Source organism: Centruroides vittatus, unplaced genomic scaffold, assembly GCF_030686945.1.
Source record: "Centruroides vittatus isolate TY-2023 unplaced genomic scaffold, ASM3068694v2 contig_318, whole genome shotgun sequence".
NCBI lineage: Eukaryota > Metazoa > Arthropoda > Arachnida > Scorpiones > Buthidae > Centruroides > Centruroides vittatus.
This window is the reverse complement of record NW_027122045.1, coordinates 908,180-1,052,358: the sequence shown is the minus strand read 5'-3', so window position 1 is coordinate 1,052,358 and position 144,179 is coordinate 908,180. Positions and strand designations below refer to the sequence as shown.

Sequence of the window (144,179 nt, the reverse complement as noted above, 5' to 3'; positions counted from 1 at the left end):
AAGATAGGGAAAGGACAATTAAAGAGACAAATCGGAATATACATAAATGGGAATAAGATAAAAAATGTCAATGAGATGCGATATCTAGGAATTTACTTTGACAGGGCCCTTACCTGGAAAAGTCACGTAAACCAAATTCATCAAAAAATGCTCCAAAAAATAAATATACTTTTGCAAATATCTCGTAATGTTTGGGGTCTCAACTACAAATCCACAAAGTTAATATATAAAGCGGCAATCGAGCCGACAATTCTATACGGGATACAAGTGTGGGGAGAAGCCATTAACAAAATAGAAATAAAGAGGAAACTACGAACGATCCAACGAAAATTTATGATAAATATCTGTAAAGCGTATAGAACGGCACCAACTGATGGTCTGTTAGTACTGGCAAACATCCTACCGGTTGACCTTAAAGCAAAACAACTTAACTGGGAATGGACATTAATAAAAGAAGACATCAGCAGCCTTAATGCTAAGGATATTGAAAACAAAATTAAGAATGGGCTACTACCCCCGAATAGCAATAATCTCATACAAGAAATAAAAGATAATCAAATTGAAAGGGTAAGGAACAACGGAGACATGGATAAACATCCAGCACAAGATGTCAACTATGAAACAAACATGGACAACAAGAATGTCAACAGAGAAGACTGCTGGAGAGTATTTACGGATGGTTCGAGGAGGGCAGAAGGAGTTGGTTGTGGGATTGTAATCTTTGACCCAAAGAACATTAAGACTTATCAGGCTAGCCTTAAAATGGCGAATTATTGCACAATCACCCAAGCAGAGCTTTGGGGTGTTTTCAAAGCCTTACAACATATTGACAAAAAATCCCAATGGTACAAGGGACCTACAATAATATACACCGACAGCAGGGTAGTTATTCACACCCTTAAAAACCAAACTAAAAGTACTTTACTTGCACACGAAACAATTGAATTGGCTCATAGAATTGGCGGCAACAAAATACTCAAATTCCATTGGATTCCTGGCCATAAAGGGTACGAGGGAAACGAGACTGCCGACATGCTGGCTAAGAAAGCAGCAAAAAGCAACCTACCAATAACATATAGTAGAATACCAATCAAAGTAGTTAAGCAAAAAATTAAAGAAATAATAGATCAAAGATGGCAAGAAGAATGGGAACACTCGAACACAGGTAGAACTTTGTATAGCTTCATACCGACGATCGCCGTCAGAAGAGCATGTAGACATCTTAAACCTACCTACGAAATTACTCAATGTTTACTAGGACACGGTAACTTTAATGAATATCTCTTTCGATTTGGAAAGAGAAATACTGATAAGTGCGATATAGACAGTGACAGCATTGACAACGTGACACATTACTTATTCCAGTGCAGCAAATACGAACATCCTCGTGAAACCTTTATGAGACAATGTGTTTTGGCCGAGCTCAAATTGGCCACCAAAGCGCACAGCACTTGTGCAAAGTAAAATGTTATTCGATAACCTCTGTAAATTTATAAAAGCAACGAAAAAACTGTCTGCAAGAAAACAGTCAGAATATCCACCAGAAGACAATGAAAGAACTACTACAAGTGAAGAAATTGATTAAATTGTCGACAAACAACTGATCATCTTGTACATATTGTATATAATTGTATATATGTTACAACTGTTCACATTGTAAGTCTCAATGTAGGCAAAGTAGCCTAAATTGTATTTTTTTCTTCCTAAAGTTTGTTTTGTTAATGTATGCCGAAGCAAGACGACTCTGCAGACCCCTTTCCCTTCATATCCTAATCTTCCATCTAATCTATCACTATTACTTCTTCTTCCTTTCATTTCTTTCAGGGCTAAGTCAGTCAACAAAATAGACAGCCCTCTTAATCTTTACTCGTAGTAGTAGTTCATTGTACAGGTCTTTGCCGGTTGTAGTCCCTTGCATTGGAATCGGTGAACACAATTCTTCGGTAATATTAAATTTGGTGTCAATACCACATAAAAATATAGCCAGTTGTGCTGTATCGCTAATATCGCAACTCTCATCAAGTGCCAAAGAACAGTATTCAAATTTTGCAATGCGTTCACGAAGCGTTGTTGCTATGTTCTCGAACAAGTCTTCAATTCTCCTTGCAATGGTGAATCTTGATAAACTAATGTTTGATATAATAATATTTATTTTATCAGGAAATGCTATTTCTGCAACAGCAGTCAGACATTCTTTTATCATCTCTCCATCCGCAAAGGGTTTCATTTTTTCGCCAGTATTTGACTGACAAGAAAACTAGCCTTTACTGCCGTATTTGATAAAATAGCTTGATTTTTAAAAATAGCCTGTTGGTTTTCCAAATTTTTCTCTATTTGATTAAACATATCTATCCGGAGTTGTTTTGTTGAGTTTTTATATTGTTGTTAATGTTTTGTATCGTAATGCCTTTTTATGTTATAAGTAGTATATATAAGAGAGACTCTGGGATAATTTGTTAAACTTTTAAGACTTTATAACTTTTATTGTAGTAACGCTCAACATTCCGAGGGAAAGACGTCGACCAGGGGCTAAAAATGGCAAAAACCGTTGAATCGTTCGAGCGTTTCTACGATATTTGCATTCCAAAAGCTCTCGTAGACATTAAAACCATGCCCATTTTTGTTGCCCCTTCGGATATACTTCACTGCGAAAATGTGAGCGAGCGTTTTTACAATAACGAGCAATTGTAGAATAATTCGCTGATATTTTTGTTATATATTTTTTTAAGAGATTGTTTTTGTTTACGATACGTCGAGTCTTAAGAGAAACGATATTTTTTGTTAAGAAATTTTTTTTCTTTATCTCTTTACAATACGACGATCGCCGATGAGTTTTAGATCTTTCTTAAGAGAATCAATATTTTCTTTATTTAAGAGAATTAATATTATTATATATATAACTTTAATATTTAAGATATTTTTTTCTTTTCGTTAAGCCAATGCCATCTGTTGGCAAAATATTAAATTGTTAAGTCGAAGGTGCCATCTGTCGGCAAAATATTAAACTTCATTTTTTTAAATTATTTTCCTTCAAAATTTCGAAATTGATTAAAAAAATAACAAACAGCGCAAACCGTCCGTCGCTATTCGGATCGCGCCATTTGCTATTTGGTTTTTATCGATACTTTTACGATATATATATATTTTTTTCCTCTTTCTTTTATTTATTTTTATATTTTTATATATATTTTTATTTTTTTATATTTATATATTTTTTTATTTTTATATAAGACAATCAATATTTTTATATATTTTTTATTTTTTATATTTATATAATTTTATTTTTATAAGTTTTTGTTTTGTTAAGCCGGGGCCATCTGTTGACAAATATGTGTCGCAACTACGATTAAATAAACGACACACAATTTTCTCTCTTGTTCTTTTTTATTCGAAAATAGCAAACTAAATGATATTATATAATTAAAAAAACAAATAAATATAAAAAAAGTTATAATAAAAAAAATGCTTATATTGCTAACAGAAATAGATGAATAGATGAGGAGATCTCCGTCAAATGTGCTTAAAAAAACAATAAATATTATGTTGTATATTTATTTTAAAAAAAAATTTATTATAAATAGTTTAAATTAGAAATTAAAAGTAGATTGTAAGGAAAATCCGCAAGAAAAAAAAGCAGAGGGCGTTAGTCGTTCTTCTTTTTCGAAACAAAGAAGATTGTCAAACAAAGAAAGATGCTTAGTCATGGTGTCTAAATGTAACTGTTGCTTTTTGACTTTCAATTGTTTTTTAAATATAAGAGACGATTGATAGGATTAATCGATGTATCGATATCAACCGCGAAGATAAGAAGTTTAAGATTAAAATTATAAAAAGTGAATTAAAGCTATAAAAAAAGTTTAAGAACTAGCTTTAGGAAGCATTAGCTTAAATATATTTTCGAATATTAAAAAACTAAAGAATGAGCTTATGCCTAGACACCAGTCTTTCTTTGCTTCGAAAAATCTTGCGGAAATATTCTTACATCTATTATTTAAAATTTTATATAAAGTTTTTTGAAAAACTTACCTTTTATTCTTTAAATAAAATTATTTTTCTATGTCCAATTATTATTATTAGTTTTTTTAAACAGTCTTGGAATATAATTATATTTTTTTTAAATGTTGTATTTAAATTAGTTATTTTAGAATATATTTTTCCTGCATAATAAATTGTTTCTTTTTTAAACACACCTATTGTTACTTCTGATAGGATGTTTTACGAAATAGAAATTCTGGGACGCACGTGGTATATGTTATGAATTGGAATTGATGTTTCTGAAAAATTAGCAAATACTTTTTAAAAAAAATACAAGTAAAAAAATTTTACTAAAATATAAAAAAGATAATTACAATTTCTGTCAAAAATTCTCCACACTCCTTGGTGAAAAAAACAAATTCTTTGCACCTCTTCTTCAAAATTTTGTAAAATTTCGGTCGTATCCCATTTTTCACTGACAAGGTGGTTGCCGGTGTACATGCGGTCTTCGAAATTTACTGAATATTTAGTGTAATATTTCGTTTCTAATATTAACACATTTGACAAAGATCTCATCTTAAAGAGGGTTAAAAAATTGGGTAAAAGCGAAAGTATTTATACTCTAGGTTTATTAATATATGCATTCACTTTCGCTAGTCCCCATCTTAGCCTACGGCATCAAAATCGCGTCTTATCTGTCCCTCTCTATCTTTTTACATTCTAGATCAAAGATAGACCTCCTAATTCAAAGTCAAGAATTCGAGGTGACCCGATTCCCACACAAAGCGACTAATGTTTTATAGTTTCAATTAAAAAACGCATTTTTTTAAGTTTTTAAAAAATTTTATTTGAGTAAACTAACGCTACATTGGTTACATTTAATGAATATATTTGGTGGTAATTTACCAAAACGAAAATTATTGTGTACAAAAGCGATTACATAGTTATCATTAAAATATTTAGTATTAGGGTGAAGAATTTTTAAGTCTTGGTTTCTCGATATTTTGTAGAGAAAAAATAAGCAAAAGTATCCGCACATAGGGCTATACGGACCTTGGAGCATTCTTCGATTCCAGCGCAACTCCTTGAAAATCTGTGTTATGAACTTTATAATTTTCGGGATTTTTGGCGGTAGATCGTATGAGTCAAAATAATAAGTCGAATTTCGGAAAAAAAAAGCTATCCAGTGTCGTCCGGGATTCTTGCTGTTTTCCGTATTAACGATAAAGCTCTTCTTTCCGATTGTTTGAGGTAATAAATCCGAAGGATAAACGCCACCGAATGTCTTGCTAATTTCGGAATCACCTAATGCCAGTTTCCAGAGCGTAATCGTATCCATTACTTGTTTAGTAGTCGATGTAAATGTTTCGCGATCGATCGATTTCTATTGTATTACGATATTCTAAGAAGCATATGACGTTAACTGTTTCTGGCAAAGGTCTTTTGAACTTTAAATCGAAACTAACATTTCCATACGTCAACACAGAGGTATGATTTTCGGATGCCGCGCGGTCAGGAGTTAGGTCGAATACGTGGAACATGTATCCTTGAGCGTAGTCGGAATACGATATATTAGCGAATTTTCCGTAGAAAATTCCCCCTATTTCTTCGAATAATGTTGCGTAACTTCGAGCGTAAGATTTGGCGTCAAAGTCTGGACAGAACGGGTTGGGTGAAATTAAAATCGAATCTTTTATAACAGAAATATAGTTTAAGTCAAAATTTTCAAAATTAAAAGGATTTAAATCGACCTGTCCATTAAAAGCGTTATTTCGCACCAATCTGATTATAATTATTTTCGGAATTTGACCAATTATCGCATTCGATATATTTGAACTTAAAATCCCTTTACTTAATGTAAATACTTTAATGTTAACTCGTCGATAAGGCATTTTAATTACAGAATTTTTTAATGTTTTTTCCATTCCAATTAAGATGTTAGGACTTACTTCTATTCTATTTACTTTTAACGTAATATTCTTTAATCGAATCTGATAAATATCGGCTGTCGCCATTAGAGCGAAAGCGTCTTTCGAACGTTCCAATTTTATTCAAACGTCTACGTTGTTTATCAATAATTTAGGTTGATTAATAAAATTGAAATGAAGTCGACCGTATAAATCTAATACTTGGCTTCTGCTGCTTTTCTTAAACCTGATGACTAATCCTTCATTCTTGGCGTCTTTAATCGGGTTGGTTTCGTTTTAAAAATCCGGCGGTATATTTGTAGAAAAAAGAGCTGGTTAAATAGGTTTTTTGCGCTTCTTCGGAGGAAAATAATAGATTTGCTATTATCGCTCTATATGGGTAATTAGCGTGCGTAGATATAGTTTTATCGTTAAATATCGTAGTACATTGAGAGAACATCGAATGCAAAAAATTATTCACGGGTGTTACTAAATCGGTATCGAGAGTAGAAGTTCCGTTTTGTTTAGTAACAGTAACTTGCGCATTAATCGAAATACTGCTCAAATCTATTAAGTTTTCTCTGGAGCCGGGGATTTGAAATTCTATAGGAGATTTCTGATCGGTTATCGAAGCGATGGGATGTAGAATAGCCTCGGTAGTATTTAAAATCGCCAACTGGGTCAGAATAGTTTTAAAAAAATCTAGTTTCGATTTTAAACACAAACAGAAGAAAGGATCCATTTTTTTTAGGAGAAAATATCTACTACTTTCCTCTTCTTAGTATTTTTTCGTTTTACGCTTTTTCTTAGACGTTTTCGTTTTTTACCCGACCCGCTTTGAATTTTTCTAATGACGTCATCTTTTATTTCTCCACCTGCTTGATTAATTCTCGATAGAGCCGAGTCTTTTAACGATTTTCCCGTGAGTATATCCGATCCGATATATTTCGCTATATTTAACGCTTTTTTTCCAATATATCGACCCGCGTGTTCTAATATTGGTATTGCTTCGCGAAAAAGTGATCCGAAAAATCCATATCCTCGTTGAATCGGCCGACTTTTAAAGTACGGTCCTCTTCCCCATTGAGGAGTAACGTAAGGGGTGTGAAAAAATATAGAATCGGTATATCCTCCTGTCTGCGAACGATAATAACTAATACAGTCCTCCGGTTTAAGCTTCATTTTATCAAATAACCGATTCTTTAATGAATCCGGTTTTATATACTTTTTCGACGAAAACACAATACCAAAAGCGTTTTTCCCGAAGTAAATATGACGTTTTCACCCGTTGATGTGCATATGTCTACGGTTATAGTCTCGATATAATTCGATCGAAGAGGGAAAAATAACGGAGTATTATAAATTTTAACGATTTGTTGATCTTTTTCTCCCATAACTGGAATTACTCGGAATAGTGGAGCCGAAGTATCGCCTACGTGATGCGATTCTATTAAATTAGAATATACAAATATTTCTGTTATTCCGGCGTTTAATTCTAAGGGATAAGTTCCCGTAAATTCTCCTTCGGAATATTCTAATCGATCGAATCCTAATATATCTTTTAATTGACTATTAAATTTTACGGTAGTTTCTCGTGGAACTTTCAATAATAACTTTTTATCGGAAAGCGATTTAAAACTGATTGTCTGAAATGATTTAAGAAATTCTCTTTGTCCGTATAATCCAATCGGTATATGCGTCGTATTTTCGACGTTTTCGATTTTTACTTTATCTATATATCTATTTTTTTCGATTAATGTAATAAATTCTTCTTTAAAATCGGTAAAAGATGAATTATATTGAATCTTTTCATTTTTTCCTCTTACAATATATTGTTTTAAATACTCTAGATTCAGAGCTGAAAGAAATGTAGGAGCATCTTGATTTATGTGTAATTCGCAATCTTGAGCGATCTGAATCGTCACAAAGCTGTCTTCTTTGTTATAAGAAAATTTAATAAGACCATCCTTTCCTAATTCTTTTAAATTATTCGTAATAGTCTCGAATATATTACTTGATTTGTTCTCTCCTATAGGATATAACGGAATTAGTGTAGCCAAATCATCAGTTTTTACTTTAATCAACTTCGTCTCTTTAGAAATTATGTTGTAAGTATTATTTTCGCTAGTTATATTAAACCACGAACGAGGTATTATTATCTGGGACAATGCCGCTTCCCACGACCCGCTTAAATTTATCGGCGGATTAATTTTCGATGTGAAGGACGATTGAGTATTTTTTGGAAAATAGTCCATACTCGCTCGTACTGATAAGCGTAACATAAAACCTATCCATTTTTGACTTTCTGCAGTTCTTCGTTATAAAATCGACCCGTAATCGTCTGGTTGTTGTAATCTTTTAACACATAAGTGACCGGGGTCGTCGGAAAATCGGTTTTTTATATAGAAAACCTCTTTACTCCATCCTGCCAAATATCCTCTAGAAAACGTTTTACGTTTCTTAGAAATTCTAACTTTATCATTAATTTTATATTTATATTTTATTTTCGTTTTCGTTTTACTGTAAAGTCAATTAAAAATTTGTAAATGGTGTTTAGGTTTCACTTCGGCCGGAGGCATTCCTATAGTTCGATGTTTACTATAATTATATGCCTTCACCAAATCGTTTAATTTATCGATATATTTATTAGAATTTCGATAGGTAATAAGACGATAAATTTTATTTTTTAAAGTTTTATTAAACTGTTTTACGACCGACGCTTTCGTTTCGGAATGAGTATAATAATGATTTATTTGATGTTTTTTAAATAAATCCTTAATAACAGAATTCATAAACTCTTTCCCTTTATCGGTATGTATCATTCTGGGTATTACTTTTCTAAATATTTTTTGAAATGCTTTTTTTATCGTTTCGGGTTTTTTGTCTTTTACCGGAATTACATACGCATATTTAGAAAACACGTCGATAGTTGCTAATAAATATTTTATTCCATTATTATCTTTCGAAAATTGTCGAACATCCATAAGATCCGACTGGAGTAGTTCTCCTTGATATAGCGCTTTAGTTTTACGGCGACTATAATTTTTTCGTACGGGCTTATGCAACGTATACGTATCTTGAGTCGATAGCCATTGTTCGACGGTTTTTCTAGGCAACTTTGTCGCTTTTATTAGTCTCGTTACGCCGCCAAACGATGCCGGATGAGATGGATTATAATAAATAGAGCTTAATAATCTTTCCATGAAATATGTTTTCTTTTAGACGAGCCAATCCGTTTAGGAATTTTCGTAGACGAAACTCTTTTTTTTCTTCCGCTAGTAATTGATCGTATGGGAGGCGGCGGAATCGATGGCGTTCGAAAACGAAGTATGGGCGATTCTTCTATTCGTAATCGACTCGATAGCGCCTTATTTCCTATCCATTCTCTAGGAATATTAGATTTAATAATCGCTTGATAAAATTCGTTAAATCCAACAGGCACGATAGAAGATTTTCGATTGCGCATTAAATGCGACATCAGATCCGCTATATGGGAATTAATTATCGGCTCATTATTTACCAGAAATTCTCTTTTTTCGTTCCAATCGTATTGATATTGCTTTAGTAATTGAATGATATGCTGAACATATTTTTGATATCCCAGCGGGAGAGAAACTGATATCTGATCTTCGATAGTCGACGGTTTTGTCGGTTCTAACGATGGTTGCGATTCTTCGATCGGTTCTGATACCATCGAGACTCGAATCGGTTCTTTCGGTGCGTGAATAGTTTGTTTAAATCTCGAAATTAGTTGACTTAATAATTTAACTTTCAAATCATCCGATAAAGTACTTTCTTCTAATAAATCTTGGATATTATCGTGCAATCGTATTTCCGGTTTTTGCAGTTGATATTTAGGTACTAATTCGGGAGGTACTAACGCCATTCGTTGAGCCATTTTTTTTATAATCCAAAAATTCTTTTAGCTAATGATATTATTGGATCTAAAATCGCGCCTAAAAATCCTCCTCGATTGATTTATCAAAATCTTCTTTTTTGCTTGGAGACCTATTTTTTTATTTGCGAGTTTTCGAATACATTTTTTATATTTTTTTAATTTATTAATGTTTACCGGTACTCGGCCTTGCAGCGTATTATCGCAAATTTCGCATATGACTTTTATCTGATCGGGCGATGCTTCTTTTAACAAAGCTTTTCTCTGAGCAGGTGTTGCCTTTGCCAGCACATTTAACAAATGATAATTTTTTCTGATATTCTTCATTTTTGTGGAATATAAACCCAATACACGCCTTGGTTGTCGGGAAAACACGAATCTTGTAAACACAATTCTTTATCGGTCGACGGATTGGAAATCGATAAACAAATAACCGTACGGTTTGGATGTCGTGCTTAAATATGCGTCTTTGAAGTAGGGCATTTTGCCTATAAACGCTTGACGAGCTAGACAGTTGATTTGGCTTTCATCTCTATTATTCTTAAATAAAATCAAATAATGAGTATTTAAACTAATATCTCTCATTACTTTATTACGAGGAAATAAATTCTGCATTATCAATATAACGCTTATATTTTTATGATGCGATTGAACGGTAAATAATTCCGCAATTTTTTCGGTTATAGAATGCATTAAATCGTCTATAATTATTAAATCTACATTTTCGTCGATACTTTCGGGAATACCGCATTTAAAATGAATATTTTTCTCTTCCACGAACCAAGGTTGATACATCGAGTAACACCATAAAATGCGATTTAATCGTTTTTCATAGATATTTTCATGTAGCATTTTCCGAACTAAAGAAGTTTTTCCAGATTGAGACGGGCCCACGACGATACAACTGGACAGATGTTTTAAACGCATTTTCTGCACAGTAAGTTAAATTCGTTCTTTAATAATTGTACACCATTATATTTGTGAGGCAATCCATCGCTCGAAAATCTTCGAATGTCGTATACAGTTCTTCCAGCATTCGTACATTTATGTAAATAAAAGTTTCTACCTAAATGTAAAGAATATTCGCAAGTAGTGTTTTTTATATTAATTTCTTTAAAATCCGATCCTTTTAATAAAACTATAAAAGAAATTGTTAGCGAAAATATTTCTATACAGCTTATAATAATAAAAGCGAGTACTATTTTGCGAGACATGATGATCTAAAATAGCAATTAAAACCGAAATAACTGCTTATTAAATAAAATCAAAAACACTACTGCACATGCGCGAAAACATAAAAACCACAATCGCGAATTTAAAAATTATTTTATTCGAAAAGATGGAAGCACGCGAGTATACAATACCCGCAATTCGCTGGACCGCGTTTTTCCCAGTCAATGAGAGAGTATTTATTCCATACGATGTCTCTAGAACTTGGTATCCTTGCATCGAGATGGCCGAAAGATCTATCAAAACAACTGCTATAGAAGAAAAGTTTCCTCTGACCATTAAATTTCTATACTCAGTAGATTTTCGACCGTGGCTTAAGCCAAAAACGAAACATTTCCGATGGGTGCTCACATCAAAAGAATCTTACCAAACTCCCGCCATACTCATTGAAGAGAAATCTAACAAAACATTTACTAACTTGGACGATTGCGCTTCCGACGCTCTAGAAAATGACTCCCACCGCGGACTCAACGAAAAGAATATTCCAAAAATGTATTTTGAATACGAAATTAAAAATAAATAAAATTGCATTTTTTTTCTCGAAAATTTGTGTTTCATTTAATAATAGCGCAAACCATTAATTGTAAATAATATATATTTTTTAAATTCGTTGATCTAAAAAATAAAATGGGTGTGTGAGAAAAAATTCGGCTGACCTAAAAAATAAATGATCACGTGAAAAAAATTAATTCTGTTAATAACGTTATTAAAAAAACATGTCGCAACACGAAAAAAATATATAAAAGTTCGAATAATATTTATAAAAAACATGTTGCAACATGAAAAAAATATAAAAAGTTCATTTGTCTAAACGATTGCATCATAAAAAAAGCTTATTGGTCTAAAACAAAACTAATCGATTGCATCATACAAATTGATTTCGTCATATAAAGTGCTACAAACTAAAATTAAATTAGTATTATATTAATATCGGAAGAAGACAACTCGATCCTTTCGTATAAAATGGAGACAAGAAAAATAGCCTTGCCTCTCTGACGAATTACATTTGTTGGTTAATTGGAAAGATTTCTCTAAATTAAATTTAACAGAAGATGTAATAAAACGACTTCAAGATAAAGTTGATTGGGATATTATTTCTGAAAAAAATCTTAGTGATGAATTTATTGAGGATTTCCAAGATAAATTAAACTGGAATAAAATATGTAAAAGCAGACATTACTCTCCTACTTTTTTAAACAAGTATACTCATCGAATTAATTGGGATGATGTTTGTCGTTATCAGCAGTTAACAGAAACATTTTTGTGTGAATATTCTGATTATCTAAACTAGGATCTCGTATCTCAATATCAAAAACTGAGTCCTCATTTCATTATAAGTTTTAAAGATTCACTCAATATGCTGCTTGTTTGTAAATATCAGCGATTGAGCGAAGAAACTATTAAAGAACTTGAAAACCATGTGGATTGGGAGATTATTTCAGAATATCAAGATTTATCCGAAAAATTTATGGAAGATTTTAAACATAAATTGGATTGGTGTAGTCTCATTAGTAATCAGAAACAATTAACAACCAAATTTATAACCGATAATTATTAATTTGTTCTAATTCGTGTTTTGGCAAAAATATGCGAAAGACTAATTTTTTTAAATATAATTAATACATTTATACACGTATTTTGTATACTTACTTCTTAATTGATGTAAATGTTTCTTTATTTCAATAAAAAAAAATGAAATTGAATTGAATATTTCTATTGTATTTTTTTTCATATGCTACATCATTTTTTAATTACTTAACACGAATCGCTTATAATGTATACTTCTCCCCGGTGTTGGCCTCACATTTGGTTCGTTCACTCTTTTTACAAAACGAGGTCAAATCAACTCCTCCTAACAATATAAAGACAGGAGGTTTACTTTCTTTAGCTAATTCTTTATCAAGTTTTTTATCTGCACACGAAAAATATTATTATTTGAAGAAGGAGAAGAAAATCAATAGAAGGTAAGTTTTTTCAAAAAACTTTATATAAATTTTAAATAATAGATATAAGAATATTTTCGCAAGATTTTTTTTTCGAGAAAGATGAGTGTCTAGGCATTAACTCAATTTAAATTCTTTAGGTTTTTTTAATATTCGGAATAAATTTAAGCTAATGCTTCCTACAACTAACTCTTAAACTTTTTTTAATAACTTTAATTCGCTTTTATAATTTCAATCTTAAGCTTTTTTCTTGCGAATTTTCTTTAAAAAACTGCTTTCAGTTTTTCAAAATTTCTAATTTAGACTATTTATAATAAATATGCATTATAATATTTATTGTTTTTTAGATGCCCTACTATGTTATAAATCCTACTGAATCCCACTCTACCGAAGTTTAACGACGTTGATCATAAAAGAACTTGTTTGTTATTTAATAATGGTCTCGTTTGTGAACTCAGCTCCATGGGAAGTCTTATCATGCATTTACGGTCCCTCCCACTCCATAGAGTTAAGTAATTTAACTATTAGCGTGCCTAACGCTCAATGTGTCAGGTCTGGTTAGTGTCAGGAAAACGACTTACAGGGGCATTTTACGACCTTCCTGTACAACAATATATATTCATTTAAACCTATCCTACGCCCATGTGACAGATCCACAAGATCTGTGGTAGAAAATATATTTATCTACCTACGGTTCTCACAGAATTTAGAAAACAAAAATGTAATTTTGTATATCTTTCCACAACAATAATTTTTTTAAAATGTATACAATAGGGAATGAAAGTGAAACTTGAGGTTAAAAGTTGTTTAAAATATGCAATTTCAAATCGTATTTTGCTGTGATGTTTTCATTATGTTCTGTTTTGATTTCTATATTACTATTCTGGCTGTTATATATAACGAACAGAAAGTATAGTAACTTCCCGCAATATTTGTTAGACAGTTTTGGGCTCAGAAAAACTTTGAGGAATGCAAAACATCATGTTTTTTTTGTATGTATCAATATTAGTCTGTGTGTGTGTGTTGATGAGCAAAATTACACACTCAACCTTACCTTCGAGCAGAGTACTAATATCGGAGCGACATGGAGAATATTCACGGATGGGTCGAGAAGTGAGAAAGGCACGGGGGCAGGAATTGTGGTAATGAACAGAGAGGGTAAGACGAAATACCAGTGTTACCTTAAAATGGCCCCACGTTGTACAAACATTCAAGCGGAGCAGTAGGCGATAGTTAAAGCAATTAAGCACATCCAGGACAACAACTCATATGTATAAAGGCTCTATAGAATTACAGACAGACTCTAACATAACTCTATACACAGACAGTCAAACATCTTTGAACATCCTTAAGGACAGAAAAAGGCATACAGGCTTCTCACTCGACCTCATCAAAGCGGCAAACAAATTGGGGAGAATCAGAAAAATTTAATTTAACTGGATACCTGCTCACCAAGGACATTCCGGGAATGACCTCGCAGATAAATCAGCAAAAAAGGCCTGCCAGCTAAATGTTGAACCAACCTTCATGAAAATACTTCGGACTTGGCTCAAAATCCAACTCACAAAACTAGGAAACAACATGTGGCAACAGGAATGGGATATGGCACAAACAGGTAGGAAGACATACGCTCTTATTCCATCCATAAACTTACGTTTCACTACCCGACACTATACCCCAGATGCTGAGACGACACAGTGCCTCCGGGGCATGGCAACTTTCCCGCGCATATGAACCGTTTCGGCATACAAACAACAAGCACGTGTGATTGTGATAATACAAGTGAAGGCGATTCGGATCACCTCCTTTACTACTGTCCAAAATACGAAAATAAGAGACTTTCCGTCATAAGAAAGTGTATCAGAAATGGACTAAATTGGCCACCTGACCCCAAAGATATCTTCAATAACAAGGAAGTGTGGCAAGGACTTAAAAACTTTGTGCACAAAACTAAGGCTTTATGTAATACTTACAGCAATGAAACTATACCTTAGTGTTCATGGACTACCAGGGCACAGCCCTTGTTGAACACTGGTTTTGTGATGAATAACCACTAGTCACAGTATTCTATATATAGATAATGTTATTTGTGATTCTTACATACTAATTGTAAGCTTCGTTTAGTACCTGGTATTTTGTAATTGCTGACGCTCTACAAGTTGTATGTTCGTACGAAAGCCTACCTCTCGTTTTAGTAGGCTTTTCACTTTTTGTCAATTGTATATTTTGATATTGTATTGTATTTGTACCATACTATTTTTATTAATAAATGCGATGCAGGCGCCCTTGGGCCTCCCACGCTTTTTTTTCACACTTTTCTATCCCCCTTTACTTCACACTTCACATCTCATGCCTTTTCTTCTTTAAATTTCTCAGAGAGCACAGTCTGTTACAAAATATAGATAGCTCTACTTACTCTTTAATTAAATGTTAAATGTGTGTGTGTGTGTGTGTGTGTGTTTGTGTGTGTGTGTGTATGAAAGAGAGAAAAATACGATTTTCTTTGTCTTGGGGCCTATGGAGTAAACCGGGAGAAACAAGCCTGGCCCAAGACTGTTATGAGAAGCAAACAAAAAGTATTGCGGTACATTTTGTAAATGCAGTAGTTGTCAAATAAACGGGCTTAATCTGAGTTCAAGAGATTGTAAGGTGTTCTTTCTGACAGACCACAAATCCGGAAATCAAAAGGCACGATCCAAAATTTAGTTTCTGTTTAAAGCTTAATAATTCAATAACACCGGAGTGGTAAGTTTAATTAATAGGCGAATTGATGCTACTGAATTTAGGTAATTAAAGGTCGAGTGGGTCATGTGTAGTGTCAGACTTAATGATGATTTTACTCGTTATTAGCGTTTCTAATCTTTTGTAAAACCCCTCTCTACCGTGAAAATTGAGGTTTCTGCCATTTTATAACGGTGAAAAATATAACAAATTTGTTAAATATAAAATATTATCACAGATTTTGCCAGCGAATATCGACAAAAAAGTTAAGAAAGTCGATGCTGGATATTTTTACTTCAAATTAAGTTAATGAAATGAATGGTCATATCAAACATCACAGCTTCATCCTAAGAGAACCGTTGCTGTTTTTTTTCATAATCTTTTAATAGTAAATTCATAAAGATCTTTTTTCACGTATTTTCCTTCGATGATCTCTTAGAATAGTGTTGTGAAAATTTTTCGATTAAGGGGGGCAAAATTGTATTTTAGTTGGCGAACAAATGTCTGTGTATTCCATGCAAACAAAAGGTTGGCCTGTTTTTATCATTTATAACTGGTATTGCAAATTTGATTAGACCCAGCACTGTAGTTAACGCGTTGCTGCTTTACAACTTATTAAAAAAAATATCAGTTTTTTAATATACATTTCAAAACTGTCGCAGTTGTATTTTATTGGGTTGTAAGTACAATGATTCAAAACGATATTTTCTACTATAACATTTAGAATTCAAAATATATGCCCTTACTATAAGAAAATCCAGAATGTACGCACTCACTATACTTTAATAGTTTCGTATATAAAGCTATGCAATTAACAAACAGTACCTCCATATCCAGTTATACAAGCTACACATGTCCAAGAAAGTCCAATTATCCATATAAACGGCGACAAAGCACTGTGAATAAGAACAAGGGATTTGTTTGGAGACACTTCAGTGATCTGTTTGTGCAATTCAAAAGTAGAATACATCAATAAAGACAAAGAAAGTATCCAGAAGATTACACGGTAAATCTGAAAAAACAAACTTTGTAACAATTAAAGTATTTTTTCGATTTTATTATGTTTAGTTTGCATGTGGCCTACTTCATTTTTGAAAATTTGGAAAGCCGTCGAAAACATTACGTATAATAGGTAAATTGTTTATTGCGACATGGTCACATTGCTGGATTGCAATTTTTAATCATATTTTTAATTTATTTAATTTAAATGAAATGCTGTCCATGCCTGAAATCAGCAGTGTCTCGCTCCTGTACAACATACTTCTCCTGCTAGCGATAGAGTCGGGCTGGTGATTTATCCTACCACTTTTAGGAGCATAATATTGTTGAATTAAAATAACCTGACTTTTTGTAGAAATGAGAGGAACTTTTATAGATAATCGGGGAGATCCATCCGCAGGTTTTCCAGTGGTCTTCGTTAATTTAATTTATCAAACAGCCCTTTTCAAAGTATAGAAAGACAGACATATAGATGACAGCAGTAATTTATATTTCTTCAATATTTTCAAATTGTAGGTCAATAACTTGTGTGTAATAAACGAATTGAATAAATAAAATCGATATGTTATCTTTTTGTTCAGTTCAAAAGTACTTATGAACTACGAGTTGTTATACCGTGTGTAGTGAATCACAAAATTTCTTAGTAAAACACCGTTATTGTAACGTATATGTGTGCCATTATATTTCAGAATTTCGGGTCAACGCCCATCCTGTACAGACTTTAAGTTTTTATTTATATTTTAGCATTTAATATCGTCTAAACAGATTTTTAAATCTCCATTTTAAAGCTTTTCCTGTGGATATTTTTCCCAAATTTTTTATTTTTATTTCATATACCTATTAAGACGTACAAGCCGAAAAAGAACTCAGAAGACAAAAAGGATTTGTGGCACTCGAAAATATGTCGAAGAGAAAAAGCTTATTTACTACTATGTCACTATTAAAAAACATATGAAACGTGATCGGGCAAAATAACGAGATAAAAATAAATATTTAATATTAATGATAGCAATAAAATATAATAAATACAAAATAAAGAATAGTTTAGAACATAAATTAGTTTTTTTGAAAAATTTCACCCCAGCGACAATCACTGTGGGGCGATTGATCGAATTCTTGACAAACATACCAACAAAACAAGGTAAACATCGGTAGGTAGGTGTAAGATAGTTCTTATTCCGAAGACTGATACCAGACGATTACCACCAAGTAGCCACTGTTAAACCCAAACGCCAGTAGTCAAAATTGGTAGACCCTAAGAATGCCAAATTGCCACACAGGAACCCGGCTGCAAAACCACAAATATTGGTTGTTTCCAGGAGTGTCACTCTTCTTAGACAGGTTTTACGGCAATAATTTTTAATATTCAAATTCAAATGTATTGTAGATGTAAGATATATATCAGGGGTGGGCAAGCAAGAGTTCAGTGGGAGCCGAAATGTAGGTTTTGCAAAATGCATTGGAGCCGCAGTTATGTACTGTCGTGGCGGATAGTATGGTAAAGCGTGCAATTTTATTATATAATATAACACAAATATTGAATTTTTCTAATAAAATATTTTCACATAATTATAAAAATAAAATTGTAAAAATAATTTTTGTTTTCTTATTTTTAACATTTTAAGCAAGAGCAGCATTTAACTCAAAGAGAGCCGCATTTACGTATGTCTGATATATATATATATATATATATATATATATATATATATTTCATTGATGTGTTTCTACTTCGATGTATATAATGTGTATATATACATAAACATGGAAGTAGAAACACATCAATGAAAAAGAAATTGTGGCTTGTCAAATTTTGTATTTAATTCATAGAAATATTCTGAATTTCAGTATTTTGACTGATGACTTTGTGCAGTTTACGTTAACTTCCATTATAACTATGTAATTATAATATCATTTATATTACAATACGTGTGAGCTGAAATAGAAAATATAAGAGAGTGATTTACTTTTTTAATTTTCAGTTCTATTTTGTTTTACAGAATACTTTCAATTAATAAACCTGTGCAATAGGAGCTTAGGTGCGAGTAATACGGTCCTTGATGGCTATTATATACGAAAGAATAAAATTTTTTGTAAAGAAAATTCATAAAATTATTTTTTACATATGGCATAATAATTATATTATAATGCATAAATTCTTAACTTTGTTTACACATTTAAACAAACTAATAAAAATAATTTATCGCATGACAAAGAGTTATCATTACACTTTCTGTATGAACCTGTTTGAAACAGAAATTTGTCATGTATATTACATCAAACTCTTTTATATAAATGAGTAACACATACATAAGAATATAAACGTGATTTAAACAGATACGTAATAAGTAAGATTTATATACGTAAATAAAAATATAAAATACTTTATTTCATATTTATATTTATAAATATTAAACATACTCCCTGTCAAAAGAGTATCCAATAAAAGAGAAGGTATGTGCCATTACCATGTTACGCACGTGTGACACAATTCCAACAATAACTAACATAAATATTAGAAATAGACAATGTTTTCGCCATCTAAAAGTAAAAAAATATACGAATGTTATCAGTAAAATAACAAGAATTTAATAAAATGTTTCCAATTTATTTATAGTTGGTTTGTATGAGAAAAGCGAAACTGTCAGCAAAAAGTTGCGTATTTTATATAGATACTAGCTGACCCGGCCACGCGTTGTTGTGGCTCAAAATGTATCTATTATAAATGTATAACACTTTTCCCGTGGGGGGGAATTTCAAAAAATCCCTTTTTAGTGTACATTCTCTTGACGTACCTTATTAAAACGCAATCAAAAACGCATCTAAAATAGTATAATAAAAGCCGAGTTCTTCACAGTAAGCCTTAATCTCGTCCATCTCCCCCCACTGGGGGAATTTCGACATATATATTATATAAAAACACGTGTGTATTCGAATGCAACGTTGTGTCAAAATTTCAAAGGAATCGGTAGGAACAAACGAACGTTATATTTTATTTATATAGATAGATAGAAAATGATCTGCTTCAGTCCATTCTCACAGAAAAGCATAATGCCTCACAGAAAAGCAAACTTAGGTCGTCGGAAGTTAGCGCCATCTGTTGGACATAAAAGTCTTAATCCATATATAAATATATTTTTGAAAGGGGGGAAATGGTATAGGGGTATGAAAAATAGATAGTAGTCGATTCTCAGACCTACTGAATATGCATATAAAATTTGGTAAAAATCGGTAAAGCCGTTTCGGAGGAGTAAGGTAACTAACATTGTGACACGAGAATTTTATATATAAGAAGATATCAAGCAGAAACCTACAAGATAATTAATATTATCTTTGAAAAAAGAAATTGTCAACTTCCAAAAAAGACAAAATGTTTTTGATATTGTATTTCTAACACGAGATACAGTGTAACCTCGGTATACGACCTTAATCCGATCCTGATGGTTTGACTTATACCGAGTAGAACGTATACCAAACCGACCTTTCCCATAAAAAGTAATGTAAAAATGATTAATCAGTTCCAATGTTAAAAAAACTTTTCTTCATGTGGTATATTAATGGGGTTGTAAAATAATTGAAATACTGTTTGAGCACATTAATAAAAAAATAAATTTTATTACAGATTTTTAAAGTTATTACAGTAATAATCGCAAAATAATTGCTTTCAATACGCTGTCGCCAGCACATTGTTTTTCAGTTATCCAAAGCAAAAGCAATTTCTCAATATAATCTGATGTCTCCAATCTCTGTTTAAAAATTGATTTAACTCCTTTCGCAACGTTAGCAGATTTAATAATGCCTTTATTTTCACGATTGTCGATATCGTCGTTCTCGGAATACGGTATGCAACAGTTAAAATCTCGAGCACGCATGCCACCTTCATATTTCTCAACAATCCCTTTTTTCTGTTTCATTGTGATTCTAGTCATTTTTTTTAGTTTTCTGTTGCTTTTCATTTGCCTTTTCGCAATTCATGATTATTAAAAATAATAAAGGTTTAGTTACAAATTAATATCAGAAGAAATTTAACAAAGTTATAGACCGTGGCACCACGAACGTCTAGTCTAGTCTAATACACCGATAGAGCTACTTGTTCATAGATGCCGCGTATAATTGAATTAAGTCGTATACCAAGCAAAATTTGTTTCGTCCAAACAAGACGTATTTCGAATTGAACGTATTCTAAAGCATACGTATACCGAGGTACCTCCGTATAGTGGAACAGTACTCTTGCCAGCTATACAAAAAACAAATAGTATAGTTGCCTTATATTTTTTCAGCATTTATGAATAAAACTAAATAACCCTAAATTGTTTTCTTGTAAGTGTTCAAATGACCGTCAACAAGTAAATTAGTTATTCATTAAAACACGTATAAACCGAAGTATAACAGTACTGAATACTTTTTCGTTTTGGCAGTTTTCCATTTCAAATAGGTTTTCGCAACTTACAATTTTTCCGTTTTTTTTACATTTTTTAAATATATACCATATAATTGTCATACAGTTTCGTCATTTTTCAGTAAAACCATTTTTAAACAAGCAAAAAGACTATTACTAGACTTAATCCAAATTATTGATGAATGAAAGTGATGAAATTAGAGTATTTGAAATCAAAAATTGATAACAATTTTATTGCAAAACAGTATGCTTTATCCGAAACATTGAGCTATGTATTCGAGTACATTTCACGTGAAGTACTCCTGTGCACACACGCCAATGAATAAGCCAATTCCAAATTAAAAACTAGTGTTGGGTAATTTTAATCGCATTATAGTAATAAACAGATCAAAGTATTATGTGATGTAGTTTCTCCTGCCATTATAATACTCTAATCACTACTCATAACTTTAATCTTTCAGTACCAATAATCTTACTTAATTTCTTGTTGTATACTCGATGCTAATTAGTTAGTAGCAAGTGCACAAGATAAATTGAAATAAACGAAGTCGTTTCTAATTTTAATTATTTTGCAAATAATTTTTGAAATTACTGTTTGATTAAATATTTAATAATATCACTCAATAACCGTATAAGTAATTTATCTGTTTACCTGTCACACACGAATAACAATGGTGCTGTAATAATCGTCAATTGCATCAAATCATTCATAAACTACAAATGAGTCAAAGTCTACAATTTAAAAAAAAATATATAGATTAAAAATATTTAAAAAAATTTTATTCAAATGAAAATTGGAACGATTACGTTATATGGATAATTGATATAAGTCTGAATATGAATTGCAAATTCCCACTAATGTCGTTCTGCAAATTCAGCTTCACGTTTAACCATTTCCCTATGTGGACCATCGCTCAGAAGAGGTAAAATGATTATCGTGACCAGAATAGAAAGAACTGAGGAAGTTAACCTAAAAAACATTCGTGAATGTTATCACTTAGTCTTGTATTATCCTTAGTCGAAAACCAATTGTATTTCTTTATTTAAATGAAAAAATTACTTTATTACATAAATTCATACGTACTACTTGGGAAAAAAGTGCGTATGAGATCGCTTTCTCATAAGTACTTTTTTCCCACGGTAAGTTATGTCGTTCATTTGTCTTTCATTTGCCTATATTTGCCCATCTTTTAAAGTAATAGCAAATCGAAATTTTACGAGTGGACGATTTTGAGGACAAGATATTCCCACCTTATTCTCATGCCATCTATTGAACGTTTTAGTCAATAGAATTAATTTTAACTTTTTATTCAAAGAGGTAAAAGAAATAAAGGCAATACTGAAATATTTTTTATATGTTATATAACAGTGTTCTATTAAACCTTCTTTTGACCTTTAAAATACATGCGTATCAATGAAAAACCTTTATCTGCTTGTTTACAAGAGAAACAAATTTTCCATTGACACATAAGGCACTAAAACTATCAACATTAATAAGCAAGTAAACCAAGCCAGTACGAAAACAGCAAAACGAAATATAAATTATAGCTTATAACAGAGCACATTAGGAAATGTAAAGTTTTGATACATCTCCGACATGAAGATATTTTAAATGTAATTAAATTTTAGGAATGATTTATGGGTTTGCCCCGGACCAATAGAGACCAGTCCGTTAAAAACGTTTAAAATCTTAGATGCTTAAAATTGTTTATTCAACAGCAAAATTTGGGATATTTTGACTGATTCGTCAGATTATGTGGATATGTTTTAGGGAGAAGTAAAGCCTAGCCAACGGTCAATCAAAATTCAGACATATATCAGGATTGGTTCACTTCTGAAAATGAAGGCAAAATTTTTCCTCGACGATCTTCTTGTATGACGGAGTAAGTCATGCATAAAAAGTCTGAAAATTAATACAAATGGTATCTACATGTTAGAAGTAGAAAACTTTCATTCTAAGCCATAAGTGATTTTTGAAAAATGTTACTGTGTTATTCTCAAATTAGAATAATTTATAGCATCAAAGCAACTAACTATGCTTAGTAAGGGTGGTAAGCAGTAATTTGACCGAAAGTATACTTGTGCCTTCTCATGTTGTAATGTATATGGGTAATATCAACTTCCGCCATTACCGTCAATACTACCAGTAAAAAAGAAAAAATCATCAGTAAGAAAAATAACGAAAATTATTCAATCTTTCTAAAACAGAACTAATTCTTCAAAATTATCGTATATGCAATATAGTCAATTTTACACCAGTTTTGTTGTAAATTCACTCACAGTAATATTCAAATGAATTTTTAAAATTTCAAAATAGTATGAAATATACACTCACTCGTAATTTATATTATTTTAAATATATCTTAAAAGAAATCGAAACTTAAATGCATTTAAGTAATTTATTTTTATTAACTCTGAAATACTTTGAAAGTTTGTATACAAAATATATACTCCTACAATGTTTCATTCTCGTTAGGCAAAACGAAAATTTCTAAATATTCATGATCATTACAATGCTATAACATGTAAATACATTTTAATGTGTGTTAAATTTCTTTACATAAAATAAGTACTTAAAACATCGGTTAAACACATTTCAATAAAACTAATAACCTGTTTTCATAATATGTTTATATCGACCGAATTAAAGCCGCATACTTATGGTTTTCAATTGACAATTTTCGACTGATTCTTTCTTCTTTGAACTTGAGCATAACAACTTGAGGGCCAGAAAGTCGAGAGGAGCTTGGATAAAGATGTAATAGAAAAAAGATACAATTAGCGAAAGGAACAGCACCAATGTGAACAGCATCCACTGAAATAAAGAATAATGTTAACAATACAAATAAAGTTTGAATTTATCGAAAATGGTTAACGACTCGAATTGTTTTTTTCTCTGAACTATTTGCTGTACTTAATATATAATTTGTAGAAAAATATAATTTTAATTTAACCATTGTTTATCCAATAAATCTTAAGTCACTGGACACTTATTTACTTAAAATTAGATTTTAAATTTTATTTAGCAATTTTTATTTTTTATTTTTATTTTTAATCCCAGAATTTATTAATTGCGTGTTTCACTTGACCGATTACATATTCATTGTAAAATTGACACAATTCCGGGTTGAAATTTTTTAATTATATTTTTACTTTATATAATTTAAAATGTATATTCTCCACTTTAAATTAGTAGTGGCTTGCTGCTGTCCTTTTCTTTTAACAATAGAGTCATGCTAATCATCTGTCTAACACCCACCAGAGAAAAAGATTTTTATTGAAATAAAGTGACGGGCAGATGGACGATAGTCAGCAGTTTATAGATGTACTATTTTTATTCAAATTTCAGCCCAATAACATCAATATAAATTATGCGAAGATATTAACTATAATCTATATTTATTTGCATGTAGTGAGATTTACTTTATGGTACCAAGAATAATTTAGTTTATTTAATATTGATTAATATTATCACTTACGCATATGATTTAAAAATAATCATTGCCATTTTTTTCCAAGTTTATAACAATTTAATGAGAAAAGATTTTGATTTTGCTTTATTTATTATCATAATTACTTTTTTATCACTTAGTCCTGTATTATCCTTAGTCGAAAACCAATTGTATTTTTTTATTTAAATGAAAAAATCACTTCATTACGTAAATTCAATAAATCATATTCATCTTTTATTTGGTTGAAAGCTTAAGCTTAATTGTAAATTCCTTATCTATAAAATCATTATGAACATTAGTATAGACAAACATTTATAGTTTAATCAATGCCATTTTATATTATTTTCCAAAGTACAGTTGACCCCCTATAACACGGTAAATACATTCCTTGTTATATAAATTCCGTGTTGTACGAGTCACTTAAATTCATGAGCCTGTCTACTGTATTAGCAATTTTGTAACAATTCTTAACTGTCGCTTGCTTGTTTAAATGCCGTTATTTCTTGTTTGTTGCAAAAAGTAATTAATAATCTTGATGTATATATTGAAGTATATCACTTCTAAATTCAAATTATATATAAGATATTTTCGCTAATCATGACTTTAATTATTCGGCATACACAACATTCTCTCACAAAGACCAAGTTGGATATTTATGAAAGCTTTTCTATTGTTATATTTAAGCCTATTAAATTAACAGTTTAAAAAACAGCATTAGAATTACGTTATTAACTAGTATAATTATAGTTAATTTTTTATCAGTATTTTTTGTTCTTAATTCTTGGCTGTGGAGTTTTGTAAAAATCTACCGACTTCGACTCCGGCAAATTTGTAAGCAAAATAGGCCCGGAAATTCTAATATCGTTACGTGACCTCAGAATAAAAGTTTCAATAAGTATAGTTTTAATAAAGATAGAACGTAGAAACTTTTTATTTCAAAGCTATGATTCCTCTAGGTAATAACATAGTCAATATCTAAATATGTATTCGATAATTTTTAGTTTTAAAATTGTTATATATAACAAAGGGAATGTGCAGCAATTGGTAAAAAATGACCTTCTAAATTTACATTTTTGAACTCATAACGTCACGAAATGTCTTGTAACGCTTCTCCAATAAACGCTGTACTGAAACTTGGATTGGTGGCAATGCTGTGACAGTCAGTGCTGTATCATGGAAAATGTCTAGATATTGCCGTATCGCCGTTTTATCATCTCAATTTGAAGAAGCGTCAATGTGATTCACTTTTTCGAGTGCATAGTAAAAATCATATTAAAACTTTGTAAGATTTTCTCTTCTGTCTGTGCTCGTAATTGAACTCAAGCTTAATCTTCAGAGTAGATATAAGTTTCATAAAAAAAATGAACGCTAGTAACAAGTAAAATATTTATTAAGTCCGAACACACTGGAGATATGACTCATTACCTCTTCTATGTCTCAACCCTGTCGAAATTTAATTAGAAACGAAAATTTAATAGCATTAATGTCTCTTTATACACAAGGTACCATGCCAAATTTTGTTTCTTAAACTTTACCCATTCTGAGATATAAAAAATCTCTCTTTATTTTCTGTTATGAGATATCAAACAAACATCTGAGAACAGAGAATACACACGAATTTTTCTCCTTTATTGACATTTCTTTGGGTTCGGTAGGTCTCCAAACGTGTAGATTTGCAAAAAATTCAGAGGGTAAAATTTGACAACATTCAAATGCTTTATCGCTTTATAAACATAACAAGTTGGGAAAGTAAAAAGGAGTCGGAGTTAGCGGATTTTTGACGATTTCGACTCTGACCCCGACTAAAACTCTGTGGCACAGACTCTGACTCCACAGCCCTGTTTCTTATACTACTTAGAATCTTTGCATAACAGGATAAATAATCTTAAGTCTAAAAATTTTACTGATGTAATTCAAAAATATATAAATGAACACGATAGAATACAACATGTATCTATGTATGTATTATTTTATAGGAAAATTCATGAATTATTACTTCTATTTAAAAATAATATAAAATTACCAGATTTAGTTCAGTGAACATTGTAGCTTTCCTGAGCTGAGCGTAAATATAAAGTATAATTAGAGGATGAAGCACGTAAATCCATACATTCAAACGATCTAAAATGGTAAAGACTTTCATGGACAGGAATCTGTTAACAATACCTAAAAATGAAAAATAAATTCGAAAACTTAAAATATGTATCAGACAATAGTAACGTTCTACACGTTTATATACTGTAAAAATAACAATGTGTTACGCATTAAATGTGAACATAATTATAGTGTTGTCAAATATAAATTATCCAATTATTAAATTTCTTTATCTAATTTCTTTCGAAGACACAATGTAGTGACGTAAACTTAAACACTGGGCGAATTTTTCATCCTTTTTATTCGGTTGGAACGCTTTTTTATTACATAACGCGTTTCGGGCCGATGCCCCTCTTCAGCCAACTTCTAAATCCTGGTAAGAGCTTGTATACCGTTAAAAGCTGGTCCGTACCTCATTCGGTAGTTTAGACGGATGTAATAGTCCAAGGGTACGAATCTTTTATCCTTTTGTTGGTATTTGTTGTCTTGGTATTGGGCCATGTTCTTCTCTTAAGTGATGATATTCGCCGTTTCAATAATACAAAACACGGTTTCCTCAAGATAGAACTAAAATATTATTATTGAAACGGCGAATATCATCACCTAAGAGAAGAACATGGCCCAATACCAAGACAACAAATACCAACAAAGGATAAAAGATTCGTACCCTTGGACTATTACATCCGTCTAAACTACCGAATGAGGTACGGACCAGCTTTTAACGGTATACAAGCTCTTACCAGGATTTAGAAGTTGGCTGAAGAGGGGCATCGGCCCGAAACGCGTTATGTAATAAAAAAGCGTTCCAACCGAATAAAAAGGATGAAAAATTCGCCCAGTGTTTAAGTTTACGTCACTACATTGTGTCTTCGAAAGAAAAGAAAAGTGAACATAATTATAGTTTTGTCAAATATAAATTATTAAATTTTTTTAGATAAATTGACCGATAATAGTACTAAATTTTTGGATGGAGGGAGCTTAATAAGAATTTCACGTGTGTTATTTTATAACATATTTTTCTGTTACTTCCTTACGGATAAAAAATATGGAAACAGCAATTATTAAATTTCTCTAGTAATATAAGCGCTATTAAAATACATTAGTTTTTATTAATAATCACTGCACTTTGTTCAATACTAGTTTTCTGTTGCAATAAAAATGTAATCATGAAGGTAAATTAATATTGACAGAAAAAAACATTAAATCACTATTTTATAACAGATGAAAAAATATTTCTAGCAATAAACTGAATTTAATTAAATGAATGTAGCGAAACAATGTACATGAATTTCGTTCAACATCGGCATGCATAAAAGAAATATTATGCTTCGAAAATAAGTTAATACTATTCACTTACTATTATAATATTGTAGTGTTTTTTGTTGAATAAAGTGCAATAATTACAAATGTACGAAATTATTACATAAATAACTTATGCATATAGAAATATTAAGTCAATTTCTTTCTCTTAACAATTTTAATAATTGAATTTAGAAAACAAAAATGTAGTTTTGTGTATTTTTGTATATAAAAAAAACTTTTTTTAAAATGTATACAATAAACAATGAAAGTGAAACTCAAGGTGAACAGTTAAGATTAAAATGTGGAATTTCGAATTATATTTTGTCGTTATGTTTGATGCTTTGGTTTCTATATTACTTTCCCGGCTGTTATATATAACAAAAAGGAGAACGGTCAAAAAACTATCACAATAGATTTTTACATTTTTGTACTCGAGAACATGAGACGTCAAGAAATGCAAAAACAATTCGGGTTTTTATATATATGAAAATTACTGTGTGTTTGGGACACGATTTTTTCCCCTGTATTTGGAGCTTAATAATTCATGTGCTTTTTGTCAGAGATTTCTAAATTTTTTCAGGGAGGTTTCTTACGGAAATTCATCCTATTAAATTTTGGTTATTAAAAATCAAGTGGGTCATTTGTATCTCCAGTTGGGTAGACTTAATGACGATTTTACTCGATATTAGATTTTTCAATTCTTTGTAAAACGTATTTCTTTTCTGAAAATTAAGCTTTTTGCCATAAGCTTTATGCTATTTTATAACGGAAAAACATATAACAAGTTAACAATTTTTTATATTTTATATTTTATATTATATTTATATTTTATTTAACAAATTATATAAAATATCATAGCACTATTAAAGATTGGCGGGACAGTTAAGAAACACGTTGATGGATTTTTTATATTTCAAATTAACTTGATGGCCTTATCCTATATCACAGCATTATTTTAACAATTTATCTGTAAGAGAACAGTTGTTGTTTCTTTTCATAAATTTTAATAGTAAATTTAATTAACACATTGCTGCCTTACAACTTATTATAAAACTGATATATATATTTTTTTAATATCCATTTCAAAACTGTCGCAGTTGTATTTGATTGTCTTGTAACTACAATAATTCAAAACTATATTTTCTACTTTATCATTTAAAATCCAAAATGTACACTCTCACTATATTTTAATAGTTTCATATATAGAGCTATGCAATTAACGTACCTCCATATCCAGTTATACAAGCTACACATGTCCAAGAAAGTCCAATTATCCATATAAACGACGACAAAGCTTTGTGAATAAAAACATAAGATTTGTTTGGAGACACTTCAGTGATCTGTTTGTGCAATCCAAAAGTAGAATACATCAATAAAGACAACGAAATTATCCAGAAGATTACACGGTAAATCTGAAAAAAACAGACTTTGTATAAATTAATGTATTTCTTCGAATTTATTGTCTTTAGTTTGCATGTGGTTTACTTCATTTTTGAAAATTGACAAAGCCGTCGAAAACATATTATGTTTAATACGGTAAATTATTTATTGTGACATGTTCACAATTCCGGAATGAATTTTAAATCATAATTTTAATTTATTTAATTTAAATTATACGCTTTCTGTTCCACATCAGCAGTGTCTTCCCCCTGTACATTATACTTTTCCTGCTAGCAATAGAGTGGTTCTGATGATCTATCCTACCCCTTTTAAGACTATAATATTGTTGAATTAAAATAATCTGACGTTTTGTAGAAATGAGAAAAACTTATATAGTTATTCGGGGAGATTTGCCCGCTGGTTTACCAGTGGTAGTCACGTGTTTTATTTATCAAACAGCCTTTTCGAAAGTATAGAAAGGCAGACGGACACCGACAGCAGTAATTTATATTTTTACAATATTTTCTAATTGTAGCCCAATAACTTGTGTGTAATAAAAGTATCGAATATATAAAATTGATATATTATTTATTTGTCTACTTGGAACGTACTTATCAACTACGACTTGTTATACCGTGTGTAGTGAATTTCAAAATTTTTTTGTAAAGCACTTTTATTGTCACATAAATTTGTATGCCACTATATTTCAGCATTTCGGGCCAACGACCACCCTGTACAGACTTTACGTTTTTATTTATATTTTAGCCTGTTTTATCTTCTAAACAGATTTTTAAATTGCCATTTTAAACCCTTTGCTTTGGTCATTTCTTGCCAAATTCTTTATTCTGTATCAGTTATACTTGTCAGGACATACGAGCCTTAGAAGAACTGAGAAGAATAAAAGGATTTGTGATACCGAAAACATGTCGACAAGAAAAAAATTATTTACTATTACGTCACTATCAAAAAACACATGAAACGTGATTGGGCGGAATAACGTGATGAAAATAAATAATATAATACAGTATTAATGTTAGCAACGGAATATAATAAATACAGTAGAGAGTCGTTAATCGGAACCCCGGTAATCGGCACGATCTTCAGTCGGACTGTGTCGTGCTGAATCGAACGTTTTTGATACTAGATTTACTTCTAAAGTATAATTTTCATGTTTTTATATTCTTCAATATATTTATTTTGTTTGTACAAAATGCAGAAATAATTTTTAACGATACGATAGCCTCGATTATTATTATAAAAATTTTCGTTAGGTTTAAAATCGACGAAAATTCAACACGAAGCGACACGCAACAGAAAAAAATTTGAACATCGGACAGGTTAATATATTTTTTCGTACATAATTGGTAATCGAAACAAATGACTAATCTGAACCACCCCAGTCCCCAATTGATACCGATTTTCGACTCTCTACCGTACAAAATAAAGAATAGTTTAGCACATAAATTACTTTTTTCAATATTGACTCCACCGACAATCACGTAGTGGGCGACTGATAAAATTCTTGACAAACCTACCAACAAAACAGGGAAAACCACAGTATGTAGGTCTAAGAGAGTTCTTATTCCGAAGCCTAAGATCAGACGATTACCACCAAGTAAACCACTGTTAAAGCCAAACACCAGTAGTCAAAATTGGTACAACCTAAGAATGCTAAATTGCCATCCAGGAACTTGGATGCAAAACTGCAAATATTGTTCGTTTCCGAGGTGTCACTCTTCTTAGACTAGGTTTACGGTAATGTTTTTTTAAATATTAAAATTGAAATGTATTGTAGAACTCAAAAAAGATATATATTTCATTGATGCGTTTTTACTTCGATGTATATAATGTATATATATATATATACATTGACATTGAAGTAGAAACACATCAAGGAAAACGAAAGTGCGGCTTCTCAAATTATCTATTTAATTCAAAGAAATATTCTGAATTTCAATATTATGACTGAGAACTTTGTGTAGTTGACGTTAACTCCCATTATAAATATTTAATTATAATATCATTTATATTACAATACGTGTGAGCCTAAATAGAAAATATAAGAAAGTGACTTACTTTTTTAATCTTCAACTTTATTTTGTTAGACAGAATACTTCCAATTAATAAACCTGTGCAATAGGAGCTGAGGTGCGAGTAATACGGTCTATAGTGGTTATTATGTAGGTGAGAAACGAATTTTCTATAAAGAAAATTTATATAATTATTACTTTTTTACATATGGCATAATAACTATATTATAATGTAGAAAGTATTATCTTTGTTTAAACATTTTAACAGACTAATAAAAATAATTTATCGCATGAAAAAGAGTTATAATTACATATTCTGTATAAACCTGTTTCATGCAAAAATTCAACATGTATATTTCATCAAACTTTTATATAGATGAGTGACGCATACATCAAAATATACACGAGATTTAAGTAGATTTATCAAATTGCCGCGTATTTCTACAATAAATAAGATTTATGTACGTAAATGAAAATATAAAATTCGTTTATTTTAAGTGATAAGAACCAATAAAACATACTCCTTGTCAAAAGAGTGTCCAAAAAAAATGAAGATGTCTGCCATCACCATGTTAGTGACGTGAGAGGCAATGCCAACAATAACTAAAATAAATATTAGAAATAAACCATGTTTCGGCCATCTGAAAGTAAAAAATATATGAATGTTATCAGTAAAATAATAAGAATTTAATAAAATATTTCAAATTTATCTATAGTTTGTTAGTATGAAAAAAGCAGCTCAGCTAAAAAGTTCGACATAATTGCGAATTTCTTAGAGATATATTAAGCAGAAATGTACAAAATAATTAATATTATCTTTGAAAGAAGAAATTGTCAACTTCCAAAAAGACGAACTGTATTAGATATAGTATTTCTAAAACGAGATATACTGGAACAGTACTATGGCCAGCTATACAAGAAAGAAATAATATAATTATTATTGCCATACTGTCCTTTATTTCTTTATTATATATTTTGTCAACGCAGATAACTCTTTATTTATTAAGCGATTTGCTTAATAAATAAAGCTTTCTTCATTAAGCTGCAGGTAGCTTAATAATGGAAGAGTCTGTTTTCTTTAAGAACTTTTTCCTCAATTCTTGCGTAAAAGCTTAAAACCAGTATAATTGTCTTATTAATAATTAATGTCCACGTTGACAAAATATATAATAAACAAATACTATAGTTGCCTTATATTTTTCGCAGCATTTATGAATAAAACTGAATACCCTTAAACTGTTTTCTTGTAAATGTTCAAACGATCGTCAACAAATAAAATAGTTATTCATTAAAACACGTGTAAACCGAAGTAGAACAACAATGAATACTTTTTCGTTGTGGCAGTTTCTCATTTTAAATAGGTTTTCGCAACTTACAATTTTTCCTTTAGTTCTACATTTTTAAAATATACCATATAATTGTCATACAATTTTGTCATTTTTTCAGTAAAATTATTTTTACAGAAGCCAAAAGACTATTTCTAGACTTAATATAAATTATTTGTGACTGAAACTGCTGAAATTAAAGTATTTGAATGCAAGAATTAATAACAATTTCATCGCAAAACGTTCTGCTTTATCCGAAAAATTCGGTTAGGTATTCGAGTACATCTCACGTGAAGTACTCATGTGCACAGACCCCAACGAATAAGTGAATTCGAAACTAAAAAATAGTGTCGCGTAATTTTTATTGCATTATAGTACTTCAAATCAAATTATTATGTGATGTGGTCTCTTCCGCCATTGTAATATTCTAATCACTACTCCTAACTTTAACCTTTATACTCGATGCTAATTAGTTAGTAGCAACTGCACACAAGATAAATTGAAATAAACGAAGTCATTTCTAATTTTAATTATTTTGCAAATAATTTTGGTAATTACCGCTTGATTAAATATTTAATAATATCACTAAATAATTGTATAAGTGATATATCTCTTTACCTGTCACACACGAATAACAATGGTGCTGTAATAATAGTCAATTGCATCAAATCACTCATAAACCATAGATGAGTCAAACTCTACAATTTCAAAAATATATAGATTAAAAATATAAAAAAACTTCTTATTCAAATGAAAATTGAAACAATTACGTTATATGGATAATTCATGTAAGTCTGAATATGAATTGCAAATTTCCACCAATGTCGTTCTGCAAATTTAGCTTCTCGTTTAACCGCTTCCCAATGTGGACCATCGCTCAAAAGAGGTAAAATAATCACCGTGGCCAGAACACAAAGAACTGGTAGAGTTAACCTGAAAAATGTTCTGAATGTTACATTACTTAAAGTATTTTTTATGAAAGAGTGATTTAATTTACTTTACCTGATAACTCTGTTTATCATTAATTGCACGTATTGCATTTTTGAATTTGCTTTTTGTTTTCCTGTATAAAATGTTAGTAATCCACTAAAAAAAAATTAAAAGAGATCACTTTATGAGCTATTTTAATATATAAAAATTGATAACATCATACTTTAAATTTACTCCGAAATTTACTACTACACTTAGAAATATTTATATTACGTCATTGTATTTGCACGAACATAAATTGTTACAAAACAGTAAAGATAGGTGTTTATAATTAAAAAATCATTATTGAACGCTTTCTACAGAGATAATTAGCTGTTAAAATGAAACCAATTTCAGTAGGGTGACATTTCAGTACATAGTTGATTCAAGACTTCTCATTTCTAATTTTTCTATGTTTGGTCTCGGCTTTCAATTATCTAACTTCGTTCTCGGAATTAAGGGAGAACATATTTACAGCCAGCCAGACGACAGACGAAATTTATAAGTCTACAATTTTGTCAATCCATAAACTATAAAATGCTGATTTTAATTAATTGTATGTGATGGTTTGGATCTTGGAATAAAAACCGTGTTGAGTGAATCTCTATTGAATGATCGTTTTGCGAAAATAGTCGGTTGTAGTGCTATAGTGTTATTTTTTCGATTTGTGCTTTTCTTCACACGACTTCTAATGTACCAAATTTAATGGAATTAAAGTTGCTAAATATTTAAACACATGAAATTTAAAAACATTCTTAAAATAGAAATACAGAAATGTTTCTTTTAACACTGTCTTTTCGCACACAATTGAAAAAATGAACAATTCCATGGCGAAGTCAAATTTTCATTTGAGGAACTCTTTCCTATCTATTTAAAAAACTTTAAAATTTTTCTTATAGCAACAACACAAGTAAATAATAATAAATGCATTTGATAAATTTATATTACTGAAATTTTCTGAAATTTTGTATGTTTAAACTTATTTGTTCCTGCAACTATTTTATCAAATGCGAAATACTTCATTACCGAGCGTTTAATATGAATACTATGATTACGGTCAGCTTCTATATTATTTCAGACATAAAGCTAAGCACAACTGTTAAAATTTTAATAAAATTGCATATATTTAAATTGGCAAAATTATCTTCTTTTTTTAGAATTAATCACGTCTGCTTGTATCTTACCTAATTAAGAAAAAACTTTCAGTGAATACAAATGAATTGGATGCAATTTCTATTGGTATTTGGTTCCACAGTCCTAATAAATTCAAATGTTTTTCTGCAATAAAATTTAAAATAATATTTAAAAATTATTTATTTATTGACGTTAAGTTTATATTTTAACACTATACAGGACACATGAAACCTCAATATGATTAACAATGTTAACTAAATGAAATTACATATGAACAACCACAAAGTAAAAGTTGAAGATTGATAATACATGAAAGAATATATAAAATTAATAATTCGATACTTTTTTAATTTTGAAGCTAAACAACATTAAGGATAAAGAAAATAAATAAATAATAAATCCATTTCTAATACTGCATGCTGCTATTCGAAAATATCCCTCTCAGCTAAATACTATCGAATTATCAATTATAATTATCTGCAGTAGTAAGATTTATTTATCATTCAAAATGAGTGGCATCTTAATAATCAGCATCTGAAGATAAGAGATTTCAGAAATGCCGATGTTTATAGTTGGAAATTTGTGTCATTAATTCTCAAAACTCAAATGAACTTAGTATAATGAAATTACGGAAATTCTTCACTAATAAAGAAGTTGTATTACAACAATTTTGTCTAGCAATAATTTATTCAATTAATGATCGAAATGTTTTTATAAATAGGCAACTTGAAACTATCGAATTTAGCAAATATATTGTGACATTTGTTGAGACATTACGTAGCAACTCTTTCAATGGGTAAAGATTTGTTTTGTTTTGTTTATGTGTGTGTACAATAATGAGACACGTAGATGATCTGCAAAAGGTTAATTAACGCCCGGACCCGAGTGAACTCGGGCAAGTTACGAAGCGTTACAAAACAAACGGTACTTTGGGCCCCGAAAATTTTTTTTTTTTTTGATTTTTCAAATGTTTTCTGTCTTAAAATTTTTTGAAAAATTTTTACCCGCGCGAAAAAATTTTATTGCGATTTTAATTAACCTTTAATGACGCGCGATTAACGCTTAATTGTTTTTTATGGGATTTTTTTATGGAACTTCATTCATCTTTCTAAAGTTCTAGCGTGCCGATTTTTCTTCGGTAAAGTTATTTAAAGCTTTTTCTGATGTCAAAAACAACATCCAATAGTTTTTTAATTTTTTTAATTAATAGATTTTTTTATAATTACGTTTAATTAGATCGGAGGAGTCGGAAATTTCAATTAAAATCGTAATTTAAAAAAAAGTTTCGAAATATACCGCCATCTAGTATTCACTCTACTTTTTACCCTTCTCCTCCCGAGAGTTTCATGAGAATGTTCCGCGAAACACGACACCAGCTGTTCTCAAGGTCATCCAGCTGTGTAAACAATGACTCATAGGTGTCAAGTTTCGCGCTAAGGCGAGAAAAAGGAAATTGTACTTTGAAGCTTTTTCTTCAAAATTAACACATTTCTTTCGTTTTTTTTTCAGTTTTAAATATTTTTTATTGCTTTTAATATAAGGTTCTAAAAAAAGTCCGCACCAAGAGGTTAAGTGTTATAAAGGTGGAAACCCAGAAAAACCCACGTGGCTGAGTAGATAGAACCACTGAACACTGGACCAGTAATTTCACTAAACCACGCTGCTACTAGTAGACTACTTAGTAAAGTTAATAATACATGTATCATTAAATTGTCAATCCTATTAACTTCTAATAATAAACTGAAGTCTGTTTATAGACAACGTTAAGAGAATAATACCATAAAATATAATTTTGATATTGGCAAGACACTTCTTTAGTGAATTTTCATTTCGGAAGTTAGAAAAATAATAACGTTTTGCCTATAAAAAAACATAATTACCCGAAACAGTCGGTATTATTTCGAAAGATGTTATGACGTGACCAAACATAATACAGTGTAGTACTAAAACTTTGATTCCACTTAGCGCTTTTGTCTTCTCGTAAATGGTGCTGGAAAACAGTTTACTTACAGTGGTGAGTGCGGATATCGAAACGACAATGTCAGATATTTTTCCTATAAATTTGAATTGTTAAATTATTAAATAATAATGAAAAGTATATAAATTATTTGTTTAGTAAGCTTAAAAAATAAACTTCTATATATTTCTTGACAAAATATAGCAACTCACTTACCATTTACCATTTTCTTGTTAACTATTTGTGACTTCAGCAAAGTATCAACGGTCGTAGCTATAATTACGCAAATCGCTAAAGTGCTAAACACTGTTCTAAAATAAAAATAAATTTCTTGTGAAGAGTTTAGTTTAATTTTTGTACATTTATCTAAAAAATAAGATATTATTTTCCAATAACAGTTAAAGTATAGAAAATGTAAAAGGACTAATTACTTCTAAATAATTAATGGGTTGTAGTCATATATAGAATGATAATTAAAGTAATTATATTAGGAAATATTAAGTACCTATAAAGTGAAAATAGTCGTTAATATTCATTTTCATTCTAATTTTCTTAAATCATTTTTACCATTTAAATGATTTAAATTTAATGAGAGATGTAAAAGCAGTATTTATATATTAAATATAAAATAAAACGTATTATCAAGTATTCCTGAACTGAAATAATATTTTAAAAAATTAATTAAACTGTTTGAGTTGGTTTTAAAGGCTTGATACCGAACGCTTAACAACGATTACTGATGTTTTCAAAGTATGGTTTACTGGAAATTTACATATGTCATGTAAATTTAAAGCATACGTAATACAGCGTTTTGACGATTTTCGATTAAATATGTACACGAATTTATGATTTAACCTAAGAAATCTTCCGGTTAAAGTTTATCGATGACACAAAACGCTTTTGATAAAGCTTCAATAAAAATAACGACAGAGTCTAAACAGTACGAAAGGTTTAAAAACGACCGCAGTCAAAACCGACTTTATACCCGTCGTACTTTAGCTTAATTATCTTGACTGAAGATCTTGTCAAAAACGATGAGGCAACACGAAAGTGTTGAAAAAATTAAGAATTTGATATCCAAAACTCATAGGATAATCATCTGAAAAGTTGAAGAAATCAGCCTGTCACACATGCTGTCTGACTCAATCATTCATAAAGAGTTTGGCTTAAAAAGAGCCGGCATTTTTTTTTTTTTTTTTTGAGATATTGGTCCAGTAGCGAAATCTGGAGCCTGTTTTGCAACGCATTCGCGAAACAGGCTCCAGATGACTGAAAAAGAGACGATGTGGACAAGTAACGTAAAACCAGCAATGAGATTTGAATCTTCTACAGGCGATCCCGAAACAAATACCATTCAAATAAGTGCTCGACATAGCAGACAATCCATAAGGGAAATAAGGCAGAAAATCCAAGACTATTATCGTGTTTTGACAATTAAGGTCTTTGATAAATTTCTGCCAGAAATACTGAAAATTAAGAAGAAAACATATCTGTTTATTCTGTAAAGATTGTGAGAACTGTGAGAAAAATTCTGGGAAAGTGATAACCCTTCCATTGGTTTTTCCATCACGATAATGTTCGCTTACGAACAATGTTCCGTTTAGTTTTTTTTCCGGCTAAAGTAACACTTCTATACTTTCTCAATAAACTTGGTCTATAGATTTGGTTTCAAACTCATTTTACTTTTATCAAAATTAATGATAATTTGTTTTACCTTTTCACATTATCAAATGAAAAGTTTTGAAAATCCTGCGTAAAAACGATTTTTCTGCTTGTTTTCCGAAGTAAAATAATATAGAAACTTTGTATAATTGTAAAAGGAACTTTACACTGAAAAACTATTAAAATACTATTCTGTTTTCTGCCATTTGTTGTGTGCAAATTCCTGAAAATTTTTGATCATACCGTGTATATTTTAAAGTTTAAATAATTTTTATTTTTGTAAATCATTAAAAAATTTGTTTTTACAACTTTCTAAAATCGAACATTCCTAATAAATATAAATATAAATGCAAATTTTTAACTTTCAAAATTATAACTGAACCAGATTTAAAACACTGCTAATTTAAAAATTCCATAACTGACTTATGATTCAATTTTTCTAATATTTTTCAGTTTCTTTAATGTGCCATAATAATACTGTAATAATAATAAATGGCAAATGATTCTAAATAATGGTAATACACTATGACCTGCTTTACGATTTTAACGTTCATTGCACGAACTTTGAAATATCAACGATATGGTTTAACTGGTTTTACTTCCTTGTTTGTGGTGCCCTGGCTTAGATAAAATGTTGCTCTCTTAAGTGAAATTACATAACGTTTTACTATTTATTGTGACATCATCACAACGCTTGACTGCAATTGTTAACCACATTTTTAATTTGTTTAATATAAAATATATGCTTTTCGCTTCAAATTAGTAGTGTTTTGCCCCTGTACACCATACTTTTTTTTTAAATAGAAGAGTCGTGCCAGTCATCTATCTAACACTTTTCAGGTAGAAAGATTTCATTACTTCCGGTTTGCATCGGAAGTTCTTATATAATTAATCGGAGCCGTGTTCCCATATGGTTTTAACAGCCTTTATCGGTATTTACCTACGTAACTCCCTTCTGGAAATTAAGGATTGAGAGTCAGACGGCTGGATGGATGCCAGTGGGTATTTATAGTTTTACAATTTCTTTAAATTACAGGCCAATAAATAAAAAGTTAATACAAAATAATAACTTACAAACAAACTTTTTGAGATATTGAAAATTCTTTCTTCTCTTCTTTCGTTTTACAGAATTCAACTTCAATTTTTATGAAATTTCTTATTACTTAAAAAACAGCAGAGATTACAATATTGAAAATAATTGTAAAATATATTACGGTAATTATCGGGTAATAATTTATGGTATGATAATGTTATAATAAAGAAATCTTTGAATTATGAAATTATAGTAAATTTTTTTACAAATGTTTGTAAGCATTTTGTCTAGAAAAAGTATTTAAGTGTTTTGAACATTTTACTGTAAAGAACTTACGCCATTTCCCAATATTTTCCAAGTCATTTTCACTACAGGAATCTGGAATACAAACGTCTAAACGCAGCTTGTTCAATTGGCTTAGCCATTGAGATATAGTACCTGGTTTCTGAAAATGCAAGAATTGTAATTAATTTTCATGTTTTTCTGAACAATACTATTTTACTTTTATAAAAAAAATTGAATTGTTTCTATTTTAATTTCCTGATATCCTTCATTAGGCTATGTATACCAGCAGTTTTCCATTTAGAGTCCAGTAGAGGGCGCCGCATACATGCTTGATTAGGAAGCAGTGTTTATCAATTCCTTCGATTTATGCTTTTTTAAATGATGCAAATAATAGGAATTAAGAATGCCGTTAAAAACTCAAACTGAATATTTTCGTTAGTAAAAATCGTTTTTATACTTATGAAGGATTTTGAAATCTTGTATGTAAATTGTAAAGGACACTAGCTAACAGAATAATGAAATATTACAGCTATATATAACAATATCAAATCGTTTCACTGATCCATCTTAATCTTCAGATACAATGGATGAAACATATTGAACTAATGGTTTTACAATACATATCATTGTTTTTTTTTCTTTTCTTTGGAAAATGTGTACTCTACTCCCTAATCGACTTTGAATTACAAACGTTCGAAGTTACTTCTGTAAACACGATCTAAAATAAATGTCACTGGCAAAACAGTGTAGGCCTATATCCATAGCAATTGATGCCAACTTAGTGATGTTTTCTTCTGAATTTTAAGAGAAATTAGCAGGATGGAAAAAATTGAGGAAAAAATATGTTTATAAAAAATGTAGGAAAATATAATAAACTAGCAGGTAGGCCTGGCGTTGCTCGAGCAAAAGTAACGATAGCGAAGATTAAGATGTTTGCGTAATAGTAAACCTTACCCGTTTTCACAGAATGCAGAAAATGGTCCCCCTGTTTCCAGACTAATTAGAGAATTTTTGATGGGTCTAAAAATATGTTCGATTTCCCGCAAAAACGAAAAACAACTGCATCTGCGTCTTGCACTTCGCTTTCTCTTAACAATTCCATTGTTACCTAACACTTCCATTGTTGATGGAAGTGTTAAGTCTTAATCCTCTCCCTCTCCTCCGTGAAGAGGAATTTTGAAAAATCCCTTCTTAGTTTGCGTTCTCGTGACGTACCCTAACTGTGTACCAAATTTCAACTTTACTCAAAATAACTCCTAACCATTCGGTCACTGTGCTGATTATTATTATTATTATTATTATGTTGTTATTGTTATGTTGGGTGAAGTGAGATATACTCGGTTAACACCGGTGGCTGTCTACTATGCCAGACCGAAGTCAAGGCAAAGTAACCAAAACAAAAATTAAAGAAGTGTATCAGTGTGTGTGACTGTATTCAGGAATTTTCTCACATTATGACATGTATTCAATATAGTGGCCTTCTGTATTGTGATGTATGTGTTTCTATTCAATTGTAATGTGCCCAAGCTTCTGTGTAATGTGTGTAGTATGACACCTGTACAGGAGAAAACAACAGGTACAATAAGCACCCTATTTATCCTCCACAGATGCCTTATTTCCTGGGCGAGTTCTGTGTACTTGCTAATTTTTTCAGTGCATGCGTTTTGTATATTGTGAGTGTTTGGAATGGATATGTCTATAATGTATGTGATTTTATTGTGTTTGTCAATGAGAGTGATGATGGTCTGTTGTGGTAAATTGTTTTATCTGTAATTATGGCTCTGTCGTAGTACATTTTGTGCGTGTTGTTTTCCAATACTGTCTGGAATGTATTTGTAGTATGGTTCATAAATGTCTACTAATTTGTGTTTCTTTGCAAGCTCTTGGTGTATTATATCTGCTACTTGATTATGTCTGTGTAAATAATCTGTCTGTGCCAAGAGCTTGCAACCAGAGGTGATGTGTTGTATAGTTTCTGGCATGATGTGACATTTTTTGCATGTGACATTTGTGATTGTTGCGTCTTTGAGAATGTGTTTTCTGTAGTTTTTAGTATTTATAACCTGATCCTGTATGGCGATCATAAATCCTTCTGTCTCCCCAAAGAGGCATCTCCGAGATAACCAGCTGTTTGACGCAGTTTTGTTAACAAAATACTGGGCCAGATCAGAAGGATGCCTGCCATGGAGTGCCTTTCGAGCCCACGATTCCTTAATGGTCCTTAATGATTTCTTTCGAGCCCACGAGTTCTTAATGGTGTCTAAGCTTTTTATATGTTGCGTTGTGTCCATATGATGTGAGTGTAAGTTGAATGGTGTGTTATTTGAATCTGCTAGAGTTACTGCTTTATGTAAATGTGATGTTTCTTGTGTTTTGTAGAAAAACTCTTGCAGTGACTGTATCTGTTTGTAATGAAGGTTAACTATGTCAATCAGGCCATGTTCGCCATTTTTACGTGGAGGGGTTAATCTTTCTGTGGCGGATTTAGGATGATGTTGTTTATGCTTAGTAAGTGTTGTTCTTGTTTTACTTTGAAGTTGCTCGAGATCTGTGTGAGTCCAATGTATAACTCCAAAAGAATATGTGAGTACTGGGATGAGATGTGTTTATTGCTTTAATTGTGTGGTTTGCATTTAACTCAGTTCTGAGAATAGCATTCAACCTACTTTGGTATTCTTTAATTAATTTTTGCTTTATTTGTGCATGTTCTGTTAGTTTGGCTTCTTGGAATCCTAAATACATGTAGAACTCGCTCTCTTCATGGATTCAATAACATGTCCATTTCCAAGTGCAAAATTTTTATTGTCTAGGATTCCTTTTTCTATGTGAAGTGTTTTGCATTTATCTAGGCCAAATTCCATTTGTATGTCTTTGGTGTATTAATGTGTGATTTGTAGGAGTTGATGAAGTTGTTTTTGTGTACATGCATAAAGTTTTATGTCATCCATATACACGAGATGTGACAGTGTATACTGTGTTGTTTTTTCATGCCTGATATTGTAACCATATTGCGTGTTGTTTAACATGTTGGATAATGGGTTCAGGGCTAAGCAGAACCAGAGAGGACTCAAGGAATCTCCTTGAAAAATTCTTCGTCTAATAAAGATTTAGTTTGTTAGTATGGAAGTGTTATGAATTCTGAGATGTAGTGTTGTTCTCCAGTGCTGCATAGTGTTTTGGAAGAATGTAATGAGTGATGGATGTATTTTGTACATGTGTAGAATATGTAGCAGCCAACTGTGTGGAACACTGTCAAATGGTTATTTGTAGTCTACATATGCCATGTGTATGTTTCTGTGTTGTTTGTGTGCTTGCCGTAGAATGACTGAATCTATGAGTAACTGTTCTTTGCATCCCCTGTGGTTTCTAAGACAACCGTTTTGTTGTTCTGTTAGAATGTCGTGTTCTTCAACATGTTTGTATATTTTGATTGCAATACAGGATGTCAATAATTTGTAGAGTGTTGGAAGACATGTAATTGGTCTGTATTGTGTGGGGTCTGTGGTATTGTTGTTTTTAGGTTTCATGTAGGTGATGCCCTGGGTAAGAAAATTTGGCATGTCTTGTGGATTGATGATGATGTGTGTTAGATGTTTAACTAGTTCCTGGTGCAGTGATGTAAACTTTTTGTACCAGAAATTGTGAATGTTGTCTACACCAGGTGTCTTCCAGTTGTGTGTTCTGTTAACAGTGTATTGGAAATCATGTATGTTTATTTCAACACAGGGCATAGTTGGTATGTTGTGCAAGTTTCTGTTCTCCTCCTCGATCCAGCCTGCATCAGCATTATGCGTGACAGCACTGGACCAAAGAGATGACCAATATGTTGTGAGTTCTTCTTCTGTTGGTGTGCCACTGTGCTGTGTATCAGTGTTTGCTTTGTTATTAATTTGTCTGTAAAAGAGTTTTTCATTGTTTGTAAATAATTTATTTTGTTGTTTTCGTAATGTACATGTTTTGTAACGTTTGAGTCTACGTGCTTTGGCAGCAAGTTTTTGTTTTAGTGTATCAATGTATTCTGTAATGTGTGTGTTGTGATGTTCATGTTTTGTATGCGTTTTTATTTTCTTAAAAATGTTTTTGAGCTGTTTCCTTAATTTGGGTGTTATGGTGCTTTTAGTGTATTGTGTCAGCCTGCCTAATTGCTGTCTAATGTCATTTATTTGTATTTCTATTCTTCTCTGCCAGGCAGGCTTGTGATAGTATTGTGTTTTCTGTGTATTTGTCTGTGACTGTATTTTCAGTCCATGGTGTGTCACTACTGTGACTGCCCCAGCATAAACTAATGTATGAATGTCTGCGAGTGTAGAAATTGAATTAATGTAGTGTAGTATTAAGTGAGTGTTTACATAATTTAGTGTTTTTCCTACTTCCTTTGACGTGTTGATTTTTGGTATTCGTGGTCGTTGTGTGGGATCTGTGCCTGTATATTTAGTGAGTGTTTCCTGAAATATAAGTGAGAGCGTATTAACTAAATCCATGTCTATGTTATCAGTGATGGACGAGGAAGTGTCTGTAATATCATTAGTGGTAATTGTTGTATGTGTGTTATTATCAATGCTTGTTGCTGGATTATCCTGACAGGTTACATGATCTTCATTAATGTTAGATGTTTCTGTCTGTTGATGTATTTGATCAGCCACCTGTTGTTTGATAAGTTCAAGTGTTGTTTGTGGAATAAGAATGTTGTGTGTAATTGTTCTTTTTTGATCAGCAACCCTTTGTTCAGTGACAGTGAAATGAGGATACTGTTGTGTGAATCTATGGTGTAGTTGTTGTCTGTATGCTGTCATGTTTGTTCGAGTTTTCTGATCGTGTATTAAGTACGGATGATAAACTCATTCATTTCTACTGTCTATTTTATCCGTTGGCGTGGTTTTCCAGCCTTTGTGGCCTGTGGATGCATTGCCACAGAAACACCAAGGCTAGATTGGTTTTACACATATGTTGAGGGCATTGCAGTAGCCATGCTTGGGCGGTGCTGCTTTCGCCACCTGTAACCAAGGGAGACTGTGGCCTATTTTTCGAACGTGAGCCTTTGTTTAACCCACGAACGCGGACCTTGTTATCTCGGGCGACGTCCGAGCCGGTATCACACTTTGATCTGGTTATTACCATAATAAATATCTTTGCAGAATGTGGGTGTAGTCACTCTTAGCTTCATTACTCTTTATAGACCTTACTGGCATGGATGTCCCTACCAAGAGCTTGTGCTTCAGCTTGCATTGCCCTGTGGATCAGTAAAATTACCGGGCTCTCCCACCACGACCAGGTGGTGATCACGGGAGAGTTATTATTATTATGTTGGGTTAAGTGAGATATACTTGGTTAACTCCGGTGGCTGTCTACTATTCCGGACCAAAGTCAAGGCGTAGTAACCAAAACAGAAATTAAAGAAGTGTATCAGTGTGTGTGTCTGTATTCAGGAATTGATAACTGCTCTCCCAGTGAGATCTGAAGCAAGTCGCTTCATCACAATTTGCTTTTGCTTAATTGTACCTAAGATGCCTGCCTGCACTATCCGCTGAATATTTGTGTTTCTCTGAATTTTCAAAACTAACATTCGTTAATTATACATTGCACCGGGAGCAAAGCTCTTTAGGGTAAACTCGTTTCAGACTTTGAAAAAACTTTGTTAGTTTAATATGAAATATCAAATATGTTTTGAGGTTTTCACGACAGAAAGTTTACAACACTACGTTATCAATAGATTTTCAACAACAAGCTTAAATATATCAGCTAATAATAACGTGTGTCTATGTTTTGATTTTATTTCAAACAATTATCCAATATATTACAAAGAATGTTTTTCGAAACTAATTTAGCATGGTTGTAATCATCATCACTAATGTTTTCTCCCGATAATTCATTATAAAAACTTATTATGGTAAACAAGTCTTGTATACAATGTTTTTATGTTAAAAATGAGAATATGAAAAAATACCTTTTCTTTTTGATAATTTTTTATTTTTGTTATTACCTAAAAATTTTATAAAAATAGGAAAATTATTTATTATATGAATGTCTACTAGGACATATTATACAAGTAAAACGTACTATATTGGTGTCCGAGTTCTGCTAATTAAAGAAACTTATTCATAAAATACAATCTTTATTGTTCACCTGTTTCAGCTTTACACACTATGTTTTTCGAACCTTTCGGTCCTTCATAAGATTTACAGCCACTACGGTCTAAAACAAGATTTTATAAAAGTACAAAAGTTTTATATTTTTTCCCCGAGAACAGTATGAATAAAATGAGTTACAGATTTTTGGTGGATAGATACTTCGAAATTTAGAAAGATCAATATAAAATATCATCGTATCATATTTTTAAACAATAAGCCTGTATAAAATAAATACAAATTTAAAAATAAATATTTAAAAAGCTGGTTAATCAAGACATTTTCATAAACTTACATATCCTTTGCATTCCTTCGTTTGTAAATTATCATATCGCTAAATTCGTTTTTTTATAAATCTGTCCACCTGTTACTCTCTCTGTACATGATAGAGTTTTACGATTGGTAAATTTCTCTTCTTAAGTTATTATTGATTCTATTGATTTGTCTTGTTATGTAAATATGTTCATATAATGGGCTAAAGATATTGAAAACGGAAGATCTGGCAGTACTCATGGAACATTCATTATAGAAATTTCCCGAAGAAGAGAGAAACAACATAAGATCAGGTATGTAAAACATAATTAAAAATCAGAAACTAAATAATGAAAATGGATAAAGTAAGGACTTGTAAAAGACAACTTAATAATTTAAAAAGAAAAATTTAGTAAATACGAGTAATAATCTGGAATTATTTAAAACGTGACAAAACGAAACAAGTAATAATTATTGAAACAGAAAAGAAAAAAGAAGTAATAAAGGAATTAATACAGAAAGGAAGATATGAAAAATTGTAAAAAGACCCAATTAAAAAACTAATAAAGTTATTAAATACGGAATTGGGAAAATTAAAAACAAAACAATCAATATGTAGGTTGAGGCCGAAGTTTTAAACGCGAAAACGTGTATGTCGGACGTTCAGCGCCGCTTTCCTGTAAGCCTAAAAGTTTGACAATGACGTTTGGAATTGTCGAGCATGATTACACTGACTTTCCAGACACCATTGTCAAACTTCTAAGCTTACAGGAAAGCGGCGCTGAACATCCGACGTACACGTTTTCGCGTTTAAATCTTTGGCCTCAACCTCGCGAATAACTTTTATATTATTAATTATATTAAAATGACAAAATGCTTAATTTTCAGAATAGAAATGAGATTTATATCTAAAAAACATTGCAAATGTTAACAAGTAAAATCGTTATTAACTCTGGCCCCTTGGAGATATGACATCCGAGCCTTTCTATCTTTTCACCTCCTGGATCTATACTTAATAAAATTTAATAGCTTCAATACCTATTATATACAAGTTAACATGCTAAATTTCGTAAATAAATTAATTTGAAAACACATAGGCTGTCTGTATTGAAACTGTGTCAACTTTTACCCTCCGAGTTTTTTCAAATCTATGCGTTTTGAAACCCCCTGCACCTAAAAACATCAGAAACACAAGATGATATCCCGAGGTTATATACATTGCAATCCCCGTGTCCTCTACAGAAGACAGGGAAAAGGGAAGAGCTTCCAGGAACGAAGTAACGACGTCACACAAAAATCACACATCGAAAGAGATAAAGTAAGTTATGATGTCATTACATGGCCATGGTCAACGTTTCGTTTCATTTTGTGTCTTTATGTAGGCATTTATTTCCTATAATTCCACGGGATGTGGTAATGGTTGAGAAACGAAACTGGAATAGTTATTTGTATATCGGAAGCATAGAAGTTATTTAGTTTTACTGGGTAAAGGTCCCGGAAACAAAGAAATCGATGGATCATGTGTCAAATCTAAAATTTTACAAATTATAGCTTTTACAATTTTTTAAAAAACTCATCTCTATCCTCAAAATTAAGCTTTCTGCCTTTTTATAATAATAAATAGGCCTAATATATGTAATTTGTTTTCGTCCGAAGTACACATTTTCGCGTTTAAAACTTCGCCCACAACCTCGCTAATAATGGTAGAAGACACTAAATTAGTAAAAAGAGAAGATAATAGAACACAAAGATTTAATGTCAGTGAAAACACTTAAAGAACCAGTTAAGTATAAACCTTTATTTGACGTTAAAAACTACATATATAATAATTTAGAAAAATTCTTAAAAAATAAACTAAATTCATTAGAAATATCAAAATATAGTTTTAAAAATGTAGATGAATTGTTAAAAAGATTAGAAAATGGTAAGATAGTTATTAATAAGAACATGAATTGCTATCATATATAAAAAATATGTATCCTAGCATAAGTAAAGAAGTTATTAAAAATTTGTTATTAAGAATAAATGTTTCACAATGAATAATCAAATTAGGTTTATCGGTAAAAGAAAATAATTAGTTTTAGCTCGATGAAAAATTTTACACCCAAACTGTAGTATACCGATGAGAACATGCACAGGACCACGTTTGGCAAAAATACTTATGATACAGATTGACGAAGAGATTAAAAATATCCATGGTATAGAATTTTTTAATAGGTATGTTGAAGTTCGTATTATCATATTTAACAATATAAAAACAAATGAGAATGTGTTATTGGAATAAGCTATCCAAATTAAAGCAAATATCCAGTTTAAAATAGAAACAGAAAGGTGGAACAGTATTGATTATTTAGATATAACGATAAAAAGAAAAGACGATAAATTAGTATATAATAAATATGTCAAGCCAACGCAGAAACTTAAGGTTATTAATTATATGTGAATACTATCAATAAGTGTAAGATTTAAATATAATTAAATTGTACATAGATTAAATAAAAAATAGAACAAGCAAAATGTAAACCCAAAAAACAGAAATAGAAGAAAGTTTTTAAATGTTTATACAGGATGGTTATCATTAAAGTTGCCCAACTCAGACCTGTCTATAGACCGTTCTCGTAGACGTATTTTGATGAAACTTGGTGTATATGTTATACGGACAGTCGAGAAAAAAATGCAAAAAAAAAAATATTTAGTTTGAGTTTTTACCACTAGGTGAAAACATGGCGCATGAAGAACAAGATACACAAAATGGAAACACGCAAAAGGTTTTTATACAAAACATTTGTTTAATGTGCACTCCATTTGCATCAAATACATGTTTAAAACGCCTTACAATGCTGTAAGGCGTTTTGAACATGTGAATGATGCAAATGGATTGCATTGTAAGGCGTTTTGAACAGGTAATAGGTCCCCCTGTTTCCTTAACACTTCTATAGTTAACACTTCTATTGTTGACACGTTAACAATCTCTCCCCACGAGGGTAATTTTCTAAAAATCCCTTCTCTGTGTGCATTCTCGTGACGTACCGTATTAAAACGTAATCAAAAACGCAAAAAAACTGCATTTAAAATAGTATAATAGAAGGCGAGTTCTTTATAGTAAGCCTTAATCATGTCTCTCTCTCTCGCAGGGGGAGGGAATTTCGAAAAAACCTTTGTTACTGTACATTCTTGTGACATACCCTGTGTACCAAATTTCAACTTTGAACTCCTAACCATTTCGGCTTTTTGCTTATTATTATTAACCCATCTCGATTATATATATAGATAAATATAAATTAACAATAGAATAACGATTTGGTATCAAGTTTTCATTATTCTTATAGTGTGATTTTTTTAACGTGGCTGATTTTTGCATATTTTCATTACTTTATGTTAATAAAATAACATAATATATAATTTAGTTAATTATATATTATGTATTAATTATATATTACTACTAATTAATTAAAATTAATAACACTATTAAACGTTAATGTACAATACAACAAAATACATTGTATTTTACTCAGTTATGTACATGCTGACTCAAGTTTTTTCAATTAAAAAATAACAGATATAAAGTTACCATTATATACTCACTAAAAGATTTTTCAATAATTGAACAATTGTAATGTCGGATGAAGATACTTTCTGTATTGTATCTTTTCGTAACTTTGGCAATTTCATAAAAACTGAACAGAATTTTCCTCTGATAACTTTATTTTCCATGGTTTCGATGTCAAGGCATTGATCGTAATCACCTTGCATCCACACTGTTCCTCGTAACAATCCCGAGGGAGGTTTACCGATAGAATCTAATACTGAAATAACAAATACAACTTTAAATAAATAAATAAAATTTAGCAACGAGTTGCATAACTTTTTCGAAAATACTCAATACTGAAAACATTTGTTATAATATTTTATTTAAAAACTTTGATATAAATAATTATTGTAAAATGGCGAAAAGCTTAATTTTCAGGGTAAAAACGTATTTTATGAAAAAAAATTGTAAGTGTTAATAACAAGTAAAATCTTCATTTAATTCGACTTTACTCCAGATATAACACACGATCCCATGTATCTTCTTACCCCTTTAGCCTATATCCTAAAATTTACTCGCAACAATCTTGCTAACACATAAGGCTTTATGCAAAGTTTCAGAATTTATCCACGAAAACTACAGGAGTTATTAAGCTTGAAAGAGGATGAACAAATTGTGCCGCACACACACACACACACACACACACACATTAACAACCATACATACAAAAAGCCTTCGAATTTCTTTGCATTTTTAGATGCTGCAATATCCTCTGAATCCTGAAATATGAAAATCTTGAGGGGTCATTTTTTTGAACAATTGCTGTTCTTTCCGTCTATTATGTAAAAAAATGGGTGAAGGATTTTAACTGTTATCAGCTTCATAACGTTTGCAGTTAAATAATTTTTGAATAAACAATTATGATAATCGTGTTTAACGAGAATGAGATGAAGAATTATGGGAGTCACAGCCATCCCCAGTTTAAACATCGCTAGTGTCTTTACACGCACACGCTTAGAACAGTGTACGTACAGTACGTTTTGTTATGTTTATCGAGTTTCGAGATGAGAAGGATAATCGGTAAACCACTACTAAATATAAGTCATTGGACTGAAGTATGTCCTAAAAGTTTTGACCTTTTATTTTTATTAAGAATGATTGAAAATTGCGTTGTTTGTCACATGATACAAAGCGAGTTTAATAAACGTTCATCATTTATAACAATCATTGTTCAATTGTTCAAACAATTACTGTATTACATAATTTATAATATCATACAATTATTCTCTAATATATTTTGCCATATAGAAAATAGAAAGTATGTCAATAGTTGTTAAATGCATGATTCTTTACACTTAATACATGCAATAAAAAAATCTAGGAACAGATTAAATGACTTATATGGCAACAGCATTTAAAACAACATGTAAAGCCATCTGTTATGACAGTTTATTAAAGAATTTGTTTTAATTATTATAAAAAGGTAAAACACTTAATTTTAAAAATGGAGATGAGTTTGACCAAAAACAATTTCAATGCCAATAACGAATGAAATCTTTGTTAAGTCCGACCCTACTCGAGATATTCACTTTCCATATCTTTGATTTTCAACTACGAAACTTCGTTTCCGTCAATTTTCCTATATATAAACTTAATTGCAAAATTTCACAGATTTTCGAATAAAGACGTAAGAGATATTAAGTTTTGAAATGAATAAACAAACCAATACTCTCCCCCCACACACATTCGTACATGTAAAACAAATCCCGAACTTTTTTGCATTTGTCGACGTTCAAGATCCTCCGAATCCGATCATATAAAATAAAAATGGAACCACTGCTTAACCAATCGCCGTGCTTTCCGTCTTTTATATATGAATATAATGACTGGAAAAGTAATTAACACAGTAAACGAGAAAATCATGCTTCTGTCTATCGAAAAGGAAAAATTCACACACTGCTTAATATACTAATTAAGCGAAAAGTACTGTCATCATTAGTAAATGACTTGATTACTGTAACTCTAGCAATATGATGCGTAACGTTTTCGTCGGGTTAATATTACTCTTTTTTCGAAGAAAATCTAATAATTAAAGATTAAAAAGAAAGTTCAATAATTACGTTTAAGTTTAGTTAAATCTAACATAGAGTAAGCTTCAGCAATAACTTTACAGAAGTGTTATTAATAGACTCGCAAAATTAAATAGATAAATTTCGACATTCATAATATAAACAAAAAGAAATGTAGTTTTGCTTTAGACCAGATGTTTTGTTTCATCTTAAAAATCATCATTTACTTTCTGTATCATAAGAAAGAAGTGATATGAGAGCCGAATTTGGTACAAAAACCCTTTTATTTGATTTTTGTTTTTCTAAAAAAATTTAGAAACAAAATGGAAGAATTTAGTCAAAGACAATTAAAACTGTTTCCCACGGACTAGATTCTTTGTGTCACACATTCAATGTGTCACCCGGAACCTACGAGTAAAATTTTAACTATTGGCCTCGATGTAGTAAAATTCTAGCGATGTCATGGGAAAAACCCAAGAGCAGCCACCTAATAAAAAGAAGGAGGTGATGACAAGTACGAGAGTCGTCGACAAAAACTTCAACTAGTTGCCTAAAGTGTGTGTTTTCCACCAGCCTAAAGAGTCGTCGCCAGTTCCTCGATCGAGTCCCTGAATCAATACCTGTGGATTTTTCCTTCGATTTATTATTATCTGTGCATTTACCCTCATCGAGTTTTTCCTTACGGATTATCCTCCAGAAAAGCCTGTAGTGCATCTGAACTGAGAACTGATCTCGAGGACTTTCACCTGTTCGACCCATTGAGCATCGTGCCAAGAACCTCGACAAGGTATTTATCGCCACGCGAACCTCATACGGACTCTCTCTCTCGCGACTGCTAGATTGATAATCTAAATATATTTATATTTATTCAGAGATGTCTATTTTATTCTATCCTGTACTCTTTTCCGTTCAAATTAAATCGTTATTGGTTGTTAACCTGGTATCGAAATGATTCACTTCCGGTGCGCGGTCCCTCATCTCCTCTTCATCCAGAATCCGATCACCTGTGTACGCGGCCGCTCGCGTGACTGAATTAACACGCGGTCTCGGCTTCCGTGTCACCCGGGACACGGTGGTATCAGTCCTGGCAAGGTACCAAGGAGATACCGACCGTCCGGTCACAGATATATTAAGCAAAAAAATTAAACTTAACGTGGATAGTTCTATTTTTTTTAAATCATACTCACAGCTGAACGTCCAGACTTTCATCTTTATGAAATCTTGCACGAATCGCATTAAACTACTCTTACACAAAGAAGATAACTTCACCTCTTCGGACATCTTCAACATGTGAGGTAAATTAGACTTGACTACAGATCTTATTAATGTTTTCATTTTTCCATCCATATCTTTAAGAAAATATAAAACTCGTTCACTTTCGTTTCGTGGTTCAATTTCGTTAAGTGATTCATTTGTAGATAACAAATGTCCTGGAACCACTAACGAAAATAGTAAGATGAAAAGTGGAGAAAGTATGCTTGTCCCCATCTTGAGACTGTAAAACTGATTGAGTAATGTTTCGAGTATACACAAGGAGATTACAGGAAAAATTTTAGTGATATTGACCATTGATAAGGAAAACAATGAATCATGCTTCGAATTTTAAAGAATAAAATAATTAGACAAAATTTTTGAACTAAAAAGTAATATTATATGTAAGAAAAAGTGCATAAATGACTGACAGATTAAGAAATGTTAATAATAATTATTAAAAATATTTTTACAATATAATTACTATATAATAAAATGATAAATTTTTGTTATAGTTTTTAGTTGATTATTTAATTTTATTTATATTTAAAAACTTCCATGAATTTAAGTAACTTAATTGAAATCTTAAAAAATGTAAATAAGTTTTTCATTTAATCTTTAAAATATTATTAAGAAGTATTTATTTTTTCGCTGTTTAAAGTGCATGATGTCAAAGACTCATTTAGAAACACAAGAATTTAATTTTGTTAATTAATTAATAAAATGAAGTTTTTCTGAATATTAATTTTGTGATTTATATTTAAAATAAGTTTATATAGTTTGAATGTATATTAGATTACTCAGATTTTAAGATACTCATCCAAAAGTATTTTCGTAGTACAATACAGTTCAAAGTAGAGTAATTGTTAGAAGTTCGTTAATTTTCAGCGACGTGTCTACAATACAAAATTCTATAGCATTTTCTAATTTTTTTTTAGTTGTTCTTCTGGTGAAATCTTTCTGGGCTTGGCCGAACTTACTATCGACTACATAAAAAAACCACTTTTTGTAACTTTGAAATGGAATGAGTAAGGACAATACCCTGTTTTTCACTATCAGACAAACCCAGTTGTGGGGATGGAAAAAGCATTGTGTATATAAAATATAAATTTTGATATTATCGATGGAGCAAATATAGCCGAATATTAAAACAAAACGAATCCAGCGACAAGTTGAAATGTTATGAGATTTTATTTTAAAAAATAGCTTTTATATTATTAATCATAATAAATAAAATATAGTGTAGTATCATCCGTTACAAAATTTTGTTCTAAAATTTTTATATTATTAATTAGTATTTAATGGCAGAAAGCTTACTTTTGAGGTAAAGATTAAATTTTATTTTTAAAAGATTTAAATGCTAATAGCAAGTAAAATCTTTATGAAAATCCGACCCCTCGTAAGATATGACACATAAAAACCCCTTCTATCTCTTAACCTTCTGGACTTATAACCGCCAAAATTTAATAGTATTGATGTCTTCATATACCCTGCCAAATTTCGTTTCTTAGTGTTTACCCCATCCTGAGATATTATGCAAAATAGCTGACAACAACACAACACACATCCACGAAAAACTTTTTTCTTGTCTTCGACCTGTTTTGGTGCAAGAGGTTTCTAAACGTGAAAATATGTAAAAAACTCGAAAGGTCAAATCTGATACGATTCCCATACATTCCTTTTGTATGTATACATAACGACTGAAAAAGTAAGACTGGGTTAGAAGAAAATTATCGCTAAGGTCTTTTCCTATTTAAGTTAAACGCATTGAAATTATACTCGGAGAAAAAAGGCAAAAAAGTAGAAATGCAAAAACACGGATTAGTGAGAACAAATATCCACAGTAAGTTTGTTTTAATTCGTTGTAAATGCATGTTATTTAAATTTGTTTAATTGGAAATTAATAACATACATTTCAATTTTGTATTTTAACTTGAAAAAATTCGATTATTCAGTTGTAAATCCGTCAAAATCGCATACGTTCCATTTTTGAAACTTGCGAGACATGTCTTGGACACGATTTCAGCATAAAAATACTTAGGTCATAAACTTCTGTGTAATTATAAACCTTCTAAGAAACAGTTAAGGTCCAATTTGTATACGAAAATTTATAGAAGCTCTCCAAGTTTGGTCTCGGAATTTAACTATCTAACACGGATTACTTTTCAAATATTAAAGGTATATCAGTATTAAATAATAGTCGTTAACTTCTATTTCAGGACGAGGCAGGCAAACGACTATTTTGGTCGAATTAACTTCAATTCCCTTTTGAAACAGTCCTGCTTACCTGCTAGTTTGTCTATGTAATGAAAGCTTATTATTACTATTTCGAATTTTATGACTGATTTTTTACGGCAGGGATTTTTACTGAAATATAAATTAATTATACTTAGTTTTATTCATAAAATAAAATAATTAAACACTTTATTATAATTTCATTCATAGATTATTATAAATGAAAAGTCAATCTATTACAGTAATTAATGACACCAAATAATAAATAGCCCTATTGTTTGGTTTATAAAATATAATCACATGGCATTTACGAAAGTTTTCTGAATACTGGAAAAGATGAAAGATTATATCAGATTGATTGGGTAAACAATTCTTGAAATATTAGGTAAATCCATTGTTTTTTTTTTTTTTGGCTATTTCAATAATTTTATATAAAAATAAAGATAACAGATATTAAAGTCACGTACAGCTGATAAAACATAAAATTGCGATACTCATCTCGACTTTCCTGTTTCCATATACTTACCTCTATCAATCAAAAAAATTAATTATAATATTATGGTTCCAAGTAAATGCAGAAAAAGAAAAAGTTATCTTCTCCTATTCTTCCCTTAACTTGGAGCCATAATATGATATTTAAGACATCATTTTCATAGTTCTTAATCAAGTTACTGATATTCAAATCTCAAATCTTGGAATGTCAATTTATTTCCTATTAATTTCTCAAACATTTTTAAATTATTTGTATTTATAAAGTCATGTAGAATTCTACCTTCACTCATGCCGTTATTTGACCTCGCTAGACATAAAAATCATTTATCAATATTTATTAATGCTATACACTACTATATAAAATTAATCTGACTATGCTGAGTACTTACATGAAATCGCAATTTTATCAGACTCAAGTATAGGTCAATGTTCAAACTGTGATTAATGTTTCTTTATATTTTGTAAAATAATTAAAGAAATTTTACTATCATCTTAAAAAGATCAGTGTCACCAATGCCGAATTTTTTAATCTTTGTCCTCTTGTTATGTAAATGCTGCTTCTGCTACAATATAACTGTTTTGACAATTTTTTTTTATATTCTATTCTCTGTGTTTTAAAGAAAGTTTACTTTGTTTTCCACTGTGCAGTTTTTTTCAAATTTTAAATTTAGCGTACAAGATTTCATCAATATGATGTTTTAAGTTTCATATTATCGTTCCGAGGTAAGGCTAAAGTGCTGAAAATAACTCACTCACGTATTATGTAAAACAAGATAAATCAGATGATTATGGTTAGTTGGATGGTGCTGGTCATAATCATTATTGGTGTTTTAAAAATATGATTGTGAAGTATTCACGGTTCAAGTAACAAAATTTAATTAGATGGAACGCATGGAATAAATGATTATTATTTTATATTATATTCTGATAAGTAAGAAGTTATCTTCAAGTTGGATAATTAAAAGTATAAATTTAACCTAAAGAGTAAGAGTTTGTGGTTGCTTGGATATGAGTAATTAATTTCAGCGGAACTTAAGAATATAAATGACTGAATTTAATTTTTTCGATTAAAATGATCCGTAACAGAATTAAATAATTTATTGTTATTTTAATAACTTTTTAATATATTTTACGATATATAATAATAAAATATAACTTTACTGCAATAATTTTATTTTTTGATATTTAATTTTTAGTAATTAAATAAAGTATAGAAAAAAGTATACAGCAGGAATGGGCAAGCAAGACTTCAGTGAGAGCAGAAATGTAAGTTTTGCAAAATCCATGGGAGCCGCAGTTCTGTACTGTCGTGGCGGATAGTACGATAAGGCGCGCGATTTTATTATATAATATAAATATAATGTAAAACAAATATTGAATTTTTTTAATAAACATATTTTTATAAAATTATAAAAGTAAAATTGTAAAAATAATAATAATAAACAGAAATTAACACTTTCAGCAAAAGCCGCATGTAACTCAAAAAGAGCCGCATTTCCCCATGCCTGGTATATAGAAATAGAAAAATCGAGACAACAATAGTCATTCTAACCATTATCAGTCTACGTGACTTTAATATCTCTGAACTTCATTTTTTATATTAAGTTATTGAAAGATTAGCCAGAAAGATTAGACAAAAAAAAAACAATAGATTTACTAATATTCCAAGAATTGCTGCTCAGTCAAACTGATTTCAGGAAAATTTCGTACAAGCCAAGTGATTATATTTTATAAACCAAACAATAGAAATATTTATTATTCGGTGACATTAATTCCTGTAATAGCTTGACTTCTCATTATATTTTATTGAAATTTCATCCATATTTTGTTTAATTATTTTATTTTATGAATAAAAGTAAGTGAAATGAATTAACCAATATTATAATTGATCGATAGTTTGTGAGATTTAACGTAAAACAATTTAGTTAAGATTATTTATAGTCGTGATGATTATAACAAATGTCTGGTTTCAGTGTTCTATAATATGTTTAGTTTTTTCCATACATTGATCTTCTTATTAAACAATAATTAGATGCTGAAAATACTCGTATATATATATTTTTGGTCAAAGTATATCTAGGGAACCCCAATGGTTGTGCTAGGATCGCGCTTCCGACTGTTCGTGCTCCCGACTGACCTCCCGGAGGAGAGCCGCCAGCAGGCCACCATGTACTAATCGTCACTAGTTATTACGTGTACTGTTACTAGTTACTAGTCACTAGTAACGGTAGTTATTGAACAAAAGAAAAAAAAAGGAAACGTCTATTAAAACTATAGTTAATCTAACCTAACCTCTAACCTAACTTAACAGAAGCGTCGCGATTGAAATTCCTTAAATAAACTTTAACCCTAGGTTCCTTAGGTAAACTTTAATTTAAAAAAAAATTTTTTTTTCAAAATTTAATATTTTTGTAATAGTTTCCGTAACAGATACAACGAAATATACTAAAATATTTCTTCGAAATTCATATTATACATTTTTCTTGCAGAATATTTCATTCCAGATCAGCACTATCATCATTTATCAACAGCTTAGATTTTAAACCATATTGGCACTGTTTATAGTTTTTTTGCACTATATTACATAAAGAAATCTTCATTTTCATTTATGAATTTTGTTTTATTTTAAATAAAAAAATTATTTTTTTCGAAATCTTTTCTTCGGATTTTTCAATCAAAAATATTCAGTCAATATATATACATTAAAATAAAAATAACAATAATAAGTTAAATGGATTATTGTTTTTAAAAAAATAAAGTCATATTTTACAAAATAAATTTTTTATAACAAATAATATATTATTATAATGAAACCTATGGATCACCATCATTTAGATTTTCGTAAGCTATATATCATCCAAGTACAATTTTTTTCGTTTGTTTCGGTTAACTTTTAAAATTTTCATATCAGAGTGGAAAAAATTAACGACTCCATAATCCTCGGAATTGAAAACTACAAAATCTATTTGTTTTGTGATGATACCTGAATATGATCGCAAACAATCTACATTTTTAAATCTAAGTGTCTTGTCATCAATTATAAACCTAGTTATGTCTAAAATTATTTTATAGTTATCTAAAGTAAAATACTAATACTAATGTTAAACAGAAAACATTTAAACAGTAGAGGAGAAGGTGGTATTATGGAACTCCTCCATATCAGACTGATAATAGATTCGAACTCTATCAAATTGTGGCTGTGCTGCACTAGGCAGCCATCGATAGCAAGGGGAGGACGTCTCCCATTTCAATTACGCGGCTGAGCTCAGTGAAACAAAACATTTGTGTTTTTCGCAATTCCAAACTTTTCAACTGTAAGTGAATTTCATTATTTCTAAAATATAATTCATGTAGTTGTAGGTAACTGGTGCATGTGTCCCGTTCTATAGGCCTAGGGGTACATGTTAATCTGTCTGATGTTTACGTTTTTAAAGTTTGATGTTGACAGAAATTAAGTTAACCCATAATGGAGATGCATGAAATACAAATTCCATTGGTGCTTTTAATATGACACCCGACTACTCCGGGGTTCGTAATATTCACAATTGAAACCATGGAATATTTTTGTAAAAGTATGTGGTAGACGAATAAAAAAAATTATAAATATATACATTAAACTATAAATAAGTAGAACTAGCTAAATTCTGAAGTAAGTTTTAATTTTAAAACACTTTTCTGCATAGATAAGTGTTTTTTAACTGACTTTTAAAAATTAATTTTATTTTAATTTTTAGGTGCTTAGAGCCCATCTGGACAAGCCAAAGAAAAACTTGAAAAGAAAAACATGGAGCTGGGAAAAAATGGCAGAGACAGTGAGTATAGTATGGGACAAGAAAATGGCACTGAAAAAAGCTGCAAAATTTTATGAAGTGCCAAAAACTACTTTGCGAACTCCCTCTTTGCAAGCTCACATTTGTCCGTAACAATTTTTGAAAAAGACACTAAATAGAAAGCCAATTCTAACTAGTAACGGTACACTAATAACTAGTGTCGGTACACGTAATTACTAGTGACGTTTAGTACACAGTGGCCTGCTGGCGCCTCCCCTCCGGGAGGTCAGTCGGGAGCACGAACAGTCAGAAACGCGGCCATAGCACAACCATTGGGGTTACCTAGGTATACTTTGACAAAATTATATATATATATATGTATTTTCAGCATCTAATTATTGCTTAATAAAAAGATCAATGTATGGAAAGAACTAAACATATTATAGAACACTGAAACCAGACATTTGTTATAATTATTACGACTATAAATAATCTTAACTAAATTGTTTTACGTTAAATCTCACAAACTATGGATCAATTATAATATTGGTTAATTCATTACACTTACTTTTATTCGTTAAATAAAATAATTAAACAAAATATGAATGAAATGTCAATAAAATATAATGAGAATTCAAGTCATTACAGGAATTAATGTCACTGAATAATAAATAGTTTTATTGTTTGGATTATAAAATATAATCACTTGGCTTGTACGAAATTTTCCTGAAATCAGTTTGACTGAGCAGCAATTCTTGGAATATTAGTAAATCCATTTTCTTATCTGGCTCTTTCAATAACTTAATATAAAAAATGAAGTTCAGAGATACTAAAGTCACGTAGAACTGATAAAGGTCAGAATTACTATTGTCATATCGACTTTTCTGTTTCTATATACCAGGCATGGGCAAATACGGCTCTTTTTGAGTTACATGCGGCTCTTGCTCAAAGTGTTAATTTCTGTTTATTATTATTATTTTTACAATTTTACTTTTATAATTTTATGAAAAAGGTTTATTAAAAAAATTCAATATTTGTTTTATATTATATTTATATTATATAATAAAATCGCGCGTCCTTATTATACTATCTGCCACGACAGTACAAAACTGCGGCTCCCATGGATTTTGCAAAATTTACATTTCAGCTTTCACTGAAGTCTTGCTTGCCCATTCCTGCTATATACTTTTTTCTATACTTTATTTAATTACTAAAAATTAAATAACGAAAAATAAAATTATTGCAGTAAAGTTATATTTTATTATTATATATCGTAAAAATATATTAACAAGTTTTTAAAATAACAATAAATGATTTAATTCTGTTACGGATCATTTTAATCGAAAAAATTAAATTCAGTCATTTATATTCTTAAGTTCCGCTGAAATTAGTTACTCAAATCCAAGTAACTACAAGCTCTTACTCTTCAGGTAAAATTTATACTTTTAATTATTCAGCTTGAAGATAGCTTCTTACTTATCAAAAAATAATAGAAAATAATAATTATTTATTTTATGTGTTCCAGCTAATTAAATTTTGTTACTTGAACCGTGAATACTTCACAATCATATTTTTAAAACACCAATAATGATTACGATTAGCAGCTTCCAACTAACCACAATCATCTGATTTATCTTGTTTTACATAATACGTGAATGAGTTATCTTCAGCATTTTTGCTTTATCTCGGTACGATAATATAAAACTTAAAACATCATATTGATGAAATCCTGTACACTAAATTTGAAATTTGAAAAAAGCTGCACAGTGGAAAACAAAGTAAACTTTCTTTAAAACACAGAGAATAGAATATAAAACTAATTGTTAAAACAGTTATAATGTGGAAGAAGCGGCATTTACATGACAAGAAAACAAAGATTAAAAAATTCGCATTTGTGACACTTATTCTTTTAAGATGATAGTAAAATTTCGTTAATTATTTTACAAAATATAAAGAAACATTAATCACAATTTGAACATTTAACTTTACTTGAGTCTGATAAAATTGCGATTTCATGTAACTACTCAGCATAGTCAGATTTATTTTATATAGTAGTGTATAGCATTAATAAATATTGATACATGATTTTTATGTCTAGTGAAGTCAAATAACGGCATGAGTGAAGGTAGAATTCTACATGACTTATAAATACTAATAATTTAAAAATGTTTGAGAAATTAATAGAAAAAAAAATTGACATTCCAAGATTTGAGATTTGAATATCAATAACTTGATTCGGAGCTATGAAAATGATGTCTTAAATATCATATTATGGCTCCAAGTTAAGGGAAGAATAGGAGAAGATAACTTTTTCTTTTTCTGCATTTACTTGGAACCATAATATCATAATTAATTTTTCTGATTGATAGAGGTAAGTATATAAAAACAGGAAAGTCGAGATGAGTATTGCAATTTTATATTTTATCAGCTGTACGTGACTTTAATATCTCTTATCTTTATTTTTATATAAAATTATTGAAATAGCCATAAAAAGAAAACAATGGATTTGCCTAATATTCCAAGAATTGTTTACCCAATCAATCTGATATAATCTTTCATCTTTTCAGTATTCAGGAAACTTTCGTAAATGCCAAATGATTATATTTTATAAACCAGACAATAGGGCTATTTATTATTTGGTGTCATTAATTTTTGTAATAGATTGACTTCTTATTTGTAATAATCTATGAATGAAATTATAATAAAGTGTTTAATTACTTTATTTTATAAATAAAACTAAGTGTAATTAATTAATATTTCAGTAAAAATCTCCGCTGTAAAAAATTAGTCATAAAATTCGAAATAGTAATAATTAGCTTTTATTATATGTAAACAAAATCTAACACCTTATCTTTGTCGAGAAAGTTTAATTTAAAACAAACGTTTTCGACCTATTTCATAAAGCATTATCAGGCTGAATAAATTGACAAAAGGAACAGTTCCGTTCCAGAAAATCGAATACAAATATTTAAATTTAAAAAAATTAACAACGGATTAAAAGCTGATACACAATTAACTAATATTGTATAAAATTAAAAAACAAAATAAAAATTAAAAATACTCTGAAAAAACTTCTAAATACAAGCATCATGTAAAACTAATGTAGAACCATAAGATAAACATGTAAATTAAGAGTTCCTTGCAGAGTTTTTAACCATATACTTCCAGGCCGATGGAAGGCCCTCAGCGTCCCTCGCATTTATACACGCCCCTTCTAGTTTGCTCTTGTAAATCTCTATCTTCTCAGCGGTCCTTGCCAACGTTGGGGAGCTCACGGGTTTTATAATGCCCGCTTCATCCCATTTAACTATCGAGCTTTCGGGCTGAACCATTTGGGATAGTACCGTGGCGTTGGAGCTTTTTCTGATGTTATACTTGTGCTTTTTGAGTCTTACACTCAAACTCCTTGTCGTAACGCCTATATAATCTTTCTTAATTCCCAGCTGTGCGTTCACGTATGGTATCCTATACACACCTGCTTTTTCTTCCTTCTTAACGCTATTCTTGTCATTCCATAAATCTTATAAGGGTTTGGGGCTCTTTTCAAAATTATTGATGTCTCATTGCGGTTCGCAATTTCTTTCATAATGCTTTTGGCATATCTGTTATAAGTGAATTTAGTGATCTTAGCGGGACGTTGTTTAGAGCCTCTTGCTACGTTCTTCCCGTACCTTTTAACCATTTTTGTTATTGCGCTTTTCCTGTAGCCTATCCTAAGGTTTCGGCTATCTGTAGAATTCTGTTAATTTCCTTTGCTCTGTCCATAACTTTGTCACAATATAGAAAGGCTTTTCGGATTAGAGCCCGGAATGTCGCCATCTTATAATGATATGGATCATTTGGTTGCGATGGGATATAAAGCGGACTGTGCGTTGGTTTAACGTAAACTCTGGTAGATAAATGCCCCTTTTTGAACTAGATGATAATATAAATATAATCTTACGGTTATTCTTCCATAATATAAAGATATCGTCTACATATCTTTTAAAATATACTATATCCTTACTGAAGTCAAACAAAACTCTTTTCTCCAGTTTTCTCACAACCAACTCACAAAGAATCCCTTTTTTCTCTATATACTTGTCCATCATAGCTGAAGATAGATTCGTAGCATATCAGGTTAGCTAGTTCCACTACTTCGTTGTTGTAATGTAACAATTCAGGGATTCTACTGAACAATAATTCGAGTAGTGCTTCCTTGCATGATAGAATTCTTATGGACGGATATAAGCTCTCATAATCCAATACCGTTCCTACTTCCTTTTCCATTAACGATATGTGTTGAATTTCCTTAACCACAGTTCCAGGATCGTGTGCCACTAGTGCGTTGCTTTCAAGTTGGGAGGAGATAAACTTTTGTAATCTTTCTTCTAAGTGCAGGGGACCGACTTTTGTCTTAGATGAAAGATTACACGAGTTTATCTTTTCCAACTTGAAAGCAACGCACTAGTGGCACATGATCCTGGAACTGTGGTTAAGGAAATTCAACACATATCGTTAATGGAAAAGGAAGTAGGAACGGTATTGGATTATGAAAGCTTATATCTGTCCATAAGAATTCTATCATGCAAGGAAGCACTACTCGAATTATTGTTCAGTAGAATCCCTGAATTGTTACATTACAACAACGAAGTAGTGGAACTAGCTAACCTGATATGCTACGAATCTATCTTCAGCTATGATGGACAAGTATATAGACAAAAAAGGGATTCTTTGTGAGTTGGTTGTGAGAAAACTGGAGAAAAGAGTTTTGTTTGACTTCAGTAAGGATATAGTATATTTTAAAAGATATGTAGACGATATCTTTATATTATGGAAGAATAGCCGTAAGATTATATTTATATTAACATCCAGTTCAAAAACGGTCATTTATCTACCAGTGTTTAAGTTAAACAAACGCACAGTTTGCTTTATATCCCCTCGCAATCAAATGATCCATATCATTATAAGATGGCGGCATTCCGGGCTCTAATCCGAAGGGCCTTTCTATATTGTGACAACGTTATGGACAGAGCAAAGGAAATTAACAGAATCCTACAGATAGCCAAAACCTTAGGATACAGGAAAAGCGCAATAACAGGAATGATTAAAAGGTACGGGAAGAACGTAGCAAAAGGCTCTAAACAAGGTCCCGCTAAGATCACTAAATGCGAGGGACGCTGAGGGCCTTCCATCGGCCTGGAAGTATATGGTTAAAAACTCTGCAAGGAACTCTTAATTTACATGTTTATCTTATGGTTCTGCATTAGTTTTACATGATGCTTGTATCTTAGAAGTTTTTCAGAGTATTTTTAATTTTTATTTTGTTTTTTAATTTTATACAATATTAGTTAATTATGTATCAGCTTTTAATCCGTTGTTAATTTTTTTAAATTTAAGTATTTGTATTCGATCTTCTGGAACGGAACTGTTCCTTTGTCGATTTATTTAGCCTGATGATGCTTTATGAAATAGGTCGAAAACGTTTGTTTTAAATTAAACTTTCTCGGCAAAGATAAGGTGTAGATTTTGTTTATATAATTTTTTGCTGAGCACGTTCTATTTAATGTTAATTTCATTATATAGACAAACTAGCAGGTAAGCAGGACTGTTTCAAAAGGAGATTGAAGTTAATTTGATTAAAATAGAACTGATAATGGTTAGAAGTACTATTTTTATCTCGACTTTTCTATTTCTATATACCAGGCATGGGCAAATGCGGCTCCGAGAGCCGTAAGCAGCTCTTTTTGAGTTACATGCGGCCTTTGGCTGAAAGTGTTAATTTCTCTTCATTATTATTATTTTTACAATTTTACTTTTATAATTTTATGAAAATATGTTGATTTAAAAAATTCAATATTAGTTTTATATTATATTTATATTATATAATATAATCGCGCGCCTTATCATACTATCAGCCATGACAGTACAGACCTGCGGCTCTCATGCATTTTGCAAAACCTACACTTCGGCTTCAACTGAAGTCTTGCTATCCACCCCTGCAATATAAGCCTTTATCTTCCTCAAATGCCCTTTTGAAAGCCAGTAAAGTATCTTTCAAATTAAATATTGTATCCAGATTTTAGTCAGCAGAAGTTTCTAGTTTAGAAATAATAAGATTTATATTAATTGTACACATAAATCATTAAAAAATTATTTTTAAAAATTTCTATTAAAATATTTTTAAAAATTTTATTTTTTATCGAAATCAAAATACTATTCTTAAAATTAAGTATTTCAGGTACTTTATTTTCAATTTTAATATTTTTATTAAAATATTTAATAATAATAAACTTAATTTTAGAATAGGATTTTGATTTCGATAAAAAATAAAATTTTTTAAAATATTTTAATACAAATTTTTTAGAATAATTTTTTAATGATTCATATGTACAATTTATATAAATCTTATTATTTCTAAACTAGAAACTTCAGCTGACTAAAATCTGGATACAATATTTATTTTGAAAGATACTTCACTGGCTTTCAAAGAAGCATTTGAAGAAGATAAAGGCTTACTTTGAGAGAACATGTAAAATTATGCTTTAATTATAAATATCAAACAGTGTCTACTTGAAGTGAAGAATAGACAGTTGCTAAATTTCATCCTATCTGTTATATGCAGATTTTGAATTAGTTTTAGAAGTTTCTTCAAACACGATAAATCCTAATTCAGGTTTCACTAAAACTATTTAAATTCATAAACCTATTTCTTATTAAATTGTTATTATGAAAAAAGATGATATTTTATTGTATACCAAGTTTTATAGTGGTAAGATGCTGTTAATCATTTTTTTACTTGATATCCAAAAACAATTAAATGTTTTATAGAATAAAATTAATTGTTATGTAAATATTAATATAGACACTGTTTCTAATAATTGTAGACATGTTTTATCATATTTGTAAAAAAATATTTCAGGTGATGATATCTGAGTAATGGATCATTGCCATTAAACAGGAAAATTTAAAGAATAAGCGCATAATAATTGTAATTTAAATTGTTGTCTAAAACTTTATTCCCATTTACTTTAAATTATTTTAAATTTATGGACAGTTATCAAGTTTTAAATCTTTTCCTGTATTATTTAACCAAAATTTTTAAAAAATATAAATTTTAATCTTTCTATTTTAAACCAATTTTTGATAATAACAAAAAGAAAGGATTATATAATGTAACAAATAAAAGCTAAATTAGGATATTCTAAAGATGAAACTTTATCAAAACTACAGTAAAGCATCGGTTATCCGACCTCTGATCATCTGTCACATTGGTTAACCGACAGCGTTCTAGTCGGCAAATTCAAATGTCCACTAGTGATGTAGCGCTACAATATTTTGCTATTTCTTGGGTATATTCATATTATTTTTGTTAAATTTTTGCGTGTTTTAGCTGGCAACACTGGCTTGACCATGAAAGGGAGGCCAGTATTTAAACCATGCTTAATTTTTTATTTTGTATTTATTTTGTGGGGAAAATAAAGAAATAATTTTTACTGATACAATAGCAATAGCGAAGTAGGTTAATAGCCGTATACTAATATACTATACTAATAATGTATTTTTACATACTTTCCGGTTATCCGTTTTTTCAGTAATCCGACCAACCCCACTACCCAATTGAGTCGGATTAGCGATGCTCTACTGCAATTGTTGAATTTTGTTTATTAAAACCAAAATAAATTTAAAACATTTTTTAAAATTTTAAAAATCTGTTGTAAAACTTTCAATCATAAAGGGGTTTCACTCAATACAGAACTGTTAAGCCTGATCAAGTGAGTCATCAATAATACAAATTAAAAGTAAAAATCATGTAGTGACAACATTTCTTCAGAACAAATATCCCTATCTTATTTTAGAATACAAAATGTATTTTCGATAATGGAATAGATTTAATATTATTTAGTCATACATTTTAATTTTAATTCTTACAGATTCTGTAATATCGACATTTTTTTAATATGTGTATTTAATGTAATAAAAAAGAAAAGAAAATTCTAAAATTTAATAAACAGTGTTCATAATAAAACATATCCTTGCCTAAAACAGGAAGGGAATAAAGCAGCATCATTAAAATTGCCACAGAATAAAAAATATAAATGTAAACTTTATAGTAAATAATAAGATAATAATACCATTGTGTGACAAAATTTTTCTAAAATGTAATTGTATTAATTGTGATAAATAAATATTTTTTAAAAATTGTACTGAAAAATGTTTATCAATATTGTTGTGTATTTCATCCATATAAAAACTAAAATAAAATATATCCTAATATAGATTTTTTTTCTTATAGATTACAAAAACATTGCTTCGGTTGATTAGAAAATTTATGAAGTTTATCTATAGACAAAAATACTATTTGAGGTTTCACCAAAAAATAAAATAAACCCCAAAGTGTATCAAATTACTACTACTTTTGTGTATACATAACAGCAAGGAAATTAACTAGAAACGTATATAGTACAAAATAAATATAAGCTACACGTGTTCATGTTAGACAAAGAAAAAGTAATTTTCAGATAAAATAAAACTCAAAACTCAGGACTAAAAATATTGAGAAGTGATAGTCATCAGTAAATAAATTTTGAACTAAGAAATCCCGTAAAAACGATTTATTTTCCAAGGATCGGTTAAATTAGTTGAATGAGTATTTCTCTGAATAGAACACAGTAATTTGTTTTTTATTTAAGCTTTGGCAATAATCTTCCTCTTTTGCAAAATTCTATCGTTTGAATAAATTGGAAACTGTAATTATAAAATTAAAATCATCAAAATTTCCAGTGTGGGATCTAACATAAGGAATGAAATGATAAAATATTTTTGTACAGAAATATTACTAGATATATTGAATATGTATAATTCTTTTTGGTGTAGTTGCTCTTACAAATCATTTTAAAGATAATTGATAAAAGGAGAATTAGAGAAATGCCAACAACTTGGGCTGCAATTTGAAAAATTGTAGAAATTCTCACTGTCAATCATCTGTCTTACATCCAACTAACTGTTCTTCCCTAATCTAAAGAACAGTGTGAAAAAAATAAAATCAAAAATCATATGTGAAAACGTTAGCGTGGCCGGCCCTGATTAACGCTAAAACAACTTCCGATATAGACCGGACTCTCGTGATTTCGATTTAAATATTTTGCCTTCTATGGATTCACATAGATGAATGGCATTGCTCTGTTCTGATCAAGACAAACATGATGTATGGGGGCAAGCCACTACAAAATTGAGGTGGAGAGCATATAATTTATATTAAATAAATTTAAAATATTATTAAAAATTTTAGCTTGGCATTATGACAACGCCACTACAAATCATTGCTCGTTATAGATCAACCACTTTAATTACGTATTTAGAAAGGTTTATTTTCAATTAATATGAAAATTCATCTTTAAGTTTAATAAATGAGTTTTTTTAAACTCTTTCTGCCTGTGAGCACTAAGAGAGCCTCTTCTAGAAGGCCTGTTATGAGTTCGGCCAGGCCCGCAATGGGGCGCCTGGGTGGTGAGGGACAGGGCCCAACATATCCGAACAAATCACCCCCCCGAAAAATTCCTGGGGATTATTCGACCTGTTCGGATTCGAGCCTGGGTCCCCCAGAGTGGTAGGCTGCCACTTTGACCACTCGGCCATCCGGCCTGTAATAAATGAGCTTAATACTGTTATACCTCTGCAAGAAGAGTTTACAAAATATCCAGCAACGAGTTGCTTAACTTTCCTTCTTTAAAATAATTAAAAACTGTATTTTCAATTATTATAAAATGGCGGAAAAGCTTAATTTTTAAGGTAAAAACAGGTTTTATAAAAAAAAGTGTTTTAAATGCTAATAGCAAGAGAAATCGTCATCAAGTCTAGCTTTACTCAAGGTATCACACAAAGACACACACCCCGTTATCTCGCCACCCCCTGTCAAATTTAATTATTAAAATTTTATAAAATATTCCTCCTAACAAACAAACCTCCTAGCAAAATTTAACAAATTTTCAAGAAAAGCACAAGAGTTATTAAGCTTCAAACAGGGCAAACAAAATCGTGCCCCCTTCACACACACACACTATCTTCCACATATACAGACAAAACCCCCGAATTTTTTACATTTCCTGACATTTTAAAGTTTCGAATGCAAAAATATAAAAAAACTTTGAAGGAAATGTAAGTAAAAAAATTGATGATTACATTAAGCATATCAATGGTTGAAACACATTTTTGTATGCTATTCGATTTTTCAGTGTTAACTACCTAGTTGTATAAATTGGGAAAATGGAATAGATTTTGGCCTCAGTACAAAAACCAACTTAATAGCTATAACAGAACAGGCAACAATATTCATGTAAATGGAAACACCTTTATTAAGACTACAAAATAAATTATATCTTTATTTAAGATCCTGTAAGTTGATTTTGGTCTATTACACAAACAATAAAATAGCTTGTTGCTAAAATAAAAGAATCAATATTGCTTAACATTTGAGGCTAAATTTAAACTAAACTTACGTCAGAGAAACCGCCCGACTGAGGTAATTGCTCCCACCGGGGGTCGGGGCCATAAACGGCCGGAAGGATCAAAGGTGGAGCGTCCCCACTTAAGGGACAATGCGTTGGCCACGTGCCGGCCAGCTTGAGAGAACAAAAATAAATAAAGCACGGACGCAAATGTGAGCTACGTCGGCGGGAGATAGGGCGGACGTCTTGGAAGGCTCTAAGAAGGGGAAGGAAGTGATTGGTCGCAGGAGGCAGTGCCAGAATCCCTTAAATTGGAAGGGTGGCAAAAAAAGCGAGGAGAAAGGGCGAGGGACCTGGTACGTGGCGGTCTCTAACAACAGGCAGACCTTTGAGGCGGATAGAGAGAGTGTTCTCCTCTTGGAAAGTCCTCTGGAAAAAGGTTGTTGTAGAGACGGACGGCCACGAGGTTAAGCCATCTCCGGAAGAGTGACTCGTGTTCCCCGGCCAGCTAAGTCGACGTGCGGCACCACGGCTTCGATACAGTAGAGTACGTAATGTTATTGCATAATGTATACCTTTGTAGATATTTGTAAATAAACTGTATATAACTAATTATCGAGTGTGGAGGTGTGACTTTCAACGGACCATCAAACGGACAATCTCGAGGCGTAAAGAACGACTCGGGACGGAACATTTGTAAAGATCACGAGACGAGGAAGTAGGATCTTCACTCAATATTGCTTAACATTTGAGGCTAAATTTAAACTAAACTTACAAATGAATTTCTCGTCTTCACTCTGTACCCCAGCACAAGAATTATCAGCTTAATTTTTGAATTCTTTTTAACTGAATCAATTTAGCGTATGACTCTTGAAATAAGATCAAACAACGTTACTTCAACGAGTAAGAAAAGACACTAAACACAAGAAACTAATTTTTAAAAATCTGCCTTAAACTGATCGACAAGGACACTGACAACTGCCGTTTGTGAAGATTGCTGTATATACACGTAGCAACAGCATTGTAACAGGTCGTAAACGTATTAAATGTTTCTTGCAGGTTTACAGATATTTAAAAAAGTCTTTCATATAAGTAATATTTAATCTTTATTTCGAGTCTTGTACACAAACTTCGATGATGAAACACTTACAAAAAGTACAGTTCAAAACAATCCTGTTAACATTCCCGAATTGTGTGATCTTTTCCCATTGTTTGGAGTTGCCATTGGTTCTTCCCATTTTCATTTTCATTTGAATCACTTTTCAAATATAAATTCTTAAATATAAAATTAAAAGGAGCTTGAAGAAATAAATAGAAGAAAAATGAACAGATTATCGACAGGAACATTACAAATACATACAGCATCCACTGTAAGGAAGCAAACAAATAATTATTATTACTTATTGTCAATATAAATGTAGTATTTAACATATAAACTAAATTAAACTTAATTTACCTTGTTTTCTTTACTACACTTAATATTTAGATTACGAGATATAAATTATATATTGTAACATATAATTAATGCATTCCTTTTTAAATTATTAAAATAATCTTTATTTAGAATTTTATTACATTTAATCTGTGAAGATTTTTAGTTGAAAAGCGTAACCTAAAATATTCTTTCGTACATATTGAGAATACATTAAGAGCCACTTAACGCTGCCTCGATTAACGCTGATTCGGTATAATGCGGTTTGCTCAAAGCGTAAAAATGCTCAAAATTTACGCTGATTCAAATTATTGTGGTATTTCATTGATTCGTGTATAATACAACTATTTCCAAACACGAACCAATCAGAAAAAGGTGTCAATTGGTCGAAGTGCTACACGTTCCTGAAATCTATATTTATTTGGTGCAATTTTGGAAAAATATAACATCGTGGATGCCACAGGCAATATCGACTTCACTTGGCAGAATTAACTGATAAATGCACGAATGAAGTGGGGAGGAAGTTTTGGCTGGAGGTATCCAGGGATAAGGATTCTCAACGAGAAAAGAGTATCGCTGTATCGTTAGGTTGACCAGATTGTTTCCCAAATCGATACAGCAGGACTACGAGATGTAGACGAGCAGGATATTGAGGAGTTACTGCAGGTTTCTGGAGAGAGCCTTACCAAGGACAACCTGCAAGATCTGGCAGAACAAGGAATTCGTGTAGAACTGGAAAATAGTGATTCTGAAAACGAAGAACCCAAAGAATTTCTCTGCAGATTTTTCTTAGTAAAAGTTGGTTACTGTAAAGTATTGTAAACAAATTTGTAAACAGAAAGGGAACAAAAGAAGTGCCGACCTCGTTCATTGGATCAACGTGTGGTCCGGTGATAGACCACTTGCCGATGGTGAACTCCTGGACGTAAACGAGTAAATATCGGCAAACGTAAATGTAAGCTTCACTCTCATCCGATAAAAGCGGACCTTGGTGAAAGCAGTACGCGCATGGAAGATTTGTAATTGGTGAGAAGTTTTCATCCAGGAAATCTTTAAATTGCGGAGGGAACAGGGGAGGAACGGAGAGAAGGACAAGAGACTGGTAACACGGAAGTCTCAGGCACTTGGAAAACCAGCTGAGTTTAGAGAGAGCATACTCTTCTGGTAACTATCTCAGGTTCAGGTAAGTGCTGAGACTGGACGAACCGTGCAGTTGAGCCACTCCACAGGCTGACTGAGGCTTCTCCGGAGTCTAATAGTTCCTGAAAGCCAATCTAGTACATGAGGCATCACGTTGTGTGTATCATTTATTTGCTGTGTTTTTCAACTTGTATACTCTATATACATATTTTGTAAATAAACTGTAAATATAAACTAGAGTGTGGAGGGGTGCTTTCCATGAACTTGGATAAAACTATATCGAGTTGTGGCAAATACGGCAGAAACAACTCAACGAGACAGAGTTTGGGAAAGCAACTTCACTGTTACGATAACCGAAATCGTTGTAGCGAATGATCCAGATTTTGGAAGGAGTGCAAAAGCAAGACGAGGCGTTTGAATGCGATCTCTTGCTACCTACATTTGCTTGAGGGAAAAAAAGCGACATATGACACTAGACGACTTTATCATACAAAAATCAAGAATTTCAGAATAGCCAGAACCTCCATCAGGAAAAATGGACTTTATATTTCTGTGTGTTTGTGTGTTATTTAACGTATATTATTATGCAAATTAATATAAAAATAACATAAAATTAAATTAACATCTGTTTATTTTTGGGAGCGTGTTCCCATTTCCCTATTTACTCTGATAAAATGACCTCGTTTAACGCTGTTTCGTTTAGCTTTTTGTCGTTTAGGAATGTATCCCCCAAATTAAGCAGGTCTTGCTGTATTTATAAATATTCTTTATCGACATTGCATTATTTATAATCAATGCGAAATCCGGGATTGACATTACTTTAAGCAAATCTAATTCATAATAATTTGTAGTTTTTCGCAAAATTTGAATTTTTGTTTTCTTCTATCTGTCTCTGTTTCAAAATGCTTCGAGCAAAAAAACCGCTTAAAATATATTAAAAATGTATATTTCTTTTTACTCAGGAATTGTGTGTCTGTGTCTATTTTGCATTATTTGTCATTACTGATGCAACTATAATGCTGAAAGTTTGCAGGTCAATTTCTGTACAGTAGACCCCCCTATAAAATGGGTTCATATAACACAGATTCGTATAACACGGCGAAAAAATTGCGATCGTGTTCGTATAACAGGCTAAAAAGACTCCTATAACACGGTAAAACGTCATCGCTGACTCGTGTCGCGACAAGATTGGTCGAATCTGGAACAATAGCAGACATTACACAAACCGTTGAGTTTAAACGAGCAGCGGACCTACTAAAAACTATTTATTATTTAACGGCCATAAAAATTATATTTATGTTAATGATGTCTCCAAAGTTCAGCGAATTTTTCGCAAAAAAATAACTTATCAGGAAACACGCGCTTGACGTTCGATGAGCCGCTCCGCAACGAAAACAAGCTAAAGCAATGGCGTCGTCGAACGGTGCAACTCGGTAAGTTATCCTACAATTTTTTGTCTATAGCATAATTAATATGGATTATTCCCAAAAACTTATACGTGATTTGGAAATATTGAGTAAAATTACTCTAAAATCGATTAATTTCATGGAAGAAAACCTTTCAAACAGCCGTAGCCCCTGCCGGGCTGTGATTGGCTCATGTATTTAAGTGACTCGTACAACACGGAATTCATATAACACGAAACATATATACCGTGTCATAGGGAGGTCTACTGTATTTGAGAATTTGTGCTTAACGATTGCGGGTTACACAGTCTGCCGTATTTAACAAAAAGTTAGACAAAATACAGAAATCAATAGGGCAAGGAACAAATTTTGGAAGGTAAATTATAACTTCTGTTAAAATAAGAATGCAAAAATTCTTTTTTCTTCGTAAAAAAGAAAAAACTGTTTTTTTTTACTCAAATTCAATATGGCGTCACGTTTAACGCAATTAATACCTTTCTTATAAAAATTAGAAAATAACAAAAAAAATTCCAGCAAAGAGCAGCGTAAATTTTCTGGCAAAAATTATTTACAGTATGTTTAAGAAATACATTAGAAAGTTCAATATTGTATATGGCCCATTTGTTATTAAATTTTCTAACAATAGCGAGGTTGAGGCCGAAGTTTCAAACGCGAAAACGTGTATGTCGGACGTTCAGCGCCGTCTTCCTGTATGCCTAGAAGTTTGACAATGACGTTTGGAATGTCGAGCATGATTACACTGACTTCCAAACACCATTGTCAAACTTCTAAGCTTTACAGGAAAGAGACGCTGAACATCCGACGTACATGTTTTCGCGTTTAAAACTTCGGCCTCAACCTCGCTAATAACTTTTATATTATTATTTAAAAATGACAAAATGCTTAATTTTCAGAATAGAAGTTAGTTTTATATTTAAAAAGTCATTGCAAATGTTAAAAACTAGTAAAATCTTTTTTAATTCTGACCTCCTAGAGATATGGCATCTGAACCTTTCTATTTTCGCATCTCCTGGAGCTACACTTAATAAAATTTAGTAGCTTCGATGCCTATTTTATACAAGTTAACATGCTAAATTTCTTAAATAAATTAATTTGAAAACATGCAGTCTGTCTAAAATTGGGAACCACCATTTATTCAATTTTTGTGTTTCAGAATACAAACCATCGAAGTTAAACAGGATAAATGCTCCATAGATAGGTATAACCAGCTGTTATGTACTAGTACATAACATGGAAATGTATTGCAATCGTGTCAACTTTAACCCTTCGAGTTTTTTCAAATCTATGCGTTTTAAAACCTTTGCACCCAAAAACATCAGAAACAAGGAAAGATATCTCGAGGATATTTACATTGCGATTCCCATGTCCTCTGCAGTAGACAGAAAAAAGGGAAGAGCTTCTAGGAAAGAAGTAATGATGTCACACAAGGACCACACATCGAAAGAGTCAAAGTAAGTTATGATGACATTACATGGCGATGGTCAACGTTTCGTCTCATTTTGTGTCTGTATGTTGGCATTTATTTCCTATAATACCACAGGATTCAGGATGTGGTAACAGTTAAGAAACGAAATTGGGAATAGTTACTTGTATATCAGTTATTCAATTTTACTGGGTAAAGGTCATGGAGGCAAAGAGATCGATAGATAATGTGTCAAGCCTAGAGTGGGGTCAAACCTAAAGTTTTATAAATTACAGCTTTTACAATTTCTTAAAAACTCATCCCTATCCTCAAAATTAAGCTTTCTGCCCTTTTATAATAATTCATAATATATAATTTATTTTTTAAATAAAATCTCACAACAGAAGGTGCAACCCACAATTTTATTTTAAATATTTACTAGCCAAATAAATTTTAAAAAAGTAAATAAAAATGTGTATCTAGAAAATTTAGATTTTTCATAAAAAAAAAGTTTAATTAAGGGGGCCGAGGCATGCAGCAAAATAACTTTTACCAAATGGAGTGTGCCAAGAAAGCGTGTTGAAAACGTTAATTGTAAAGCCAGGAAAATTATCTAACTCTTTCTGGAATTTTTACACTTTAAATTATATAATGTTTACATTCATTATTATATAATTCACAATAGTTTCATTATGGAAGTAATATTCAGTGCATAAGTTAGTATATTTAAGTAATATGTAAATGCAGAAGTGAACTTTTAAAATTAAGCATAATAATCTAACTGCGAGGGCCAATTTGCTTTGAAATGAAATAAAAGTATCATTAAAAAGTAAATACATTCACTACATTTTTGTAATAGAATCTTTAAAGCAAATTTAGATTTCTGTTCCATCCTATATTGCTGCTAGCGTTATGTGGAGGTAGAGAAATAGAAAGTTGTCAAAAGACATATCTCGAGTGAAAACTTTTACTTTTTATTAAATTTTCTAATAGATCATGCCACACATAATTTGAGCTTTGTAAACTATGAGTTACAAAAACGGTGTAACTCTTGCCAGATTTTTTCTTCACATTAAGTAATAATACCCGTTTGTAGAGTCGTGTGTATGGATCGAAACATTGAAGGTAATAAACAAAATATAAAAGGTTAAAAATTTAAAAATACTTTAAAACAACATAATTGCAATAATATATAATTTTTCTCAAATTAAATAATAGTGTTAAGTCAATTTGATATGATTATTTTATATATTACTTTCTTACCATTGTGACCATAGAATGATACAAAGGTTTTCTAATGCAGAAGATGAGATACAACAAGATAAAAGGATGTAACGTGTAAATAAAAGTATTCAAACGATCCAAAATCACAAAGATATCCATAGAAAGAAAACTTCTTATTCCACCTGAAACATAAAATAAATTATTACGTCATAACTTTGTAAGTTTCGGGTATTTTTATGGTTTTCATTTTTCAGGTCTTCAAGTTAGCACACTAAATTGCTTTTTTCAAAATAATGATATTTATTACTGGGATTTCTTTGAAATTCTTTTACTTTAACATTTATTTTATAAATGAGCACGATTAATTTTAAACTGTAATTAACAGGAAAATAACTAATCGCTTCAATACAAAAATTACTCAAAAACGTTTTTCTCGAAATTTCAATTTCTGCTAGTATGATGGAAAAAAGAAAATTAAAAAAATTCTATTGACTGAAACGTTTAATAAATGGCATGAGATTAAGGTACAAATAAGCTATCCTGAAAATCGTCCACTCGTAAAATTTCGATTTGCTATTATTTTGAAAGATGGGCAAATATAGGCAAATGAAAGGCAAATGAACAGGAAAAAGTACGTATGAGAAAGCGAAGCTCAGAGACCTACATATTGGCGAGTAGCATAACCAGTTATAAATGAGGCCCAAATTAAAACATGCAAACATGCAATCACCCCATGTACAATCGCCAGAAAGACCGAGACTCTAATTACGACCCTCTTTCTTGTATTAACAACATTTTCACAATACTTTTGAAGATTTAGAAAGCACAGATTTACCTTCTTTTAATTTCAGAATTGGCAATATTTATATAAAAGATTTTGTATGGACTTTAAAATCTAACCATTAATTTAATGGATAAAACATCTAAACATCTGGAGCTGATTTCAAGTTTCCTCCAGAATAACGGACAAGCTATGTAAAGATTTCGAGTTATGTTCACTGTCCTACACGGAAATAGGAGTCAGATTCCTTAATAAAGTCCTGTCAAAAGGCAATACTGACATATTTCTTATATGTTACATAACAGTATTCTAACAAACCTTCCTGCTATCTTTACAATACATATGTATCAATGAAAAACTTTTATCTGCTGGTTTACAAGAGAAACAATTTTTCCATTGACACATAAAGCCCTAAAACAATCAACATTAATAAGTAAACCAGACAAGCAGGTAAACTGTAAAACGCAATATGAACTATCGCTTATAAGAGAGCACATTATAAAATGTAAAGTTTTGATACATCTCTGACATGAAGATATTTTAAGTATAATTAAACTTTGGGAATAATTTATAGTCTTGTTCGGATCCATGCGAACCAATCCGTTAATGTTGAGGCAACTTCTATCAAAATAAAGGGGTTTTTATCTATTCTGTCATTGATTCGCGATTAAGTATGAAAACAAAAAGTTCTCAAGGATTATTTGACTCATACGTCGGATATTAAAACTCAAATCCCCATCAGAGAGAGTCCACGATAGACCACAAGAAAAGATTGTGAAGTTTTGTAGAGTGACGTTATAAAAAAAAGGTTTAATTCTAACAATACAATGTTTTCCACAACATTACAAACTAAAATATTTGTGATTATTTAGTTCCGGTTGAATTATAGTCGTGTTATTTATATTGTGGTTTTGTGTTATTATGTGTAGAACTATTGAATTTGAAATACTACTTACCTCCGTATCCTTTAGTGAAAGCAATGCACATCCATATTTGCCCAGTTATCCATGCATACGGAGCAAAAATTGTGAATGATAAAATTATATTTTTATCCGGTGCTAAATCAGTCATATATCCGTGTAACCCGTATACTGAGAGTAACATCAATACAATTGAACAAATCCAGAATGTAAAACGAGTTACCTAAGACAGAAAGTGAAATATAAACTTGTGTAATTATATATTAACCTATGCTTAAGTTCATTTTTATTTCATAATAAAAAACAAGGTTATCATAATTAAGGAGTAGGTGTTGACACATCTCTGTAGGATGAGGAATTGGATAAATTTCGTATTCGTTATATTTTCGTAAACACATTTTAGTTCAAAAATTAGCCTCTGAAGCGAAACGTAGCACGGTTGAATTCTTAATGAGCATATTACGTACGTCTTCTAACAAATTTCGGACGCTAAAAAGCAAAGTGCAATAATTTTGTTATAATTACAGATATGGCTCTATGCGTCTTTAATTTTCACGCTGTACAACTTGCATCCGCTGCACAACACATATAACTATGAAACACAACTAATCTGGCTCCAGTTGTGGCACATTTTGTTAAATTTTCTTATAGCTAGGATGAAAACATCGCTTTGATTAACGAAATTTTCAACTAAAAGTTGCAATAGTTGAAACCTGGAGATCGTGATCGCCGAGACAATGGAAATAATCGGCTAATTCCTCTCTCGTTCAAAAAACGTTCTAGCAACAATACTTGTAATTTGTGGAGAAGAGTGCATCATCTTTATTAAAGTCTAAAGTTCTCAATAATCTGTCCGTGGCACTGCTATAATAACAGTTTTTTCCAGATACCGGACATTAAATTTTGTAAAAAGAAAAGTTCGGCAGCACTGTCGTGTTTTGTGATGATTCCTGCAGCCACGTGAAAAAGCCATACGTTGTTATACTCGTGCGTTTTCGTCTGTGTTGTATAGTTGAAAATTCGATATTTCAGAAAGATTACTGTTAAAAAATAATTGCTATAACATGTGTTACACGAACTTTTTAGATATGTTTACAAAACGGATTAATAATGTGTTTTATGCTATTTGATCACCCTATAACCAAATTTACGTAGGGTTGCGTTTTTGTTTCCGAAGCTGAAAACAATCAAATAGCGATTTAGGGCAAACAAGGATACTTTGTTGGGCAATCATGGGCAGCTTTAAACTGTCCGGAATTGTCCCAGTGTTTACTTTATATAGTATTTACTTGGTATTTTCTAATACTTTACAGTTTCCAATTGCAATTTTCTAGATCTGCTCCTGACCATGGCATCCTTAACTTCAGTGGTTTAATATTTGATACAGTCCTTTCATTTATTGTAAATCGACTTTTATATCTCAACTTCTAGTATATATTTGAAACTACATTATACTTTATGTTTAATTCTTTCCTCTACATTTGGTCACTTTGTAGCCCTACAACGTTGCTCCAAATATCGCTTGCTCTTCCGCCATGACAGAAAATAAAATCAGACACTGTGAAATTATTTAGCTTTTTTAACTTCGTATGCTTTTTAGTAACAAACATACTGGATTGTCGATTGATAAAAAAAATCTATGTTTTATCTAACGTAGCTTATGATACAGACCGAAACGATCACTCCAGTCTTCCCCATATATAGTAAATTTGGTTCAGATAAGTCCATAGATATTTCTACAGAAAGAGTTCAGCACTTATGCTTCAACTATGGTCGCCTTGTATTTTATAGGATTTAAATGAAGCCGTACATTTGTTGAGATACATGTTCAGATTATTTTAATAATCTGTGAAAACCAGTTACGAATATTGCCTGTTATTTGTTTTTAAAACATGTTAAAGTGTATTTCAGTTAAGTGACTTCTTTACGAATTGCTTCAGTATTCAAGAATGGAATATCTTCTAATATCAATATAACTCCATAAAATGTAAATCAGCATAATGAGTTCTGATGTATCCACGAACCATTTTAAAATATATAAAATAACTATTATTACTATAATCTAGTTAACGAGAGATGAAAATACACTTACCATTCCGAAATTCACAACTTTTCTTTCAGATAAAATAAATCCAGTCAGCAACCCCATAGAATAACTACTTAGGTGATAGCAGTATGGTTTAATATAGACGTTATTAAAAAAGTTTATGAATTCCCTAAAATTAAAATATCATAAATGTTACAAATTAACATAAACCGGTTAACTAACTTTACTCCCAATGTATATTACAAGAAACGAGCTACAATACACTACATACAGTGGATCAAGAGACGCCATGTTTTACAAAAATTCAATATATCTCTGCCATTTTCCTCTTAGTCAAGCAAGCATGGCATATGTGTTGTGTACTGATAATGAGCTGAAATATTCTAACTCATTTATAGTACCCATCATTGCTACCAACAGCCCTGTAACCATTTTCACATTCACTCTATGTTGTAGTATATTCTAGCTCGTTCATTAGAAGTACAGAAGATATTTTATACTTTTACAATATAAAATTTTATTACGAAGACTGTAATTGTGTTTCTCTGAGATATAATAATAATTATAATAACTATAATTGAATTGTTAGAACAATTAAGTCAGATTGAAAGAGAGGTACTGAGGCTACTAGCACGAAAATGTAGCACTAAATTGCTTGTCAAAAGATAGTGATAACAATAACCGAATTCAGATTACAATTATCGAAGTTTTATTCAGACAGGCGTACAATCTCTGCTGAGTAGTTTTTCTAATTCTTTTTATCGTGTGGACAATAAAAAGGATTTTCCATCTTTGTCTTGGATTTGACTCGCTCATATTGCGATCAACTCATTGGTAAGTGGCCTGAATTGTCTAAAAGAATCATCGACAAAAATTACTAAGATTTCGTCGTATATTACTTTTGATCGTTCTTATTTGATAGTTATGTAAGTGTGGATCTTTATGAAGAGATGCTCCAAATGTGGATTTATTCTTTGCTGCTGTTGAAAGAGGCTGTTTTTGTTCGAGACGAAAATAGCGAACTTAGTACTTTTTCAACATAACAATAAGTTATTTTAAGATAAAGGTTCGCAAAATAAACTTTTCATTCTCAAAAGAAAATATCTAGCAGTTCTCCCACTACGGTGTGTCGACCTTATGACGCCAGTAATATTTTGTTAGACTTTGTCATCGGAACCCAGAAAACAGAGGAGTTAAAAAATTCAGTAATAGGAGGGAAATTTTCTCTTTTCACTCCAGCTTCATAGCTGAAAACATCGCAGTGAAATTCTTGCCTGTTATACTCGCATATCGATGATCTGGACAAGTAAAATATAAGGTATACCTTATATACCTTTAGTCAGAAAATATATACATCCGTATTACCTTTAAAAACAAAAAAATTCGGGAAATGACGCTATTCGCGTCTCTGCGAACACGCTGTACATTGTTTTCTATCTTTCGATATTTGGAATACAGATTTCTGTATTTAATTTAAAAATTCAAATTCTGAGTATTAGTAACTTACTGAAAATTAGTAGAATATCCGTGTGGAATTGTGCAGTTTTGAGTTAAGATTAACACAGCAGATGAAGAAAATCCTATTAAGCTCAAGATGACCATTAATATTATTCCAATTTTCGGCCACCTAAAAATTAAAAACAAAATGTAATATTTATTAAAAAGCATCTTGCCTGTTTTATCAATTTACAAAAATATAGTTATGTCAAACTAATGAATAAGGCTTATTATACTCCCATTGTATTTAATTAACACTTTCGAAAGTGAATTTCGATCTTACTGGCCGATTCTATTGGATTACATACAATGGTAGTAATCTATAACAAAAAAGGTTCTACATTCAAGATATTTATTTCTTGGTCTCGTATTGTAATTTTCTTAATTCAGCGGTTTTTTGTTTGCTTACTACAATAATATGCTTCCTTAGTCCATCTTGTAAACGATTAAAGATAATGTCAATTAATAATCTAGATATATTTCATAATTCTAATAATATTTTATTATTATGTTGGGTTAAGTTAGATATACTCGGTTAACACTTCTTGTACTTTAAGGATTATTGTAATGTTGGCGATAGTTACCATAAACTCTCTTTTTGTTTTAGATTGCTATCAATATATGTAGTGCAATTGAAAGGAGCCAGTAAGACTGTAATGCATTTTGGAAACTTTTAGTTAAATACGCTTGGAGTGAAATAAGCCTGGTTCATTAGCTTTACTTAAATACGTTTTTGTCAAGTTTATATACCCGTAAATTATATTTGATACAAGCTTCTACTATTAACCTGCTCTGTATTTTGTTGTAATATCAATAAATCTACAGTCAATATTACAGCGTCATTGTTTTTTTTTTTATTTCTGATGAACCAAAACGTGATTCCAGCCGTTAAATTACTTACTTTGTGCCGACTTACGGATTTCTGGACAAACCTATCAACAAAAAAATAGAAAATTTTGCAGAGAGGTTTGTTTATTATCGGGATTGATGCTATTAAATTTAAGAGGTTAATGGTCGAGTAGGTGGAAAGTATCTCCATTAGGGTCAGACTTAATGACAACAGGAAACTAATCCTTGAGGTCACATATATACATATATATATATTCTTTAAATTTATTTTTTATCATTTTATTGCTTTGCCCCTAGGTCCGAGCCTAATTGATCTAATAGGAAATATTCCATTCAGCATGGTGAGGAATTGTATTATACACTATAATTGTAAAAACAAATCTAAATAAATAATTTAAAAACTAAATGACTCAAAGTATGTTCAAGTTTAAATCCACTATTTTTACGTATATTATATGATATACTTATTTTTAATCGAATTCACCCGTAAAAAGTTATCAAATGACCGATAAATTTACCCATGCATTTTTTATCTGATTAATACTGATAATACTGATAATACAATCACTAGTAGCAGTAATGAATGTAGATGAAATGCATAATAGTGTAATTATAAAGTATATTATAACAAACGTAAGTATTCTATAAATAATACTGAATTACAAAATACTTTGAATGTTTTATAAGTATGCATAAATATATTTCCTATAATTATGCATATTTATCCAGCAATACTTCTCTGCTCCTCCAGTATGCGATGTTAAAATTTGGCAACGATCTTTCGTATGACATTGCGCACGTCAATATGATAACATTGCCAACTCGACCAGGTAATATGTACAGTACTTACATAATTGATTTAAGTATCATACAGAAAGTTTTACAAAAACATGCATTTCGGGTCAATTACATTCAAATTACTTTAACTAATCACTTTCTTTTCTATTTTAAATTAATTCCATTTTAATTACATAACTTTTTTTACCTGTCTAGAACAAATAATACAGGAACAGTGACGGTATTTAATTGAAAGATTACATTCATAATCCACATGTGACAAGCCATCTGCAAGAAAGGTGCATAACAATATGTATATTATTTTAAGCATGAATTTAAGATTTTGATCAAAAATAAATAAAAATTACTGTTATGCCGATGTTTTCAAAATTAAATAAATGTAGTATTAATTTCCACCAATTCAGTTCAACATTCTTTATGCCGTTAACAAGATATTGCCAATGGGGTCCATCTACAAGATTTGGTAGTATAACTGCAATTGCGAGAGTACAAAGAACAGGGAAAGTCAATCTGAAATATAAAATAAAAAGGATACATGTAAAAAAGTTTACTTTTAAATAGTAAATTTATTTATTAAATTCAAAAGTATTTTCAAACCTGATGTATCTTTTTACGAGAAATAAAAGGTAATACAATTTAGAACGTTTTATGTTGTTCTTTCTTAAAAAAGTTATTAGAAATCCACTGTATAAGAATTAAAACAAAACACTTTATTAGAAAACATTAAGACTTCTATATTATATATCTAAAAAATACATTACTATTCTATTTTAACATTAATATAATATATACACCGAAAGGACAGAGAATCATTTAATGTTTAACAAAACGAGAATTTTAAACACTTCTCATAAAACAACTTGAAAATATATTTTCAAATGATTTTTTTAAATATATATATTATTTTAAATCAATTTCAACAATAATTGTTTATGTGAATGTCATTGTTTAAAATGGAAGTAATGATAGTTTCCCGAATATTTCGTATTGACGTCATTCCGTTTTACAAAAGGTTATATATTAATAAAGGGTGTGTGCTGGTCGCCGACGGTGTGCTGGCGCGTTTTCCAGAGAGCGTCTTGGTTTCGAGTTGTCAAATTTCGTAACTTCAAAAAGTTTAACATGCTGCCATTAGGAAAATGGATGTACAAGAATAGGTTATCGTTGCTTTTGATAATGTATTTGTTATTAATTTCCGGGATTGAAGCAAATCCAGGGCCGTTATCTCGTTCGTCACACCAAATCGGTCAGTCGGATATGCAAAGAAATGGGCGTGTGAGGCCACGCAGAGACGATACAAAAGTACTGGACAAAGATAGTCTGCCAGAAGTCACACTAAGTGAAAAATACCATCAAGTTGAACAAGATCATGGTAAATTCGATCCCAGTAACGTACATGATTACTTCGAAACAATAAGAGAGACAGAGGTGCCCAAATGGCCCTTTTTACACTTATTGCGCTAGTCCAACTTCAATTGCATAAAAAGAGACACAAAGGTTTCGCATTATTCTTGGATATAGAAAAAGCAATCGATTCTGTGTTAATCTCATCATTACAAAGAAAATTGATTAAACATCAGGCGGATGGTTATTTAGTGAGAATAACTGGAGAACTATTCGGTCGATATGAAGTGATAGTTAAAGACGACAACAGAGAGTGGCCATCGCTACACGTGGAGATAGGACTATTACAAGGCGACTCCTGGCCTCCTGACCTTTTTAACTTCTTTTTTTAATCTATATAGATGAATGTTTCGACCGAGAAAACGATGGTTTTTCTACTGATGGACAAATTGTTCATTTCATATCATATGCCCATGTAGTGATAGTTGCCCGGATAGCTGCAGCTCTTCGTAGGAATATAAAAATAGTACATGAACATTTTAATAAATTAAAACTAAAAATTAACCCAAGTAAATCTTCAATAATGATATTCCGGAATGGGTCTAGACTGGCTAATTAAAGTAAATTCTTTTACCTGCACAACGTGCAACTTATGATAGTGCAATACATAAAGTTTTCGGAAATAATTCTGACTCTTACACTATTCTTTGAAAAACAATATAAAAAATTAATGCCAAATCCAATATATTGATCAATGATAAGCGAAATTGTTTTCTAAAATTAAACTTAAGAACATATTTGTTCACTTTAAATTGTTTAATTCGATAATTATTAATGCCATAGGATATGCCTCCCCGATTTGGAGTCTTACCAGTTATAAAAAATTTGATATCATTCAAAACAAATTCATCCATAAAATATTTACACTAGAGCAGGGATTCTCAACCTCCTTAGCTCCGCGAACCTTCAAATAGTAAATATAAATAAAATTAATATTTCGCGACTCTCCACTCAAAGGAATGATAACAGAAAGTTTTACTATTATTAATTGAATTTTGACTGTAATTATAAATGTAAATTTTTTAAATATTATATAATCATATTGCACTAATTTTATACATTAAGAAAATACCGACATTATAAAAAATTTAATACAGTAAGACCCAGCTTAACGCTGCCTCGCTTAACGCTGATTCGTTATAACGCAGTCTGCTCAAAGCCTTAAAAAAAGCTCTAAATTTACGCGGATTTAAATTATCGCGGCATTTTATTGATTCGTATATAATACGATTATGTACGAACACGAACCAATCAGAAAAAGGTGGCAAAAGGTGTACTTTTTTAAATATGCTTACTTGGTGCAATTTTGGAAAAAAATATAATATCATGAATGTCATAGGCATGAAAAAATGTTATGGCTGAAAGTATCCAAGAATTCTCAACGAGAAGAGCTTATCGCTGTATCGAGAGGTTGACCAAACAAACTAACCGATACAGCAGGACTAGATGTAGACGAGCAGGATATTGAAGAGTTACTGCAGTCTTTTCTTTTCTTTCGAAGACACAATGTAGTGACGTAAACTTAAACACTGGGCGAATTTTTCATCCTTTTTATTCGGTTGGATAAAAACCGAATAAAAAGGATGAAAAATTCGCCTAGTGTTTAAGTTTACGTCACTACATTGTGTCTTCGAAAGAAAAGAAAAGAAAATACAAAACACGGTTTCCTCAAGATAGAGTTACTGCAGGTTTCTGGTGAGAGCCTTACCAACGACGATCCTCAAGAACTGGCAGAACAAGGAATTCGTGTTGAACTGGAAAATAGAGATTCTGAAGACAAAAAACCAAAGAACTTCCTACAGATTTCCTTAGGAAAAGTTTGGTAACGATAACCGAAATTGTTGATCAAATTGTAGCGAATGATACGGATTTTGAAAGGACTACAAAAGCAAAACTATGCGTTTTGGATGCGATCTTCCGTTGCCGACATTTGCTTAAGAAAAGAAAAAGGGGTCAAATTAAACTACACGACTTTATCGCAAAAAAACGAGAATTTCAGAAAAGTCGGGAACTTCATCATAAATATGAACTTTACATTTCTGTGTGCATATGTTTGTGTTATGTAACCTATATTATTATGCAAATTTATATAAAATAACTTCAAATTAAAGTAAAATTTGTTTATTTGAGGTCGCGTCTTCCCCTATCCCTATTTACTCTGTGTTGAAATGACCTCGTTTAACGCTGTTTCGTTTAGCGCTTTGTTGTCTAGGAACGCATTGCCCGCGTTAAGCGGGGTCTTACTGTACAACTATTCCTATTATTTTATGTTGCTGCGTTTATAGCGACGGATATCAACATGCATGTATGACTTGTACATACATGAGCAATTTACAAGTTCCAACTTGGCGTATACGTGCTCTTTGTAATTTGATCTCCTTCTACAATACTCGCCGTGAGAGCATGTTTGAACATGCATATGGATGCGTTTGAACAAGTCATGCTGTCACTAGTATAAAAGAGGCGCTGGCGATTGCACCACTTCAGTTAAGTTTCGAATGCGAAGCACGCGTCTGGTGGTTTTATTTTAGTGTGCGGTCAACCGTGAAACCGAATTGTTTTTTTTATTTCTAATGTAAAATGGATAAATTTGTGAAAAAGTGAGCCATCTACATTTAGTGAATCAGTTGGTAAAAAGACAAGGTTGTACAATGACAGTTATTTAAATTATGTTTTCACTTCATTGGATGGAAAGCCACAGTCGTTGTTTGCTCTCAAATTCTGTCCGATGAAAGCATAAAGCCATCAACATTAGTTCGACAATTGGAAACTAGACATCCGGCTCATAAAAACAAACCCTTGAAATTTTTCGAAAGAAAATTACATACCTTGAGAAATCAACAAACTTCTATTTGTAAGTTAAGCCATACTGATAAAAGTTTACTTGAAGCATCTTATCTCGTGGCATTAAGAGTAGCTAAGATGTCCAAACCCTATATAATCGCCGAAAACCTCATATTGCTTGCTGTAATTGATATGGTCAGTGTTTTAGTAGGTGTGGAAAAAGCAAAAAAATTGGAAAACATTTCGCTTTCTAACGACACAATATCAAGGCGAATCGGTGACATGGCTGCCGATGTTCGCGATCAAATAATTCAACAAGTGAGTTCAAGTGAATTTTTTAGTATTCAATCTGATGTAGCAAATGTGTCTCAGTTCTTATGTTTTGTGAGGTATCAATGCGATAGGGACACATCAATCAAAGAAAATATATTCTTTTGCAAAATAGTTCCGGGTCATGCAACAGGATTATGTCTTTCAGATGTTTTTTATGAAGCTACGAGAAACTATACTAACATAGATTAGACAAAATGTATTGCAGTATATGGTGATGGTGCAAAGGCGATAACAGAAAAGAACAGTGGATTAATGAAAATATTAAGAGATCGTCTTATACCAAGGACGGAATGGACGCACTGCTTCCTTCACAGACACGCTCTTGTCACAAAAAATATGCCGGAAAATCTCAATCAAATTCTTTGTGAAGCTGTAAAGTTGGTTAATTTTATTAAAAGCCGACCATAACAGAACAGGCTGTTTGCTAAACTATGCGATAAAATGGGCGAAAAAAAAAATCTCTTCTTTTCCATACAGAAGTTAGATCAGGGGTGTTCAACATACGGCCCGCGTAATGGGTTTATGCGGCCCACGATTAATTTTTCAATATTAGCTACTTAACTTCCAATAATTGGTCGAATGGATGATTCGCGATACTTCATTTTTAAAAAAATTCCGTTGTAGAGATTTACAACTTTTGTATTGTCTGTTATAAATTTACACTATTTGAAGAACGAAAGACCCCACACTCACTGAAACTCATCTGCCATTTCACCATGTCACTCTGTTTATGCTGACGTGTGACGCACAGCGCCGCCTGCCTGTCAGCCTTTTTTTTCTTGTACGTTTCTTCGCATAGTAAAATGCGTCAGGAACTTCTATTCGAACAAACCTGACCTGCCGTCCTGGTCAGCGTATTTGTATTTAACATGATTTAATTTTAACATTTCGTTCGGCCCGTGAAAAATTTTTTTTCAAATTCGGCCCGGCGGCAAATACTGTTGGCCACCCCCTGAGTTAGATGGTTATCGCGAGGGTAAGTGTTAACCCGGGTATTAGAATTGCGAGATAAATTAATAATATTTTTCTGCGATGAACAAACGCCATTATCATTGTTTTACAGAATATTGAGTGTATGTTTTTGTTGGCTTACTTAGCTGATGTATTTTCGCATTTAAACGACTCGAATGTGAATTTACAAGGACGTGATAAAAACATTTTATTAATGACAGACAAAGTTCATGCGTTCATTGAAAAGCTTGATAACTGGATTATTCGCCTTCAAAACAAAAATTTGGATATGTTCCCACTCACTTCGGATAATATTGAGAAAAATTTGAATGAACAAGACACTATTATTCGCCAGATTAAATTGCGTGAAGATGCATTTGGGTGAGCTAAAAACTCAGTTGACAGAGATTTTCCCGGAAGATAAAAATGATTTCTCGAAGAGATGGATACTGAATCCGTTTAGTTTTATTTTTAAAAAGTCTATTAATTTTCGTACACCATGTACTTTAATTGCAATTACTCAGTATAAATCGTATGATATGAAAGCCATTATAATATCTGAATTTCCATTTGTTATGCTTATATATACATTATAATACTTTAGTTATAAATTATTAAGTAAAATAAAAGTGAAGATAAAAACATTTTGATTTAATTACCTTATAAACAAGAATGATTCAACAAATACAATTCCGTTCAGTGATGTTTCAAAGACAATATTGTGCATCATGTCATAACTATTTCGTATGTATTCTGTAAAAATAAATTTATGTTTTGAAAATATTTATGAAAGTAATCGAATAATATTTATACTAAATTATTTCAAATAACCGATTAATTCAAATTAATGAATATAAAGTGAACAATTTTGTTGCCGTAGTTGTATTAAGAAAAGATAGATATAAACTGAAACAGAAAACCATTAAGAAAATATAAACATAAACTATTTTTAATAATTATAAATATATTTTAAAATATTTTACATTGAGAAAGCATCAAGAATTGTTTTGAACGAAAAATTTCTACTAAACAAAAGAAACAATAATCGCACGGTCACATTTTAACAAAAAATTAATTTTGTACAGAGAATGTGTTAATCATATGCATGACAGAGACTATTTTCTAGGCATTTACGAAATTGAAGGCAATCAGTAATGTAATCATGAAACAGAAGGCGCTATCAGTTTTTATGCAGCAGGTCAAAACTAATAGCGCCCTCTATTGCATTATTGTTCTTCTGTTATACACAGCATACAATACTGATACAAGTCTTTAACCTTAATTTGTTTACATTTTCTGCAAATCATCATATTCTAAAAATACATTTGAATTCTGCCACACGAACGCATATGTCTAGGCAGCCGTTGCGATATCGCTAGTTATTAACGTAGGTCTGCAATTTTTAGTTTTTTATTGAAAATGAGTTCAGGTAGATATTTTAGAGTGTTTGGCTGACATAATAGCCAGAGAGTATTTTATACGCGGTTTAAAGCTGCATGCGATATACTGTACACGAAAACATGATGCATCGAGATTGTCCACGTATTCAACTGTTCCAGTTACATTCATTTCCACGTGATCAAAATTGAGAAAAAAATGGGTAACCATCTGAGCATCCAACTAGATAAATAACTTTGCCATCATTAGACACGGGCGGATCTAGGTTTTTCAGGGAGTAAGGCTTGTTGAAGCCCAACGGGACCCCATTTTTGCTAGATTAAGAATTTTTAAATTAGGTTTTAAAATTCATTTTTAATAATATCAGAGTTGAAATATATTTATTTATAAAATGGTGTTGAATGACAAACTTTAAATCTTATATTAAAAAAAACCATAAGAAATATTTACGTTGATTGATTACTGACCAATTGACCATTGATTACAATAAAACCAATAATACTATAAATTATCATAGTTAATATTAATAACATAATAATAATTTTTTACTATACGATAAGTGCTCATTGTTAATAAAAAGGTATTAAAAATTTATGATAATAACTGAATTTTTTTTGGCCCTTGATACTTGGGGCCCAGGCTTAAGCCCTATTAGTTCCTATGTAGATCCATCCATGAATAGACAAACAAGTAAATACAGAATGATTACTTGCAGACAGGGTTTGTGATGGCTCTACATTTGTCTTATGGACACGAATGTTTTGTGACAATTTATTAATTAAAATATCACCCTACTTTACCACTTGAAAGTAACTATAGTAACGTATAGTTATACGTGTCAAGACTTATATAATTAAGCATTTCTTGGTAATCCAAGGTTGACGTTTAATAAGATATCCAAATATAGTTGGATATTCCAAAGGTGACCATTCTCTCCTGTCATTATTCTACGATTATATAGTACGAAGTGTTAAAAACGACTGTCCATCTGAAAATAAACTACAAAATACAAATTTGTTGTTCTGAGAAACTGCAAAAAGCCGAAAATTTTGCATTAGTTTTAAATCTATGATATTCTGTGAATGTTTTGGACTACTTTATGAATTAAACGGAGATATAAATATTTCGTGATAGATAATAACTGTGAAATATTAGTAAAATTGCATAAGCCAACTTTGTTAATTATTTTCTGAAGAAAAAAAAAAAACTAACAAGAAAATAGAATTAAGGTTTTCTAAATTTATCATTTATAATATATATAATTCCTAATTTTACTTTTAATTTTTATCAATTTAATTCAAATATATTTTCGCCATGCATATAGCACGCTTCTATTCTTTACGTAAGAACAATTTTAAACTCGTGTAAAAACGATTCAAATATAATGCTCTCTTTATAACTTAAAATATAAAAGCCCTAACAATTAAAAACAATTTAAGCTTTATTAACGAATTTCTGCTAGTAATTTCAACATCAATTATATTCTCTATTCTACATTCTTGCAGTTCCATAGTTCTTGCAGTACTTTAAAAAAGAAATAAACTACTGTATACACTTTGTCGCGTACATCAAATAGCAACACGAAAATTACATTTACGCCACTCTGCGGCAGAATGTCGCATTACTGTTTTTTTTCAGACTGGCGAGTACTGTACATACGATAGACACTTTACTGTATTTAATAATTATTATATATTATAGAATTTTTTTTATGAAAATAAAGGCATCTTTATAAAAGAAGTAAATAACTATATAAATTTCATTTCTTCTTACTTTTTTTCATATCTACATTTATAATACTTACCTACTGATGGTACATATGCCAAAGTCATTGATGTATGACTAAATACGAAAACATTCATTAACAAAAATTTTGCTGCACAAATCCATTTTGTTTCTCTATTGATGTTGACGTTCATGAGTTTCTGTAGAGATGAATTGAGAGAAACCGAAAGGAAGTTATTCAGAATTTTTGCTGAAAATATAAAGCTTTTCGTTATTAATTAATTAATAGATAAATCATTATAATACAAAATAGAAATTCAAAATTATTTAAATTAAAATTTTTTGTTAATTGAAAATTTTTCCTAAACATGCTATATGGCTTCTTTCGGTGGTATAAATACTTGACTGACATTAAGGTTTTTAGAGTAAATATCACTTTAAAACAGTATTATATTTAAATTAAAATTGATGATAAAGAAACTTTCATTTTGTTTTTTGTTAAAATTAAGTTTTTATGAGCAGTAATTCCATATTTGGCTAACCATTCACTGCTTAATTTTCTAGAACCATTTACAGTTTAATTAAATTATTTTTTAACATTTTTATAAGTTTTTCCCCCCTTTATATAATTCTATACATAGTTTTTCTATAGACAATAGGCTATATATATATATATATATAATATATTTCAAAATTATTTTGTATGGAGTATTATCTTTATATAAAAAACCCTGTAGAAAATTTTGAAAAAATCGAAAGTATTTAATTTAAATATAAATAAGAGTTTTTTAGTAATTGTAGACACTTCTGAATAGTATTGCGTAAACAAAGCAAGAATAAGAGAGGAATGTTGCACTTTCTTCTCTAAAAAGAAAGCGTCAGAGAAATAAAGTGTAAAGTCGAATTAAATTTAGTTTTATAAATAATAATATGACCTAACAATAATTTTATGAGACGATGTAGTCATTCAAAGAAACGTGACTGATACACACGATGTTTTTCGCATCGACTATTAACACAACTCCCACGTTCTACCGGAATTTGAAGAAGGTCCAATCACGTGACTTGCCTCAGGCTTTGTTTACTTTTAGACACGTTCAATGGGAAGAACAATATACAGTAAAGACAGTGTGATTTTAAGAGAAAAGTTTTTAAAAAGTATTTTATAGTCAAAGGTAAACGGGTTATAGGCTGTGAAAGTACGGTTGGCTGTAAGGACACCCCTACCGCACACTTGGTTCTATAATCATATGCGATGGCTCAAATATTTTTGGAATCACTGGTCCAGACTTCTTCGACTATCAATAAAATGCTTTTTCGCATAAATAATTTATTAAGGATTGAAAAAAGAATAATGTCAAAGTATACATGAGAAATACTAATTAAATAATAATTCAAATCTTACCTTCATCTTTAAAACCTGGATGATTTGTTAATTTTCGTAACTTTTCTGCAACAGTTGCAAGTATTACCCAAATGATAAATAACGCAAAAATTGTCCTATAAAGATGCATATCAAATACACAATAAAATTAAACTCGGCTTCTCACATAATGACAAATAAATATTTCGTAAAGTTTTTATAGTGCACATTAATCATGGTATACATAATTTACATTTCAAGTCAGAAAATTCAATTCTATCTTCACGATATAACTATTTATCTTATCTTTTTTATGTAATGCATTGTAGAATTTTATAAATGACATTAATAGGGACGATCTATCGAACAGTTATTGGCAACAAGTCGGTAAGACACGCTCACTTTGTGACTGGATGGCTTTTAAAAGTATATTTAAAACCATAGATCGTAAAATCTCGGTGTAGTCATGATGCTGACACCAGTTAAAGTATAAAATCTTAATATTCTCGCCCTAACTCGCGATATTAAGATTTTATTAACATAATTTTGGGACAGAGGGACTCCAGTTCTTACGATAAAGCATTCAGCTTATAAATAGGTTCGAAACGAGACCAATTTAAACAATAAAGCAAAACAAAATTTAAGAAGGACAAAAATAAATACAAGACTTAAAATTTAACCTATTTAATTCTATTTTAAAAGTCTTTTAGGTATCGAGAGAGAGAGTTTACAATATATAGTAAAATATACCTCTGTATAGTTGACATAAACCTTCCTTTAGGCGATGAGTATTCAGAAGGAAGGCGGAACAGGAATGGAAGACACAAACCAAATTATACATAAACTGATCACTTCTCTAATATCTGGAGGAATCCGTGTAATTATCCTCTGTAGTATAATGAGGGGTCCGCTGGTTTCTATGGCATCGTCTGTATATCAAGATGTCCGCTAATTCTATACTGTGTCTCCTGTGTATCGAAGGATCCTCCGGTTTCTGAGGCATCTCTTGTGTTGAGTGGTCTGCCGGTTTTGAATCCTTTTATTTCAAAATTCTCGCCCATGATGGTTTAGTATTTCGACCATCTGACAGGATGACTAGATGAGTCGTGTTAGTCAGAGATTATGTCATTAGGAGTGATAATAATCTTTCTAAGAAAACTAATAATCAAAAGAAAATGTTTGTGCCTTGTTCTCCTTAACTTTTTTTAACAAAAACAGGAAAAATATCGAATTTAACGTCGAAATATCACGTTGATTTTTCTAATTTAAAAAAATAATTGAATCTTATATATTGATTCTCACAATTATGACTATTATTTAGGGACATTTAGAAACAAAGTTTAAGAGAAAGTGAAAAAATGTTTATTACAGTAAGCTGAAGCTTAGTAAAATTTTCTCAGTATTTCTAAAAAGATAATATAATTTAGAATAAGAAAAGAGTTAAATTAAAAGTAGAAGAAGAAAGCAACTACACATAGCACTCTGCTAAGAGTGAGCTACTTTCAGGGAGGACTATCTATGAGACACTTACCCTTATTTTGGTATATAACACGTAAAGTAAATATAGAATACTCTACGCAGCAGGCCCAGTGGTAAAAAGCCAATCAGTTACCAACTACCAGTGTTCAGTGCTTTTCTGCTGTAAGGCGTTTATGGGCCAAAAAAGAAAGAAATCTAATTTACTAAAAAAAACCAAGAACTCCCTTTTATATACTGTGTTTATCACTACTGCTAATTAACTTCCTACTTTTTTCGCCTTCAAAATTCGGACATTGAATTAAAATATTTTTTCATATACACAGTAACTTAAAAATATCATTTAAAATTGAATATTCCTACATCAACAATTAAAATAAATAATATTTACCGATTAAATTGTTTATAACTTAATCATATTTAAGTTTTAAAATAAAATAATAATATTTAACAGTTAAATTATAGTACTGATTAACTTTTTGTGCAGATAATAAGAATGATTGTTACTAAATTAATATGATCAAGCGTAATTAATATATAGAGCTTACATGATAATTATTTGTGGAGTTGAATAAATTCTTTTATCATCTCGTTCTTGACAACCTCCCACAGTCAATAACTCTTCATTTCCAGTTACTGAAAAGATAAAAGACATGTTAATTGTATTAACGTTATCATTTTATATTGTTAACAAAAAATTATACATTGTTCAGTCAAAAATTCAGAAGACAAACCATCGATTTTAATGAAAATTATAACACTTTCAATTCTATTTTCATTCATAAAAAACTCCGGCAACGAGTTGCTTAACTTTCCCAGAAACATTTCTTAGCGCTATCAGCTATGATATTTTATTAAAAAGTTTTTGTATTTTTAACTATTATAAATTGGCAAAAGGCATAATATATTAAGGGAGAAATGAGATTTATAAAAAATTGTAAATACTAATAACGGGTAACATCTTCATTCAGTCTTAGCCTACAGGACGCTGTTTATCTCCTCAACCTGTCGACCTTTAATCACGAAAAATTAATAGCATCAGTATACCTATTACACATACTTCTCTGGAAAATTTCGAAAAAAAGCACAGGAGTAGTGAAGTTTCAAAGAAAATAAACGAAATCGTTCACCCACACACTAACATTCATACACAGTTAAAGAGACCGAATATTTTTTTCGCATTTCTCGACGTTTAAAAATTCTTTGAGTCAAAAGTCTGTTATTTTTTCACTGATCGCCATACTTCCCTGTAACATTTAACGAAGCTGGGAAAGTAAAAATTAATTTTCTAAAAATGAAAATCATCAACACTTCAATTTGCAAACGCACAATTAAGTTAAGCAACCGTGTGGTTTCCAGATAAATTGTTTACCCCTTTAATTACAATATACCATTAAAAAGATAGGAAGTTTCAAAAGATACTTTTTCACATTCGAAAGCAAGAGGCCCCGATTATCTATATATGAACTTTCGGTTTGCAACGAAACGTTATTTTAATTCAAATACGAAAGGCGTTAGATAGATGACCGTCACGATTCTATTGATAAAAGAAAAGTATGTTGTACAGGGAAAGTTAGTACTAATTGAAGGTGGAGAGCATATATTTTAAATCAAATAAATTTAAAATATGATTCAACATTGCCTCTCGGCATTGTGGCGATGTCATAGTAAATATCTGCTCGTTTATAATTATTTTATTATGTGGGCTTTCCTCTTTAGATACGTTATGAGTTTCTTTGTGAAATAAGTGAATATACGATACATTAATTTCGTTTTCCATTATCTAGGCACGTGTAACTGCTTCATTACTCCATACAATGACAGTGTTACATTATAATTAACGAATAAAATTAATTTTTAGTATATTTCTATAACCTATTTTAATATTAACTGATAACAAACATGACACTTTTGTACGTAAAATTTAGAATAGAAAATAAAATTGTAATGTAAATTGCACATATGAATGTTTTTCTCTTACGACAAAAGTATGATACTATGTTTTCTTGTGCACACACACACACGCGCATAACAATTATCTTCCTTCGGACGATCTTGTCATGTATAAGACATTTTGAATCAATTTGTAGACACAAGCATAAAAAATCCTACATTTAAAGTTTTCGTGTAATATTTAGTGTACATAACATGAAACATTGGCTAACGTTACTATTCGTTTTTGTGAAAAAGCAGAGTAATGAAAAACAATACTCTCAGCAACTAGTTTACTGTCCATGAAAATTTTTGGTCCAACCCAGAATTGAATTTGGACTCTCCAGCACTTATGGCTGTGCTGTGTCTACATCACATCGTGTATCTGGCAGTGAAAACTGGCGGGTTTGATTTTTGATTAAAAGTATTCATTATTAATAAAATACATTTTCAATTGGCAGTCGAAATTATTAATTTTATAAGTACGTAACAAATTTTATCATTGAATAATCGATATAATTTACTTACCCCATTTTATAATATTTTGCAAATCCTTTTTAGAACAGGAATTTGGGATACAAACGTCAATAAATAATGGTGCTGCAAGTTTCAAAGTTGATATTATATGAGAAAGAGTGAATGGTTTCTGAAAATAAAGACATTAAATGAGACAAACCGTACACACAGAAGTACAGTACATTGGTATATTAATTAAATTAAATACTCTGAGAATTAAATACAGTCAAATCTCGGTGTTCAAACTTAATTCGCTTTTATTAATTAATTTGATTTAATTTCGACTGCAGCACATACCGGCAAACGGAATTAGTATCTTTCCCTCATGCGCATTGAAATCTAATTTAAATAGCAACGTCATCGGTGATTCGTGTGGTGACGTCTATTGAAGCGAGGCGATCTCAGCGCCACCAACTTCTGAATCAGTAGAACTGTGTCTTCTGTCGTTCATTGCTCGGACCGTCGACTTTCTTTAACACAAGAAGTATAGAGAGTTAATCATCTGTGTCTCCGTAATCTGTGGCAGGTTGCTGAATAGCTTTATATGTTGGAAATTTTATACGTGAACCGATTTGTTCGAAAAGTGGGTCGAAAAAAACTGAGGTTTGACTGTAATTTTTTAAATTTTGTTTCTGCGTGAACAATTGTTGTACTTACAAAATTGAATTCAATGAATTTCACAAGGGTTTGATTTTTTAAAGTCGTGATTTTCTCTATCATTTCACTGTTTATTTTATTAAAATTGACATTGATGTAACAGAACTTTCCTCGTATATCATACGATCGTTTGCCCGTTATAGTATTTTCCGCATTACTGTCAATTTTTAGGCATTGATCGTAATCACCTGGAATCCAACTGGGTCCATTCAGTGAACCCGCAGAGGGTCTTCCCAATGAATCCAACACTGAAAATAAAACAAATATTTTTATCTTATGTAAAATGTAAACAAATCTCTTTAAGATTTTTAATATTTTGCTAATTTAACTTGCATAATATGACATTGCAGTTATGTCACATTTTCGCATCGGTGTAATTTCAAATTTACTTTATTACATTTTAAAAATACCCGCGTCGCTTGAACAATAATTTGTTTAAACGTTCCATTCTAACCATGTGACGTCGTATTATTCAATAGGAAGTAACGATCTTACAAACCTGTTATTTAAAACGTATTACCGCCAATCAATTATGTTTCGACAGACAGTATACGCTAACTACTTTGTAGAGATATTAGCTGCTTTTCTAGAATTTCTTTAAATATTTACTTCCTCACAGAAAGTAATCGCTCGTACTTGAGAAGGAAATTTCTAGTCTACAGTTTCAGCCATTGAGAATCTTTTCCAGAACTCCGGCTATCTTTCAAACCTTAGCTCTACTCATACACCTGTGTACAACTCATGTAGTATTCTCTTTACTGTATCTACATATGCCAATGGACTCCAAATGGGTTTTTTAATCAAATATCAGACAACGCTACACTTGTTTTGCTTCGTGCACTGCAGCAGATGGGTCGTCATTTTATCGGTCCGTTGTCTTATGATTTCTCGCATCAACAGTGTTGACAGTCATAGCTGCTGTAATCATTGACGTATTTAGTGTTCGTAATTGTCTCAGAGTTCACTTTATGCTATATTTACTCGGTTTGTTTTGTTATAATACTCTACAGTTTTAGGATGTTATTGTGGGAAATTAGGGGCCACGAAAAGTTACTGGTACCCGTCTGTCAGATCGCCCACTTTATCACTGGATGGCTGATTATCGAATAAGACGATGGCAGATAGATAAAGACGAAAACGAGATCATTTAAACAAATTTCTATTCCATTTAATGAAACAGGAAAAACAAAATACACAAATGGGTCCTAAAAAAGTCCTGTCTACCAAGAAAGAGTTTATAAAATAATTAGATTACTTCGTTGGATATTCGTTCAATTCAGAAACCTTAATGTCGAGAGGGGAGGATGCACACGGGAGAGGCAGGAAGCTAGTGATAGATCGTGGAGGAACGAAGGTGACCGGTTGTTGAGGCACTGAAATTTTGTGCGAGCACCCCCCGAATGATGTGAAATTGGCTCTTTTATATTATAATTCCTCCAATATTCATCGGATAAATACATCATCTGACAGGAAGATCAGATTTGTCACTCAGCGAGATGATGTGAGAAAAATCAAAATAAGAAATAGAAAAAGGAAACTGAATTTCCCTTTATACCATAAAAAGAAGAATTAGTCAAATTATTTTTTTAACAGAATGTGTCTTAATTTTTCTTCTTTTATTAGATTAATTTAAAAAATTATTACTAGAATTTTTATATATATAAAAACATTTTTCTCACAAATAACAGAAAATTACAGTTTAATTTATGAAGCAGTTTAAAAAATATATGGATCATTCGGATCTTCACATTATAATCAGGAACAGACTTTATTTAGGGAAAGTTAAAATGTATAGTAATTTAATATTTGATATTCTGATTTCTCTATTTTATTTTAATTTCTAATAGTTGTACCGATATGTAAATAAATTGTATTTCAATTTTTTGTTTTCTTTGTCTGCTAAATTTTAGCCAAATGTTTCATCATGTACAAATAGCTTGTGCAGTGTGAAACACTGTACACTGCGTCGTGTCAATTGTTTTTAATTTTTCACGAATAAACAGGTTACATTTTACTTCCCCGGCTGTTATGTATACGTAACAAGGGAAAGTAAAAGTCTGGCACTGCGAGTTTTTTAAATCTACAAGTTTTCATATTTTCTGAACCAAAAAAGTTTAAAAAGGCGGAAGAATTCTTTCTGGATGAGTATGAACGTATGTATGTGTGTATGTGTTTTGTCTGTGTGTGTCTGTTGACTTGTTTATTAAATCAATAAAATATTGTATTCAATTTAAATGTATTCTATATGTATAATTATTTATATTTTTGTTTTATGAAAATAATTATTTGAATCAATAATATAAGACATATATCAAGTTCATTGCTTCGATAAAACGCGTTTAATAATAATACATTTGAATAATTGAACTGAATAAAATCTCAAAATCAAGAATTATAAAATTGTTTTTAATGACTATTTATGGTTTGCTGAAATATTAGTTATTATAAAATACATATATAAAAACACTAGACTTTCTTTACGTTCGCGGGATACGAAAGATATTATGTGTAAGCCATAAATATTATTTATGTCCATTGACAGAATGTAATTTTGAAGTTATGTTAATTACGGTTTTAGCTTATTTTGAACAAGGATAAATCTTTATTTTTTTTAAATATTATTTTATAGTTTACATTGTTTGATTTGAGTTATGTGCGTGCCTCTTCCAGAATGTCTAACGGTCAAAGAAAACTGTCTGGTTACCAGTACAAAAACCAAAGAAGGCTTGAAAAGGAGGCCGAAAGGCAAAAACAAGCTGCCGCGTTAAAAAGTTATATCCAGAGTTGTACCAAAACAAATGACGACTCTGAGAATCCAACATCGAGTCCGGTTATAAAAGAAAATACAAAATCGTCAGAGGAGGATGATGACAAACGAATGAACGAAGTTTATAAATCAATTGGAACTGACGACACTCTGACTCTATCATCACCAGATGAAAGCATTCAAAAAATTGATACCAACGTGACTCCCACAGAAAGCGTTCTACAAACTTTGAGTACAGATCCAGCATTGTGGCCAAGAATTTTAGGAGACGCCGAAAGAAGTTTTTAGTAAGACAAGGTCCACCTAATCCATTGCATTATTACAAATTTCGTTCCAATGACACTGGTCGACATTTTAGCGTAAATTATTATACACGAATTTTAAGCAATGGAGTGCATGTTTTACGAGACTGGCTACTGTGCTCTCTTTCACAAAACTGCGTTTACTGCTTCTGTTGCAAAATTTTCGGCTGTATAGTTAGTTCTCTTTCAAAAAAAAGTTTTAAAAATTGGAAGCCCCACGGCGAAACTTTAAAAGAGTATGAAATTTCCAATAATCATGGCTAGAAATGAACCTAAGATTAACGTTTTGTAAAACTATAGATGCGGCCTCTCAAAGAATTATTAATGCAGAAACAAATCATTGAAACGAGTTGCTTCTAAGAATCGTAGTAATTACTAAAATGCTTGGTAAAAGTAGTCTGGCTTTTCAAAGTACAAGCGACAAGTTGTTTGAGTATAAAAACGGTAATTTCTTAAAAAAATAGTTGAGTTGCTATTTGAATTTGATCCCATTATGGAAGAGCACGTCCGTAGTGCTAAAAAAAGAAGAGACTACAGCTCACTATCTCGGTAAAAATATACAAAACGAGATAATAGATCTGCTGCATCAAAGTGTAAAGTTTCATATTATTGATGAAATAAAAACATCAAAATACTTTTTCATAATTTTAGACTGTACTCCTGACATTAGTAAGGTAGAAGAAATGACTCTTTTAATCAGATACGTTTTAATCAATAAATTTGATGCTGATGTTGAAATTACAATTAATGAAAGCTTTTTTTAGGTGTTTTACCAGTCGAAAGATGCACAGAGGGAACAAATGTCTGCTATTATAATTGGAGAACTTAAAATGACTTGATTTAAATTTGCAGAATATCAGAGGGCAGGAATGCGACAACGGGTCCAATATGAGGGGCGATAAAGCGGGAGTGCAATCTAGAATTAAACAATATAATTCGCGAGCATTCTATGTTCCGTGTAGTAGCCACTCTCTCAATCTTGTTGTTAATGATATGGCAAAAGCGTCCTTGGAAGCCGCAAAGTTCTTCAACACGGTACAAAAAATATATTTATTTTTTTCGGCATCTACATTTTGATGGGCAATACTTTTAAAACATGTTCAAGGTTTAACTTTGAAACCATTGAGCGACACTAGATGGAAGAGTAGGATAGAGACCTTAAAGCCTTTGAGATTTCATTTGGAAGATGTATACGACGTCTTGCTAAGCATTTACGAAAACCAAGAAATTGATAATTTAATAAGAGACGAGGCCTCTAGTTTATTAAATTGTATGAAACAATTTAAGATTTTGTGTTCATTAGTTATTTGGCATAAAATACTAAATTCCATTAAGATTCGTCCTTCGATGAAACTATTATTGATACAAAAGAACTTGCTACCGAAATTGATGTGGAGGCTAATTTTGGATCAACAATAACACGAAACCACGTTAGAAGAAGGAAAAGGAACCTCTTATACGAAGCACGAGATGAACCCATCAATGATCCAAAAGAAAATTATAAAATAGATTTTTTTAATTTTACAATCGATCAAGCACTAAATGCACTAGATGCTAGATTTGAATAACTTAGTAATCATAGTAACTATTTTCAATTCTTACATAATATATACGATTTAAATATCATGTCCACAGAAATGCTACTAAAACACTAAGAATTTAGAATGCATTTTAACTGATGGTGATTCTGTTAATATAAATGGGAGAGAATTTGCAGGAGAAATTTCAGCAGTATCTGCGCTTTTGGGCAAAAAGGAAAGCCTAAGCAATGTACTGAGCTTAATTACAAAGTTAAATTTTGCCCCAAATCTTACTATTTCTTTAAGAATATTGTTAAAGATACCAATAACTGTAGCAAGTAGCGAAAGGAGTTTCTCTAAGTTAAAATTAATTAAGAACTTTTTACGTTCGACTACTACACAAAATCGTTTTAATGGTTTGGCCATGTTGGCGATTGAGCATGAAATTGCTGATCAAGTAAATTTAAAAGATGCAATAAAAAGTTTGCAGAACTGAAAGTAAGAAAATAAAAGTCTTTTGTGATTTTAGCGAAGTTGATGTTGCCTTGTTTTATATTCAAAATAATGGCATTTTGATTGTTTGTGCAATAATACATTTTTAATAGAATTTAAAAATGTAAAAAATTATATAGTTAACAATTTGTGGCAATCTGTACTGCTTGATTATCAATGTTATGTTATATGTTTCTTTCTAAATATATGCTTTTATTAAAATTTAAATAAAATGATTAGATTTTTGTTGAAAATAAAAAATTTGTACTTTTATTTAAATATATATACGTGGTACGATCCAAAAGTTCGGGGACTGAAGTAATCTATGACAACAAAAGCATGTATTTGAAGTTACAGCGTATGAAATGGATTCTACCAAACCACCTCTACGTGTTCAGGTTAATTTCACCCATGTCATGTGATTAAACCGCGAGCGCTGCTGTTTTTTTCTGGAGATAGTTACCTTTGTTCTGCGACGTAATAAAAGTGGAGTTTCAAGAACAACCTCCAACATTAAATTTTGTCAGCGTTTAGGTAAAACACCTACGGAGACTTTAAAATTGCTAAGAAAGGTGTACGGTGATTCTACCATGGCGAAGTCGAAATGTTGGAGGTTGTTCTTGAAACTCCACTTTTATTACGTCGCAGAACAAAGGTAACTATCTCCGGAAAAAAAAACAGCAGCGCTCGCGGTTTAATCACATGACATGGGTGAAATTAACCTGAACACGTAGAGGTAGTTTGGTAGAATCCATTTCATACGCTGTAACTTCAAATACATGCTTTTGTTGTCATAGATTACTGCAGTCCCGAACTTTTCGATCGTACCACGTATATATATTTTTGAGGGGCGGCAATTTGTCTTTTTGTCCGGGGCGACGTAACCGCAAGAGAGGACCCTGTGGGGAGTTAAACCCACATATAACATAAGTACATCGTTATCAATTATTTTTAAAAAGCAGACCTATGTTATCCCGAATATATACAAAATTTATTAATATTTTACAAAACGATAGAAATTAAAATGAATAAAATAATTTTAATTTCCTTTTGTTCCGCCATCTCCTGGCTCCCACTTTTCCACAGTTATCTCCTCTCCTACCGAGAGGGGTGCCTTTCAGGTGGTTTTTCTATGAGATTTTCCCAATTTAAACGTTACAAAAGTAAAGAAAACCCGAAAAAGTAGGTGTTCAGACACGAACCCAACACTAACCACTAGCGTTCAATCCACATGACCACTGGCAGGTATAATTTAAGTCACTTAAGTGTAAGGCAAAAACTCACGAATAAACTGAATAAAATTACATCTAATCTACAATAGTTGACATTTAAAGCTACTTACTCATTATAGTCCATGGTTTTAATTGTATTAAATCTTTCATAAATCGAATCCCCGAAATTTGACAAGATTCGGATAAATCCACTTCTTCTGCCATTCTCAACAAGTACGGGAGAATTAATTTACTCAATAATTTTAAGGATTTTTTCAACTTAATTTCTGTAGTTATTAAGAAACTTTTATAAACGTCATCTATTGTTTTAGTATCATTAATTCTACTGCTTGATACTACAAAAATGTTCATCAAAATTATATTAAAAAGAAGCTTTAGAGCGCTGCAACTCATCCTATCGTATGAAGCAACAGATGGAGATGAAGAGGTATTCAATTATTATTGTATTTAATTTTAAATTTTTTTCAGGAAAATTTTTGTGTTGAAAATTTCCTCCAAATATTATTCGAAACAATGAAGTGAAAAATTGCATAGAAAATAGCAAATAATTAATAGTTACAATTAAATTTCCCCTTTAATTTGTGAATGACGTCTACGAAGATTGGCATAAAAAAGTAAATGATAGCTTTTTCATATATTATTTTCTTCTCAATTTTTCCTTAAATTGGTCTTGTGATTTGCAGTATTATTGTAATTTTTAAATAATTATTGCGTCTGATCTTTCCTTCAAATATTATTTTTTAAACAGTACTTTCGTATACCTAATCATAAGTCGTGGGTTAATTTAATTATTATGCTTTTGTGTCTTTTTTAACTCTATTTAAAATATATTTTGTATAGTAGTACTTTCTATATATTAACAGGACTTATTATACTGGAAATTATGGATGCAGACATTTAGTCTTACAGATCAAAAATAATGTTCTTTATTTAGTTCACCTGAACACATACAATATAAACATGTGTTTCGGACTTGTTCGTCCCTCCTCAGTAGGCTTTTAAACGACACTTTCTACAATTAACAATAAAAACATTTCTTGGTACAATATCGGAAATACAGAAATTGTAAGAATTTTAAATTTATTGTCGGGAAACGTTTGTGTTTTTAACTAATTTTAGTTATAATTGTACCAAGAAATGTTTTTACTGTTATTTGTAGAAAGTGTCGTTTAAAGGCCTGCTGAGGAGGTACAAACAAGTCCGAAACACAAGTTTAAAGTGTATGTGTTCTGGTGAACTAAATAAAGAACATTATTTTTGATCTGTAAGACTAAATATCTGCATCCATAATTTTCAATATAATAAGTCCTGTTGATATATAGAAAGTACTAGTATACAAAATAAATTTTAAATAAGTCATGGGTCCTCACCAATACCGTTCCACTGCGTAGCACGTAGAAGATCTCGATGAGTTTCCGATTAAATTAAATATTTTATATTGGGATGTACAGTACTGTACTATAGATAATTTTCGGCATAATTACATAAAAATTACATAATTACATCACTCACAATACAGAATGAAATTGGTTAGCAGCATTGTTCAATGTAATCATAGCTGCTATTGTTTTCGAAAACTATTGTTCATTAAACATGAATTATTTATTATTTTGTTCTCTCCAGTTATAAGAATATTTCTAAAAAATTTCCTTTTAAATATGTTTCATATTTTTACTGAATTACATTTTTGTTCTCGTTGTAATTGTTATGAGGATGTCCATTTCGTACATGTCCCACATCGGTCCTCTTTTAAATTTTACAATAATCTTAGTGACAAAAACGATATGTATGTTATAGATAATAGTTACAACTGGATTCCAGTATATAATAAAATACCTGTATTTTTTATAAAAGGAAGTTATGATAAAATTCAATTAAAACAATAGAAATTAAAAGTTGGTATAAAAGAAACTTTTATGTTCTGTAAATTATAAAAGATGGAAAACAATAAAATGAAATTAACACTGTAAAATGAAAAGATTAATGAATTTTATTTCCTTTTTTTCTTGTATTAAAATGATTAAAAAAAACCAACAATGAGTTGCTTAACTTCCCCAGCAATATTTGGTACGTGCCATGTGTTAGGATATTCTATTTTAAAAAGTTTTTTTTATAATTTTAATAATTATAAAACGGTTGAAATGCCTAATAAACAAATCTCCCTACAAAATTTCAGAAATTTTCTACAAAAAGCGCAAGAGTTATTAAGCTTCAAATAGGGTGAACAAACTTGTGTCCCCACCACACACACTATCGTCTATACATACAGAAACCCCTCCCCCCAAATGTTTCTTTTTCCGATTTTTCAAAGTTTCCTGAGTAAAAACCTTGGAAAGTTCTTTTTTGAGCGATCGCTATAACTTTCTCTCTGTTATATGTAACAGCCGTAAAGTGAACAGAGGTATAATCATCACTGTATAACTAATATCGTGTTTAGATGACACTCACATAGTGATTTTTATACCTCTTTCTTAAGTCTTCGAACTTTTACACCTTTGCAGTGATATTTCACAGTATCTGTACACGTAAAAATTTGGCGAGTCGCATGTCACAGTCACAATTACAATTTTTATGAAGAGACAAATAGATGACATCTCTGATCACGTGTTTTTCACCTTATACTGCATAATATTTCGTCTAGGATGGTTCCTGGGTTATTAATTTATTTTCGCATACATTAATTACATTACTGTACTTACTGTTCATAAAACTCAAATGAGCAGTGCTTGATGTTGTACAAAACAAACGAATTTCTGAATTATACCAAATTTCGTTTATTAGAAAACCCCCGTTTCCATCAACTTCGAATAATCGAGTGTTCACTGTACATCACATAACTACTTAGGTGATAGCAGTATGACATACCTAATTTAAATGTAATAAAAGTTTAAATAAAGTTTATTTTAGTAATATATAATGTAATGCATTTTGTTATTTGGTAATCTTATACAGTATCTCATATAATTTAAATATTAATTGTAGTAAAAATACAATAATAAATTCAGTTTAAAAACTGTAATGTTTACTACTTTTGTGTGTATACTAAATATTTACAGTAATAACAATTAGTTAATAATTCTATATTTTTTACAGTAAAAGATGTGTGTATTCAAACGAAACTGAAACTAGAAAGAACCAATGCCAACTCAGAAGCAAAAAGCAGAGAATTTGTGACTGTTAACATAATTGTTTCGAATTGTATCAATATTTGTTATAAGTGTTTTATAATCTAGGTTTGTCCAGATGATACGAAATATATATTAATTGTATAGACGATTTTATTGCATTTATATACCTGTATAACATGTTTAGGATGTTTTGTGACATTCTCCAAAAGAATGAGCTCTTGTTATACGCATATACTGCACACCTTACAAACAACTGTCATTAATGTTTTGGTATTCGGATTAAAGACTATTTTTCAATTAGTTGCACGTGTTTAGTGTCCTCTCTTATTGATGTACAGTACGTATCTTCGCGCGTGATGGTGATCATCTCGTTTCGGTAATGTTTCATTTTAGCGTTGAAAGTTCTTGAAACATGATTACATGCTCTTTTAATTACTATTATCTGTAAATAAACAGTGGAGAAAAACACTTGGTTATTCTCAGGAGTGTAACTTCTTCGTTTCATAATACAGGCCGTGTGAGACACGCGACCGCTCGCACGTGGAAGCCGCGACGATAAGTTTAGGTTGGGTTAAAAAGTAGGTCACGCGTAGTGGGCGCGTGCGAGAGCGATAGAATTCTGGATGGAGACTGGGAGACAGCCCGACAGAAGGAAAGTACTCAGACACTAAAGTTAACAGCTAAATAACCATTTAATTTCAACGACAACGAGTACAGTAAATGAAAATCGAGATGTTCTCATGTAGTAGATGATAATAAGGTGACCAACTTTTTACAATGGAAAGGAGGACACATAAGTTGAAGGAAAAAATATTGTAAATAAAAGAAACATTTTATTCATTGCAACAGTGATACACTATAACAATCTCTACTGCATGCGTATGTGCATGCCGTGTTGTGTTTCGGTAAGAAGTAAACAAAGCTACTTGCATGCAGCGTACTCTCTCAAGGTCTCATGTGCAGAACACATGCGTTTCATAATCGCGTCTTGCTGCACTGCACCGAACCTTGATTAACCGTCATGTCAAATACAAACACATCACATTACATTACATGCAACGGATCGCCTCGGCATCAATCAAATACGGAAAGATTTACAGATTAGTCTTCAAATATCAAAAAGGAGGACATGTAGGAGGACACTTTTCGAAGAAGGACAGAACTTACAAAAGAAGGACTGTCCTCCCTAAAAGAGGACGGTTGGTCACCTTAATGATAACAATTATCGAGTAGGTATGACGAAATCGACGACCGATTTTTTTTAAATTTCGGATTCTCACATGTATATTAATTTACTTCCCATTATTCTTTTGTAGATGAATCTATAAATTTGTATTTAAAATTCCTTTAGGTTATAAAGATACATAAATAAGTTATAAATAACGTGTGTACAATTAACGAAAAAGAAAATCAACCAAACATTAATAAGAATTTTCCATGATATTTTTAACATGTTTATTTTTAAATGGTAAATCATGCAGAATTAATTAAACAAAGAAATAATTCTAATTTAAAATAAGAAAACTCTTATTGCATTACACTGGATAAACTTTCCAATCTTCCGGGAATGATTCTGTCAATGGATCAGACGTTTGATCATCCTGTTCAAACCAACATTTCTGCGAAGAAACACATCCAAGTGTTTCGTGTTCTGACGTATCGGAATTTTCCTTCCCGTAATTTGAATCACTCGACGAAATCTGTTGGAAAATTCCTTCTCTGTCCATTTTAATTAAAACGTCATACAGTTCCTTCAGCAATGACATTTTCTCTGAAGGAATTGCTCTTATCCAAGTTAAATCCAGCTTATGTTCAGTCTTGTCCAGATTTTTATCGTAGTAATGATAAGTTGGCTCAGGATTAAATCGGACTTTTTTCATTTTGTTGATTCTTATTTTCATAAAGGAAAAGAATTGTTTCGGTTTTTTCAAATTAGACTTCGGTTGTTTCTCTGTGGTGGTGACCAGACCTTAAACACTGAAGTTAGATCGGGGGAGTTCGATTTGCTTCTCACTCGGACAAGCTGGCAGCCGGAGTTTTTCCGGGTTTTTCTCCTTGCTGATGACGCCTGAATAGGGGCCAGCTTCCCATCAAAGTCCTCCCAGAAGGCATTCTATCCCTCTTCCCGCGTTGGCCGTCTCCTATAAGACCTGTTTGGTCGCTTCGTGACCTTTCTCCTGTCTTCTTCGCGTTGGACGTGTCCTGTAAGGCCAGTTCTTCGGTGCTGAGCGATCACCCTCCTGTTCTTCCGGAGTACAAACAAACAGCAATACACTCCTCTATCGAAAATGAGAATGAGAACGGAACGGATGAATAGCTAAAGACATCAATTCAATTCAATTATTTATTTTAAGGTACAAACGCACATACCTTGGCCCCGCTTTATAGCATTACCAGGGATAAGTCTCTCAAAGTTTATAATTAGAATTACAGAATGAGTATATGTACAATTGAAATATTGGATTTTAACATTGATTCCATACATAACAGTAAATAACACAAGTATAATCTATACAGTTATGGCATATAACAACTAATGTCATTTACATGTCATCACAATTAATCATAGTTACACACCAGTAAAGTAACATTTAGTATTCATTTTTACATAACAATTCTCGATTCTGCATAAGAAGTCATTAACATTTATCACTTATAGCAAGTGATTAGCTGATTTATAATATATTTACGAAGTTATTTTAAGTGAATCATTTCTATAAATTAAATCAATCGTATAATACTAAGTCTAAATAATATCTCTAGCAATATAATAAATTTCTTATCGTGAGTATATGTACATACATGAGTATATATATATATATATTTTTACATACATTTTTTATATACATTTTTTATACATTTATATATATATATATATATATATATATAAATATATATATATATAATTAGGTAATATTAGATAATATTATAATTAAGTAAATACCGTTAGTTCAAATGAATGCATACCATCCTACAGGTGTTGTTTCATAAATTCTTACCAATCGTTTTCAACAGATGTCCTTTCAAGTCTTGTAGTCCTGTAAGTTTCTATTTTGATGTATCATCGTCCACTCACAGTTGGGTCGGGTGTAGTCTATAGTACACACACAGACGGGTATCACTGTAGTGTCATTAAAGTTTGTGATAGTACTCCATAAGTTAAAGTCTGTAGGACACATGTAGTACATCGCTGCTCTGTCACCGAAAGGTTGTGATCACTAATCACAAATGGGTCAGCTGCAGCCTGTAGTGCATACACTAACGGACATCACTGCACTGTCACTTGAAGTTTGTGATTGTACTACGTAAATTAAAGTCTGTAGAACACATGTAGTACATTGCTGCACTGTCACTAAGAGGTTGTGGTCACTAATGTCATGAGGAGAATCATCGCAGTCATGAGGAGAATCATCGTTTATGTGATCTATCAACAGTATAGATAGATAGGCGTTTCAGGTAGAACAGACGAATTAGTTATAAATTTGGATAGGAGGACGATCATCCGTGAAACTAATTAGCAGTAAGTTGATGTGTGTTGCAGGTAGTACTGGCAAGTTAGAAACGGGCAGGATTTACTTAACAATGAGACCATTAACTATAAAATTTATCAATTAGCTTTGAATTAATTGACTTGTGACTAGGTAAGTTTTCCTGGCTAGTCTTCGAAATGCAGAGAATGTCTAATGATCGATCCAAATGTTTGAGAGGTGACAAGGCCAATCTATGTTTGAATCTTGCAAAAGCTGTCGTAATTCAGTTCTCTCTATTTCTGTCATTATGCAATTATATACATAATGTCTTGCGCCATCTTCAATCATGCAAGTTGGACATTGGTTTGATGCCCTGTTTGTAAATCTGGCAAGATAGCTTGCGAATTTTCCATGGTTTGTGAATAATTGAGTTGTATAATAATCTGGGACAAACCATTTTATTTTAAAAAAGTTACTTAGGTCTTGAATAAATTGATAAGTAATACATTGTTCATTTTCGTTCCACTTTATCTGCCATTGGTTAATAGCTTCTTCCAAAAGAAGTCGGCGTAAGGTAATCCGGCTAATTTTGTTATAAATAAGTGGGATGGTGGAGTCTTGTGCTGCTGCCTTAGCAAGAGAATCTGCTCTCTCATTGCCCATAAGTCCGTGATGAGATCTAACCCAGGACAGTTCAAATGCGCATGTGGAATTTTTGATTTTGTTTCTTATTTCAACCGCAAGAGGATGTAGCTTTATGCCGTTAATGATATTGTATGCAGAGAAAGAGTCTGTATGTATATCAATATTGCTGTTTGGTAGGTTCTCATTCACCCATTCTGTGGCTTTTAAAATAGCTAGAAGTTCTGATTGGAAAACTGTGCAATTGTTATGCAGTCGATATTTTTGATTATGTATTTCCAAATTTCGGTCATAAACTACAAAACTACATCCTACTTTACCATCCATTTTAGATCCATCTGTAAATATATTAATATTCGAATTGATCTGTCGGACAAGAGTATTAAGAGTGAGATTTTCAGGAGACATGGTATTACAGTAAGGATAAGGTTGTTCGAATTCGTTTGCAGTTATTGTTGTTGATCCCACTTGAATTGTATCTCCCCATTTAAGTTGCTGTTTCTTTCTCCTTTTAGTAATTTCCAAATCAATTGGTAGCTTGCGTGCAATTACCTGAATACTTGTTGCTGATGCGAAAGGCATTAGTTAGGGAAAGTAGAGCTCGTCTTTGTGAGGAGATTATTTTTCTTTATATATGTACTTTATTAACTGCCGGCCCCATGTGCCACACGCATATAAAGTGGTTGGAACAAAAATACTATCATATATGGTGGAGAGAGCTTCGTTTGATAGCCCCCAATCTTTCTTGGCTATCTGAGAAAATGATTGTATAATGAGGCCAGTTCTGTCAGTTATATATTCAATATCGTAAAAGACATCGTAAAAAAGCTAAAGACATCGTAAGATCAGCAATTCCAATCTTATAAAAAATTTATTATTTTTAATTGGATTATTTCTGTGTTTTAAGGAACTGTTTCCTGGGCGGCCGTGTAGCCTAAAAAAAGGTCGGGTCGTCTGAAGATTTTATTCTGAAACATTTTAAAGAAATAAATTAAGATCAACAAAGTTTTTTTGGAAGCGACTATGTCTTTATATTTATAAAATATATATATATATAAATGTATAATGTCTTCCTTACGAAAACTTTGTATCATCTATTTTTGTGCAATAGCGTAATAACAATTCACTTTTTCTGCGCTTTTTTCGCAATATTAGACTTCTAAATACCCTTCAATATCGATGCAGCAACAGAACCTTGTAGAAAAAACTGGGTTTTGAAAGTTTACGATACATCGAGTGTGATGCAAAGCTTAACTCTGTCAACGGGAAGAATTAGTAACATGTTTTACACAGATTTCAGGGATCAAAAGTCACATAATTTGCTTATAACAATGCCATTTAGGCTGAGTTCTCTACTTGACATTTGTGAGTTAAATCCCTCCACGAATATTTATGTACTTTATGTAGTCATATCTAGGGGGCATTTTATACAGTTTGGATTGTATATAAATAAGAAGCCTGCAAACCTCCCGTTGTTTTCTAGAATGTGGAATAAGGGTTTGGTATCACGCAATGGCTTCTAAATATATTTTTAAAAAATCGAAACATCAGCTATTTTTCATATAGTTTATTACAGATGTGATTTATTAACAGTAAATGTTACAGATGGTTCATCATTTTATTATTGTCTTTTTACAGTCGAACAGACAATGTATTTAATTTTCCTGGATTTTCATTTTTGTAAAAGCTCCACTCGTACATTTTTAAAGCAGCGATGAACGGTGATTGCAAAAATACGTAAAAAAGAGTGGATAATATTAAAGAAAAAAACAACATGAATGAAAACATAATCCACTGAAAAAATAGAAACAATTAGTTTAGTTCTCTTCAAAATCTTGTAAATATTAATATTATGTAATGAAGTATATTTCTTACCAAATTTAATTCGGTGAAGGGTAGTGTATTTCTAAGTTGTCCGTAAACGTAAAGGACAGAAACTGGATGAAGCATGTACAGCCACACTGACAGACGGTTCAATTTAATAAACACATTTGCAGATAAAAACGAATTTACAATACCTAGAAATTTAGAATAATTTAAGTATCTACAATATTAAAATATTCAACGCATTAACAGTTAAATAATGTTACGGTAGTGTTACTCTGATAGACGTTTTTACTAATGATAAATTCATTCGAATGGAAAAGTAATAAGAAGTGGATGCCCTTCACTTGTCCCTTTTAAAAGTATATTTTAACTTTAAAATAAAGAAAACACCTTACAAAACAATACAGTCCTTTAACCTATAATCGAAATTCCGCACAAAAAGTGCAAATTATTCTTCATTGGAGTAAACTGAACAGCTATAGAGTTAAATACACACATGTTAGAAATGACACTTTCATTTAGATATGACAGTAAATAATGTATTTTTGTTGTACAGTTCATTCCAATATCATCCACAATTCCCAGTACGAATAAACTTTTCGAACACTCTGTACATTGAATAACGACGTGTTTATGCATAATAGCTTGCATTAATATAGCATTTTAGGATATGCTGAATAGTAACGCAAAAGCACAAAAACTTTTATTGCATTTGATGCAAGAATGATCTACTAAGTTTCATGTATAACAGGTCGCGCCATGGCTGACTGGATAAACCAAAGCCGTCTATATTATTATTATACTATAATCTAGCCGGCCTGGGATAATCCCACTGAACATTGAAAATTGGGCCTGGGTCACTTAAAGTTTTTCGGGTTTGTAATACACCTATAAGAACAAATTCCCCATAAAAGACCTCTCTGGAAGCATCCCTCTTAAGTGTCGTGTTGCCGTATACAATTAAAACCAAACAATCGATTATAACAGAATACGTATTTCAAATGAACTAAATATTTCTGTTCGATAGATATTATAAATCTTCTCACAGTAAACCTATTACAGCTTCAAAATCTTTCTTATGTAAAAATTATAACTGTCTATAATTATAAGCGTTTAACTTTGTACAATAGCTCACGTACGTAAGTAAAATATTACATAAATAATTCACATAGAAATATTGAAGAATATTGGATATTTCATCAATAAAAATCTAAAATCGTATACAACGTATATACCTTTATTGTGTACTTACCACCATTTCTAGTAATGCAGGCCACACACAACCAAGCCAAACCAGCAGTCCATGCAAACGGAGAAACACATTTGTGAAGTAAAATTATAGTTTCGTTCAAAGACAATTCATTTCTATAACCATGCATACCAAATAATACTGCTCCTAATAAACCTACACTCAAAATCCACAGTATGACACAAGTAATCTGAAATATAATAAATAATCATTACTAATTACTAACTTACAACAAAATATTTTTGAAGATCAATTCATACAATAAGGTCTTATTATTACTGTATTATCTTTTATTACATAGCAGTGCAGTGCCAAAAAAAAGCTGGTACATATAACAGCATGCTATTTATACGCTCTTATAGGTAATAAGACAATAATGAAAATGAAGTAAACTTACTTTTCCAAATTTAACTTTTCCGTTATTTGATAAATAGGAGCCAAGTAATAATCCGAAACAATAAGAACTCAGATGAGAAAAGTAAGGTTTGTCGTAATTATTGTAAGTATAATTAAATATTGTGCTGAAATAATAAAGAAAATTAGGTTAATGTAACCCTTGGTGCCAAGATGGCGGCTCTTCTCTGATTCCAGCAAGGAAACAGTGAGACGCACGTTCTAACCTAACCTAACCTATTCTAATAAATTACCATAATTATTAGCAACCAAATTATTAGAATAGGTTAGGTTATGTTAGAACGTGCGTCCCACTGTTTCCTTGCTGGAATCAGTGACAAGCAGCCATTCTGGCACCAAGGGTTATATATTACATTAACCGAAAAGTAATTTATTTCTATAAATTTTTCTAAAATTAGTATATATATATTATTCATAAAGTAATACAGTATACAAATATATTATTACTCCATATTGAAAGACATTCCTATCATTAAATAATGTTTCTTGAGCCAAATGTTTGATACATGCGTTGCAACGCCCGTTGCTGTTAAAATAATCATGATGTAAGTTCCAATCTTTGGTTGTCTGAAAAAAAATTTGCAGGTAAGATTAAAAAATATTCTGTATATTTATAAAATATTTTATATCCATTAACAATAGCAAAAACAAAAGAATCTTATTGTTATAATTTTTGAACTCGACTGAAATTTAAAAAGAGAATTGTAGCATTGTGGTAACCGATTAAATTTCTCGGCGATTGCTTCAAATCATCAGTTAGATTGTTACGTTTCTAATACTCAGATTTTCTATCGAGGTTTATAAGAAATGTAGCCAGCATCAATTTTGTTTGTGGCAATTATAAGGGTTGCAATATACTCTTCATGAGTGAATGGTCAGACGGCAGAGAGCATCAATGCAAATCGAACACAATACTAATTTTTTGCTATTGGACTGTTTGTGGACACAGTGCACTTTGATAACATTTTTCTTCAGCAACATATCACGTGATATAGCATTTCCAAACAAAAACGTCTGCCTCCATCAAGAGTCGTGTTGCTCTCACTTTTTGTTGGTTATGGAATTTCTCTTCCATAACCAACAAAAAGTGAGAGCAGAACGCCTAGAAGAACGGATGTCACTACTCGCTACTCATAAATTAGTATCGTGGGAGACGTTGCTAATTGGTTGCTGATGACAATTTCTCAGGTTTCCGAACTTTCGAGGAAACCAACATTGGCCAACTTCATTGTCCGGAAACACATTTCGTAACGTCAAAATCGGCTAACAGATCACGTTGAGAATCAAAATCGTGTAGTGTTCATCCCACTTTCGGCATACGCCTGCCATTTTGGGAGTCTGAATCGGATCCGTGCGGCTAACAGATCACGTTGAGAATCAAAATCGTGTAGTGTTCATCCCACTTTCGGCATACGCCTGCCATTTTGGGGGTCTGAATCGGATCCGTGCGAGCAATTCCTCAAAAATTTTTATCGCCCACGTCCCCATTGTGGGCGTTTCCGAAACCACAATGGTTGTGGAAAAGGATCCTCTTATTGTCCATTGGGTAAAAAGATAAGAGTAAAAAACAATAAAACAGCAATTTAACAGTTGAAATATATTTATGAAAGTGGATTATTTATCCTTTATTTATAATATTTGTAAGTTAATTAAATGAAGTTAATGGTGCAGGCGTACGATGATTACATTACACTACTCAAAAAGTTTCTACTCGAATATCCATACAAGGATTCAATAATGCAACATAGACAAAATACTGAACACCTCCTTCATTTACGAGGTAAGTACTGATTCTTACAAGTACTTTAATTGCCAACTGAGCCTTTGGTGCACTCAGTTTACATAACTGTAATACTAGTTTAAATATACATGTACTGTACAAGTAATATAATGTTTTGTAAGTTTAGTACTTATCAACAACATACTGTATAATTAATTTCATAATATTAAATACAACTTACTTGGAGTAAATAAAATGTATTGGTACAGTAAGGATCGTTAGTTGCAATAATGCGTGTAAAAACCAGAAATGCTCTGTAAACTATTAAATAATAGATATAAATATGATTAATACAGTACATTTTACTTCCTATAATAATATGTAAAGTTGAAGAAAATTTTCATTCATTAATTGCTAATTCGTAAATAATTGTGATTAAAAAATACTTCAATTATATTACTATTTTCTGACTGAATATATAAAACCACTGAACATTGATGGTCACAGATTCAGTCCTTACCAATGGGCTGGCCAGGTCAAATTATCTCCGCTTTTTTCACCTGTGTAACACTTAAATAGAGGCCATCTCAGCATAGAAAGTTTTCCACGAATTACTTTTATGAGAAAATGGTGCGTAAAATGTTCCCGGTAAACTCCACGTGAGCAACCTTGGTAAAGCGCAAACCTGTCACCATATACGTGATCAGCGATTTTTGCCCAACTTAGTTACTGGAAAATTTAGGTAACGAAACATTGCAAATACAATACTTTTAAAAATATGAAAAATAATTTTATTTCTTACAGTATAATAAGTTTGATAAAAATTCTGAATGTGAACAAAGAATTTCCACCAATTTTTCTCTGCAAATTCTGCTTCACGTACGACATAATGCCAAACTGGCCCATCACCAAGCTGAGGGAGAATGAGAAATGCAGCAAAAGCGCCGAAAATGGGCACCGTAAATCTTAAAATTATAAATCAACATATAAAAATTACAAATTATATAATACATAAATCTTAAAATATTTATTCTTACCTAATGTATTTTTTAATCAGGAAGTATAAGTAATGTACAATTGAATTTCCTTCAATTTTCCATGCATTATAAAATACTAAAAAGCCACTAAAAGAAAGAGATATTCGAATTAATTTATTTCTAATAACGAAGAAATGTTGCAAAGTATGAATCATAAGAATCACAATTGAGCTGTTGCCAAAACTGCTTGAGTTGAGTGGATTGGCGACCAAGGGCACGGTTGCTTGAATTCTGGCAGTTTTAAAAGAAGGTTATGAAAGTTAATGGAATTCCTTGCTGATATCACAAAGAGAAAAATCCTTGCTGTTAAATAAATATCTGACTCATCTTTAAACTTTTAATAAGAACACAAACAAGTCAGTTTTAAATCTCCAAGTTCACTTATAATCAAAACATCAAGAACATCATGAAACAAGTGTCTGACAAAAAACACTCTAAAATAGTCTTCAAAAGAGCTCCTAATTTATATAATATTTTAAGAAATCATAAAGACAAGATTAAAATAAAAGAAAACGCGGGCGTATATAACATTCCATATTAAAATTAGAAATTAGGAATTAAGAAGGATTATATTGGGGTCACAAGAAGAAATTTAGCTATCAGACTTAAAGAGCACAAATATGACATTTATAAAGGGCACTTCAACACAGTTTTATCCTTAATGGCACAAGCAGAGGACTCTGTAATTAAATAGAATGAAGCAACTATCCTCAGGGCTATGAGTTTCCCATCATTAGCAATACACGAAGAATAAATCGAAATCTATAAATGTAAATTAAAGAATGGTTGTATTAATGCAAGGGATGCGGTTGGGCTAGCTTCTGCATGGAAATTCTACATAGAAAAATAACTAAAACATAAAAATTTTTAGCCAGCACCTACCCTTATACTTAGAGGGGTATTTTTTGTGTCTGTATTTTATTTCATTTTTCTTTTATTTATCTGATATTTTATTATATTATATATACCGTTATTGTTTTAGTTCATTTAGTATATTTTGTTTTATTATTATATTATTTATTTGTTAATTTATCTAATATTTTAAATGTAAAAATGTTCGGACGTTCTGTCGTTTAAATGTTGGACTCTTAAGGTTCTTCTGTGTGAAGTATACATTCCAGTATTTCTGTAAGAAGTTGTTTAAATGTTGTTACATCTGAATATGGCCTATCGTATTAGGTCGGAAATGTTAGCATTTTAATTAAACATACCTCAGTAACAAAGGTGATTGATGGTTTATTAAATTATTACTGTTTGTGATATCAGCAATTCCAAAAGAAATTTTTTTCCCAATAAAAGCGATTCCAAAATTCCAAAAGAGATTTCTCTTTTCCAATGCTCTTCTCAATTGCAGCAATTCCAAAATTAATTTTTTCTTTACTCTTCTTAATTGTCATAATTAATCGTTAAATGCCGTTAGTCATGTAAAGCATACGACAAAAGAAATTGATTTTTCGTTAAAGTGAAGTACAGTCAAACTTCGGTTTTCGAATCTAATTCGTTTCTAAAAGTTGTTCGAAAACAGATTTGTTGTAAAAACGAAACAAATTTTGTTATAAAAAACAACATAAGCTGTATTTCATGCATAAAAATTCCTACACATGCAATATAATACAGTAGAGAGTCGTTAATCGGAACACTGGTAATCGGAATCGCCGGTAATCGGCACGATTTTCAGTCGGACTGTGTCGTGCTGAATCGAACGTTTTTGATACTAGATTTACTTCTAAAGTATAATTTTCATGTTTTTATATTCTTCAATATATTTATTTTGTTTGTACAAAATGCAGAAATAATTTTTAACGATACGATAGCCTCGATTATTATTATAACAATTTTCGTTAGGCTTAAAATCGACGAAAATTCAACACAAAGCGACACGCAACGGAGAAAAATTCAACACGAATCGACACGCAACGGAGAAAAATTTGAACATCAGACAGGTTAATGTATTTTTTCGTACATAATGGGTAATCGGAACAACCCCAGTTCCCAATTGATTCCGATTTCCGACTCTCTACTGTATGAAATTATATTGCGTGTGTAGGCATTAATAAATTTTTCTTATTTAATTTGAATTAAGAATCTTCAAACACGAATTTGTGAATGTCATTTATATTACATGAATGTCAATTAACGAGGTTTTTGTTAATTAATTTGAATTGCATTCAATTACCACGCGTACCGAAAAACGGAAATAGTATCTTACTCGCAAGCGCATTAGAATATAATTTGAATAATAACGTTCGTGTCGTGACGTATAATGACGCCAGCGATTTTGGCCCCACTAACTTCTGAATCGATAGCTCTATCGTTGATTGGTCGGACCCTTTTTTTTTTTACACAGGAAGTATAGAGAGATGACCATCTGCAGGCGGATCTCGCCGAATAGCTTGTTCGGCAACCGAGTTATTGTAAGGCAACGGCAACCGGGGCAAATATGACGTTCAAAATTTTGTTCGTAAACAGGAGTTCGAACTCGAGATTTGACTGTACATCGTCGCCTCCAAAGACAACGATGCTGTTAACTTCATAAACATCGTGGCCAATACTAATATCGAAAAACACCCCAGATCAAGATCCTAAAAAATTTTTTAGGCCACCTGTCCTGGATATGAAGAGCACACCATTTTCCATTCGTTTAAACAAATGAAATAAGTAGAACAGACTAAAGTTTTAGGAGTAGAATCTACTGAGGACCACTAAGTTTACTCCTCTCTGGCGGAAAATACCCAACTCAGCCCTACTGCCAGTTTTTCATGTCTACCACCCGGTTACTCCTCTTGTAATCCTTTATTATAAACAAATATTTATTTATATAAATTATTCTAAAATTATTATATAATTAAAATAATCGGCTTAAATTTATAAAAGGAATATAAAACATTTATATAAAGTACCTGATAAAGAAAAAAGTTTCAATCATTGTTATTGCTAACGAAGCAATTTCAACGGCGGTATTATCAAACAATTCCACAACGTCGTAGGGTTTTTCTACAATAAATTAATTAAATAATTTTAAATATCAAATAAAATATTTGAGTATATTTGTATAGCAGTATACAAATTTCAGTATTGCAATGTAAATTAAAACACAAATTTAATTAATGAATACATTAATAAGTGAAGAAATCCAAGTAATTTTAACTGTAATTTCATGACACATGGTATGCCTATTGGCTGCATTAGTAATGAAGGAAAACAAAATACAGTACTATCTTCCCAACTGTACTTACGTTTCGCAGCCAGTGACTAATCTATCCTTAGTTTAAATATGTTGATGACATATTTCACTAAACGGGAGACCTTTAAATCAACTTGGAAGATGGAAGAGTTGTCCATTTTACGAAAGACAATGCAACACTTGGACAATCTGCCAAGGACACTTTACAGTAGAGCATCGATTATCCGACCCCTGATTAACCGACTTATCGGTTAACCGATCGCGTTCTAGTCGGCAAATTCAAATGTCCGCTAGTGATGTGGCGCTACAATATTTGGTTATGTCTTGGCTACTTTAATATTATTTTTGTTAAATTTTTGCATGTTTTAGCTGGCAGCACTGGCTCGACCATTAAAGGGAGGCTAGTATTTAAACCAGGCCTAATACACTATACTAATAATGTACTTTTTCATACTTTTCGGTTATCCGACTTTTCAGTTATCCGACCAACCCCAGTCCCCAATTGAGTCGGATAATCGATGCTCTACTGTATATGGAAAACTAGTTTGGACAGGTGAAGAAACACCAGGAAACTTCACGTGGAAAATTTGTTGGCAAGGCGCGAACATGCAACCAACTACCAGATTTTAGTGTTTTTATTCACCTTCCACTAGTAGGTAAAATACAAGATTCAAATTATCTATTTATTATTAATATTGCAAATTCTTCCTAGACATGGAGAGTTTTGGGATTTTCTTTCATGCATCTAACAACGAAACAAGAGCCAATTTCTCATAAAACATCCAGGAAGTGACTCTCCGTTAGCAGATTATCCATGTGTTGTATTGCTGTATCACATTAAACAATGCAAACAGTATGATTATATTTCTTGTGTAGTAAGAGAAACGTTTCTAGCTTTAGTAAAACTATATTATTTCATAAATATAATTCAAAGTTTAATTCTGATTTGGTTTTTCATTATATAAGAAACCTCAACTTGGTCTTAACAAGGCTATCTTACTCTAAAAGGCTTTGTGCTTGATAAAACAAAAAATATAGAGTTTATTATACCTGCAAGCTGTACTAATAAATCACTTGTTAAAATATAAAAAATAAAATATATTAAGCCACATTTGCAATTGAATAGTCTGTTAGAAAAACAATGGCTCACTTTACGACGGTTAAAAAGCAAGCCGTTGTGTTTCTAACAGACACATTATCATAAATTGAGGATAGAATCCTGTATATACCAGTTTCGAGTATGTAATGCCAGCCAGTCAGTCTGTCCTAACAGACTGTACATTAACATTAAGGTTTCTGGTCAGATTCGAGCTAATTTCTTTAAGCGTGCCTTCATACACACCAGCTATGAAATTTACCATTTTTTATCTAAAATTCTCATGTCAAATCTATCAAAAATTTCATATTATTAAGAAATTTGCAGACTGAGCGACTCACCTGCGAGCGCTGGCATCATTAATCGGTAACTTAATGAGTGTGCAAACACAATTATACAAACAAGAAGAAACTTTAGTCCACTGAAACACGCTATTGTCTCATCAGTATTGGAAGAACAAAGTGTTTGATAAGATTTGCGTATAGATATGGCCAGGACGTATTCTTTTAAGTTTCCTAAAATATAGAAATTGTTATATGAATCAATCGGTTATAAAATAATAAATGTTTAGGTCTATATTATAACAATTTTTAAAATTTTTGTATTGCAGTATGAGATCGTCCATAAAGTACTGTACGTAACATTATTTTTATACTTTCTCAACCATTATCCTACTTCTCTCTAATTTTATCACACATATCCACCCCCAAAATTACGTAAGGCATATCTTCGATTTCCTAATTGTAGTAAGGAATAATATACAGACCGTACATTATTTTATTAGTTCCATGCATAGCTGACAGAGTATTGAAGTAAAATAACACATTACCAATAACAATGAATAGCACTGTTACCCAAAAGTTGAGACCCTAGAATTATGTAACGTTTTTGTAAACACCTCTTCTCCTTGTTACGCATCGTAACGATTACCTACATACCCATCCAGTCACATCTGCGTAAGTAATTTATGGACAGTCCCTATATACACAGGATTTAAGTAATCAATTACTCAATTTCCCTAATTAATTAAAGACTACTTTTATAGAATTCATACAGAATATGATACACAGCTAATTCACACAGAACGAAAGACATACATAAGTATTGGCGATAAAACAGGAGATGCAACTCTATTTTCACATTAAAGTTTATTGTATCGAAAATAATAAACATTATTTCATTAATGAAGGTCACGAAGATGGCATGAGTTTGATGCATCGTAACTGCTCCTGTAATTCGTTTTATTTTCTTTGAAAGAATTGTGAATTCCACAGAATTTATTTGGGGGTTGTATAAAAACTCGATGGTGTTGATCTTCCTAAAAATGAATTCCAGAAATGCAACTTTCTATATGGCCAGGAACCGATGTTCAAGAGTTTGTTTCTTGATCTCTCGTAGCAACTATATTTGCTCCAAGTAACACCTGAATTCTTTACTGTTTAGTAAAGATTATATGGTAACAAACCCGCACACTTGATATACTAAAGGGAAATATCGTGAAGGAAATCATACAAACAGAAAAGGGATGCCAAGATTCTCTGAGAAAAACGTGTATCTCATAATCGATTATTATGATCTCCTAAATTGTCACATAAATAGAACCAATAAACACTAGTTCTTTGTCGCGAGTTCGCAGATGATCAAAGTTTATCAGGTTTTCTTCACGTGTCTAATACCTAAATAAATTCTAGTTTTCGGTAGAAAATCATCCCGAAAGGCATGTTTCATATGTTTATAGGTTTTCCAACCTAACTAAATTATCTATTCACAATCAAATGATCACTCTATCAATTTTTTCTCTGCTAATTCATGACGTGTCTAAATACTATTATGACTTCGTTCTATATGAATCACACAGTACTTTAAAAAATATTCGATGATTATATTAATTATAAATAAATTAATAAAATATAGACTGTATTTTAATTATATTAATCAAAACTTTTGTTTAATTTTTAAATATTCTCACCTTTATTATTATTTTCGGGTATATAGTTATAATTTATCAACAATTCTATAATTGTTGCGATGATAACCATAATTATAAAAAAGCCAAATATTCCGCTGTAAAATAAAACATAATTTTAATCTCAAGTTATTATACAAGCTGAAAGATACATACAGTCAAACCTCGATATAGCGCTCTTTTAAATAGCACAATTCTCGTAAAACGCCAATGAATGCTCGCGAGCGAATCTTCCACATTAATTCTACGGAATTTCTGTATCTGTGAATTACTAAATTTACCATTTCGTATTGTAAATTAGATTAGCATCACCCCAAAACACGTGACGTACAAACTTCCAAGCTAAATAGTGTGTAGGCTTCATTATTTCTTCGGTTTTCTGGAACAAGTTTATCACGCCTCTCGATATATTGTAAATTTCAAAATAAAATTCATAGTGGCGTTATAGCATAGTCTGACTGTATTTATACTATATTGATAATATAAAATAATATAATTTTATCCCCAAAGTGTGTTTTCTCTATTAATTATACGTGATACTCGTATTTAAAGTTGAAGACACCAAAGAATTTCATTCTTGCAATGTTAAGGGTTCTTAGTTATTCAATCTTACGTTTGATTGAAAATTATAGACAATTCCCATAATGAATTGTATGAATTAACAAGATAGTGTTTATTTTCTAAACATTTTCTGCTCTAGAAGTTACCGGAATCGAATCCGGACTACAAATACATGAATTTTGTACGAGTTCTGGCGGTGTCATGTACTTGAAATGAAGATGATGCGGATGACCCCTAGGAATTCTAGGTTGTTTGGCAGTTGCTGGACGGACTGCGACCGCTACGGTGGATTTACAGATGGGCGGAATATCTAAAAGTTCTGTCTTTACCTGTCATCCCCGGCTAAATGGGCTTTCAGGCGTCATTGCTGGTTGAATTCCTCCCAAAGTTTATTTATTATTTACAGATATTTCCCAGTTTCAAGTATGAAATTGTAAAGAATTCTGAAGCGATATTTACATTAAAACGGAAAAATAATATATATTGTATGTTGGATGGAAAATATTCGAGTATACCTAAATGCTTATGATTCGTAGTAATAAGAACAGTAAAAATAGAAAAACTTACATGCAGGTTAATTGTGCTAAAGAAAATTTTCTTTCTTCTCCTTTCTCTTTACACATAAACACCTTGGAAGGAATCATGTCTCCAAAAACTATAAAAACAAATTAAAACTTACAAATTCATAAAAAGTAACAAAACTTTGATATAAATTCAAAACATAGCTTAATTTATTATGAAAAAAATTTATATAATTTTTATTTGATTTGATAACGCAAAACACACCATGGGCGATCTGGCATGGAAGAATGCCTCTAAAGAAACTTTGTATGGACACATGATCTCTTATTGGCTATTAGGCCTATATGCATGACGAAAACCGAGAAAACTCCATGTTCTCATCTCATTGATCAGACTAGTACCCGCAACCAATTAATAGGGTTCAGTAGTTTTTTCCTCTCAGCCATCAGTGAGCCATCTTAAATTTGAAGAGAATCGTTAAGGCTTTAATTATTCTTTTGCTTTACAGATTTTAATGTCTTTGGGATTAGAACTTTTTTGCTTATAACATCGTTCTTAATTATTTAATTTTTATTAAAATTTTATGAATTATTAATGTTTTGTACAAGTTATATTTTGATTATCCTTCGATTTATTTTCATTATTTGCTTTTTTACACATATTACGTTCGCATTACATGATGCATATTTTATTTAATTCATAATAAGACAGACTGAAGATAAATTATAAAGTTTCAAAACACGATATGAAGTAACACTTATGCACAAGGTATCAATAGCCTGAAAAAAAATCTAACCTACAACACATGTGATAAATCTTACCTATGGGCTATGTTAATTGAGATTATGTTTTTTACAAACTACCACTTGTAAAAATTCCCTTAATAACAAATATGACAATGTTAAGTACAATGAAAATAGTAAGTCTTATTAAGGTCTTATCCAAAACAAGAAATGTTTTTTTAAAATTTTATTTATTTATTTTTAGAAATTATAAGGTAAACCCACGAAGGTTTGCTTTTCAATTTTGATTCCTTCTCCCTTTGATCATGAATGCCCAAACCACACCTTAATCAGTTCGCTCAAGCCAACAGTATCGGTAACCAGGTAGTAAGAAATAGGACCCATTCATAAATTTGCTCTTCAGGATTCGATCCTGGGTTGTTCACAGCAATAAGACGTCATAAGCATTTTGAATCTACCAAATAGTTTAGTGCAAAATGTCACTTAACACTGATAGTTGGTTAGGAGTTCGCACCTCACTATTAGGTTACGAGTTTTCTTGGTTTTTCATGTGTCTGACACTTAAATAGAAACCGATTTCCCATATAAAGTCCTCCCACGAAGCATTTCACCTTAGTAGATCGCCGACGTATTGTATTGCCATGTCACACCATCCCAATCCTAACCGTTTCGGCCATTCAGACTTGAACTCTCAATAAGGTTTATTTTCAGAATCATGCAATTATAGTTATATACATTCCAAAAAAGAATAAAAGTGTAACACTCATGAGCGCAATGCCCTATGATGCCACTATAAATGAAAATACAGTAGAGAACCGAAAATCGGAATCAATTGGGGACTGGGGTTGTTCAGATTAGGGATTTGTTCCGATTACGGTCCATGTACGAAAAAATATATTAACCTGTCCGATGTTCAAATTTTTCTCCGTTGCGTGTCGCTTTGTGTTGAATTTTTCTCCGTTGCGTGTCGCTTCGTGTTGAATTTTCGTCGATTTTAAGCCTAACGAGAATTTTTATAATAATAATCGAGGCTATCGTATCGTTAAAAATTATCTCTGCATTTTGTACAAACAAAATAAATATATTGAAGAATATAAAAACATGAAAATTATACTTTAGAAGTAAATTTAGTATCAAAAACGTTCGATTCAGCACGACACAGTCCGACTGAAAATCGTGCCGATTACCGGCGATTCCGATTACCAGGGTGCCGATTAACGACTCTCTACTGTAATGACAATATATCTATCTCGTTTATATTCTGTTAACAGAACCCATCCAGAGATTAACTGGGACTTGGGATAAAGCGGGAAAAGAGCTTTTTAGATATTGGTATTCTAAAGAAATGAGATGCGTGAAATGTTTATTTATTAATAAAAAATAGTCTTGAAGATTTTATTTTCTGTTAGTAAAAATAATATTTATTTTATAGGGGTAAGAACCATTATGGGCTCCCGAGTTTTCTCTGGACCAGGGTAAAAATGCCCAGCTCTCCCCTTTCGACTGCCTTAGTAGCTAATTAAAAATCATTATATCAATAAAAAAAATAGTAATAATTTTATAACAACTTACTCCAAGTGAAAATGTTTTCTAAATCAGATTCGCTGCAAGTACTCGGAATACAAATGTCAAATCTCCAGTTTAGTCTCCAATGATTCAACAAAGATGCGTATTGTTCGAAAGTGAGCGGCTCCTAAAAACATGAAATATAATTTAATACGAATAGTTCGTCATTTATCTTAAAATAATTACAATAAATAAACGTAAAGAAGTTTCTTATAGAATTCATAAAGATGCATTGAGGCTTCATGTTTTATGTGGGTTTTCTAGAGATAGCGTCATGTCCGACGCCGGCACCTTATCGGCAATCTCTCTCACCCTCCATTATTCAGTGGAAAAGAAATTTGGTGAGCCTAAAACTCATAAACAGATAGAAAAGATTCAACCAAGTTTATTAGTCTAATCATGTACCATTGGGCCTTAAGATCAAATTAAATAAATAAGTAAACAAAATATTTTGCTTTCATTTTTAACTCTTTCTGTCCTATGGAAACTAAGAAATCGTTTTTTATACCCAATATAGGATGGGTCAGGCCAACAATGAGGCAACCTGGTAGAGGGACAGGGGCTGACATATCCAGAAATAGGGTTCCCTAAAACATTCCGTTGTGTAATTCTCAAGATTTGAAGCCGGTTCCCCAGAGCAACAGGCTAGTTCTTTAACCGCCTTAACCATCAGATCATCTATATATTTTTTTCTTTGAAGCTCTCGCCTATACATCATTATGACATTAAAAACATTTTCGACAACACTTAATATTTTTAAGCATGTTTTTTTTAAATATTTTCCTATAATACATGCAAAAATAAGCATTTTTTTCCATTTATTTATTGTGCTTTATTCAATTATCTTAAACTTTAAATTACTGTATTTAAATCTATAAAATACACACCAGCATTTCCTTGAATATTCTCACTATAGTGAAGTTTTCATAAACGTAAGCACGTTTATCAAATAATTCCTTAATGTGCAACATTACAGAACAAAATTTCCCACGAATTACTTTAGAATTTTTCTTAGATCTTCTATTACTTTCGATTACAATATTCAAACATTGGTCATAATCACCACGCATCCAAGGAGTTCCTTTTAACATTCCCGCTTGTGGTTTTCCAGCTGAATCCAGCACTAAAAATCGTAATAAATAATTATTAATACGACATAGTTATATAATAACACTCACTAAATCATTAAGATAATTTCAGTACAATAGTTACAAGTAGTTCTGAACATCTGCCGTTACAATACACCTTTTCTAGAGAGTGTTTTTAAGAGTTTTTCTCTCTATCGGGATTAAGAAAGCCTTTTTCAAGTCCATCGTTGGTATGGCCATGCTTACAAAAGGAGCGACACACATATTGAGGAACGTTTCCCGACGTAGCCAGAAATGATCACGCCAAAAATTTCTGGGGTTTTTTGAGCGCCAAATCTCAAACCCGGATTCATCTGAGCGTTATGATAACGTTTTGCCACCTAAACCGTCCGGTCAGCAATCTATAGGATAAACTTATATAGCCTCGTAAAAAATGAATGTTTTATGGGGTGTGAATATGCATTTCAAAATATATGGAGTATGGGATGAAAAAGAAACGAAGAACTAACACACCGAGCACTCCATTTAAATTTCGTTTAACATGGTAGAATTTCATTTTAACACGTCATTGCAATATAATCTTTAGTATATTATTTCAAATTTAAGTATTTTCAGAATTAAAATTGATATTTAGGTCAATTCTAAGTATTGTGACGTTACAATCGCATTCTGTTGCTTTCATGTTACACTAGGGCACCTCCTTCGATACAGGTATCTGCCATTTTGTGCTACAGTATGGCGACGATTCCCGTGTTATTGTTTATATAATTTTTTGTGATTCACGCCATGTATAATTTAAAATGGCGGCTTAGGGTGCACAAATCACACGAATTCTGGTCGAAGAGGATACAGAATTTTTCTTATTACAAAGGAGAGTCACAGATTACAGGCTGGGTAATTAATTCTCTGTGAGACGTGGTCCTTAACAAATTACTTATACTTTGTGAGGTAAGTACAGTATATTGTATAATCGGCATAAGAAACAAGCTGTATAAATTAATGTTTTAACATGTTTAAGTCGGGTTCTCATACAGCACTTGTCAGGAAAGATTTTTATTTGTACACTTCAGAGCTTTAGGCAGCTGATGTGTATAAGTTAGAACATTTGTATTTTGTAAGTAGGAATTGATAACAGAACATTATAACAATACGAAAAAAAAATTTAAGCAACGATTTCCGTAAATTTCCCGGAAAAATTTGAAAATGTTGTAGTGCCACCTGTTGTGATATTTTAAAAACTTCTTATAGGCCTATATTTAATTATTATAAAGTGGCAAAATAGTTCAATTTGATGGTTTACGGAAGAATCCTGCATCTGTGCACGGGTATGGAGATATCTTGGGGAACGCTATGTGCCAGGCCTTTACGTCGAGCATCACAGCGGTTCCACACCGGGCATCAGGTTTGATTGGTGGATAGCTCCGGTGCACATTTCATAGTACTCTGACAGCGGACCAGTACGTCACACGGATTTTGGGGGCTTATGCTTCGGCCGCTGGTGCAGGCCGCACCAGACACAATAGCGAGGTTGAGGCCGAAGTTTTAAACTCGAAAACGTGTATGTCGGACGTTCAGCGCCGCTTTCCTGTAAGCTTAGAAGTTTGACAATGGCGTTTGGAAAGTCAGTGGAATCACGCTCGACATTCCAAACGCCATTGTCAAACTTCTAGGCTTACTGGAAAGCGGCGCTGAACGTCCGACGTACATGTTTTCGCGTTTAAAACTTCGGCTTCAACCTCGCTAGTGTTCCAGCAAGACAATGCTTGACTGCATGTTGCATGGTAATCTCCCAACAGTCTGAACGGAATTCGCATTTTTCCGGGCCCGCAGCCTGGCAGGATCTCTCTCCTATCGAACACCCAAGGGACGTGAATGCCGCAGTAGATACAGCTTGGCAAACGATACCTTGAGCAACCATGGATCCCCTCACTGAGAGTATGCCTGGCCGTAAGGTAGCCCATGGAGCCATCCTCGTTACTGAAAAAACAGATGTCTGTTGCGTATCTTTGTAACTTTTGCTCATTTGCATAACTGTCGCCTCTATCGGTCATGCAATATTCATGTGGCTATGTCCATTCCTTCGTGGTGTTGCAATTTTACTCTTGAAAAGTGTACGTATAACTTGTATTGGCTGTACTATAGATTACTCCCTATGGAATTTCGGAACTTTGAGTATATATTTGAATTATAAAATTAAAAACAATGGGATCAGTTATTGAATAAATTAAAATACCGTATATCTCGGCGGATAAGACCTTCAGATAAGACGATGTATAAATTTTCGTCGAAGTTTTATAGTTTTAGCATATATCTGTCCTATAAGACGACTCCCAAACTATCAACGGTCTATGAATTTAGTTTAGATCAGCAATCATTATCTGAATAATAATACTGTATAGCGTATGTGGAATTATGTCCTATTTGTAATTTTTCGAATGCACAAATTTTATTTTCTTGCATCTGGCGATTTTTGCAAACATTCGCACTAATTCAGGCATTCGGGTAATTACCATGACTATTATTCACAAAAACATTGTATGGGCTATTCTATTTTGTGCACATACCCTACTGTCTTCTAGTAAATAATTACGGTATGTCTGTCTTTTTATAATGGTTTTAATTAATATAAATTTCAATCTAATTTTTTTGTATCTGTCCTATAAGACGACCCCGGATTTTCGCAGTCATTTTTTATGGTTCAACTATCGTCTTATCCGCCTAGATTCTAGGCAGATAAGACGATAGTTATATAGATATAATTCTAAAAATTATATTTTCAGAAATAAACGAGTTAAAAATTACTCTCTTCTATCCGATTTCGAGAAATTTAACACAGAGATGGATCACAATCTAAATTCAATATTTATTTCTTACTATATTTTCCAAATGCATTTCGCCTGCTGGCCTCATCAGTGGATACAACGCTGTACATTATTAGTACTTTTATACTCTATCACGGCATCCCAGCATGCATCTATGCACATGCCAGCATTTAAATTAATTGTATTTACATGACTTACGATGCAGTAGTGTTCGATAATACGTCTTTTTACATTATTTGTCGTTTTATACAGTATTTTAATATTACTTCTATCAATTATACAATTTGTAATGTTACAATGTTGATGCCATGGAGATTCACCTCGTTTAAGTCTAATTGCTGCTTCATGTTCTTTTAATCGTGTTTCCAGTTTGGTTTAGTAGGTGAACAAAAAAATAGATTAACTAATACCATTAATTTAATTAATAAAGAAGATTCTAAATATTTAAAGAATCCCTTGGAAATTGCAGGAGTTGTTTACAGATTGTCGTGAACATGTACAACCAAAAAATACTATATCGGTGAAACTGGAAGGAAACTGGAAACACGATTAAAAGAACATGAAGCAGCAATTAGACTTAAACGAGGTGAATCTCCATGGCATCAACATTGTAACATTACAAATTGTATAATTGATAGAAGTAATATTAAAATACTGTATAAAACGACAAATATTGTAAAAAGACGTATTATCGAACACTACTGCATCGTAAGTCATGTAAATACAATTAATTTAAATGCTGGCATGTGCATAGATGCATGCTGGGATGCCGTGATAGAGTATAAAAGTACTAATAATGCACAGCGTTGTATCCACTGATGAGGCCAGCAGGCGAAGTGCATTTGGAAAATATAGTAAGAAATAAATATTGAATTTAGATTGTGATCCATCTCTGTGTTAAATATCTCGAAGTCGGATAGAAAAGAGTAATTTTTAACGCGTTTCTTTCTGAAAATATAATTTTTAGAATTATTATTTTAATTTATACATTTGAACTCAGGGGACCGACACGAGTTCAACGGTACCCTACTTTTGGACCGGAGACAAAAAATAAGAAAGTTGTCATATTTACAATTTCTTGCCTTTCACAGTGAATCCACGCAATTTCAGATTTTTCCGCCGCCTAGCGGTGACGGTCATTTCCCGGAGGGATAGGTTAGGCGGGATAGTAGAAGGATACGCGCCACTATCGTGGCTTGTCCAACAAGCCACGATAGTGGCGCGTATTTCTAGCCGGCCGCGAGCGATAACGAGCGTGTCGGCGGCTGAGGGGCCGTAGGCCCCGAGGTCGAGGAGCGCGAGGGTGTGCGAAAAGGACTTAACTCGAACTGCAGACGATCAGTGTGCTCGTTGATCAACATCTGCCTTTTGAAGGTATATATGGCCGACTTGCCGGACTGCCTGTTAAACACGCGATAGGCTTAGCGGAGGAAGCGACGCGACTCCCGATCATCGCGCGATCGCAGAAAAAAGTATGATAACTTTTTTATTTTTTCGTCTCCGGTCCAAAAGTAGGGTATCGTTGAACTCGTCTCGGTCCTCTGAGTTCAGATATATGCTCAAAATCCCGAAATTTCATAGGGAATAATCTATAGTATATCGCTTGTATTTGTACAAAGTTATCAATTCATTTTAATTAGTTTTAATTTTATTTGTATTAACTTGCATTCATTTGTTTTATAATATATTTGTTACTTATAATAACGATTTATCTTATTGCTTGTAACTTCCAATCACTGTTTTTGAAAATGAACAAATTACAAAAAAATTTATCTGCAGAATCAGGTATCCTTTGATTGTCAAAACCAAACTTTACTCTGTCACATTCACAGCCAAGGATCAGCAGTTAAAAGTTAACCAATTACCATTAACGTTACTTTTAGTGGGAAAACGCTTAATGGTTAACTTCTGACTCTTGATCATTCGTGGCAAATAAAGACCAGGAAGGAGCTATGGCCTTGCGGTCCAGTTTGTCATTTTGGCCAGTAAAGAGAGATCTAACATTTGAACGTTTAACTTTTTTCCATCGCTTTACAGAATGTATTTGTTTGATTAGGTTTTTGTGTGTTGTTTATTTTATAATTTTATGAAAGAAGTCGGAACATAGAATGCTATAAAGATACGTTGGATTATTTTTTCTAACGCCCGGTCTCTTTGTTGTGGGTCTGGCCGAACATAGAGCGAAAACAGAAATGATACGTAGGTATACCGTAATAACGTTCGCAATTATGCACTCACAAATTGGAAACTAGTGCCCATCAGTGACCGAGTGGATAAAATCACAGAACACTATAGTTGTTTGAGGATTCGCACCTGACCAGCGGGATGGCAACGCGTTTTCCTGGTTTTCTTTACGTTTGTAACATATAAATATTTGCCAGTTTTCCATAGAAGGTCCTTGCAGAAGGCATCTCCCTGGGCAGATAGCCCATATGTCGCGTTGACGTAATCAAATAAATTTACCAAACAAACATTGAGAACTAAGAAGATAACGGCGAAAGCTGTAGCACAAAATGGAGAATGAATATATACGTGTAGATATCGTTGCCTCGTTACGCATCAAAGTAGATGGATTTACCCCATTTTGTATTATGTTAGCATTGTTCGCACTCTACGTGGACCTAAAAACTTACATTGATATCAGGATATTCATTTTTAAATATATAATAATAAACCGACATATCCACCTCCCGGAAAAATTCGTGAGGATTTTCGACCTCCCTGATTCGAACCCGGGTCCTTCAGAGCAGTACGCTGATACCTTAGCCATCTTGGCCTTCAAACCATCGATCGAAGAAGTTAAATAAAAAAAAAAGGAAAATTTAAACTACTTACTTTTTAGGGTCCATCTTTTAAAATTCGTTAAATCGCTAGCGAATTGCATTCCACTTCTCATGCACGATGAAGACAATTTAGTCTCTTGAAATATCTTCATTACGTAAGGAAATCCTAATCGGTAAACATCTTTAACTAGATTTTTTATTCTGTCGCTGATATTTATCAAACGTTGCACAGTTTCGTTGGCATCACTCGTTATTACGCTTTCGTTAATGTAAGGAATTTCTTCTGTTTTGGCGAATATAGCTGTTGATATCATAATGAAACATATCGCGACGTAACAAGAGGAATACATCTTCATACTGTTGAAAGTGTTCGGGACAAGAATGCTACGTAAGGAAAGCCTTCAAGATTTATACGATTAACGAAAGGTTTTCCTCCCATTGTGTGTTCAGGAAATAATAATCATACTTCTAAATGTTAATCGATCGTAAATTTATATTTTAATGGTTTTCCTCTTATCGAAATTTAAAAATTATTTTGAAATATATATATTCGTTATTCTGTTCTTTAACTGTAGATTGTTTATGAATAACCTCCTCAGAACATTCTATTTATAATATACAGGGTCGCCCAAGTATCAGATAACCATGTTTCATTTTTGTATGTTTCAGTTACATTTGTGTTTAGTACACCTTGTGTTTTTTTTTTCTTTTATAAAAATATTCGGTAACATGATTAAGGCAGCAATTTATGTTTATGTGGTTAACATATTTTTAGGTTATCCTGTATATTAATGTTAACACCTAAATATGGGCCAGTTTTTCATAAAAAGTCTTTCCGTGAGACAACCCTCCATTGGCGCCAGCCGGATGGCAAGGAGTTAGTCTATTGCTGAAGGAGAAACGGGTTCGAATCCGGACGGTCAAAAACACCAGGAATTTTGCGGGAGTGGTCTGTTCTACATATGTCGGCCTCCTTTGCTTATCATCCGCTCGCTTCATTGTGACTTGGCCGAACTCACGATGGCTCCAAAATGCCCCTCTTAATGCCCATAGGGCGGAACAAGTAATAATAAAACCCTTTGGCACATCACCAATGCCTCGATTAACTTTCCGAACTTTATTTTTAATTATTCTAGAACAATAGAAATTATTTTACTTTTTAAACTGTGTAATATATATTATTAAGAGAAAATATTCTATAATTTCCGTATTCATAAATAAATAAACACTTAATCCGTATAATTACAAAACAAATCTTTATATTATATAGCTATTTTGTAATACTAAAATAAAGATACGTCTATTTTCTTATATAATAATAATTTTATAATAGCATTTCTAGTATAATAAAACAATAGCAATTAATTTATAAAAAAAAAGTCTGTTTTCACTACTAAAATTGTCTTTATAACCCGGTAAACAATAAGTAATTTCTCAATACTTTTCTACGAATCCATCGTATTTTATTACCTTTATTGTCCTTCACTTATATCTCATTAATGATTTAGTGGATAAAACCACTAAATATAAAACCACTGAACTTCGTCAAGTACGGGTTCGCGCTTGACGAACAGCAGGCCGTGTGGAGTTTTCCGGATTTTCTTCTCTTGTCTGAAAACGAAATAGGGTCTAGTCTTTCGTAGAAAGTCCTTCCATCTTGTCTGATCGCCCATGTCCTCTAGTATTAATACCCTGAAAACTCATTACACTAGGATCTACAAAATATTTATACGATTCATTTTTGTATACTTACATTTGGAATTGATTCAAATAAGACACAACACTCTATAAACTATACGGTAGGTCGCAACATTTCCATTGTTATACGACCCTGATCTACACAATGGGATCAGTTACCATTGGGCTATGCGCTAAAGGATCGAAGACGACAGAACATTTGGGCAACCTGCCAAGAGAATGCATCTCAAGAAGACTTTCTACGGAAAAATGACTCCTATTTAGGTGTTAGACACGTGAAGAAAACTAGAAAATCTCCACGTGGACAGCTCGTTACGGAAGCGCTACCAGCGACTTATCAGTGTTCAGTCGTGGGTGTTTTCAGGTTTTCTCCACGTCTGTAACGCCTGAATAGGGCCATTTACCTTAAAAAGACCTACCGGAAGACATTTCCCTAGACAGATCGCTCAAGTGTTGCGTTGTCATAACACAACAAATAGTGATGGGTGATTGGAGATACAGAAAAGCCCCAGCGATAAATTATAGAGATTACACTGAGTTCGAATCAAAATTATTCATAGCTAAATTCTAACACACTATCCAACAGCCATTTTGTCGATGATGGCACTCATTCAAAATTATACTTATTTTTCTAATTAAATAATCTATTTTTAGATTATTTACATTAAACTGTGCATGTAATTATTAAAGATATTTTAAAATTATAATTTGGTATTTATTATTTCTAGAAAATGTATCCATTGTTTTTGAATTTTATGGCATTTTATTCTCCGTACGTATTGTTTATTATCCTTTGAAAACAAGTTTGAATTAAAATACAATTTTCCCTCTTTTTTTGTAAAAGGCAAATTGACGTTGTAAAACGTTATTTGCCTCGTCGAGACAATAGAAATATCATCTTATTTTTACATCTGCTAATGCCAGGTAATTAAACATTCAGTCTACAGCCCTGAAGTACCCGAAATCGAATCCAAGTGCTCAACTCCCCAGGAATTTTTCATGGGTTGTCATTCCTGGTTATGTTGGAACCCGTTCCTCACCACCAGTCTCTTAGACATGTCTTTTCATTGTGGATATGACCCAACCTCCTATTAGTACGAAGAAAATGTTATCTCAGTGCCCATAAAGCTGAACTAATTACAAATGATTAAAAATGATAATTTCCATTTCAATTAGATTCATATTACCTTCATTTTTTAATGATAGTGAACAAATCCTCGATTTGTTTCATCTTCCATTATGCAGTATATTATAGTAAACATAATATATAAATTGAAGCTCGACCCATATTAAATATAGCTGTGGTACCTTGCAATAATTCAATCAAATTTAATTAAAATGATATCAAATATGAAAATAATAGAAATAATTCGATAGTTAAGCAACAAACATATCGAATTATAAATTTAGTTTTCTTTCTTTCAGGAAAAATTTAATTGCTTTATTGTCGTCATAGTTTATGTATTGTTCTTCAAATCTTTTGTTATGGCCGGATGGCCGAGAAATTAAGCTGAGGTTAAGCAATTAACCGATTAAGATATATAAATATAATTCAATATAATTCATATACCAATAAATTATCTTTTGATCTATTTTACCCAAGCACTAACACGTGTTTCAATGTGTGTGTAAGGACTGCGTATGTGTATGGATGTGTAATTTAAAGAAAACAGTTGCTGGGCACTCCACTTATTAGTCACAAAGAAACGATTTTTGCACCTGCAAGGCACAGAAATTTCACTTTAACTCCATGTATCTCGAAAATGAAGTCACGTACCCGATTTTTTACCACATTTATGGATTCCTCGTGGCAGTTAATGGATAATGGCAGAATTTAATCGAAATCTATCAATCAAATTTTGAGAACTTACAAAATTCTGCACTAAATAAATAAACATTAAGCATGTTCAACATGCTACGTTATATCCGAAGAACGTTCTTCATATTATTCACTTTGATCCTAAAACCCCTTTTAGCTAAACTTTCATAATAATTAGAAGTGGATAAAACCAGCAAACACCGGTAGTTGGTCGTGGGTTCGCGCCTCGCTAATGTGGTATTTGCTGGATTTTTTACACATTTAAGAGTCATTTTTCGATAGAAAATCCTCCTGAACGATGTCGTGTCACCGTATAGAAACACTTAAATCCACAAAAATACTAAATTGCTTAAAATTTAACAAATAATAATAAATGTATAATAGATGCAGGTATACAGCTACAATTTATTTTAAAAAAATGCAGTTTAAACTTATAATATTTCGTGTGTAACGTCCCATTTATAATGTGCAGCTTCGGTTGGGTGTTCATTGTAGCGTATCGAATTATGCAGTAAACAGTACTTTACAGTTGATATTGTTTTTTTACTTTAAAAATAAAAATTATATTCTATAATATTTGAAAGTTAACTTGCCATTTATAAATTTATTCCTTATTTCAACGCCACTTATATATACTCATTGTGATGTTAGTCAAGCATTACGCCATTACTCTTGACAGCACTGCGTGGAGTCAAATACTGTTATTGTCTACTACTTTCATACACGGAAATTCCTATACCACGTGTTTTCAGATAATATATAATTGAATCAATTTACGATTTACGTATTATTTTCTTTTAGAAATAAATAGGGTTTTTTTTTATTGTTATACGCAATAAAATACATTCTTTTATATAATTAATCTGTTTGTATAGGCCTACGGCAAAGCGACACGTGGGTGACTTGCCGAGGGGGATGCATCCAGGGAGGTCTTTTATGGGAAACTCTTCCCTAATTAGATGCTACAAACGTGAAGAAAACCCGGAAAATTCCACGTGGCTGGCATGTTGACGAGGCGCGAACCCACTGCCTGTATTTTGTGGCGTTATCTACTCGGCCGCTGGTGTGCAATTAATAACTACACGAGCCCACCAGTGGCGAGTGAATTAAACCACTGAGCACTGGAAGTGGGATCGTGGGTTCGAGCCTCACCGGCGGACTGGTCACGTGCAGTTTTCCGGATTTTCTTCACATTCGTAACACTTAAATAGAGGTTACTTTTCCATATAAGGACTTTACGCGAGGCATCCCCACTCGACTGACCGCCCGTGTGTTGCGTTGACACATAAATACAAATTAACTAACATACAGATTGTACACTCCCACATGCTCCAGCTTATACAATAGCTGTGGCGCCCCTGTGGATATGGATTGAAACTAATTTATTTTAAAAGCTAAATAATAATGAGCTAATGGCATGAACCTAAACTCTTAAATGAAAAGAATTTTTATGGGGTGCGACAACGCATTCCAAAATTTCGAGGGGGTTTCATGGGAATAGGCCATGCAACACGTGTGATCTGCTGAAGGGGGTGCATACCGAGAGGACTTTCTAAGAGAAACTGGCTCCTGAATATAGGTTACTTTCTTTCATGTGTTAGACACCTGAAGAAAATCCGGAAAACTTTAAGTGATCAGTCCATTGATGAGGAACGAACCCACGATCATTGTTTAGTGGTTTTATCCAATCCACCATCGGTCAGAGGAAAAGGTTAAATCACTGCCCTGTAACTTATTCGTCGAGTAAGATTTTCACCGCCTCCTCTTCCTACTTTATCAAAGCTGTATAATATAATTTTAATCATTGCAAGACTGGAAACTTCCTTTACATTTATTGTATTATCTAATTTAACGTATTATTAAAGCGAATTTATTTTAAATTTTCCTTAAAAACATGCTTAAATATAATGACCTGTTGGAAAGAAGTCATTCGAGCGACAACTGAGTTATTTTGATGGTCATATTATCTTATCTTTGAAAATTTGTGCCTTTGTTTATAAATTTTTGATTGTTATATACGATATCATAAAATACTGTAAATAAAGTATTTACTATTGTACATCATATAGAGTGAATTAAACAAGATATTAGGTCGTATTATTTGCCACATTTTGCAGTAGCAGTTTGAATTTCTCTAAAAGTCTAGTTTAAAATTAAATTAAGATTCATATTAAACCACTTAATACAAGTCACGGGTTCGCACCTGACTTGTATTAAGTGGCGAGGTTCACCAGTTTTATCCACTAGCTAAACCTACTTATCTTTAAAAAAACTAGACAATTTTGTGAAATACATCATTAGAAAAACTCTTCAATATTTCTTCACATGAAAATTATACAATAAAAATGTTAAATTACTTACTTTTTAAGGCCCATCCTTTAAATTTCATTAAATCACTTAAGAACTGCATCCCACTTCTCAAACAAGACGAAGACAATTTAACATTATCAAATATTTCCATGGCATAAGGAAGACCTAAGCGATAGGCGTACTTAGCTAAATCTTTTAATTCTTCATCTATATTTGTCAAAACGTTTAAAATTTCGCCAGTTTCATTCCGTATTTCCCGAATTTCTTCAGTTCTCACGAAAATTCCATTGCATAAAAATACTAGAAACATTAATAGAGACGAAGAGAACTTCATTCTGTGGAAAATGGTCTTCACTGCTTACAACAGATGAAGAAGAAGTCGTACAAGTTTATCACTCACACTACAATATATAAATATTTCTCTTGTTACGTATTAACTTCTAATTGGTTCATTCGTGGTATTCTTTCATTTTATTGGTTTATTCAATTTATTAATTAAATGGAACTCTAATTCCTTACGGCATTTTCTCGTTCTTCCCCTTATTAAGAAACACTTTTATCAACATCCAAGGTCTCGTAAGAAAAATATATTTCTAAAAATATTCATGAATAATGTAACGAAATTTAGTTAATTTCGATGATAAATTAATAATGCTGATCAACAGACATGTTTTTCAGCTGTTGTAAGCATGCTTATTTGTATTGTAAACACAGAAACACGCAAACGCAATGCGAAAATCAGTCGAACAAATCGCTTGTCTCAGAAAAATTTACCTATAAAATGGTGTAAACATGTCAGAAAATACAACAGGTGTTTTTATTTAACATTTAATTATATAACGTAAATACATCACTCAAGTTTTCTTTGCCCTGTCACTGTGTAAGCGTTTGTATTTCCAATTGTCTATTGTATGTTTTGCTACAGAGGAAGTTATTCCCTCTGTAGTTTAGAATTTTTGCTCTCCCTTTGTATGGAAATCATGCCGTATTTTTAGTGTCTATAAGCACTTGATTCTAATCGATAGGTGTTCGTGAGCTTCTTTATCTGTCCGGATGCCTCCTACTCCGTTGACACTTTCTAAACTATCGTCATTCTACTCTTGAGCATTGAGATATATTATAAATATAATTAATTTACTGATATTTTCTGAAAATTCAATATAATATAGAAGCAAGAATAACATAAATCCAAAAATTAGTTTAAACTGTTTTCTTAAGGAAACGAAAGTAACAAGGTCGTAGATAGTACATTATGTTGTCACTTATTTGTCAAATTGATGATGTTAATAAAAAACATTAATTAAATAATTTATTTTTGATGGTTATTATATGAAATTATTATAATTTTGACTATTATCAGAATGAAATAAGTCAAATTATGTATTATTATATTATATAATATTATATATATTACAAAAATTTTGGAAAATTTCGTAAGGAAAAAGAAGATAAAAGATCCACCCTTGACCCTTTTAAAGTTGAATGTGTAAAGCTTTGTTTGTTGGATCACAATATATTTAATTCACAATTCATGTCACGTCTACGATTAAATGTTACATTAAATTAACTTTTATAAGTAAGAATTACTGGAAAGGGAAGGTAAAATTTTAGAAAAACACATCTCTGGGGATCAGCAAGAAAGCTGATAAACTAATCCTTAATCTCTTTAATCAAGCAAATCTTTGATCCTTCTAGGTTTTTCTTTGTCTTCGTATTTCTCAGACTTATCAAGTCCACTGACTGCAAAAACATTATAAAAAGTGGGTACAGAATTTTGCAACCTGTATCTTGCTTTATATATCAGGACCCCATATACCAAACATTTTATAATTTAGCAGGAATATATCTACATATAGATCATTGATGCTCTTAAAATTTGGAGATGACAAGTGAAACAGAAGAGGAGATAGAGAGAGGTATGTGGTCATATCTCGAGTGGGGTTAAACTATATGAAGATTTTACTCTTTATTAACATTTAACATTTCTTTAAAAGCACGCCTCTAAATCCAAAATAAGGCTCTTGCCTATTTTGCTAACTTTTCGAAATGATAATTGAAAATTATATGAATTTCTTCCTGGTCCTCTTAACCTCCTGTTCGAGTGCCAAGAAAGTCGTGCATGAACCCTCTTACTTTTTCATTTATGACTTCAACTGTATCTTAATCCACAGAAAAACACAAATAATTTAAGGTAATTGAACTTTACAGGCATAATCGTGGTATAAAAATAGAGGGTGGTTTAAAAGACAGTTAATCATTAACTGCTGCTCATTGAAAGTTATTTACTTAATACAAACTTAATAAACCCTTTTTAATATGAGACCTTTTCTGTTCAGTACAAACTGTAAGGCAAGTGTTTAAATTCATTGCAAAAAACACGGTAAACAAATGCCCAAATTTCAGATTAGTCTGCTTTGGCGCACCACAAAGAAATCGAACCCAGTACCAGCCTTAGTAAGAGAGGTTTCTAAAATTTATTCTGAACAATTTTGATATGAATATATATAGACAAGGACAATAAAAAGTTATATCTAATAAAAGAAAGAACTACTTCGGAAATTTATCATTTATTCTTGAAATATCTCTGTGAATTTCAGGGGAGTTTCTATTATAATTTAAATTTAGTAGTTTCTATTAATTTTTAAGCTGAGTTACCTTGTAAGGATATGCAAATTAAAGAAGAAATTATTGCAAAAAAAGTTTTAAACAAATTGCTATCACTTCAAAATTATATTAAAGATAGGAACCTTGAATATATCAGGCAATTGCAACTTATTTGCATATCTTTACAAGGTAAATTAGTTTGATTTTTAATAGAAATTACTAAATTTAAACTATTATCTCCTCAAATTTACAGAGGTATAATTCTATAATAAATTGTAAGGTTAAAAAGTAATTTTTTCTATTATTAAATATAATTAACTCAAAATTCAGTTAATCGTAATTTGAGTAGTGTAATTTTCATAATGATTAACTGACTTTTGAAGCACCCTGTATTCTTATACTACGATATAAGACTGTAACTGCGCTATATTAAAATCTTTGTGCGTTGCTATGGATTAAGATAGGGTTAAAGTCATAAATGAAAATGTTGGCGAGGGGGTAGGACTCCAGGGGGTAGAGAAATAGAACCTGTTTTGGCGCACTACGTGAAATAGAACCCAATATAAACAATAGTAAGATAAGTTTCTGTTTGCTATTATTGACAGGTATCTAGAATTTATTGTTGTTAATAATTGATATGAATAAATATAGACAACGATAATGAAAAATTATATTTGATAAAAGAAAGAATTGCTTTTAAAATTTATAATTTATTCTTAAAATATCTCTGTAATTTTGAGGGGAAAATACTTTAAATTTGATAGTTTCTCTACTAAAATTAATTTAACTTGTAAATTACGTACATCAATTAATAAATTATTGCAAAAACTTAAGCAAGTTGCTAATTTTTAAAATCATAAATTACATTCAAGGTTCTCCAATTTAGAGCGAAATTATTTTCTCCCCAGGTGGATTTGCGCGTGACGTCGTTAGCCTGTTCGGCTAACCACGTGGAGTTTTTTGGGTTTTCTTCGCGGGTTTTCTGTCTAACAATCTAAATAAATGCCACTTTTTCGCAGACGAGCACCCCGTTGACTCCCCACACGGTTTCCTTATCTTATGCCATCGATTTAACCACCAAGAAATTCCTTCAAGAATTTTTACCACCAAAATGTGGACAAGTTAAAAATGAACCCCAAAATATAAGTAAACTTTAGCAATTTTAGTTCGTTTAAATATTGCTGATTAGCATATTCTTGCAAGATACTACGATACGGATCGTTAATAATACCTAGATTACACTTTGGCTTTCGTTTACACTAATAATATTAAGTAGGCATAACAATTGTATGGTTGGAGTAATAAAGCAACGCAGCAATGGGAGACTGGCCTTTATTTAGGTGAAGAAAAATCGAAAAACCGTTGAGAAAGCTGAAACCCGAGGTCAAAGTTCAGTGGTTCTATCCATTCGAAACGGAAGATTTACTTCCGTTTAGACTATGGTTATTAGACAATGCTGGTTTTATTGTCTCTGGCATTAATAGAACATATTAAAAGATCAAATTCTCTTGTATTTACTTGTAACTCTTCTAAGCATACCCATCGTGGATTCTCCCAGATCCAAAGAGAATCCACAGTAGTAGAATGAATAACAGAACTGAAACTGGTTGTGGGTTCGCCCATCAGTAAGATCTGGGGTTTATCGTGTTTTCTTCACCTGTCTAATACCTATTAATAAATAGAGGCTAGTTATTCATAGAAACTCCTCCGTTGGCATCCCCC

General features: G+C 31.5%; 5 protein-coding genes across 6 annotated transcripts in view; 1 reads left to right on the top strand and 4 right to left on the bottom strand.

The window, feature by feature from the left end:
- The window catches only part of LOC136973483 (uncharacterized), a 1,914-nt gene extending 450 nt beyond the window's left edge, over positions 1 to 1,464 (top strand). Inside the window, exon 1 of the mRNA XM_067268215.1 lies at positions 1 to 1,464. This exon is cut by the window's left edge and continues 450 nt beyond it. Coding sequence (XP_067124316.1) covers positions 1 to 1,464 — 1,464 coding nt within the window.
- Positions 1,465 to 23,538: 22,074 nt separating this feature from the next.
- Positions 23,539 to 36,935, bottom strand: LOC136973482 (nose resistant to fluoxetine protein 6-like). Its single transcript, XM_067268213.1, has 10 exons — positions 36,926 to 36,935; positions 34,803 to 34,896; positions 33,652 to 33,735; positions 33,420 to 33,582; positions 33,268 to 33,347; positions 31,846 to 31,965; positions 31,371 to 31,494; positions 29,140 to 29,326; positions 26,542 to 26,684; positions 23,539 to 23,881 (listed from the first exon to the last, which is right to left on the bottom strand). Exons 1-10 carry the CDS (start codon positions 36,933 to 36,935, stop codon positions 23,711 to 23,713), a joined length of 1,176 nt encoding a protein of 391 aa, XP_067124314.1. The 3' UTR covers positions 23,539 to 23,710.
- A 33,986-nt stretch (positions 36,936 to 70,921) lies between these two features.
- On the bottom strand, positions 70,922 to 104,412 carry LOC136973481 (nose resistant to fluoxetine protein 6-like). The gene is made up of 15 exons (XM_067268212.1): positions 104,319 to 104,412; positions 97,896 to 98,143; positions 97,251 to 97,368; positions 95,339 to 95,426; positions 93,357 to 93,451; positions 92,031 to 92,201; positions 89,488 to 89,581; positions 83,954 to 84,040; positions 83,704 to 83,866; positions 83,544 to 83,623; positions 81,720 to 81,839; positions 80,258 to 80,381; positions 78,202 to 78,388; positions 76,504 to 76,646; positions 70,922 to 71,207 (listed from the first exon to the last, which is right to left on the bottom strand). The coding sequence occupies exons 1-15, from the start codon at positions 104,410 to 104,412 to the stop codon at positions 71,016 to 71,018; spliced, it is 2,004 nt and encodes a 667-aa protein (XP_067124313.1). The 3' UTR covers positions 70,922 to 71,015.
- Positions 104,413 to 111,016: 6,604 nt separating this feature from the next.
- Positions 111,017 to 112,030, bottom strand: LOC136973480 (uncharacterized). The gene has a single exon (XM_067268211.1). The coding sequence runs from the start codon at positions 112,028 to 112,030 to the stop codon at positions 111,017 to 111,019; it is 1,014 nt and encodes a 337-aa protein (XP_067124312.1).
- A 970-nt stretch (positions 112,031 to 113,000) lies between these two features.
- On the bottom strand, positions 113,001 to 140,208 carry LOC136973505 (nose resistant to fluoxetine protein 6-like). Of its 2 annotated transcripts, none has more exons than XM_067268234.1 (15): positions 139,905 to 140,208; positions 128,221 to 128,456; positions 127,340 to 127,460; positions 125,070 to 125,157; positions 123,945 to 124,039; positions 122,317 to 122,490; positions 120,596 to 120,689; positions 117,696 to 117,782; positions 117,461 to 117,623; positions 116,900 to 116,979; positions 115,386 to 115,505; positions 114,922 to 115,045; positions 114,528 to 114,714; positions 113,324 to 113,466; positions 113,001 to 113,242 (listed from the first exon to the last, which is right to left on the bottom strand). In XM_067268234.1, exons 1-15 carry the CDS (start codon positions 140,185 to 140,187, stop codon positions 113,081 to 113,083), a joined length of 2,157 nt encoding a protein of 718 aa, XP_067124335.1. In that variant the 5' UTR covers positions 140,188 to 140,208; the 3' UTR covers positions 113,001 to 113,080. The 2 variants fall into 2 exon arrangements, with proteins under 2 accessions (XP_067124335.1, XP_067124334.1); XM_067268233.1 differs by lacking the exon at positions 139,905 to 140,208 and adding an exon at positions 134,079 to 134,453.
- Positions 140,209 to 144,179: the final 3,971 nt, after the last annotated feature.

Excerpts from the sequence above, each read along its gene's own strand:
- LOC136973481 (XM_067268212.1), bottom strand. The coding sequence starts at position 104,412 with ATGGCAGAAGAAGTGGATTTATCCGAATCTTGTCAAATTTCGGGGATT. Across the intron at positions 92,202-93,356 it reads TCCAGGTTTTAAAGATGAAG|CAAAAATTCTGAATAACTTC; the intron begins GTAAGATTTGAA and ends TTATATTTTCAG. Across the intron at positions 78,389-80,257 it reads AAGTTGTGAATTTCGGAATG|GTAACTCGTTTTACATTCTG; the intron begins GTAAGTGTATTT and ends TTTCTGTCTTAG.
- LOC136973482 (XM_067268213.1), bottom strand. Across the intron at positions 33,348-33,419 it reads ACATGAATTATCCATATAAC|AGTTTGACTCATCTATGGTT; the intron begins GTAATTGTTTCA and ends TTGAAATTGTAG. Across the intron at positions 31,966-33,267 it reads TTGTTATTCGTGTGTGACAG|ATGGCCGAAACATGGTTTAT; the intron begins GTAAAGAGATAT and ends TTTTACTTTCAG.
- LOC136973480 (XM_067268211.1), bottom strand. The coding sequence starts at position 112,030 with ATGCCTTTCGCATCAGCAACAAGTATTCAGGTAATTGCACGCAAGCTA.
- LOC136973505 (XM_067268233.1), bottom strand. The coding sequence starts at position 134,382 with ATGAAGATGTATTCCTCTTGTTACGTCGCGATATGTTTCATTATGATA. Across the intron at positions 124,040-125,069 it reads TTAGCACAATTAACCTGCAT|CGGAATATTTGGCTTTTTTA; the intron begins GTAAGTTTTTCT and ends TTTATTTTACAG. Across the intron at positions 117,624-117,695 it reads CTGATTAAAAAATACATTAG|ATTTACGGTGCCCATTTTCG; the intron begins GTAAGAATAAAT and ends TATAATTTTAAG.